This window comes from Cynocephalus volans, chromosome 6, assembly GCF_027409185.1.
Source record: "Cynocephalus volans isolate mCynVol1 chromosome 6, mCynVol1.pri, whole genome shotgun sequence".
Lineage (NCBI taxonomy): Eukaryota > Metazoa > Chordata > Mammalia > Dermoptera > Cynocephalidae > Cynocephalus > Cynocephalus volans.
In genome coordinates, this window is record NC_084465.1 from 97,774,666 (window position 1) to 97,892,834 (window position 118,169).

The window sequence follows — 118,169 nt, forward strand, 5'->3', positions numbered from 1 at the left end:
TGTGACCCACCTGTTGTCTTAGAATTTGTTCCTTCTGCCCACCTCCATCCCTGCTGACCTTGTCCAGCTCCACTGAGATGTCCCCAGCCCCTCAACCATGGAAAGGGGCAGTGGACTCACCTGCTGGCCATTGGAACCAGCCACATCGACTCCAGTCACACTTAGGAGTCAACCCCAGACCCCACCCCAGCCCAGTGCTACCCACCCTCACCCCATCTCCATCTTCCTTTCTGTGGACAGGCTGAGCCTCCTCCCAGACAGGGCCTCCCCTACCCGCACCCCTGCCTGGCACCCAAGGTGTCAAAGGGACAATCCCTCCACTGGACAAGGCACTCCCTGCTGCAATTGAGGTGGGACTGGCAATTCCACCTGCAGTCAGCTCAGGTGCCTGCTGGTCAGTGAAGGGGTCCTGCAGGGAGGAAAACTTCCTAGGGGTGCACCCTCCCTGGTGTGGGGAACCGGACCTCCTCTCCAGATCTCCTCCTCAGGCTCACAGGTGAGCAGGGTTTGCTTCAGGTGGGTGCATTTTCCCTGAAGCAGAGGCTGTGGGGGGTCAGGGCCATGAGTCTGGGCCAGAGCTTCTCCCAACTTCTTTGCTCCAGCATTAGGGATCGGGCAAAATGCAGATCTGCTTTGGAGTTCAGGGAGCCAGCTGAGTCAGCCGTGCTGGACTGGTCTCTTGGCCGTCCAGATGCTCGGGTTGGAGGACCCTGAAGGGGGCCAAAAGGGTTGATGCTGTCCCAAGTCCCCCCAGCGCTGGCATCTTATGGTGCCGCAGCTCCCTAGGCACTGTCAGCCTCACCAGCGGTCTGCTCCACATGGGGGTGAGGGGGGTGGTCAAGAGAGAAATGCCCACCCCTAGTGTCCTTGTCCTCTGTGGGCCAATGAAGAGTCCCCAGCAAGACTGTGCCTCAGTTACCCATGATGGCAACCTCCTTGTTTTTGCAAATTCATTGGTGTTTCTTCCTTCTTTGCCTTAGTTTCCCCACTCCCTCTTCTGTGCTTTGTGGGATCACCTCCCAAATAAACTACCTGCACCAAGTCCTGGTCCCAAGTCAGCATTTGAGGGGATCATGGTAAGACCAGGAACATCTGGCATTTGTGCAATGGTAGGGAGGGGATTATTGATTGGGAGCATTTCCTCCACAGCAAACCCACCCCCTGACTTCTCAGTCACCAGGCACCCTGGAGCTCCTCGTGTCCTTCCATAATTTATCTTTCTGATCCAACTAACCAGAGAGAGTGCTGCTGTTTGCAACCAAAACCTGGACAAAGAGTTATGAGTTTGGGTGGGGTCTTGGCCTGAACTGGACATGGGTGAACAGGGGGGAGTTGTCCAGGAAGGAACTTGGTTCCCCAGAAAGCTATGCAAGGCATCCACCTGAACATGTGCACATGTTTATTAGCAAATGGGACAGAAGGGGAAAGGAGCCTGATGCAGGCAGTCCTGACCCTGACCCTGGAGTGCCCAAGCCTGGGGGAGTGTGCAGGCACTGTGGCACCCACTGTACTCCCACAGGCTATGGTAGACTCAGGCCGACTGCAGGAGTCGGGGAGCCCACAGCAGAGTGAGCAGCAGCAGCAGCCACTGGCAGGGGTCTGGCTTTGGTGAACTGCAGGGGATTAGCATCCGGATCCACTGGAAGTATACACTGACGTTGGTGTAGACTCCGGGCCGATTGGGCCGACCACAGCCTTCTCCCCAGCTCACAACTCCAACTTGATACCATAGCCCATTCTTGTTGCAGACCAAGGGTCCACCTGAGTCACCCTGGGGAGCAGAATGGGTGAGCCTGATCTGGGGTGGGATGCGTAAGGCCAGCAGACAGGCTGGAAGAGCAGGATGGCTGTGGAGCTGGGTAGACTGGTGCAAATCCTACTCCTCCCCCTAGCAGCAACTGAGCCTCAGTTTCTGCATCTTCAAAGTGGGGCAACAGCCTCTCAGGGTTGGTGTGATGACCAAAAGAGGTTAAAATTTATGGAAAATGAGAAGTACTTTCACAGGCCGGACAAATAAGGACTGCAAGTGTATGCTCATGAACAAATTCCAAGGGGGGGTTAGTGGAGGGACATGGGGGTTGCTCTCAGGCCTGGGGCTGGGAAGGGTGGGACTCCCTGGTAGGGTAGGGACACTCACTCTGCAGGAGTCTACACTGCCATCCTCAGCACCAGCACAAACCATTGTTTCTTTTATTACACTACGAGCAGAGGACTGTTTGAACAGGTAATTGCACCTGGTGTTGTTTAAGATTGTGAGCTTCACTTCCTGGAGTTTGTAGGGAGGCAGCCGGTGTGCTGGGAATAGAACAGAGAAATACCACAATCTTAGCCTCTCCTCTCCCATATGGGGCAGGGGGAGGCAGGAGGCCACATGTACACTGGTGGGGAGGGGCTGTTATGATTTGAGTGTCTGTCGCCTCCAAAGCTTTATAAAGACAGGAAGAGAGCATGTGAACACGCTCAGCCCTCCCACTGTGTGATACCCTGCACCACCTTGGGACTCTGCAAAGAGCCACCCCCCCCGCCAGTAAAAAGGCCTTCACCAGATGGGCCCCTCAAACATGGAATTCCCAACCTCCAAAACTGCAAGAAATAAGTGACGTCACCAGATGTCTTAATAGACAATTAAATCACAACTATTAAAACACAAAAACTGCCATCCTGAGATCACTGGAACTCAGGAGAATAGGAGGGGAGACCTGCAGAGTTCCTGAAGGTGTAAAAGGATGCAGTGAGAGGGACGAGGGACTACTCTGACAATTCCAAGCCCCAGTGGCTCCCTGCACTGGCATGGTACAGTGCAAGGAACCAGTACCAGCCCATGGAGCAGCCACCAGATTATGGAAAAGCCACAGCAGTGCACTTTCCATGAAGCTACTTGGAGTCTGCAGGGGTGAAGGGTGGTTCAGAGTGCACGGTCCTGTCTCCCAGGCCAGCAAAGCCACTAGCAAGCTTCTCCAGAACCCACATGAAGGGAGGGTTTGCAGCCTTCACCAGACAGGCCCCTCAACCATGCCATTCCCAACTTCCAAAACTGCAAGTCATTCCCACCCACAACTGATCAACAGGTCAGATTTTTTATGATTAATACAGTACAACTGCAAGAGCCAGGCCAAAAGTTCCCAAATTTGGTGTAAGACATGAATCTACAACTTCCAGAAGCTAAACGAACTCCAACTAAAATAACCACAAAGAGAATCGTGCTGAGACACATTTTAATCCAACAATCAAAAGAAAAAGAATCATAAACAGCAAAACAGAACCCAGTCCACAAAGATAAGGAAACTTCACCAATATTAACTGCTGATTGTATTCAGAAATAATGGAGTCCAAAAGACAGTGGAATGACAGATTTAAAGTATGGAATGAAATAAACACTTAAATGAGAATTCTATATCAGGCAAAACTCTCCATCAAAAAAGACAGGAGACATTAAAACTTTCCCAGATAAACAAATGCTGAGAGGATTCATAACTAGGAGATCTATCCTTAAAAAATGGAAAAGTGAGTCCTTCAGACTGAAAGAAAAGGACACTAGATGGTAACTGAAAGTGAAACAAACCAAAATCACTGGTGAAGGTAACTACACAGGTAAGTATACAAGCCAGTATAACTTTATTTTTTGTTTATATCTCCTCTTTTTTCCTAAATGATTTAAAAGAGAAATGCATAAAGCAGGTAATAATAAATCTATGTTAATGGTAATTTGTAGTGCATAAAGATGTAAATTGTGACAATAACAACATAGAGTGGAGAAATGGAGTTGAATAGGACTAGAGATTTTGCACACTATTGAATCTAAACTGGCATTTAATCAAAATAGATTCTTATAAGCTTATGATATTAATTTCAACCCCTAGGAAAACCAATAAGAAAATAACTAAAAAATATAAAGAATAGGAAATGAGAATCAATACGGTACACTAAAATATTAGTTAACCACAAAATGAGAAAGTAAGAAACAAAAAAGATATGGCATGGATACACATATAAAAAAAAATGTAAGACAAGATATAAAAAAAAATAACAAAATAGAAGTAATACTTTCCTGATCACTAATTACTTGTAGGTAGATTAAGTGCTCCAAATAAACAGCTGATATTGGCAAAATGAGGTAAAAATACACAGGGTCCAACTCTCTACTGTCAATAATTTAAATAGTGTAGTTTAAATTGTTAATTTAATATTACATGAATTAGACCACACACAGAAAAAAAAAAAAAAAAAAAAAAAAGAATGCTAAAAGCTGATACATGCTAAAAAGAGGGCACACCTGAAAGACACGAACAGCCACATGCTGTGTGATTCCACATGTGGAATGTCCAGGACAGCCAAATACATAGAGACATAAAGCAGATTAGCAGTTTCCACAGCTATAGGTCTAGAGAATGGGAGGATTGAGCATAAAGACTAAGGAGGAAGGCTTTCTTTTCGAGATGATGAAAATGTTCTATAATTAGGTAGTGGCAATGGTAGCTCAATTTTCTAAATATACTAAACATCATTGAATTGTACGCTTCTGGCCCACGTAGTCTCAGGAAGGGAGAGAACTGAGTGGTTCGTGCACTTGCAGGTGGGAGCAGCAGTAGAAAAGCACGTGAGCAGAGGAAGCTGCGGGCGCGGGCAGGAGGGGCCCCAGCTGCACCCCACAACCAAGCAGGGGGCTGCTGTGGCTGGTGTGGCTGCAACAGGGGGTGGTGACGAGTGCCTGACTCACCCCCACCACCCTTCTCACCACCCCACTGTCCCCAGCCTCACTGTAATTCTCGCTGATGTCTCCCCAGCCGGTCACCCAGCAGTCAGGCCAGTGCTCGAACATGAAGGTAGAAGACAGGACACAAATGGGCTGGATGTACTTGTTGTAGGAGACAGGGGAGGCCAGCCTCACCAGGGCGATGTCGTTGAATAAAATCCCCCTGTAGCTGGGGTGCACAAGGATATCCCACACCCTGTAACGGTTGACGTAGGCCCGCAGGTTCCAGGGAGACAGCGTGGAAGTCAGCTCTCCAAACTGGACCGTCCACTCGGAAGGGTCACGGTGACTGGCAGGGGTGGAGGGAGCAGTCATGGGCCGTGGAAGCAGGGCCGGCCACCTGTCCACAGCTGGGGGCCCACTCATGAGGTGAGACTGGGGTTTGTTAGCAAGTCCTTCTGATGGCCAAAGGGCCCCCTGTGAAATGGGGGAGCCCATAAAGGCCACAGCCAGAGTCCCAGAACGTGGGCACTGTCGGAGCTGGAGGAGAAGGGTCCCCCCATGCCCGGCCACCACACCCCATGTGGTCTTGGCACCTCACGGAGCTGTCCTAGGATACGAAAATCCAGCAAATTAGAGGGCCCTATGCAGCCCAAAAAGGAATGATCAGATGCGCGCGCACCGATGCAGGACCCAGCCAAATGGAGTCAAAATAGCTTTCCTGCGGGGTGCTCAGCACTTACCCCCACGTCAGGCCAACCTCCCACACCGGTGGTAGGAAGGTGGAATGAGGGGGGTACAAATGGTGGTGCCCTTTCGGTTACAAATAAGAAAAGTATAACAAAACGTGCATGGGAACGTTCTGGAAAAACATCCTGAAAAAACGTTCTCAAAGAACCTGAACAGGGTTCCGTCCAGGGCAACCCTGGAGAACTCGTGTACGTTTGCCCAGCGTCAGCCAAGCCTGGGGCTCAGAATCCACGTGCAACCTGCACTCAGGTGCCTGCACAGACCCGGCACCCGCGCCCCCGCCCCCGCCTCACCTTCGGAAGCAGTGCGCAGCCGTGAGCACCCAGCGCCGGCTGAGCAGGCTCCCTCCGCATCGGTGCGCTTTCCGCAGGCGCAGGCTGGCCTGCCACGGCCAGCGCCCGCGCACCGACGGCTCCCCGCCCACGATCAGCGGCGCGATGGACCGGAGGCCACAGGGCCCTGGATGGACACACCGACCCGCGGCTGAGCGGCGGGAGACAGGCCCACCCCGCCCGGCCCCACCCCCCGGGGAACCGCGCATCCATCCGAGTCTGGCTGCGTCAGGAGGTGATGCTGGGGACCCTCCCCACGTCGTAGTTCCTCCCCCGAGGACCCGTCTTACTCGACAGCAGCGTCGTGTTCATGGGACCTGCGCACAGGAGAGGACAGATGAGGCGCCCTCTGCGCCCCGGCTGGGTGCGCGGCGCAGGGAAGCGCGCGTCCTGGGCGCCTTACCTGACATTGGGTCGGCTTCCTGCGGCGCTGGGAGGAGGCGAGAAGGTGAGCTCCCCTCGGCTCCACGCTCCCCGCCCGCCCGCATCCAGCCCTGTCCGTCCAGCAGCGCCCCCGAGCTCACCCGGCTGCCCGGGTCCCGCCGGCGACAGCAGCGGCGACAGCAGCAGCGCCAGCAGCAGCGGCCCGCCCCGCGCGCCCATGGCCTCCTCTCCCGCAGCCTGGCGCCCCCTCTGCTTCCTCCTGCTCCACCGCCCGCCTGGGCGCCCCCTGCGGGAGAGGCAGCGGTGGGAGCGCTGGCCTCGCGCCGTCTCCCAGCTCCACCACCTGGGCCAGGGGCTGTCTGGGATGCTCAGGCCCCGCAGTGTCCTGGCGTTCAGCTCTTACGTGGGGGTGGGTCCCCCAACCACACTTCTTGCTATGGCCCAGGCACCTGTGGACCTGACCTTCCCCTTCTTGTCTGCTGCCCAGGGGTCACGGCTGCCCGCTTCATTGCCCCCTTTCCTCCTTCTGCTGTCTCCTCCAGGACCAAGGACTGGCCACAGCCAGAGGCCCCATTAAAGCACATTGACAAATCCTCCCTGTAGGACAGTTTGGTGCCTAGCAGTGGGTCGGCTGCTACCAAAAGTGATGGTCCTTTACAGGATCCACAGAATGAAAGCTGGCCTCACCCTAGAGAGCTCTTAGCCTCCATACACGCTTCCATACACTGGACACCACACAAGTACATGGAGACTACAGGCAACTCTCCTTTCTTGTCAGGCATGTTGCAGGGCTACCAACATAACCCAGCTGGCTCTTTTTTTTTTTTTTTTTTTTTTTTTTGAAAATGACCGGTAAGGGGATCTTAACCCTTGACTTGGTGTTTTCAGCACCATGCTCTCCCAAGTGAGCTAACCGGCCATCCCTATATAGGGATCCGAACCCATGGCCTTGGTGTTATCAGCACCACACTCTCCCAAGTGAGCCACAGGCTGGCCCTCCAAGCTGGCTCTTCAATCCTAGATCTGAATGGACACCTGAGTCCCAGTCCACATGACAACCCTCAGGTCACTGATTCACTGGAAGGGCTCACAGAACTCAGATGGTTGTGGCTTATACAGTGAAAGTACAGATTAAAATCAACAAGGGGGAAAGGGGCATAGGGCAGAGTCCAAGAGACCAGGCGAGAGCCTCCAGTGGTCCTCTCCCAGCAAAATCTTGTGGGCAGCACTTAATTTTCCCAGCATTGAAGCGTCACAGCACACATGAAGTGCTGCCAACCAGGGAAGCTCACCTGAGCCTTGGTATTCAGGATTTTTGTTGCGGTTTGGTCATGTTGGCCTGGAGCGTCTACATGGCTGACATTAGGTACCTGGTTCCAGTGCCAACAGAGGTCAAGCTGATAGTGCATGGCCCATGGCCCCGCCATCACTCATGTTATTAGCATAAAATCTCTGGGGTGGACAAGGCCCCAGGTAGGCGGAGATATTTCTTTGAGGCAGGACATTTGAAGGTTATAGGTTTCCTCCCATGAGCTAGACAAGGGTCAGTCTTTCTATGGGATGTGCAGCTTTGAACACCCCAAGCCAGCCTGGTGCACCTGTTGCTGTAAAGGCTATGCCTGACCATTACAGCGAAATGAACAATATTTGTCTAAGCATCTACATGTAGCATTTCCAGGAGCTCAGCTGACCTTGGAGAGAGGGAGCTGAGCTGTCAGGTGTTGGAGGAGAGGATTAAAGCAACAAGCCAACAATGAAAGCTACGCCATTGATCACTTACTGTGCTGGAACTAGGGAGACTCTAAAACCAGAGGAAGTGCGGACTCTTCCCTTTTTATTTTCCCCAGGGAGGAGCACACCCACGAGTTCAGGGCCAGGTGGATTTGTGCAGACGTGGGGTGGTCTCAGTGTTGAGGGAGACTCCAACAAAAGTCTCTGGCATTGTTCTGGACTCTGAGGTTGGGGGATAAGTGAAGAAAGGGCTAGTAGTGGAAAAATCCTGGGGACAGACTCAGTGAAGAAGGTGACTTGAAGGGTTCCACCTCCTCCCTCCATGAGGAGGCCTCAGCCAAGGCACCTGAAGAGGACTTCAGCCCAAGGCCTCACATAAAGAAATGCAGGACATCGAGGCTACCAATGTGATTAAGAGCACGGCCAGCCAGGGGGGCCTGAGACCTTGACCACAGCTCCCTTCAGAGACCACAGTGCTTTGGTTGTGCTCAAGTCTGGTACTGGGAGGACAGCTCCTTCCGTGTCACACGGAACCAATCACACATTGGTTCTTCACCAGGAGTCAAACTCCTCACATATAGGATTTGTATAACACGTTCAGCAAGCGTATCAATATAAATATGTCTGACATTTGGAGGAGCCGGTGTATGGGACAGGGATAGATTGAAACCAACTAATTAGTACTATAAAGCACTTACATACAATTTTATATTTAGTACCAATTTGATAATTCATTTTCCCCATTGATCTACACTGTTTATACCTTATGATAAGCTTGGGCAGAACTATTAGTGCTGAGATTATCTGATGACTAACTGGATCCAGTTCTTCCTCAGCCCACGCATTTTCCACCAGTATTACACCCTGAGGAGGCTTTAACTCAACCTCTCAGTACATTCAATCATCAATATCAGTATTATCACATGACTTATTTACATGAGGTAGTTGAATTTTGCCAACTACACCTGTGTTACACCATATTGCAATATGGTCATGTTGCAATTACATTTCACTACAGAACAAATCACTGAGAATTAGAGATGTTTGCTACACCTTAACAGATGCGATGTCTTGAAGAAATGGAACTCAGTGGTCCAAATACTACACCAGGCTCTTTACACTATTTTGAGCTGTTGCATATACTACTAGGTGTGCAAAGACCAGTTCAAGGTAAGTGGTTTTTTCTGTCAAGACCCGTTTGTAGCCTCCTGGGGCTACCGGCATCTGAACAAAGTACTCTACTGGGCAGCTATGTGTGGGGCCTTCCCACTGGATATTTGTCACAGAGCCATCCACAGTCTCTGTGTCTCTGTCGGGAGATAGGATGGCTCTTGTCAGCATTTTGTGCCTCCGACACTGCAAGAGGGATGTGTGGAGGATCATTGCATTTCTGCAAGGCTGCGGCCCTGCCCATTGACCTATCTCATGGGTGCACCCTGACCGAGTAGGGTCTCTTGCCTGCTTTAACACAGATGCACATGGGCTACTCCATGCATCCTAGCTGCTCAGGCTCAAGGGACACACACATGGGAACCTCATGGACCTTCACACCTATGGAATTTCTCGGGGGGCTCTTGGAATTTACATCTACACACGACTGCTCTCGCACCCAGAATAGACAGAAGAGACTCCTGTAGTACAGTCAGCAGGGATAGGAACTATTCTGAATACTACGCATGTCCTCCTTACTGCAGGAGGTGGGCCCTGCTATATAAGACCCCATGTTGAGTGTTATCTTGTGTTGATAGTGTAGCCACCCAGGAATGAAAGGTTCATCAACCCCAGTTCTTTCATCATCCTTTCTTTTCTTAAACCTTGCTTTTACTTGTTTCAGACACAGGCTTGTTCCACTAAGATTGGCCCTCAAACTTTGAAAGGGCCACTGTACTCACCCCCTTGTCCTTGGAACCGGAACCAGCCACACTGACTCCAGTCACGCCTGGGAGTCCACTCCCCCTCTCCCAGCCCTGTGCTACCCACTCTCAGCTGGTCTCCATCTTACTCTGTGTGGATGGGCTGACCCTCCTCACCAGGCAGGGCCTCCCCTGCACTCCAACCCTGCATAGCACCCCAGGGGTCAAAGGGACAACACCTCCACTAAACCATGGCACTCTCTGGTGCAGTCACGGTGAGAAAGGCAATCCTCCCAAAGCTGGTCAGCTATTGGATGGTGAGCAGGGAGGAAAGCTTCCTAGGTTCTGTACCCTCCCTGGTTTGGGAACCAGAACCCTCTCCAACCTTCCTCCTCAGCCTCACAGGTGAGCAGGGTTTGCTTCAGGTGGGTGCATTTTCTCTGAGGCAGGGGCTGCAGGGAGTCAGGGGTCAGAAGTCTATTCCAGAGCTTCTCCCACCCTCTTGTGCTCCAGCATTAGGGATGTGGCAAAATGCAGATCTGGGAGTTCAGGGAGCCGGCTGAGTCAGCCGTGCTGGACTGGTCCCTTGGCCACACAGGTGCTGGGGTCAGGGGACGCTGATGGGGGGCCCAGTAGAGTTGATGCCATCCCAAGTCCCCCCACCCCTGGCCACCTTAAGAGTGCTGCAGCTCCCTTGGGACCAACAGCCTCACCAGGGATCTGCTCCACATGGGGGTGGGCGGTCGAGAGAGAAATGCCCACCCTTAGTGCCCTTGTCCTCCATGGGCCAATGAGAAGGCCCCAGCAGGATTGTGCCTCAGTTGCGCACATGGTAACTTCCTCATTCCTGCAAACTCATCTGCATTTCTTCCTTCCCAGCCTTGGTTTCCCCACTTTTTCACCTGTGCTTCCAAGGATCACCTCCCAAATAAACAACCTGCTGCCAACCCCTGGTCCCAAGTGAGCATTTGAGGGGATCATGGTAAGACCAAGAATGTCTGGCATTTATGTGATGGGGAACACTGGGATAGGGAAGTTGTCAGAAGCACTTCCTCATGGCATCTCCACCCCCAGTCTTCCCAGCCCCAGGCATCCTAGAGCTACTACTCTCCTTCCATAAATTATCTTTCTGATTGAACTAACCTGAGATGGCTCTGTTCTTTTCCTCAAAAACTTGTAGAAAGATTTAGAAGTTTGGGTGGGGTCTTGGCCTCAACTGGACATAGGTGGACAGGAGGGAGTTGTCCAGGAAGCAACTTGGTTCCCCAGAAAGCAATGCAAGGCATCAACCTGAACATGCACATGTGTTTATTAGCAAATAATGGGACAAAGGGTACAGGAACCTGAGGCAGGCAGTCCTGATCCCGACCCTGGAGTGCTCAAGCCTGGGGGAGTGTGCTGGCACTGTGGTACCCACTGTACCCCACAGGCTACAGTAGACTCAGGCCGGCTGCAGGAGTTGGGGAGCCCACAGCAGAATAAGCAGCAGCAGCCACTGACAGGAGCCTGGCTTGGGTGAACTGCAGGAAATTAGCATCCGGATCCAGTTGAAGTGCTGACTGACGTTGGTGTAAACTCCGGGCCGATTGGGCCGACCACAGCCCACTCCCCAGCTCACAACTCCAACCTGATACCACAGACCATCCTTGTCACAGACCAAGGGTCCACCTGAGTCACCCTGGGGAGCAGAATAGGAGAGCCCAGTCTGGGACAGGGCAGTCAGGGCCAGTGGAGAGGCTGGGAGGAGAAGGAGGGGCTGCAGAGCTGGGCAGACTGGGTTCAAATCCTACTCCTCCCCCTGGCAGCAACTGATCCTTAGTTTCTGCATCTGAAAAGTGGGGCAATAGCCTCCCAGGGTTGATGTGAGATCAAATGAGGTATGATTAATAAAAAATAAGAAGCATGTTTTATAGGCTGGGCAGATAAGACTGCAAATGTGTTCTCATGGATAAAATTCAAGGGTGGGTTGGTGGGGAGACATGGGGGTTGCTTTCAGGCCCAGGGTTAGAAAAGGTGGGACTCCCTGGTAGGGTAGGGACACTCACTTTGCAGGCATCTACGCTGCCATCCTCAGCACCAGCACAAACCATAGAATCTGGGATTATACCACGACTAAAAGGCTGTTTGAACAGGTAGTTGCACCTGGTGTTGTTTAGGATGGTGAGCTGCACTTCCTGGAGGTTGTAGGAAGGTGGCAGAAGTGCTGAGGGTAGGATAGAAAAAGACAGCAACCTTAGTCTGTGTCCTGCCATCAGGTGCAGGGGGGAAAAGAGGGCACATGGTACAGTGGTGGTGAAGGTGTCCCTGGCACAACCACAGTACCTGAGAAATTGCTCTGGATGACTCCACGGCTGTAGCCTAGCATCCAACATATCCTCAGTGATCTACAGTGTCACCAAAGGACTCAAGGGATGGACAGGCTGTTACAGACCCCCCTGAGACTCTGTTACCCTATTTGTATAAAGAAGATGGTAGCCCCTGACTGAGCCAGTGGAGAGGTTCCTTAGCCCAAGCATGAACAGGGAGAGGGGCTAATGCTGGTGAGATTTTTTATAATTAATACAGTTAATCAAGCTGTAATACAGCTGCAAGAGCCAGGCCAAAACTTCCCAAATTTGATGTAAGACATGAATCCACAGATTGCAGAAGCTAAACAAACTCCAAGTAGAATGAACATGAAGAACACTGAGGCACATTTTACTTAAACTATCAAAAGAAAAGAGAAAGTCTTATAAACAGCCAGAGAGAAGCCATTCCCCAAGGACAAGGGAACTTCAACAAGATTAACAGCCAATTTCTTTTCAGAAATCGTGGAGGCCATAAGACAGTGGGATGACACATTTAAAGTGCTGTAAGAAATAATCAAACAAGACTTCTGTATTGGGCAAAACTCTCCATCAAAAAAGACAGGAGACATTAAGACATTCCCAGACAAATGCTGAGAGATTTCATCACCAGCAGACCTACCCTATAGGAAATGCAAAAGGAGTTAATCAGGCTGAACTGAAAGGACACTGGCCAGTACGTCAAAGTGATATGAAGAAACAGAAAGCACTGGTGAAGATAACTACACAGGTAAATATAAAAGCCAGTATTATTATATTTTTAGTTTATAACTCCTCTTCCTTCCCAATTTAAAAAACAAATGAATAAAACAATAATTATAAATCTATGTTAATGGTTACACAGTGCATAAATATGTAAATTGTGACCGTAACAACACAGAGTGGAGGAATGGAACAGAAATTTTATATAGTATTGAGGTAAACTGCTATGAATTCAAAATAGTTTGCTGTAAGTTTAAGATATTAATTGTAATCCCCAGAGCAACCACTAAGAAAATAACTAAAATGTATATAAAGATAGAAATGAGAAGGAAATGGATATAATACATTAAAAAATCAGTTAAACACAAAATGAGAAAATAAGAAATGAAAAATATATAAGACATAGATATATGAAGGTACTTCAAAATCTGCATGGAAAGAATTGTATTATCTTCTAATTCTATTTCCCCATGAACTTTTTGAAGATCTCTTATAGATAGAAAAAATATAAGACAAGATACACACAATGAATAATACAGTGGTAGAAGTAAGTCTTTCCTGATCACTAATTACTTTCAATGCAAATGGATTGAAAGGTCCAATTCAAAGCAGATATTGGCAAAATGGCTTAAAAATATATGATCCAACTCTATAATATCTACAGGAGATTCACTTTAGATCCAAAGACACACACAGGCTGTAAATGAAAGACTGAAAAAAGAGATTCCATGCAAATAGCAACCAAAAGAGAGCTGAGGTGCTATATTAATATCAGAAAGAAATAAACTTTAAATCAAAACTTGTTACAAGAGTCACGGAAGGACATAATATATTGCTTTAAAAAGTCAAATCATCAAAAATATAGCAAGTATAAATAAACATCTACATATCTAATAGCTGAGCCCCAAAATATATGAAGCAAAATTGACAGAATTGGTGATAGAAATAGACAATTCTACAATAATAGTTGGAGACATCATACTCCATTTTTAATAATGGATAAAACATGGAGAAAAAAGGTCAATAAGAAAATAGAGGAGGATCCAATCAAGATGGCGGAATAGACAGTCTGCGGTGTCACTTTCTCCCACAAATCAACCAAATTTACAACTATAAAAATGTAACATCGGCCAAGCTGGGGCAGCTGGAGCACAGGGGAAGAGGAGGAGAGACCTACGGAGTTCATAAAGGTGGGAGAAACTACAATGAGAGAAAGAAAAAGCTGCTCTGAGCATTTCAGGCTGCGGCTGCTTTAAGGCTCGAGCTGCTGAGCACATGGAGCAGGAGCCAGCAGAAGCCACAGCTGTGCCCTTCAGAGGGGGTTACTTGGAGGTGGCAGGGGAGAAGAGGGCCTTGGCGGCCCCCAGGACAGCAAGACCACTAATAGGGTTCCCATGGACCCACGCAGGAGTAAGGAGCCAGAACAACTGAAAAAAAGGAGCCATTCAGAGGCTGGTGAGTCATTGCAAGGGACCAGCACAGGGCCCATCCCATGGGAAGTGTTTATAGCACGGGCAGTGGGAGAGATGGGCCCACTGGGACACAGCAAGGACAGCTGATCTGCCCCTCAATCAGCACAGGACCACTCAGAGGAGACTGGTTGGAAATGCAGAATTGCATGGGGTGCAGTTTGATGAAAAAACTCAGGCCCAGATCAGAGATTCTACAGAACACAGATCCACCAGGTCTCTGGAGAGCCCGAAGTACCTATAAGATCAGCCATTAAACCCTGGGCAACACAAAAAGCCTTCCCTAGGGAAACAGCAGCAAAGTAGCAACTTAAACAACCACACAGCTCAAGTACTGGTTCCCACATGAAGTTCCCCAGTCTTAAAAGCAAAGGACAAAAAATTAGTTCTGGCCCAGGCACACCACCAGCACCTTGGGGCCTGCCTGGGAACTGGAGGCTTGGGTCTGGGGACTGGACCCCACTCCCACTTCCAGGCAAGCAGCACCAGTGCCTCGGGGCCAGCCTGAGGACCTGAAGCATGCAGAAGGGGACTGGACCCCCCCTCCCACAACCAGGCACACCATGCCAGCACCTTCAGGCCCACCCAGGGACCCAAGGCAGGGAGAAGGGGACCAGACCTCTCTCTCACAACCAGCCACATGGAGCCAGCACCTTGGGGCTCACCCAGGGACCTGGGGTATGGAGTTGGGGACCAGACAACGGTCCCACAACCAGGCAAAACATGCCAGCACCTCGGAGCCCACCCAGGGACCTGGGGCAAGGAGAAGAGGAATGGTCCTCTCTCCCACAACCAGGCACACTGTGCCAGGGCTTCAGGGCCCACCCAGGGACCTGAGGCATGGAGAAGGGGACTGGGCCCCCTCCCACAACCAGGCACACCATGCCAGCACCTTGGGCACCTTGGGGCCCACCCACAGACCCAGGGTATGGAGTTGGGGACTGGACCACCCTCCCACAACCAGGCACAACATGCCAGCACCTCGGAGCCCACCCAGGGGCCCGGGGTATGGATAAGGGGACCAGACCTCTCTCCCACAACCAGGCATACCAAGCAAGTGCCTCAGGGCCTGCCCATGGTCCTGGGGCATGCAGAAGGGTACCGGACCACCCTCCCACAACCAGGCACACCATGCCAGCACCTCAGAGCCCACCCAGGGACTCATGGCATAGGGACGGGGACCAGACCTCTCTCCCACAACCAGGCACGCCATGCCAGTGCCTCAGGCCCTGTCCAGGGACCTGAGGCATGGAAAAGGGGTCTGGCCCTCTCTCCCACAACCAGGCACACCAAGCCAGCACATTGGGTCCCACCCAGTGACCTGAGGCTTGGAGCCAGGAACCGGACCCTCCTCCCACAACAAGGCACACCATGCCAGGACATCGGGGCCCACCCAGGGACCCAAGGCAAGGAGAAGGGGACTGGACCTCTCTCCCACAACCAGGGACACCGTCCCAGCACCTCAGGGCCCACCCGGCCCAGAGGCCCGCAAAAGGGGACTGGCCCTCTCTCCCACAACCAGTGACCTGAGGTATGGCCCTCTCTCCCACACCAAGCCAGTGCCTCAGGTCCCACCCAGTGACCTGAGGTATGGAGCCAGGGACTGGACCTTCCTCCCACACCAGACACAAAACCCCAGCACCTCGGGGCCCACCTGGGTACCCAAAGCATGGAGAAGGGGACCGGACCACCCTCCCACAACTAGGCACATGGCACCAGTGCCTTAGGGCCTGCCAAGAGATCCAGGGCATGGAAAAGGGGTTCAGACCGCCCTCCCTCAACCGGGCACACTGCGCCAGCACCTGGGGGCCTGCCCAGGGACCCGGGACATGGAGAAAGGGACTGGACCCCTCTCCCACAACTAGGCAAATGGTGCCAGAGCCTTGGGGCCTTCCTAGGGACCAGAGGCATGGAGAAGGGGACCAAACACACCCCACAACCAGCATACCACCAGTGCCAAGGAGCATACCAAAAACAGCACCTCTACATGGGTGGCCTACCACAGCCACCACAATAACCATGCCTGCTGCAAAAGTGGCTAGATGCCACAGCCACCACGCAGATGGTCCGCCAACCACTGGAGTGCATTGACACAAGGCGAGTCACCAGCAGAGACAAAGAAAAGAAAAGGATGTCTCTTTCCACAAAACCCATTTCAGAGTGACAGAAGAATCATCTGCTTTATGATAATATTGGGGGACCTGATCACACCTCTCAGCATTGGACAGATCATCGAGGCAACAAATTAACAGAGTAACCATTATTCTTTCAGAAGGAGAGAAGAAATCCAGGGCAATTAAAGGGGGGAGGGGGAGGGAATGGAGGAAGGGGAGAGATTGGACAAGGGACATAAAGAATAATTATGATCTTGATTTAATCAACATATATCAATGTTCAACCCCAAAAATATGTATAATCAATTTTGATTCAATAAATAAAATAAATTAAGTAAAATAAAATAAAATAAAATTAGGGAAATAGATTGATGCATGCAATTTTAAATAAATGTTTTCCAAAAAAAAAGAAAATAGAGGATGTGAACAACACTATAAATCAACTATTCCTAACAGACATATACAAAACAGTTAACCCAAACAAAAGTGGAATATACGTTATTCTAATGTACATATGAAACATTCTCCAAAATGAACCATGTGTCAGGCCTCAAAATAAGCTGCAGTAAATTCAAAAATATTGAAGTCATATAAAACATTTTTCTGGCCACAATGGACGGAGACTATAAATCAATAACAGAAGGAAAACTGAAAAATTCATAAATAAGTGGAAATTAAACAACACTCTGAAAAGACCAATAGGTCAAAGAGAAATCACAAAGAAAATTAGAAAAGACTTTGAGAGCAATGAAAATGTATACGCAACAAACCAAAACACGTGGGATGAGGTGAAAGTGGTTCTCAGAAGGAAATTTATAGCTGTAAATGTCTACATCAGTAAAAAAGTAAAATTTAAATCAATGACCTAGAGAGATTGGACAAGGGTCATAAAGAATAATTACGAATTGTAACAATATATATGCTAGTAATATTGATTTGATCACTATATCTCAATGTTGAACCCCAAAAATATGTTTAATCAATTCTGATTCAGTAAAAAAATAAATTAAAAATAAATAAATAAAAAGATCATAAAACAAAAAATAAATAAAATAAATAAATAAATGACCTAACTTTACATCTTAAAAATCTAGAAAAAGAAGAGCAAAATAAACCCAAAACTATCAGGAAAAAAAAAAAAAAAATCCTGAATGGAAAAAAACAAACTAGAGAGGAGAAAAACAATAGAAGAAATCAATGAAACCAAAAGTTGGTTCTTTGAAAGATCAACAAAGTTGACAATAAATATGCAGACATTACTACTGACCTTATAGAAATAAAAAAGACTGTAAGAAAATACTATGAACAACCACATGCCAACAAATTATATAAGTTAGACGAAATAAAAAAAAATTCCTAGAGATGCACAAACTACCAAACTGACTTGAAAACAAGTAGAAAATCTGGGGCTGTCCAGTTAGCTCAGTTGGTTACAACACAGTCTTATAACACCAAGGTCAAAGGTTCAGATCCCTGTACACACCAGCCACCAAAAAAAAAAAAAGAAAGAAAAGAAAGTAGAGAATATGAACATACCTATAATAAATAAAGAGACTGAATCTGTAATCAAAGATCATTCAAAATGAAAAACTAAAGATCAGATGTCTTCGCTGGTTAATTAGACCAACATTCAAACAAAAATTAATGACTATCCTTCTTGAACTCTTCCTAAAAATAGAATATAATGGAAAACCCTGATTCCATGAGGCGAGCATTACTCTGATACCAAGCCAGACAGGGACATCACAAAAAAAAGACAACTACAAACCAATATCCCTCATGAATATACAGCAAAAATCCTCAATAAAATACTAGCAAACCGAGCCAAGCAGCATATTAAAAAGATTGTACGCCTTGACCAAGTAACATTTATCCCACAAGGGCAATGTGGTTCAACATTTGAAAATCATTCTAAATAGTATACTAAATCAATAGAATGAAAGAAAAAACACAGAATCATATCAATTGATGCCAAAAGCATTTGACAAAATTCACCACCCTTTCATGATAAAAATGCTAAAAAAAAAAAAAAAAAAAAAAAGCCTAGGAAAAAAAGAAACTACCTCAACATAATAGAGCCTATATATGAAAATGAAAAAGCTAACATCATACTCAATGGTGAAAAACTGAAAACTTTTCCCTTAAGATCAGAAACAAGGCAAGGATGCCCATGTCACTGCTTCTATTCAATTTAGTACTGGAAGTCCTAGCCAAAGCAGTAAGGCAAGAAAAAGTAAATAAATAAAAGGCATCCAAATTGTAAAGAAGGAAGTAAAATTACCTCTATTCACAGATGACATGATCTGATATGCAGAAATCTCTAAGGAGTCCACAAAAAACTGTTAGAAATAATAAACAAATTCAGCAGTTGTAAAATACAAAATCAACACTCAAATATCAGTTGTGTTTCTATATACTACAATGAATAATCCAAAAAGGAAATTAAATTAAGAAAGCACTCCATTTAGTACAGCATCAAAAAGAATGAAATAAGATATGTTGTGTACTTTTAAACATCTAGAAAGACTAGATGTTTCAAATAAAGACTTAGGTTTTCCACTATACACACAATAGCATTGAATAAACTGTACACACATAACAAAGGCTACAATTTGAAAGTGTCTTCTAAATAGGAAAGCCTGGCCTAGAACCCTTCCCCTTCCTGCCTCTCTCAATCCAGTGGACAGATAAAATCATCTGTAATGCTTAGAGGGGATTTTAACAATTTCACTTCTATAAGTGGTTTTAACAACAGTCTTTCCTATGAATTTTAACACACAGTGTACTCAATGTATTAGCATACTAACTGTACTTGTGTCATACACTGGCAACCTCTTTAACATCTAGAAAAACTAGATGTTGTAAATGAGGACTCATAGGTCCTTTATATGTACTGTATACACAGCAAAGTAAAACAGAATACACAGACAAAGGGACAATGGCAAATTTTGCCTCACTATTAGCTCACTGGCACAGAGCTCTTGTACTTCTTCTCCACCCGACTCCCCCAGACCCAGAGTACAAACACAATGTGTACTACTTAAGAGGTAGTCCAGCTATTTCCCAAAAAACATTTCATATGAATTTTAACAAAAAGACATTTACGAAAATTTATACCTCTACTTTTAACACAAGCAGACACTTCAGAACATCTAGAAAGACTAGATGTTTCAAAAAGTACTGTAAGTACTACTGTCAACTACATGTACCATAGTGAGGAATAAAATACACACACAAAACAATAATTATAATATGAAAATGTCTTCAAAATATGACATGTCTGCTATGACAAGACATAGCAGCTCTATTCAAAATATTCAAAAGATAGAAAAAACTCAATTGTGCATCATGAATGAATGGATAAAGAAACTGTAATGTATCTGTACAATGGAATATTATCCAACCATAAAAAGAATGAAGTTCTGATACATGCTACAACATGAATGAACCTAGAAGACCCTACATAATGGGAAAAAAGCCAGATGCAGAAGGCCACATATCGTATGATTGCATTTATATGAAATATCCAGAATAAGTAAAGCCAGAGACAGACAGCTGGGTATTGATTCTCAGGGCCTATAGGGAGGGGTTAATGAGGACTGACTGCTTAACGGGTAGTGGCGTCTCTTTTGGGGGTGATGGATATGATTTGGAACTCCATAGAGCGATGGTTGTACAACACTGTGATGCACTAAATGACACTGAATTGTACAGATTACTTATTTGATTATCTTAAAAGAATTAGACCTCAAAAAAGTAAATAGAGAGGAATGTAGTATTGGTACATGCTACAAGGTGTACCAACCTTGAAGATAGTATGTTACATGAAAGAATGCAGAGACAAAGAGCCACATACTGTATAATTCCATCTGTATACAATATCCGGAGTGGGAAAACGGATGGCGACAGAAAGCAGATTAGCGGTTGCCAGGGCTATGGGCCCAGAGAACTGGGGAGATTAAGAGCAAAGACTAAGAAGAAAGGATTTCTTTTTGAAAAGATAAAAATGTTCTGCAATTAAATAGTGGCGATAGTTGCACAATATTTTAAGTATACTAAACATCATTGAATGGTATACTTTAAAACTATATGCTTTAAGATTTCAAAGTTTGTGAATTAAGTCTCAATTAAAAAAATTGATACCTGAGCCCTTTCTCACACAGCTTTCCTCCAACCCTCCAACCTGCGGGAGAGGGATTGCAGGCCTGGGCCGAGCGAGCCTCCCTCTCAGCCTCTCCTTCTGGCCCATGTAGTTTCAGGAAGGGAGAGAAATGAGTGGTTTGTGCACTTGCAGGTGGGAGCAGCAGTAGAAAAGCACGTGAGGAGAGAAAGTTGCGGGCACCGGCAGGAGGGGCCCCAGCTGCACCCCACAACCAAGCAGGGGGCTGCTGTGGCTGGTGTGGCTGCAACAGGGGGTGGTGACGAGTGCCTGACTCACCCCCACCACCCTTCTCACCACCCCACTGTCTCCAGCCTTACTGTAATTCTCGCTGATGTCTCCCCAGCCGGTCACCCAGCAGTCAGGCCGGTGCTCGAACATGAAGGTAGAAGACAGGACACAAACGGGCTGGATGTACTTGTTGTAGGAGACAGGGGAGGCCAGCCTCACCAGGGCGATGTCACTGAACCCCTTACTGAAGTGGGGGTGCACAAGGATATTGCGCACCCTGTAACGGTTGACGTAGGCCCGCAGGTTCCAGAAAACCAGATTGGAAGCCAGCTCACCAAACTGGACCATCCACTCGGAGGGGTCACGGTGACTGGCAGAGAGAAGAGAGCAGTCAGGGGCCGTGGAAGCAGGGCTGGCCACCTGTCCACAGCTGGGGGCCCACTCATGAGGTGAGACTGGGATAGTTAGCAAGTCCTTCTGATGGCCATAGGGCCCCCTGTGAAATAGGGGAGCCCAGAAAGGCCACAGCCAGAGTTCCAGAACCTGGGCACTAAGGGACTGGAGCAGGAGGTTGTCACAGCACACCAGGGGTCTCATCGCTTCACAGAGATGTCCTAGAGAGACATAAATTGAGCCAAGAATTTTAGTGGGCCCAATGTGCAGCCGAAAAAGGAAAGAGCAAATTGCACAAGTGCAGATATGGGACCCTCAGCAGGATGGCGTCAAAACAGCTCCCTGGGGGGTGCTAAGCACTAACACCCCCCCCCCAGCCCATTCTCCCCACACCGGTGGTAGGAAGGTGGAATGAGGGGGGGTAGGGATGGTAGTGTCATTTGAGTTGTAAATAGGAAAGAATATACACAAACATGCGTGGGAAGCTTCTGGAAGAACATCACGGAAAAACATTCCGGAAGTACCTGAACAAGATCCCCTCCAGGACATCAACGACAACTCGTGTACGTTTGCCCAGCGTCAGCCAAGCCTGGGGCTCAGAATCCACGTGCAACCTGCACTCAGGTGCCTGCACAGACCCGGCACCCGCGTCCCCCGGCACCCGCGCCCCCCGGCACCCGCGCCCCCGCCCCCGCCTCACCTTCGGAAGCAGTGCGCAGCCGTGAGCACCCAGCGCCGGCTGAGCAGGCTCCCTCCGCATCGGTGCGCTTTCCGCAGGCGCAGGCTGGCCTGCCACGGCCAGCGCCCGCGCACCGACGGCTCCCCGCCCACGATCAGCGGCGCGATGGACCGGAGGCCACAGGGCCCTGGATGGGCACACCGACCCGCGGCTGAGCGGCGGGAGACAGGCCCACCCCGCCCGGCCCCACCCCCCGGGGAACCGCGCATCCATCCGAGTCTGGCTGCGTCAGGAGGTGATGCTGGGGACCCTCCCCACGTCGTAGTTCCTCCCCCGAGGACCCGTCTTACTCGACAGCAGCGTCGTGTTCATGGGACCTGCGCACAGGAGAGGACAGATGAGGCGCCCTCTGCGCCCCGGCTGGGTGCGCGGCGCAGGGAAGCGCGCGTCCTGGGCGCCTTACCTGACATTGGGTCGGCTTCCTGCGGCGCTGGGAGGAGGCGAGAAGGTGAGCTCCCCTCGGCTCCACGCTCCCCGCCCGCCCGCATCCAGCCCTGTCCGTCCAGCAGCGCCCCCGAGCTCACCCGGCTGCCCGGGTCCCGCCGGCGACAGCAGCGGCGACAGCAGCAGCGCCAGCAGCAGCGGCCCGCCCCGCGCGCCCATGGCCTCCTCTCCCGCAGCCTGGCGCCCCCTCTGCTTCCTCCTGCTCCACCGCCCGCCTGGGCGCCCCCTGCGGGAGAGGCAGCGGTGGGAGCGCTGGCCTCGCGCCGTCTCCCAGCTCCACCACCTGGGCCAGGGGCTGTCTGGGATGCTCAGGCCCCGCAGTGTCCTGGCGTTCAGCTCTTACGTGGGGGTGGGTCCCCCAACCACACTTCTTGCTATGGCCCAGGCACCTGTGGACCTGACCTTCCCCTTCTTGTCTGCTGCCCAGGGGTCACGGCTGCCCGCTTCATTGCCCCCTTTCCTCCTTCTGCTGTCTCCTCCAGGACCAAGGACTGGCCACAGCCAGAGGCCCCATTAAAGCACATTGACAAATCCTCCCTGTAGGACAGTTTGGTGCCTAGCAGTGGGTCGGCTGCTACCAAAAGTGATGGTCCTTTACAGGATCCACAGAATGAAAGCTGGCCTCACCCTAGAGAGCTCTTAGCCTCCATACACGCTTCCATACACTGGACACCACACAAGTACATGGAGACTACAGGCAACTCTCCTTTCTTGTCAGGCATGTTGCAGGGCTACCAACATAACCCAGCTGGCTTTTTTTTTTTTTTTTTTGAAAATGACCGGTAAGGGGATCTTAACCCTTGACTTGGTGTTTTCAGCACCATGCTCTCCCAAGTGAGCTAACCGGCCATCCCTATATAGGGATCCGAACCCATGGCCTTGGTGTTATCAGCACCACACTCTCCCAAGTGAGCCACAGGCTGGCCCTCCAAGCTGGCTCTTCAATCCTAGATCTGAATGGACACCTGAGTCCCAGTCCACATGACAACCCTCAGGTCACTGATTCACTGGAAGGGCTCACAGAACTCAGATGGTTGCGGTTTATACAGTGAAAGTACACAGATTAAAATCAACAAGGGGGAAAGGGGCATAGGGCAGAGTCCAAGAGACCAGGCGAGAGCCTCCAGTGGTCCTCTCCCAGCAAAATCTTGTGGGCAGCACTTAATTTTCCCAGCATTGAAGCGTCACAGCACACATGAAGTGCTGCCAACCAGGGAAGCTCACCTAAGCCTTGGTATCCAGGGTTTTTGTTGGGGTTTAGTCATGTCCGCCTGGAGCATCTGCATGGCTGACATTAGGTACTTGGTTCCATTGCCTCCACAGGTCAAACCAATAGTGCATGGATCATGGCCCAGCCATCACTCGTGTTGTTAGCATAAAATCTCTGGGGTGGCTCAGAAAAATCACATATTGTTTCTTCATCTGGAGCCAGACTCCTCACATATGCCATTTGTATAACAGGTTCAGCAAGTGTATCAACATAAATATGCCTGACATTTGGAGGAGCCAATGTGTGGGGCGGGGACAGATTTAAACAAACTACTAATTTATACTATAAATTCATTGCATACTTTTTTTTTTCTTTTTTTTTTTTCTTTTTTGGTGGCTAGAAGGTACAGGGTTTGAACCCTGGACCTTGGTATTTTCAGCACCACACTCTAACCCACTGAGCAAACTGGCCAGCCCTATTTTGTACTGATTCAATGATTCTTTATCCCCTGTAGGAATGCTGATCACAACTCACCCTTCCTAGGGCCTTTCGGGCTGTGGCTTCAATAGCTACAATTTTTCCTCTGCACAAGTCACATAGCAACTGTGGGAGGTACAGGAACAGAATGCTATGCTTGTAAGATAAGGGGAGCAGGCCAGCCTGTGGCTCACTCGGGAGAGTGTGGTGCTGATAACACCAAGTACATGGGTTCGGATCCCTATATAGGGATGGCCAGTTGGCTCACTGGCAGAGCATGGTGCTGATAACACCAAGCCAAGGGTTAAGATCCCCTTACTGGTCATCTTCTATTAAAAAAAAGGGGGGGGGTGGAGTGACATTGGCAACCCCAAAGATAAGCAACAGGAGGCTGTAGAGCGCCTGGGAATCTTGCCCTTCGCAGCCTTTCTCTCTTTGGCACAGCTCCACCTTTGTCTCTAAGTCCCTTGTAATCCTCAACTTTCTGCACCCTGCCCCCAGCCCCTGAGGTGCAGAGAAAGCAGCTGCACAGCACTCAGATGGATGGTTACTCTGCCCTGTCTTTGAGAGCAACCACCTCAATCATCATTATCATCATCGTCTCCTTGTAAACCACATGGAGTTGCCTGCTTCGTTCTTCGGCATCAGGATGCCTTCTCAGTTTGACGGGCATTATACTGTTAGCTCACACTTGGACACTCCCATTGATATGTAGCTATTCATATACCTTGTTCAGAACTATTAGTGCTGAGATTATCTGATGATTAGCTGGATCCAGTTCTTGCTCAGGCCAGGCATTTTCCACCAGATTACATCCTGAGGAGTATTTAACTCAACCTCTCAGTACATTTGATCATCATTGCAGCATTATCATATGATTTATTTACATGAGGTAGTTGAATTTTGCCAGTACTGCCAGTGTTGCATCATATTGCAATATGGTCATGGTGCAATTCAGTTTCATTGCACAACAAATGACTGAGAATTACAGAGATATTTACTACACTTTTTCAACAGATCTGATGAAATGGGATTCGGTGGTCCAAATACTGCACCAGTCCTTTTATACTATTTTGCACAGTTGCATATATCACTAGGTGTGCAAAGACCAGTCCAAGGGAAGTGTTTTGGTTATTTGGTTTTTTTCTGTCAAGACCCATTTGTAGCCTCCTGGGGCTACCAGCATCTGTTCTGTCCAAAATACTGGGCAGCTATGTGTGGGGCCATCCCACTGAGGATCTGTCCTAGAGCCATCTGCAGTCTTTGTGTCTCTGTTGGGAGACAGGACAGCTCTTGTTAGCATTTTGTGCCTCTGAGGCTGCAGGAGGGATGTGTGAAGGATCATGGCATCTCTGCACGACATGCCGCCCCTGACCCAGCAGGGTCTCTTGCCTGCTTTAACGCAGATGCACACAGGCTACTCCATGCATCCTAGCTGCTCAGGCTGAAGGGGCACACACATAGGGACCTCATGGACCTTCACACCTTTGGAGGTTCTCGGGGGGCTCTTGGAATTTACATCTACACACGACTGCCCTCGTACCCAGAATAGACAGAAGAGACTCCTGTAGGGGACAGGAACTATTCTGAATACCATGCATGTGCTCCTCATCAGAATGAGGTGTCCTGCTCTATAAGACCCCACGTTCTGTGTTATCCTGTGGTGACTGGGTAGCCACCCAGGAATCAAAGGTTCATCAATCCCAGTTCTTTTATTCTTTCTTTTTCTTAAACCTTGCTTTTGCCTTGTTTCAGTGACTCCGGGTTGTTCCACTCAGGGTTGACTCCCACTTCTGATGCCAACATGTTGGGGGTTCCCAAGACCACCCTTAGGTAAAGTGATTCACTAGAAAGACTTGGGGGACTCATAAAAGCCATTATACTCACAGTTATGGTTTATTACAGCAAAAGGATACCGATTAAAATCAGCAAAGGTAAATCAGCGTTTGGTCACATAGGCATGGAGTGCCCACGTGGGTGACCTTAGCTACTCAGTCTCCAGCCCCTCCACAGGTCCAATTGATACGGTGTGGCCCAAGACCCCCATCATAAATCACATGGTTAGTATAGACTGGAGTGGCACAATTCTTCAGGTATACAGAGATGCTGTTTTCAGGGAGGATATCCAAGAGTTCAGAGGTTATATTGATGTCAGAAGTAGGGTCCAGGGGGCCTGATATTTGGCCTCGACCCGCCCAGTCCTCTTACCAGGTTCTTGGCTCTGCCACAGGAAAGAATTCAAGGGCAGAGTCATAGCAGACAGTGAGAACAAGTTTAATAAAATAGATAAGGAATACAGGTTCCACGGAGAGAGTGTAGCATGCTCCAGAGATTGAACAGGGCCCACACCACGTTTAACACAAAAGTTCAGTGCAGACATCAAGTCTAACACAAAAGCAAGAAAAACATACTTAAGTTTCAGTACAAAGTGCAGGCTGGTTCCAGAGAATGAGCAGCCACCTGCTGAAAGTAAGTTAGATACTAAGTGAAGTGTACACACCTCAGCCAGAGAAGTGCAGGTTGCCTTCAGGAAAGTGAGCAAGAACCCCCATCTTCCCCTGGGATTCAGCTTTTATAGTTTCTCCATCTAATGAATATTCAGTTATGTGGGTGCTTCCTGGTTATGTAACATTTAGTCTTGCACATGCTTAGTCGGTTTCTTCCTGGAGCATGTTCATTGGTCGGACCCTATCACATGTACCAGACATATTCAAGAATATTCTGTGCTCTATTGAGTATGCCCAGCCACTGTATTTGCATAAGCCAGCCCCCTGTGGTCTCATCTTCCCCATGTTGGTGCTAAAAATAAGTCTAACTGGCAACAGTAACTTTCCTCCAGGGGAGAGCCCAGAGGAGGGGGACTGAGACCTCAGGGCGTGGCTGGAAACCCAAAGGCCCATCCTGAAAACCAAACCCAGGCAAACTGAGCATCTTCTATGTCACAGCCCAGGAGCTACTCAAGGGACAGTCCTTTCCTTGGACTGTGCAGGATTTAAACATCCTAAGCCTCTTGAAATAACCTTTTATTGCACAACGACAAGGACAAAGAAATGTTCCAGGAAAATTCACACATGCACCAGAAGGGTATATTTAAATAAACTCCACTGACCCCAAAGAAAACTGAGATAATACATGGAACAGCAGACAGCTTGGAAAATTCTAACTAGTATTCCTCAGAAGGATCCAAGAGGTGTTTACAAGGATGAACTAAGAATTACATATAAAAAAAGAGCAATCAGAGAACAAGAGGGAGTGTTTGGTTGTATTTTTGTTTTGTTTTGTTTTGGTGGCTGGCCAGTACAGAGATCCAAACCCTTGGTGTTACAACACCATGCTCTAACCAACTGAGCTGACCAGGCAGTCCAAGAAAGAGTGTTTACAAATGTAAAATATTATTGCTGAAATTAACCATTTTTGCAGATGGGCTGAATAATAAAACGGACATAGCTAATGAATGAATTGGCAAACTTGAAGGTAAAGTAGAGAAGAATGCTTAGAACTTAGAGCAAAGACTGCAGAAGGGCAGATAACGTGTGAAACTAACAGCCACAGATGTAATTTGATTTCATATTGTAAGTTTTTTGCTTAGTTGAAGAGTTAGCCTGGAACCACTATGGCAGTGAAGCATGTAAGTGTCAATAAACAAGTGTGGGGGCTCACAATAGGCAAAAGTGTATGAGAAGTGGCTTAAAGAATGCCATGCTTGTCTTAAAGAAAAATGGAGCCGGCAAAACATAAAATAATCATAATAATAATCAGTAGTGATTTAGGATAACAAGATGTTTGTTCCTTGAACAATGGTCTATGATAACATCTCTAACGCCAGTCATCTCTGACACCAGAGACCACAGACCTGCTGCAACACACATACTCCCCAGACTTGATGAAGCCAATAAAGACATTACTCAAGATGCCAGAAGTAGTTTTGCTGACTTAATTCCAATAAGTCCAAGTGTAAGTTGGTTAAGAGATTTAAAAGATCCCCAGATGACTCCCCTACTCTGATGTTTGCTCTCTAAATGCCTGTGATTTTAAGCCATCGGGGAGTTCGAATTTTGAGCACTAGCTTCCCGTTCTCCTCGACTGGCACCTTTCAATTCAAGCCTAATTTTTACTAGTGCATATCCTGGTGTACTACCTCATTGGCACTTAATCTGTGCTGGGCAAGTAGACCCTTCCAGGTTCATAACACATGAGAGAAAGACATAAAGCCAAAGAGGACCATGCAAGATTGGCTCCCAAACTGATCATTGTTTAAGCTGGGTGACTGGTGTAGGGTGATCTTTGTATTCACCTACATCTGTGTATATTTACAATTTTCCAGAGTAAAATGTGTTTTAAATAAAAGAAAGGATTGAGAAAGATAAAGGACAAGCCCGGCTGTGGACTTCCCATCCCTGGAGCATTAGCAAGGCAGGGTGTCGACTCATATCTGTCCACAGCAGTGCGAACTGTCCTAGATTGTACAAGTCTGAAGACGAGGAAGCATTTCCTGCACTTTGAATATTCCTGACACATCCGCTGAAACAAAGAGCATAATGAGCACACTTGGAAACAGAGCACTGTGGAGCCTAGTTGCATTTCCAAGTCAAATACTTTGCCAGATTGTGAAGATTTTACCACTTTAGTACCACACTCAGCAGGTGAACAGACACCTGTGAGCAAAAAAAAGGGAATGTGTGTGAGTTCTAAGTAACGGCTCATTGATGATGCTGATGACAGTGCTGGTGATGATGACAACTGTTGTGGTGTCCTCAAACAATATTTACTGTGAAACACAGTGATTCTGATAATCTCAGAATTCTCTAGCACAATTTCTTAGACAAAACTAAAAAACATCTTGAGCAGGCAATATGTGCCATTATCCCCATAAGCTACCAGTGAATCATATGAAACTTCATTTTCTTTTGCAATCACAAAAGTCCATCATATTGTTCATGGAAATACTTTACTATCTTACAAGTATTACAGCAAGCATATTCCAGTGTGTACATTCCAGTAAGTGCAAGCATAGATTGGTTAAGAGATTTATTTTTTTGTGATTTCTTTCTAAATGTTTTTATTTGGACTTTTTAAATGTGCTAATGAAGAAATTGCAAACGGGATGAAAGCTGATGTGGAAATATTAGATAAGATAGAACCCAAGGCTAGCACTTTTAAGTAAGAAATGTAGGGATATCTTACATGGAGGAAAGTTACACTCCATTGGAAAGATGTAGGAGGCGTGAGACTTTCCGCCCCCAACAAGAGAGCTCTTGGAAATACCTAAGCAAAAAAAAAAAAAAAAATGTTCCAGATACACAAGAAACTAATTAATCCATATTTTTTCTTTTGGAAATCAAGAGATTAAGTAGAGGATCAAAATAAGTAAGGGAAAGGACAGTACCACCGGAGTAATCACTGGGCATGATTTCGGCTGAAATCAAGCATTTGGGGCTGCTCAGAAAGCCAACATGTCCCCCCAGGGGTGACGAGCCCCACAGAAGGGGAGTTGCCTGGAGGCTGGATTGATGGTGGCATCGGAAAGGATGGGTCCTTTTGGAGCAGCAGGGAAAACTCAGGAGTCAGGAAGGGTTACCACGTCCCTCCTCCCCCAGTGCCCAAGGGTGGCCAGCTTTCCTCCTCCCCTCAATCTCTGTGAGGGCCCTTATCCCCAGAGCCAGGGTCACGCTGCCCCTGCCCCTGGTGGGACAGAGAGAATGGACGGGAGGTGCCTGCTATTTGTGTGGTCAGAGGAAGACAGCAGGCAGGTTTTGTCTTTCCTGTTGAGATTCCTCCAGGCACCCTCCCCCTTAAATAATGAGTCTCCCTCTCAGTGTCCGGGCATCCTGCCCCCATCTCAGGCCCTGCAGAGCCCCAGGTTCAACGCGAATGGCCCAGGGGGCAGAGTGGGGTGTGCGTGGCCTCCGCAGGCCGCAGACCGTCACACGAGCCCATGTCTGCTGACAAGCTGCGAGCCTTGCAATGAAGGTGGGAAAAGGAGGTGATGGAGGCGAGGAGCAGCTGGCCTGGGAAGGGGTAACTTCTTAGACTGAGCCCCAAGCACCAGAGGGGGGGGCAGGGGGGAATTAAGATGGAGGGAACAACATCTGCAGAGACGGGGGGTCGGGTATGGACAAGGCCCACATGGCTAGTGCCGGTGGAGCAGAGTGAGGACGGGGACAGGTGGCAGGAGGGATGGGGGAGGCTCTGCAGGGGGTGCACGGGACTGGGACAGGACCCTAAAGTACTCTGGATGCCATCGGGGGTGTTAAGTGCTGGCGGGACTTGTTCCCAAGTGGATTTTAATCCCTTCTGGGAAATGAAAGCAAATAGTCAGGCCAGGGGTGTGTGCCCCCACCCACCCACCACCCCCAGCGAGATGTGGGAGGGGGCGGGGGGGGACTTGCAGGGCGGGAAAACTTCCTAGAGGCTGCACCCTCCTTGGTTTGGGGAACCAGACCACCTCTCCAGCCCTCCTCCTCAGGCTCACAGGTGAGCAGGGTTTGCTTCGGATGGGTGCATTTTCCCTGAAGCAGGGACTGTGGGGGGTCAAGGGCAGGAGTCTGGGCCAGAGCTTCTCTCACTTTCTTGTGCTCCAACATTAGGGATCGGGCAAAATGCAGATGTGTTTTGGAGTTCAGGAAGCTGGCTGATTCAGCCATGCTGGACTGGTCTCTTGGCCATGCAGATGCTGGGGTTGGGGTACCCTGATGGGGGGCCCAAAAGGACTGATGCTCCCCCCGGCCCCAGCCACCTCATGGTGCTGCTGCAGCTCCTTAGGGACTGACAGCCTCACCAGGGGTCTGCTCCAGCTCTGAATCATCCCACACCCCAGGACCATCCTCAACACATGGGGGAGGGGGTTGTCGGAAAGAAATGCCCATCCCTAGTGTCCTTGTCCTCCATGGGCCAATGTGGTGGCCCCAGGAGAATCGGGGCCCAACTGCCCACAATGGCAACCTCCTCGTTCCTGCAAACTCATGGCATTTCTTCCTTCCCCGCTTTGGTTTCCCCACTTCTCCCCACCTGTGCTTCCAAGGATCACCTCCCAAACAAACTACCTGCACCCAAATCTTGGTCCAGGTTGGCCTTTGGGGAGACCACAGTAAGACCGGGAGCATCTGGCACTTGTGGGATGGGGGTGTGTCATCAATTGGGAGCGTTTTCTCCACATCAACCCCCCCAACCCCAGACTTCCCATCTCCCAGACACCCTGGAGCTACTACTGTCCTTCCATAAATTATCCTTCTGATCCAACTAACCAGCGAGGGTTCTGCTGTTTGCAACCAAAACTTGGATAAGGTGGACAAAGATTTAGGAGTTAAGGACAAGTCTTGGGCTGGACTGGACATGGTGAATGGGAGTGAGTTGTCAGGAAGCCACCTGGGTTCGGGGAATGCTCTGCAAGACATCAGCTTGAACGTGTTTATTAACACACAGGAGAGGACCAGAATGTGACTCATTAGATGGCCCCGACCCTCACGGGCTGGGGTGGGCTCAAGCTGGCTGCAGGAATGGGAGAGTCCACAGCAGAGCGAGGACCAACAGAGGCAGGAAGGGGTCTGGCCTGGGCATGCCACTGCGGGCCATCAGCATCCGGATCCATTTGAAGTGCTGACTGACATTGGTGTAGACTCCGGGCCGGTTGGGCCGACCACAGCCCACTCCCCAGCTCACGACTCCAACTTGATACCACAGGCCCTTCATGTCGCAGACCAAGGGTCCACCTGAGTCACCCTGGGAAGCAGCATGGATGAGCCTGGCCCAGGGCAGGGCAAGCAGTGCCCACAGAGAGGCTGGGAGAGTGGGAGGGGCTGTGGAGTTGGGGGGCAGACTGGGTGCAAATCCCACTCCTCCCCCGGCAACAACTGAGCCTGAGTTTCTGCATCGGCGAAGTGGGGCAGTAGCCTCCCAGGATTGGTGTGAGATCAAATGAGGGACAGGGAGACAGGGTGCTGTCAGCCCAGGACTGGGAATGCTGGGATATCTAGGCCCAGGAGACCCTGGTGGGGCAGGGAGTGACACTCACGAAGCAGGCATCCTTGCCACCTTGGGGATGGCCAGCACAAACCATGTCTCCCCAGATGTCCAAGCGGAAATCAGACTTTTGGAACAGGTGGTTACACATGGTGTTGTTTATGATGCTGACCTCCGCTTCCTGAAGGGTGTAGGGAGATGGCAGAGCTGTCGGGGAGACGGGGGGCAAAAAAGAGGGACACTTGAACCTCTTCTCTAGCAAGGATGACATAGGCTGTGGGGGTGAGGGTGTCCCTGGCACACCCATGGTGCCTGGCACATTGCTCTGGATGACTCCCGAGCTCTAGCCCAGCATCCAGCACATCCTGTGTGCTCAACAATATCACAGAAGGACCCAGTGGATGGACAGGATCTTAGAGCTCCCCCCAGACTCAGTTCCCTGTCTGTAGAATAGAGATGATAGCCCCTGCCTGAGCCAATGGAGAGATTCCTTAGCTAAAACATGTGCAGGGGAGGAGCTAAGGCAACTGAGATGATTTTATGATTAGCACAACCCAACTGCAGCATCTGGGTGTCAGACCAGGTGGGGCAGTCCGTTGGGCTCTCTGTCCTCTATAGCATCTGGGCACTTTCAGGGCCTGAGGTAAGGACTTTATGATGTCCTCGTAGGGCTGCTTCAGCACCCTGGGATGCAGTAGCCATCATGACCTACTTCCAGATAGATAAGGAAAAAGTTGGGGGAGGATTCCCTACCCCTGTCCCTGTCAAAGCACCAGGGAAGTGTCAGAGCCTGATGTGAACCCACGTCTGCTCAATTCCTAAGTCTGGGTCCCAGTCAGCACCTTATCCTGCAGAGGACAATGACAGCTACAATAATAACAATAAGAGCTAACAAGTACATAGCACTTCCTGTAGGCTAGACACTCTTCTAAGTCCTTATGGATTAACTCTTTTAAACCTCAGAGCTACCCTATGTTCCGTGCCTTATACCAGCCAGCTGCCAAAAAAAAAAAAAAAAAAAAAAAGAACTACCTTATGAAGTTAGAACTGCTATTACCCAGTTTTACAGATAAGGAAGCTGAGGCTCAGTTAGATGAAGTGCTTTGCCCAAGGTCTCTCAGCTTGCACGTGGCACAGTGAAAGTTCACGCCAGGCAGGGGGGCTCCAGCAGTGCCTCCTACCTGCCCACCATGCACTGTGAGAGTACGGATGGAGCCTGGGTGTGAGGTGGCCACCTATCAGTCCTGGGCCCAGGAAGGAGGGCGGGTGGCTGAGCCAGCATGGCTGAGCCCCTTGGCTCATACCCACACATCTATTGAAGCAGGGACCCTTCCTAGGGGAAGGGAAAGGACCCCTATTCTACAGGAAGACAGATATAGTGTTAAGTTCTCTATCCCCCTTTCCAATTCCCGGTGTGTAACTTTGGGAACATCCCTTACCCTCTCTGAGCCAATGAGCCCTGGCTTCTCCATGTACTAGTTCTGGGACCTTGGGCAATTTACATAACTCTCAGTTTCCTCATCTGCAAAACGGGTATAAAAGCATTTCCAACTTCATTCGTATGTAAGTTCCAGGAGGAACAGAGATCTTGCCTCGCTCACTCCTGGGTCCCTAAGCCTAGGACAGTGCCAAGCACACAGCCTGTGTGCAAGGAGCTGTACCTGTTATTATTGCGATTGTTATAGCATAATGCAGGCATGGGCCAGGCCAGGGAGCAGTGCAAAGGGGCATTCCAGGCACAGGGAACATGCCCAGTCTGGGGAGCTGGTGGCCCCAGGGCACCTCTGGGAATGCTGTTTCAGGGGATTCATGTTGAGGGGGAAGCAGATGCTAGATCATGCTGGCCCGAGGGCCCCCCAGAAGGGATTCAGTGGGGAGACAGGTTAGAGGAGGATGTTGAGACATTTTGAGGAGAGAGAAAAATAAGCTCACACTCCAGGAGAGTCAGTCAGAACTAGGGTAGATGCAGAAGGCAGGGAGGAGCCACAGTGGGGAGCTTAATGGCTGGGGAAGGGGTGAGCACCCTGTAAACTGAAAAGATGTATGAATAGATCAACACCTGCGGCCTTTAGCAGGGAATCCTCCAAAACCCTCACCCTGCAGGCGAGGGAATGCAGGCCTGGGCCGAGCGGGCCTCCCTCTCAGCCTCTCTTTCTGGGCCACGTAGTCTCAGGAAGGGAGAGAACTGAGTGGTTCATGCACTTGCAGGTGGGAGCAGCAGTAGAAAAGCAGGTGAGGAGAGAAAGCTGCGGACGCCAGCAGGAGGGGCCCCAGCTGCACCCCACAACCAAGCAGGGGGCTGGTGCGGCTGCCACAGGTGGACTAGGATAGTGCCCCTCCCCCAGACCTGACTGTCCCCAGCCTCACCAGTATCCTCTTCGATGTCCCCCCAGCCAGTCACCCAGCAGTCAGATCGGTTTTCGAACTCCACTGTAGAGGCTGGGACACAGATGGGCTGGATGTAATTAGTGTAGGTGACAGAGGAGGACAGCCTTAGCATGGCAATGTCATTGGGTGGAGCCCCCTGGAACTTGGGGCTCAGATAGATATCCTCCACCTGGTAACGATTGTAGTAGGCATGCAGGTTCCAGAAAGGTGGCATAGAAGTCAGCTCGCCAAACTGCACTGTCCACTCGTAGGGATCCTCAGAACTGGTGGGGGAGGAGAGAGCAGTCAGAGGCCATGGAACAGGGCTGGCCACCTGCCCACAGCTGGGGGGTCACTCCACGAGGTGAGACTGGGGGCTGTGAGCAATTCCTTCTGATGGCCAAAGGGCCGGGGAGCCCAAAGAGGCCACAACCAGAGTCCCAGAACCTGGGCACTGTGGAGGCTGGAGCAGGAGCACCCCCCATCCCCACCCCCCACGGTCTTGGCACCTCACAGAGCTGTCCTAGGATAGGTAAATCGAACCAAGTCCTCAAGTGGGGCCCCTATGCAGCCCAATAAGGAATGAGCAGATGCACAGACGCCAATGTGGGACCCTCAGCAAGATGGCGTCCAAAGAGCTTTTCTGGGGAATGCTCAGCTCTTACCCCCACCGCAGCCCAACCTCCCACCCCTGTGGGAGGAAGGTGGAATGAGGGGGGTACGGACGGTGGTCCTGCTTGGGTTGGGGGGGGAAGCAATATACCAAACGTGCATGGGAATGTTCTGGAAGAACATTCTAGAAGAACCTGAAAAGGGTTCCCTCGAGGGCGTCAACTGGAACTCTCGTGAGTGCAGCCAGCCGCAGCCTAGTCTAGGCCTCAGAACAATACCAGCCGCCCCTCGTGCAACGTGGGCGCCGCGCAAACCCAGGCCGAAGCCGCCCCGCTCCCCTCCCCCCCCCCCCCCCCCCCCCGCGCCAATGGACTCACTTTTCGAAGCAGTGCGCGGCCGTGAGCACCCAGCGGCGGCTGAGCAGGCTCGCTCCGCAGACGTGGTTGCCCCACAGACGCAGGCTCCCCTGCCACGGCCAGCGCCCGAGCTCCGCGTCACCTCCACCCACCACGCGCGACGGGATGGTCCGGTGGCCGCAGGGCCCTGGGATGGTCAGAGGGACCCGCGGCTGAGCAGCGGGAGACAGGCCCACCCCGCCCGGCCTCGCCCCCCGCGGTGCATAAAAGCTGGGGGGCCTCCCCGGGAACCCGCGCGCCCACCCAGGGGCCCCGCGCACGGCCGGGGGTACTGCGGCCTGCGGAGAGGATGCGGGGGACCCTCCCCACGTGCTTGGAGACGGCCGCCCCTTCCCCCAGGGCCCATCAGTTACTTCCGAACACGAACGAGTTCTGGATCCCGGGATCGGGAAGAGGACAGATGCGGCGCCCTCTGCGCCCCAGCCGGGTGCGCGGCGCAGGGAAGCGCGCGTCCTGGGCGCCTTACCTGACATTGGGTCGGCTTCCTGCGGCGCTGGGAGGAGGCGAGAAGGTGAGCTCCCCTCGGCTCCACGCTCCCCGCCCGCCCGCATCCAGCCCTGTCCGTCCAGCAACGCCCCCGAGCTCACCCGGCTGCTCGGGTCCCGCCAGCGACAGCAGCGGCGCCAGCAGCAGCGCCAGCAGCAGCGACCCGCCCTGCGCGCCCATGGCCTCCTCTCCCGCAGCCTGGCGCCCCCTCTGCTTCCTCCTGCTCCACCGCCCTCCTGGGCGCCCCCTGCGGGAGAGGCAGCGGTGGGAGCCCTGGCCTCTCGCCTTCTCCCAGCTCCACCACCTGGGCCAGGGGCTGTCTGGGATGCTCAGGCCCGGCAGTGTCCTGGCGTTCAGCTCCTACGTGGGGGTGGGTCCCCCAACCACACTTCTTGCTATGGCCCAGGCACTTGTGGACCTGACCTTCCCTTTCTTGTCTGCTGCATCCTTCATTGCCCCCTTTTGTCCACCCATTGCCTCCTCCAGGACCACGGACTGGCCCAGAACCAGGAGCGCCCTATTAAAGCACATTAGCAAGTCCTCTTGTGTACTATTGGGGTCTGGCAGTGTGTGGAGCCAGGAAGATGGTCCCTCACAGGACTTCCTTGGGCGAAATGATGGTCTTGGGCCTTGTCCCTCCCTGAGCCCGGCTAGTCCCTACCTGCTGCCCTCTGCAGGCAGGCTCCTCCCCTGCCCTTGTCACCCTCTCCAGATAAAATCTTGATGAAAGTTGAAACTGCCTTTAACAAAATTTATCATCAGGGGTCCTGGGGGACATGGGCAGAAAGGGAGGCAGAGACACCACTAGGTGGTTCATCCTGGTGTCCTGGGACCTGTGACTCTGGAAGGGGTCCCTGGAGGGCTGGGCTTGGTGGTGCCGCTCTGTGCGTCCTGAGCACCAGCAGGGACATGGTGGGGTTGGGAAGTGATGAGCTCCTCAGCATTGCCACCTCCACAGGAGGAGAAGCCAGGCAGGAGAGATAGTCGGGACTCACAGGAGTGTCCCCCAGGTGTCCACTCTGTGACACTGCTGGGTCTTGGCCCTGGGCAGTGAGGCAGGAGCAGGCAGAGCCAGGGTCCTGCCTGGAGAAACTGGAAAGGGTTCCCAGATGATGTCCTTGATCCAGGGCATATTGAGGGGTGAGACTGATAAGACACCAGGTGCTAGGGGACTGCAGGACCTTCTCCAGATGTTGATGCCAGCCCAATGGCATGTCTCTTTGACTTCACACACTGGTCCCTACCCTGCCCCCCAAGTCACTCTGCAGAGAGAGGGCAGTGGGCATGGGATCAGGCCAAGGGACTTAGGAGCAGAATGGGTCCCAATGGAAGGCCAGGGCTGGATGGGGAATGGCCACTAGACACGGCAAATGGGTATTTTCCTAAAATTGCCTCCCCTTCCTCTTGTCCCTTGGCATCACAACAGTTGTGTCTGTGCTAGGCTCCTGTGTACTCCCTGCTGTCACGGCCAAGCATGGCTCATGGCCCAGGACCAGTGCCAACAACTGCCTCCTGGAGCCATGGGGAGAGCCCAGGGAGTCCCTTCTCAACTGTAGCCCAAGGGATGACTTAAGCCGAAGGTCCTGCCAAAAGCTGGGGGCTCCCCACGGCCCTTGAGAGGCCCTTGTAGCCTGGCTCTCTCCTGCCTCTGACCACCCATCTGCCCCGGGCCCCAGCTCTCCTTCCCTAGTGAGCTCTGAACTGGCTCCAGCCTCAGGGTCACCTCTCCCTGCGGACTCCTCTCCCAGCTGCACAGCTGGCATTTGGGTCTCCTTCTCAGCAAGACTTTCTCTACCCACCTCCCTCTGAAGCAAGCCCCTGAGGCCCCCACTGACCATCCGTCTCATTGCCCCTGTGTATTTTCTTCCTAGAACTCAGCAGTATCCCAAGTGATCTTGTTTGGTGACTTGCGCATGTGGTTACCGGCTGCCTACAAGTGCTGTGTGTGAAGAGTTAGTGGTGGGGGAAAGGAAGGAGGAAAGGGGGACAGGCCGGCTGGCAGAGTGTCGCCAGGGTTGAAGGGGTCTGGCTCGGGGGGCAGGTCAGTGGGGCAATCTGCCCAGGAGTAGTCCTGACCGTGGCCTTCACCAAATGGCTCCCCAGGACGCCCTGTGGGGAACCTCAGCTCTTGGGAAGCCAGAGGCAGGGTCTACAAAGCTCAGAAGTCCCTTGGAGGTCATTGGGGCTCCTCTTCGTAGATGGGGGGTAGCATTTTCTCCCCTCCCTCCTTCACCCACTCTGTCACACCTGGCTGGCACCCCACGTGTCTACTGTAGGGGAAGGAGCCTGGGGCAGGGGGAATGGCAGCAGCTGGTGTTCACTTCATGGTTGATGGTACATGAGGGGGGGGGTCTTTCAGGTGAGGGTAGAGGGGGCTTCTCCTCCCTGGCATTTCCGCAGGTAGCCCAGCACAGCATCCTGGCTGACACACGTCAGATGTGAGCGGTGTAGGAGGCCTCGGGGCAGGTGACCACTCAATGTCCCTGGCGGTCGGCCATAGCTATAGTCTGATGCCAAACAATTTGTCTTGGAGACCATTTATGGGCCCTTTTCCTCCTCCAGAGTTGGCTGTGTGTGCAGGGCGCATGCTGCGATGCCGGGGTTCCAGAGCCCTTGGCCGCCCTCAGCCACAGCCCATCCTGCCCGCACCACAGCTCCGTTTCCACCCCTCGGCCCAGCCAGGGGACCTGGGGGTGTCTCCCAGGCTGACCAGACAGCCCTGGAGGTAGACAATCCTGCCACTGCAGGAGAGGAGATGCTCAGGTACATGTGCCCAGAGCAGGTTCCAGGGAGATGCCTGGGGCTGGGTGAGCAAGGCAGCAGGAACGGGTGCCCTACAGAAAGCCCTGAAGAGCTGAGTGCAAGGGCCCGGCAAGGGCTGCAGAGAGGGAGGGTCCTCGGCCATGGCCTGGGGTGCAGAGACCTGTGACTCAAGAGCCATGGGAGCCCTGGAAGGTGTGACCACTCGGCCAGAGGGGCGTCCTGGGACGGAGGCCGAGGCTTCCACCCAAAGGAGTTCAGCCTGCCTTTCCCCCCACCTCCTGTTCCTCCTGCCCCTGAGCAGTGGCCCTCAGGGTCCCCACTCACACCTCCATCCCTGCTCGGGGTCCTAGCCCTGTGCACCCCGCTCCAGCTGCCTTCTTATATGTCTCCAGCCAGTTCCCAGACTTCCCTGGAGAGACTGGGATTGTGGAAGGAAAGAGATCGAGAGCAACCTCAGCCCGGCCCAAGCCTGTGCCATTCATGCCCAGGTGAGTGAGCCAGCATCTCACCTGCCCAGCCCAGGCAGACACAGGCATGAGCCCCAGCCCCACCTGGTGCCCTGGGATTCACCCTCATCCCTGCTAGTGGCCCCAGGATGCCCAGGGTGAACTGATCTGCTGCCCACTGAACCTTGGAACCTGGCTTCTGAGAGGGCTTGGGCAAAGCCTGGAGCTCCCAGCCTTCAGTTTCCCTGTCTGAAGAATGGGACATCGCATGTGCACCCAACAGGCTGCCGTGAGCACCTGGTGGCACTCTGTGGATAGAGTTTCTATACATGGGAGATACTTTCATGGATCATGTGGCTCATAGACAGGAGAGGAACTGCCCAGTGGGAGGAAGTGTCCTGCCAGCTCCAGTCTTTATTGCCTTGAGGACAGACACATCTGCAAAGGGACTGTCCCACCCCATGGGCTAGGAACCTTGATTCCAGGAGTCCCAGGAATCCTGAGACATGGCTACACCCTGTAGCTCAGCCCCGGGGATGGGAAGTGGGGTGAGAAAGGAAGTGAAGATGCCAGGCTCTGTCCCCTGCAGAGTCCAGGGGCTGGTGGGGAGGGCAAGAGGCAGCTTAGGGCCCATGGGGGACAAGTGAGAGGACAGGGCTGGGTCTAAAGAGAGAACCATGTGGTGATGGGGGGAGGGGCTGGAGAGGGTCCCTGGAGGACAGGGTATTGTGTGGATGGCAGCAGGCAGCTGCCCAGGGAGGGTGCAGGGAGGGGGGTCCTTTCGAGAAGCTGTTCCTGGCCAAGAGCAGAGAGAGGGCATGAGTTTGGAGGGCTGAGAGAATGGGATACTCGGTTAGGCAAGCCCCAGGGAGACGAGGGTACCCCCCAGCAGTCCCAGAAGCAGCAACAGACCAGAGTAGGTCCCAGCAAGTCTTGGAGAGTAGTTTCTTTCCTTTGAGGTCGAGCTCCAGATTGTGTCGATAATCCATGTTCTGTAGAAGCTGACATTAGTGTAAACACCTGGCTTCCTGGGGAGGCCACAGTAGGACCCCCAACTCACCAGCCCTGCCTGGATCCAGACGCCATCAATGTCACAGACCAGGGGGCCTCCGGAATCACCCTGGGAAGAAAGAAGGGGCCCAGAGTGTAGGAGCTTGAGGGACCAGGGCTGCTCAGAACCAGCTGTTCTCCTTACATGGGTGGGAAATTCAGGTTCACAGCCCCCCGCCCCCATCCTGGTCCCACCAACCACCCTTCAGCTCTTTACTGGCCAGGGCTAGCAGGCAGAGAATCAGTGGATTGGATATTTCTGGAAAGTGGCAGGGCGGCTGGTCTGGGAATTAGTGGGGATGTCCATGGCAGATGGTAAAGCAATGTGATAGGACAGTCTACTCTCTACATAAAATTTAAACTTCTGCTACAGCTAGAAAAAGCAATTGTGGGGCTCGCTGGTTAGCTCACTTGGTTAGAGCGTGGTGCTGATAACACCAAGGTCATGGGTTCGGATCCCTGTACCAGCCAGCAGCAAAAAAAAAAAAAAGTTAATTAAAAAAAAAGGAAAAAAAAATTCTGGCCAAAAAGGAAAGCTTTAAGGATAGAGATGTGATCATAGTTGCAGATACTGCGTGTCCTGATAATATTTTTATAATATTTGGAAGGGAGACAGAGACTGGGAACTTTTAAAAAAAATGATCCTTGTATTAAAAAAATTTTTTTTGTCCTCCTCCATCCTGGGAGGTTCACAGTGGTGATGGAGAGACCCTGACCCTCCTGGGGTGCTGGGGAGGGCAGCCTGGTCCCGGCTCTCTCACCTGGCAGGCGTCCTTCTGGCCGTCCTCGAAGCCAGCACACAGCATGTCCTCCAGGATGAGGGGCTCCTGGCTGGGGATGCCGGAGTCCTCGTGGTAGTAGGCGTCACAGGTCTCAGAGTCGATGATGGGCAGCTGCACTTCCTTCAGGGTGAAGGGTGGAGGCAGCACTGGGGAGACCAGGTATGCAGAGCAGAGCTCAGAGGGGAGCTGTCACTTCCTGTCTCCTGGCTGGGCTGTCCCTACATGCCAGCATTTGGATGGCCCCGTGGCATGAAGCCATTTCTGAGTGTCATTCTTCTGCTTCCGGTAGAGCAGGAGTCCAAGTTTGCCCTCATAAAACCCTGATGACTACGCCAAGGTCACGAGGTGAGCCCGCATCATCCCCGCCTCCCAGAGGCTGAATCCCAGCCCCAGGGGGAGGATATTAATGTGTCTCAATAAAACACCAGGAAGACCTGTCCTCTTCCTCCCCCAGTAGGGCACTGGCAGCTGTGTGGAGGCTCTGCTGGTCTCAGCCTCCCTCCGAGAATGTGGACAGTGGGGTGGGACGGACATGCCATGGGGAGTGGGGCAAGAACCAAGACCTGGTTTCAAGACCTAGCTCTGGCCACAGACGATTGTCACGTTACTTCCACCCGTGACCTTTGGCTTTCCATATTTCAGGTCAAAAGTGACTTAGTAGGTGCAGAGTGGGTTAAGTCGTGTGCTGCCCAGACTTCCTAGAACCTAGAATGTGACCTTGTTTGGAAAGGAGAGCTTTGCAGATGCTGTCAGTTAAGATGAGGTCTTAGTGAATGAGGGTGAGAGTGTCTTATGAGAAACAGAAGAGGAGAAGACTCAGGGACAAACACAGGGGAGAAGGCCGTGTGAAGACAGAGGCAGAGGTTAGAGTGACGCAGCCACAGGCCAAGGAATGCCAAGGACCACTGGGAGCAACCAGCCGCTGGAGGAGACAAGAAAAGTCCTCCCCTCAAGCCTCTGGAGGGAGTGAGGCCCGGACAACACTTTCACTTCAGACTTCTGGCCTCCAGAACTGTGAGAGGACACATTTCTGTTGTTTTAAGACCCCCAGCCTGTGGCAATTTGTTACGGCAGCCCCAGGAGACTAAAGCAAGGTGACATCACAAGCATGAGGGATGATGATGGCAGTGACAACATATACTGAGAACTCAGGCCAGTCCAGCCCTCTGGAGATGCCCTTAATGCATCATTCCACGTAACCCTTGCATTAACCGCATCCTTGAGATCTCCACTTGCCAGAGGAGGCTGCCAGAGGAGGTTGCCCAGCCACGACTGAGCCCAGGCAGGCTCCAAAGGGGGCCGCAGCCCCTGAGCACAGAGGACATATGCGCTGGCCTATCAGAACACATGCAAGCTCAGGTGGCACCAGCATCCCAGAGCCCTCTGCTGGGCCCAGCATTGTTCCCATGGTTACCGGATGCTGGCAGGATGGGGTGGGAGGCCTGGGGGAGGGTCTGGGGTGGGAGGATGCCTATGTGCTAGCAGGGCAGTATTTCAGTGGCTCGCCCCCTGCTGTGTCTGTCGCTGCGTGTGCGGTATGAGGGTGGTGGCTGGGGCAGCTGACCCTAGGGAGGGTGTCAAAACTGGCCCCTGCTGAGTCACCCCACAACACCAACCTCATCCTTACATGTATTTGTGTTGATGTACCCCCAGCCGGTGACCCAGCACAAGGTGCCAGGATCCAGGGGGTCTCCAGGCTTAGGGAGGCAGACTGGAAGGATAAGGTCACTGAAGGTGATGGAGGAAGCCAGCTGCACCAGGGCAATGTCCCCACCATTGTGCTCCTCCGTGTAGCTCGGGTACGTGATGAACTGGGCTACGGCTCGGAGCTCCCCAGGCTCACCGTCTTCAGGATAGGAGGAGATGGCGCCCAGTAGCACGAAGTAGTTAGACAGGGGCTGGTCCCTGGGGACAGGGAAGGTCAAGGGCATCGTGGAGGCTATGCCAAGGTCCATGGCAGGGACTAAGGATGATCTTTATTTGAGGGCCCTAACATTTTTGGGGGAGTGGCTGGCCAGTACAGGGATGGAACCCTGGACCTTGGTGTTATCAGCACCACGTCTAACCAACTGAGCTAACCGGCCAGCCCAGGACCCTGACATTACTACACTGGACTTTTTTGAGAGCTGAGCGCATGGCAGCACTGCCAGGCATCCCCATTAATCCTCAGCACAACCCTGCAAGGCACCCATCATGCCCTCCAATTTGCAGGTGTGGAACACTATGGTGGGGGGTGAAGTCCCCTGTCCAAAGGCCATCAGGCTGGTGAGCAGTGGATTTGAGACCTTGCATGCTCAAGGGATGCTCTGATGTGGGAGAAACCAAAAGCGTTCTGGGGAGTGAATCATTTCTTGGGAGATATACATGGGAGGGCTGGGGCTGGGTCTCTCTCCAGTCCTACCTCTCCCCAGTGCCCAGCCCAGGGATGGGGGCCATCCACGGTGGACACGTGAGGTGCTGGGGGAGATGTCCTCTGCCTTGTCTCCTGCCCAGGCAGGCAGAAGGCTGCCTTTCAACTGGAGAAATGAGGGTGCAGGGAAAGGGGTAAGAGCAGCTCCTGCTGGCCTGGCCTGAGCTCGTGCCCTGGGCATCTACTTACTTAGAGAAGCAGTGGGCTGCCGTCAGCACCCAGGCCTCGGTGATCAGAGCGCCCCCACACACGTGCTCATTGTTCTCCCTCAGGCTGACCTGCCACGGCCACTGGCCCTGCTGGGCGTCCTGCCCCGACACAATGCGGCTGGTCGCCTGCGGACGTCCACACACTGCACAGAGTTCATGGGCCCGGGTTATACGCGGCCCCCTCGGGACTCTCTGAACATCCCCAGACCTGCCTTCATTTATCCCAGACACTGGCAGCTGTGACAGTACTGAGGTCTGGGGTGTGGATCGGGGACCCCACCGCCTGCATTCCTCAGAGGACCTGCCCAATCACGAGGCCATAAGGAGCTGGAATTAGACACCCCCTCTTTATCTGCCCCCAAATTTCAGGCCCATTTATTCTCCTGTAGGATCAGTGTCCGCCACACCCGATATTTATCCTACCTGAATCCAAGTTTAACCCAGTGGTACTCCTCAGGGAAGGGCTAGATGGGAGAGCCAGGGGGCTCTCGGTCCCCCACAGGCCCCCAGGGAGAAGCGAGAGCAAGAGGCTGGTGAGGGCCAGTTCCATAGCGCACTCGCACCAGCACTTCCGGGATGGCTCTGGGGTCAAAGTCTTCACATGCTCCAGGAAAAGGAAAAGATTATCGAAGCTCCAGACCAGCTAACGCCTGCTCTCCTCGTCCTCCCGCCTTGGGCTGGGCCCAAGGAAGAGAGGCACCAGGCTGGCACCCACACTGCTCCTGGGCTTGGACCCCGGCCTCCTCCATGTCCTGCAAGGACCAGGATCCTTGGCCAGACCTTCAGGGCCCTCCTTCCCCTGCCCTGTCTCTGGAGTCACAGCAGCAACCACCCCCACCCTTTATTGGGCACTTACTGTGTGCCTGACACTATGCCCACCACACAACACACCCCTCACCTGACTCCCAGGAGCAATTACAATGCCCTTTGTACAGCAGAGAACTGAGGCTACAGCGTAGGATGACGTGCCCAATGCCCCACAGGTGGCTTCTGGTGCATGGGTGGCTTGTCATAGGACATGTCTTCATCCCTGGTTCTTGTGCAGTAAAGGGTTAACTCAACAGACCTAGGATGTTTAAATCCTGCACAGTTCAAGGAAAGGACTGGCCCTTGACCAGCTCCTGAAAAATAACCTCTGAACCCTTAGACTATCCCGCCTGAAATGAGCATCTTTGCATACCCGAAGAATTGTGCCACTCTGGGTTTATACCAACAGTGTGATTTATGGTGGGGACCTTGGGCCACACTGTATCAGTGTGACCTTGGGAGAGGCTGGAGATTGAGTAGCTGAAGTCATCCCTGTGGACACTCTAGCCTATGCAACCAAACCCCAATGAACTTCTGCTGATTTTACTCCAAATCCTTTTGCTGTTATAAGCCATAACTATGAGGATAATGAATTTTCTGAGTTCTTCAAGTCTTTCTAGTGAATCACTGAGCCTAAAGGTGGCCTTGGGGACATCCAACATGTTGGCATCAGAAGTTGGAGTCAGGAGCCGGCCCGTGGCTCACTCAGTGGTGATAATAACACCAAGGCCATGGGTTCGGATCCCATATAGGGATGGCCGGTTAGCTCGCTGGGTGAGCGTGGTGCTGACAACACCAAGTCAAGGGTTCAGATCCCCTTACCGGTCATCTTTTAAAAAAAAAAAAAAAAAGGAAGTGGGAGTCAACCCTGAGTGGAACAACCCTGAGTCACTGAAACAAGGCAAAAGCAAGGTTTAAGAAAAAGAAAGAATAAAAGAACTGGGATTGATGAACCTTTGATTCCTGGGTGGCTACCCAGTCACCACAGGATAACACAGAACGTGGGGTCTTATAGAGCAGGGCACCTCCCTCCGATGGGGAGCTCGTGCATGGTATTCAGAATAGTTCCTGTCCCCTACAGGAGTCTCTTCTGTCTACTCTGGGTACGAGGGCAGTCGTGTGCAGGTGTAAATTCCAATAGCCCCCCGAGAACCTCCATAGGTGTGAAGGTCCATGAGGTCCCTATGTGTGTGCCCCTTCAGCCTGAGCAGCTAGGATGCGTGGAGTAGCCTGTGTGCATCTGCATTAAAGCAGGCAAGAGACCCTGCTGGGTCAAGGTGCACCCATGACATGGACGGCAGTCGAGCAGAGATGCCATGATCCTTCACACATCCCTCCTGCAGCCTCGGAGGCACAAAATGCTGACAAGAGCTGTCCTGTCTCCCAACAGAGACACAGAGACTGCGGATGGCTCTGGGACAGATCGCCAGTGGGATGGCCCCACACATAGCTGCCCAGTAGAGTACTTTGTACAGATGCTTGTAGCCCCAGGAGGCTACAAATGAGTCTTGACAGAAATAAACACTTCCCTTGGACTGTTCTTTGCACACCTAGTGGTATATTTGCACTTGTATATATCACTATACCACCAATTAAATATTCGGTGATCCAATACTAATGCAGTATTTGTTTTGTTTCGTTTTTTTTAAAAAAGATGACTGGTAAGGGGATCTTACACCCTTGACTTGGTGTTGTCAGCACCATGCTCTCCCAAGTGAGCTAACTGGCCATCCCTATATAGGGATCCGAACCCATGGCCTTGGTGTTATCAGCACCACACTCTCCCAAGTGAGCCACGGGCCAGCCCCTTCTAATGCAGTATTTGGATCACCGAATTCCATTTCAGTTTTCTTGAGAAGGTGTAGTAAATATCTCTGTAATTCTCAGTCATTTGTTGTGCAAAATAAACTGTATTGCACCATGACCATATTGCAATGTGGTGTGACACTGGCAGTGCTGGCTAAATTCAACTACCTGGTGTAAATAAGCCATATGGCAATACTGATATTGCTGATCAAATGTACTGAGAGGTTGAGTTAAAGCCTCCTCAGGATGTAATACTAGCAGAAAATGCCTGGCCTGAGGAAGGACTGGATCCAGTCAACCATCAGCTAATTTCAGCATTAAGTAGTTCTGCACAAGCTGTATAAATAGCTGTATATCTATGGGGGTATCCAAGTGTGAGCTAACAGTATAATGCCTGTCAAACTGAGAAGGCATCCTGATGCCAAAGAACGAAACAGGCAACTCCATGTGGTTTACAAGGAGATGATGATGATGATGATGATGATGATTGAGGTGGTTGCTCTCAGAGATCGGGCAGAATAACCATCCATCTGAGTGCTGTGCAGCTGCTTTCTCTGCACCTCAGAGGCTGGAGAGTTGAGGATTACAAGGGACTTAGAGACAAAAGTGGAGCTGTGCCAAAGAGAGAAAGGCTGTGAAGTGCAAGATTCCAGGCACTCTGCAGCCTCCTACTGCTTATCTTTGGGGTTGCCAGTGTTACTCCCTTTATCTTCCAAGCATAGCATTCTGTTCCTGTACCTCCCACAGTTGCTAAGCGACTTGTGCAGGGGGAAAATTGTAGCTATTGAAGCCACAGCCCTAAAGGCCATAGGATGGAGTGAGTTCTGGCCAGCATTCCCACAGGGGGAACCAATAATGAAATTAGTACAAAGTAGGGCTGGCCAGTTAGCTTAGCTGGTGAGAGTGTGGTGCTGAAGACACCACGGTCCAGGGTTCAATTGCTGTACCTTCCAGCCACAGAGATAGAGACAGAGACAGAGAGAGAGAGCAAGTGAGCAAGTTACTACAAAATATAAAATTGTATGCATCCCTGTACCTGCCAGCCACCAAAAAACAAAGAAAGAAAAAAGCATGCAATGGCTTTATAGTACAAATTAGTTGCTTCATTAAGTCTCTGCCTGCCCCACACACTAGCTCCTCCAAATGTTAGACATATTTATATTGATACACTTGCTGAACCTGTTATATAAATACTATATACGAAGAGTCTGACTCCTGGTAAAGGTCCAATGTGTGCTTTTTCAGGCCTGAGCATAGGTAACTACAAGGCTTTACCTGGGGTGTTCAAAGCCTCATGGGAAGAAGCTGTCCCCACACCAGATGTGGGCACAGCCAATGCACTGTGGTCTCTGAAGGGAGCTGTGGTCAAGGTCTCAGGCCCCCCTGGCTGGTCATGCTCTTATTCCCATTGGTAGCCTTGATGTCCTGTATCTCTTTATCTGAGGCCTTGAGCCAAGGTCCTCTTGAGGTCCCTCTGCTGAGGCCTCCTCATGGAGGGAGGAGAAGGAACCCTTCAAGTCACCTTCTTCACTCTGTCCCCAGGATTTTTGTGGATGCCCTATGTGACTGGAGTCGATGTGGCTGGTTCCAAGAGCCAGCAGGCGAGTCCACTGCCCCTTTCCAAGGCTGAGGGGCTGGGGACATCCCAGTGGAGCTGGATGGGGGCAGCATGGATGGTGGTGGGCAGAGGGAACAAATTCTGAGACAACAGGCAGGTCACAGCCTGGAGTGAGGCTCTGTGGGGGTTGGGAAGAGCCCAGGTCACATTGCCACTGCTGGGGACATATCTGGAAGAGTGGGGACTGAAGAGGCTTTTGGGGACACATCTGGAAGGGTGGGGACCGAAGAGAGGAGCCGATCAGAAGGAGGGTGGAGCCAGAGCACACCAGGGTGGGTATGAGGGGAGGGGGGTGGGCTGCCTCATGGAGACCCTGGCGCCCAGGAGGAGGCGGAGGCCTGGGGGTGGGGATGGGGAGGGTGTATTAGTCCGTTTTTGTTGCTTATAACAAAATACATGGAACTGGGTGATTTATAAAGAAAACAAAATTTATTGCTTACAGTTTCTGAGGCTGGGAAGTCCAATATCCATCTGGTGGTGGTGACAGTGACCCAGGGGTCTCACATTGCCAAACGGTGGAAGCAGAGAGAGCAAGACAGACTCTCCTCTTCTTTTAAAGCCCTCAGAACCACGCCCCTGACCACCATTTTAAATCAATTCACTACTGCACGGTCCTACAACCCAATCACCTCTTCAAGGCTCCACCTTTCAATTACCATAATAGGATTTCCCACCCGCTTAACAGTCACAGTGGGGGCCAAGTTTCTAATACATAAAACTTGGAGATAATTCAATTGAGTTTGGGGGGACATAATTCAATCCACTACAGAGCAAGAAGGGGAAGCAGGGTCAGACCCAGGGCAGGGAATCCCAGGGGTAGAGGGAGGATCAGAGCCCAGAGAAGTGAGTTCTTGCCATGCAGAGCTCTCTGCAGGATGCCGCAGGGCTACCCCCAGGCAGTGGGAGACAGACGCTACTGTCCTGATGTCTAGTTAACTGATGCCAAGTGTGACGGCTGTGAGGACCCCAGAGAGAATGGGCTCTGGCAGTGGTGTTGAAGCTGCATCATCTGATGGATGGTAGGAGACCCCTGAACAGAGAAGGTAGGAAGGGGTCACAGGCAGAGGGAACAGCATGTGCAAGGGCCCTGAGGCAGGGAAGAAGCTGGGCCTTTCCACAGTGACATCAGGTGAAATGGTGAGCCGGCATCGGTGAGGTGCCAGGCTCTGCTGTGAGAGCCATGCCCGTGTTCACTGTTTGTTCCCCAGCGTTGCGGCTCCTGGAGTCCTGACTCCACCTCCTGCCTGCTGGCAGGTGGCCTGGCCCAGCTGCCCAATGCCCTGAGCCTCGTCTCCGTCTCTGAGCTGGGACGATAAGAGATTCTCCTCCAGCAGCGGTGGGCAAGGCTCACTTAGCTGAGGGCCCAGAGAGACAGCAGGGGCTGCCTAAGCAGACAGTGCCAGCATCCCGCCCCTTTCCTGCTGGGGAAACCAAGGCACAGAGCGCTTAAGTTGTGATCCTCAACCCCCAGTTGCACCCCGGCACAGCTCCTGGGCTCCCAAGCAGCCAAGGTGAGGCTTGCGTGGGGGACGTGGGCCTTCTAGAGCTGAGCCCACCGGTCCCTCACCACTGACGGTGATGCTCAGCCTAGAGCCCCACATCACCATGGAGCAGGAGGTGCAACAGCCTCTACTGCAGGAGACACAGCCAGCCACTGGCTGCCCCAGGACAGCACCTGAGTGCAGCCTCAGTCACTGCCACATGACCCACCGTCACCTGTGTTGCAAGGCCTTCGGAGTCGGGGACCCACCTGCTCCACCCCCATCCTCATCCCTGGCATCTCCTTACTGCCCCCTGGTGCCCTCTCCCTGCAGCATGACTGGGGGTCCTGCTGTGGGATCTCGGACACCTGCTGCCTGCCACCCATCCTGGGTGGGGGCCACTGCTTTGAGCCCCAGCATCATCCTCTGCGAGTCCTGGATCTTGATAGTGACCCATGCCTGGAAAACACCCCAGGACCACCACCCCCACTCTCCCGCTACAACCCTGCTCCTCCCTGGGGCTCTCATGGCCCAGCTGCAAGTTGGGCAGGACCACGAGGGCCTGAGCCGTTGTGATGATGGAGCAGCTGAAGGAGCAGTTAGCACCCAGGAGGTGCTGCCCTTCTCCCTTCTTGTTGCTGTTCCGTAGCTCACCTGCCTACACTTCTGTCTGATTAAAGGACGGAACTTGGCGATCACTGTCTCTGTGACCCCTGGATGTCCCTTACCCACCAGCCCTTATCTTGGCAATTGAGTTGATTAGATACAAGAAGTCGTTCCTAGAAAAATGCTGGAGTTCACCGGTCAGAGCAGGTGGCAGAGGGTTTCCCAGGACCTGTCTCTCCTTCCCCAGAGTCAGAGGTTTCAAAGAGGAACTGAGGCATGGCACCAGTATCCTGGAGCCCTCTGCAGGATAAAGGCTTGCCCGGTACCCTTCTCTGTTCCAGCTGCAGGGGTCACCCTCTCACCTGCCCCCGCCTTTCTCCTCCCAGCTTGCATGCAGAACCTTAGAGCCAAGCACAGAGGTGCTGGGGAGGAGGCTCCTGTGCAGCCAAGGGTGGGTGGGGACCCTCGTGAGGCAGGCCCATGGCCCTCCTACAGAGACCAACTTGAATGTGAGTCCCATCTCGGGGCTGCCTGGGCTCTCAAGGATCCAGGTTTGGGGGCTCCATCAGCACCAGCGGTGGGAGCACTCCCCCACTGCCATGTTGTTCTGCTTTTCTCCAGCAGCCGCAGCCCAGCCTCCCCTCCCAGGCCTGGGCCCAGGCGATGGAGACTGGCCCCCAGACCAGACACCCATCCTGTACCCACAAGCTCTGAGCCTTAATGGGGGTCCTGACCATGACCAGACCTTGGCTGGAGGGCTCCTCATGGGGAAGCTGGAGGCACCTGGTGCTGCAGCTTCAAGTCGTCAGCCCACCCACCTCCCCACCTCGGGCTTCTTACCTGCCCCTCCAGCAGTCGCTTGGGTCCCACTGCAGTTGCCTCTTCCCAACACGGTCCTGTGTGGCCACAGGAGCATGGATTTCCCAGCACCCTAACTTCCAGCATAAAAAGGTGCCCCCCATCAGCAGCTCTGACTGAGGTTGGTCTTGTAGCTGCACCCACTGGACAGTGTGTCCTCCTGCCACCTTCCCAGGACCTGCTGCAGAATGTGACCCTGGGCAGGGTGCCAGGCTGAGCCATCTATGAGAAACAGTAAGCCTGTGCCCTGTCCTTTGCCTGCCTGCAGCCTCTTCACCATCTGGAAAAGCCCAGGGGTGGAGGGAGAGTCCAGGCAGGGGAGCATGGGGAGGGTTGCGGGATGAGGGGCTCCTGGCCTCTCTGCTGACAACCTTGTAGGCTGTTGGGCCCCGGGCTTGGGCTGAGTGTGCCAGCCCTGCCCTGTGAGGCCATTCCCCCAAGTCACAGAGAGGAAACCAGGTCAGGGAGGTGACGGGACTGCCCAGTCACCCAGCTCACAAGGGACCTGTGTCCACCTCTCACTGCAGGATGACCTGTCCAGGCCCAAACTCGGCCAGCCTCAGGCCCCTGAGTGGTGGGGTTTTCCTCATCTCCCCTTCTCCTATGGGATCTCCTGCATCCTCACAAGTTCTGCTCCCACGATTCTCTCTCCCCAGGAGCCACAGCCTGGGTTGGCCCCATCTTCACCTTCCCAGAACATCCGTAGTCTGATTCCAAGCAGATTCGTCACCACCCTGGTGTCCCATATGTCATCTGAGTATGCTGCCTGCTAAGCACTTGGCCCTGGGTTCTGCCTCCAACCAGGACTGCTCTGCCTTGGTGGCCCTCTGAGGTTGCCTGTCATGGGTCCTCCTCCAGTGTCATGCAGAGTAGCCTCTGGTGGCCCTGGACCTGTGTGACAGACTCATCCACAGGAACACCTTGCCGCCCACCTTGGCCCATGTCACCCATAAGGCCATGCTCAGCAACCTAGAAGGACTCCCACATGGTACCACAGTGTGTCCCCTCCCAGCTCTCTCCCACATCTTTTTCTTTCTCTCTTTCTTTCTTTCCTTCTTTCTTTTCTTTTCTTTCTTTCTTTCTTTCCTTTCTCTCTCTCTCTCTCTCCCTCCCTCCCTCCTTCCTTCTTTCCTTCTTTTCCTTTCTCTCTCTCTCTTTTCTTTTCTTTCTTTCTTTCTTTCTTTCTTTTTCCCCCCCTCCCAGACTGACTCAGGTGACCTCTGGTATGTTAGATCAGCATGGTGGGGTACGGGCAAGTACTGTCTGCTGCAGTGTCAGCGCACACACTAACCAGATCCTGAACTGACTCATGCTCCTCCTACCTCCTCCTGCTGTCAGGTGCGCCTGGGGGCTGGGAAAGGACATGGTCCTGGACTGGTACCACAGACAGAGGACTGGGCACTGCCACACTGAGGCACACCTGGGCCAGAGGTGTGGGAGGGGGTGCATCTTACTCCACATTTGTCAGACTGTGCTCTTTGGCCACTGGGGGTAGTCAATCAAGTTATTTTGTTTTCATCATTGGCATTTCTGTGGGGATGGAGACTTTGCAAACGAATCCCCTACAGAACTAGTGTGAGTGAAGGCAAGGAGATGCATTAGAGAAATAAAGGGTGAGGATGACTGGAATGAGGAACTCCAACACCACAAGCCCTTCTTTCTCAACTCAGAAAGTTCCGGGATTTCAGGCCAGTGTGACCAGAGAGAATTTCTCTCCCTCCTCCAGTGTGAAAACCCAGGGAGGAATTCTGATTGGCCAGGTTCGGGTCATGTGTTGCCTCCTGACCAATCACTGTGACCTAGGGGACATGATGGTATGATGGCCCCAGTCTGGGTTATTTTTCCACTCCTGAGGCTGGGGGGAGGTCTGGCACCAGAAAAAGGTGGGGCTGATCCAGCTATGGCTCTGAAAAGGATGTTTATGAGCCAGGTAACCTCATAATGACATTTTGCCAGGGGGCCATTTTCACAGTGGGATTCAAGAGTGAAGTTCAAGGGAGAACAACCAGACATAACATCAATGAGAAAATGGGGGACTTAGGCAACACTACACACCAACTGGACCTGGCAGGCATATATAGAACACTCCACCCAACAGCAACAGAATACACATTCTTCTCAAATGCACATGGCACATTCTTCATAACAGATCACATATTAGGCCACAAAACAAGACTTAACAAATTTAAGATTGATATCATATCAACTATCTTTTCTGACCACAGTGAATAAAACTAGAAATCACTAACTAGGAAAATGGGAAAATTCACAAATATGTGGAAATTAAACAAGACACTCTTGAGCAACCAATGGGTCAAAGAAGAAACCACAAGGGAAATTACAAAATAGCTTGAGACAGAGGAAAATGAAAACATAACATACCAAAACTTATGGGATGCAGCAAAAACAATACTAAGATGGAAGTTTATAGGGGTAAATACCTATATTTAAAAGGAAGCAATATCTCAATCAACAACCTAACTTCACACTAGAAAAAACTAGTGTTTTCAAGAAACTAGAAAAAAAACAAACTCAACCTAAAATTAGCAGGAGGGAAATAACAAAGCAGAAATAAACAAAATGACAAACAGAAAAACAGTACAAAAAATCAACAAAGCAAAAAGTTGTTTTTTTAAAAGATTAACAAAATTGACAGGCCCTTAGCTAGATTAACTAAGAAAAAGAGAGAGAAGAAACAAATAAATGAAAAGACATTGTTCATGAATTGGAACACATATTGTTAAAATGTCCATACCACCTGCAGTGGATTGAATTATGTCCCCCCAAAACTTCCCAAGTTTTATGTGTTAGAAACTTAGCCTGCACTGTGACTATTAAAAAGGTGGGAAATCCTATTATGGTAATTGAAAGGTGGAGCCTTGAAGAGGTGATTGGATTGTAGCACCATGCAGTAGTGAATGGATTAAAAATGGTGGTCATGGGCATGGTTCTGAGGGCTTTAAAAGAATAGGAGAGTGTGTCTTTTTGTCTCTGCTCTCTCTGCTTCCACCATCTTGCAATGTGAGACCCCTGGGTCACTGTTGCCACCACCAGATGGACTTTGGACTTAACCAGCCTCAGAAACTGTAAGCAATAAATTTTGTTTTCTTATAAATTACCCAGTTCCACATATTTTGTTATAAGCAACACAAAACAGACTAATACACCACCCAAAGCAATCTCCAGATTCAGTGCAATATCTATCAAAATCCCAATGGCATTTTTGAAGATAGAAAAAAAATTCTAAAGTTCATACAGATCAAAGAACCCCAAGTAGCCAAAACCATCATGAGAAAAAAGAACATAGCTGGAGGTCTCAAACTTCCAAATCTCAAAACATATTACAAAGCTACAATAATCCAAATAGTATGGTATTGGCACAAAGCCAGAAATATAGAACAATGGAACAGAATAGAGAGCCCAGATATAAACCCTCACGTATATATAGTCAAATGATCTTCAACAAGGGCACCAAGACTACACAGTGAGGAACGTACAGTCTCTTCAAAATGGTGCTGGGAAAGCTGGATATTGATATGCAGAAGAATGAAGATGGACTCTTATCTTACACCATCTACAAAAATTAACTTAAAATGGAGTAAAAGCCCAAATGTAAGACTTGAAACTATAAAACTCTTAGAAAAAAAATCCTAGGAAGGGCCAGCCCGTGGCTCACTTGGGAGAGTGTGGTGCTGATAACACCAAGCCCACAGGTTCGGATCCCTGTATAAGGATGGCCAGTTAGCTCACTTAGGAGAGCATGGTGCTGACAACACCAAGTCAAGGGTTAAGATCCCCTTACTGGTCATCTTTAAAAAAAAAAATGGGGAAAGGACATTTCTCCAAAGAAAATATAGAAATGGACAACAAGTACATGAAAAGATGCTTAGCATTACTAGTCATCATGGAAAAGCAAATCCAAACCACAATGAGATATCACCTCACACCCAGTAGGATAGTCACTATCAAAAACAACAGAAAATTAGAAGTGTGGGTGAGGATATGGAGAAATCAGAGCCGTTGTACACTGTTGGGATTGTAAAATGGTGCAGCTGCTATTGAAAATAGTATGGAGGCTCCTCAAAAAGTTAAAAATAGAATTACCATATGATCCAGCCATCTATTTATGAGTATATATCCCAAGGAATTGAAAATAGGATCCCGAAGAGATACTGGCACACTCATGTTCATTGCAGCGTTATTTACAATAGCCAAGATACGGAAACAACCTAAAGAAAACGTGGTATATGGTGGGATGGTATTCAGCCTTGAAAAAGAAGGAAATCCTTTGATATGCTACCACATGCATGAGCCTTGAGGACATTGTGCTAAGTGAAATAAGCCAATTACAGAAAGATAAATACACACCATTCCACGTATATGAATTATCTAAAGTAATCAAACTCATAGAAACAGAAATAGAGTGATGGTTGCCAGGGGTTGGGGGAAAAGGGAGACAAGTAGTTGTTTTTCAATGAATAGACAGTTTCAGTCATACAAGATAAGAATGTTCTAGAGATCTATTGGAAAACAATGTGCATATAGTTAATGATACTGTAATGTCCACTTAAAAATTATTAAGAGAGTACATTTGTGTTTTTAACACAATAAATTTTTTTTAAAAAGTGAGGCTGAAGCGGAGGTGAGCCTGGCAGGGGCTCTGTGCCTCAGTTTCTCAGTATGGGGACTAAGACAGGGATTGTGTTTGGGAGCTCTTTTCTGCTTCCCCCAAGGCTTGAATGGGTTTTTTTTTTGTTGTTGTTGTTTTTGTTTTTTTTTAATGACTGGTAAGGGGATCTTAACCCTTGACTTGGTGTTGTCAGCACCATGCTCACCCAGTGAGCTAACCAGCCATCCCTATATGGGATCTAAACCTGTGGCCTTGGTGTTATCAGCACTGCACTCTCCCAAGTGAGGCATGGATCAGCCCATTGAATGTTCATTATTCAACCAGTAATGGACCCTCCCCCCAATAAGACCAATTTCTCAGTAAGAATCCATTTCCCTAATTGATGCCCTTAGGTATCCTCATGTCTTCTCTCTTCACACCAAATTGCAACATGCAGAGACCCAGCTCCTCTGCTGAATCGGGGTCCAGCCTCCCAGCCAGCTCCCCTCGCAAGATGTGGCCCAGGTCTCCAGGGATGGCTGTGTGTTCTGAGGGCCCCTGTCACCCTCATTTCTGTTACTCCCACCAGCTCTCCAGCTGCCTCCAACTCTGCACCAAGGGGAACACTGCCCACCTGGCCCTGCCTCCTCCAGCAAGCCCTCTAAGGGCAGCCAAACCTGGGGAACGAAAGATTCAAGAGGCTCGGAGAGGAAGGGAGTGCTTGTCTTTTATTCTTGTCTCACTTTGATAGTGTTTACTGTGTACCACCAGGCACCTTTCTGCCCGTAGAAAGCCATGTGAACTGAATTTCTGTGTCCCTTCAATATTCATATATGTGACTGTATTTGCCTTTATGGAAGTAATCAAGGCCAAATGAGGTCCTAACTGTGGGGCCCTGAGTCGATAGGATTAGTGTCCTTTTAATAAGAGACAGAAGGGCTGGCCGGATAGCTCAGTTGCTTAGAGTGTGGTGTTATGACACCATGGTCCAGGGTTTGGATCCTCATACCAGCTAGCCACCAAAAAAACAAAAAGAAGAGACAAGAGCTCAATCTCTCTCCTGTCCTTGAGCACACAAAGGAGAGGCCATATGAGCACACAGCGAGATGGAGTCCACCTAACGAGCCAAGAAAAGCGGCCTCAGAATGGACCTACCTTGCTGGCACCTTGATCTTGGACTTCCCAGCCTCCAGGACCATGAGATATAAATTTTTGTTGTTTAAGCCACCCAGTCTGTGGTACATATGTTCCTCAATTTACAGTGGGATTATGTCCCGTTAAACTCTTAAGTTGAAAATACCAAGTCGAAAATGCATTTAATGCACCTAACCTACCAAACAACATAGCTCTCAATCTAGACTATCTTAAATGAGCTCAGAACAGTTACATTAGTCTACAGTAGGGTAAAATCATCTAACACAAAGCCTATTTCATAATAAAGTCTTGAGTATCTCATGATTTATTGAATACTGTATACTGAACCAAAATTATGACGGTTTTGCACCATCTTGTGTAAAGCCAAAAAATTGTAAGTCGAACCAGCATTAAGTCGGGGATGGTCTATACTTTGTAATGGCAGCCCAAGCTGACTAATACAGGGACACAGACCCAGACCCTGCTTTGTGGAGAGGTGACAGATGCCAAACCTCCAACACATGTCAAATCACAACTGTGACATGGCCGTAATGGAGGCATGGCCCAGCAGGGAGATCCCCTAGGGAGAAGGTGACAGAGCAGAGGGCTGAGGTACAGGAGCTGTTAACTGGACAGAGAAGGCTCGGGAGCCTTCCGGGCAGCAAGTGGGTGCTGTGTGTGAACCTGAGAGGGCACTAAGGGGCCCTGGCACCATGCGGGCCCCAGCCTTCCACTGGCCCCAAGACAAGGGCAGTCCCCGTTCACTGTCCCCAGTATCTCCTTGCCTCCTAGACCAGCAGCCTTCCTCTGTCCTGGCCACCTCAAACTGAAGAGTGGACAGTATCCCAAGGTCAAGCCTGCTCCTGCCTCTGGCCAAGCAAGGTGTGCTGCCAGCTTTGAACCAGTTGTTCCCCACTTTGAGCTCACCCAGACCCAGGATCAGGAGGGAGCCAGGCCTGGGGTCAGGGCTCTCTGTGTGGGGCCACTTGGCCTAGCCCGAGCTGGGATTTCCAGACAGAACAATGGAGCTTAGAGGCCCCAGCGACCAGGCACTGCAAGCAGCCAGAATCAGATCCAGGGATGAGCTGCCAGGATCCTGCGGAGCTTCCCCCACTAACCGCAGGCCCCCCTCCCTGACCTGCCCCTGCCCACCCCCAGATCTCGGCACCTTGCCCCAAGCCAGTCTTCCTCTGAGAAACCCAAGTGTCCCTTTCCTGCCATCTCTAAAGCACTGCTCAAAACATCTTTGTTTGAGGCTGGCTAGTCAGGTGAAGCCACAGCCCCACCTTGGCCCAGTTAATTATCCCCTGGGCCTCCGCCCCCTCCTGGCCATTTAAGCCCCCAGGCCCTCCCTCAGCTCCGGTCCGCAGAGAGGGCACAAGGCTGAGGTGAGAGCAGGGCAAGGGCTGCTGTTGGGCCACAGAGATGGAGAATGGAGTGGGAGCGGGCTCCAGGGCTCCTCCTGAGACCTGGGACCCCCAATCTCTCAGTGGGGGTGGGCTGCATACTTGGTCAGATATGGACATCTGGGGCCTGGCCAGAAGAAAGGGGATAGCGCCTGGGCCACAGGGGTAGGTCCAGGACCAACCAGGAGCTGAGGCCAGACAGAATGGCCTTGGGGGCTGGTGTCCCTGGGCTAGGATGCTCCTTTCTTCTCCCTGCTGGCTCCAGACTATTGTCCAAACCCTGGGCAGTTCCACCCTTACCCAGCCCAGCCCTGAAGACAGAATGAGGGGGGCTTCCTGCCTTGGGGTCCTGCTCCTGCTGGTGCTCGGTGAGTGGGGGACAGGGGCTGGAGATATTGGTCACAGGGACCTTGGCTCCCAGGTCTCCCATCTCACCCCTCTCTGAGCCTGTTCCCCTAGAGCATTTTCCAGTTCTAATCTTGAATCCAAGGGTTCAGGTCCTCTCTGCCACCGACCTTGGGGTCTCCAACCCCGATGTTCTCATCTGTGAAATGGGCATAAGTCTGTGAAATGGCCAGAGTGCTCTAGGGAGGGTTAAATCGAGTAACTCGTTGCACAAAAGCCTGGCACGAGGTCAGTGCGACAAATACTTCCCACCCTCCTTCCTAATCTCTGATCTTGCCCCCACCATCCGTTATCTGACACCAAATCCATAATAATCCAGTAACACCCCCCCCCCCCCCCCCCCCGCCACCTTCCTCCTCCAGGAGCTACTGGGACACAGAAGTCTGCAGGTAAGGAAGCATCAGAGTCCGCACGAGCCGGCCCCCTCGGACCTTGGCCTTGAGTCTCCCACCCGCCGGCCCCTGCCTCCCAGGCTCCCTGTCCCCAGCCAGCCTTCGCCCACCCTTTGTTCTCTCGCAGCCTGCGGACAGCCCCGCGTGTCCAGTCGGATCGTGGGGGGCCGGGACGCCCGGGACGGAGAGTGGCCGTGGCAGGCGAGCGTCCAGCACCGCGGGGCGCACGTGTGCGGAGGGTCACTCATCGCTCCGCAGTGGGTGCTAACAGCGGCGCACTGCTTCCCCAGGTCAGCGCGCACCGAGGGCCCCGCGGGGGCGTGTGAAAGCAGGCCCGCGCAGGAGAGGGGCGCCTCCCGCAGAAGCGCGGGGGCTGGGCGGGACCCGCGGGGTAAGCGGCCCCGCCCGTGTCGCGCAGGCGAGCGCTGGCGTCCGAGTTCCGCGTGCGCCTGGGGGCGCTGCGCTTGAGTCCTGACTCGCCCCGCGCGCTCTCTGCGCCCGTGCGCCGCGTGCTGCGGCCCCGGGACTACTCCGAGGACAGCGCCCGCGGCGACCTGGCGCTGCTGCAGCTGCGCCGCCCGGTGCCCCTGGGTGCCCGCGTCCAGCCCGTCTGCCTGCCCGCGCCCGGCGCCTGGCCGCCGCCTGGCACCCCATGCTGGGTCACCGGCTGGGGCAGCCTCCGCCCGGGAGGTGAGGCACGGGGGCGGGGCCCGGGGCAGGAGCGGGTGGGGCTAGCCGTCTCCTCCTCCATCTGACTGCGAATACTAGCTCCCCACTGTCCCAGTCCAGGACTCAGCGCCACTTCTAGGGACCCAAACCTCTTCCCAGTCAGACTAGGGAGTCCCGGCCTGGCAGGCAGGACTCTCAGGCTCAGCTTTGCCCCCTAACCCTTGCTTCATGCCTTTCTCCCAGTGCCACTCCCAGAGTGGCGACCCCTGCAGGGAGTGAGGGTGCTGCTGATGGACTCGCGCGCCTGTGACCGCCTCTACCACGTGGGCGCTGGCGTGCCCCAGGCCGAGCGCATAGTGCTGCCGGGGAACCTGTGTGCCGGCTTCCTCCAGGGCGGCAAGGACGCCTGCCAGGTGTGTGCCCCACCCACCACCCCCAACTTCTGGAGTCCAGCCCCTGTGCCCAGCACCCCGCCTCCCTAGAATCCAAGACCCAGGTGACACCACCTCCAGGCTCAGTATCCAGGCCCCCAACCCAGAGGTACCCCCCAGGGGGCTGGATCCAGGAAACATCTCTCAAGTCCTCAGAGAGCTGAGACCTAAGCTCGCCTTTGTCCTGCAGGGTGACTCTGGGGGACCCCTGACCTGCGTGCAATCCGGGCGGTGGATCCTGGTGGGTGTGGTGAGCTGGGGCAAAGGCTGTGCCCTGCCCAACCGTCTGGGTGTCTACACCAACGTGGCCACTTACAGCCGCTGGATTCAGGTTTGCCTCAGCCTCTGATGCTGGTCAGTGATGCTGACCTGGAGCCAGGTGCTGGGGACCCACACATTCCCCCCTCTTCCTCTCCCCTTCTGACTGGAGGCTGAGAGGCCTAACAGAGCTGAGGGGCCATTCATCCACCATCTGTCCATCCTCCCATCTGTCCATCTCTCTGCCTCTTCTCCTCCTTGGAGCTCACCAAATCTGAGACCGCCAACCCTCACCCACAGATCTTTCATGTGTCCAGGGGGATCGCACTCCCTCTTTCCCCTCCTGGCTTTACCCTCCTCAGCTCTGGCCAGGGCTGGGTGTGGGGCACCCCAGAGATGGGCAAGCCAGCTGGTGCCCTGCCTAGCCTGTGTGTCTCCCTTTTCCTGGAGGAAGTCAGATTGGACGGATGAGAGGGGTTTGATACCAGAGAGATTCTCCATTGCTGGTTTTGAAGAGGGGTGGGGAGCGAACCGTGAGCAGCCCCTAGGAGCTGAAAACAGCTTCTGGCTGATGGCCAGTAGGAAAACAGAAACCTCAGACCTACAACCACAAGGAAGTGGATTCCGCCAACACCTTGGAGGAGCTTGGAAGCTAATTTTTCCCCACCCTCCAGATAAGAGCCCTGCCCAGCCAATTCCTGATTTCAGCCTGGTGAGAGCCTAAGCAGAGCACCTAGTGAGCCACCTAGACTTCTGACCTGCAGAGTTGTGATCAAATAAATTTGTGCCGTTTTAAGCTGAATATTTGTGGTATTCGTTACACAGCAATAAAGACTAATATAGATTTTGCCCCACTGTGATGGAGACATCCCAGGGGCAAGGGTGGGCTGGCCACCACAGCTGGCCTTCCGACACTCCAAGAGGCCTGGGAGTCTGGGTACCTGGTGTCATGCCCTAGGCCCAGGAGGGGTTGGGAACCTCCTCGGCCCATTCCTGGAGTGGCAGCAAGCAACATGCTGGGCAAGTGGCAGTTCTTCTCAGCCCAGTGCTGCTGCGCCCCATCTGCTAGTAAGGCCAGCTGGGGGCAGGGACGACTGGCCCTGCCAGCCTCCAACCCCTTCCCTGCAGGCCTGACCTGCCAGGTGACAGGCTGGGAGACTGTGGGGCCAGGAAGGGAACTCCTGGTGTTGGTAGGGAGGAGGGTGGGCCTGGGAACTCCAGAGGACACAGAGCACTGGGCTCCCCTTGCCAGGCAGGCATTTCCCAGCTGCCCATCTGCCACACTTGTGCTGCAACCAGAAGGCCCAGCCTCTCATGTGAGTCCTGACTTCGGTCTGTTTCTCCACCTGTAATCTGAACTGACGCCTACCTTGTCAAGGTTCCTGGGACAGCCAAGATGATGGGATGGCTAAGATGATCGTTGCTCTGTCCATGAGCATGTGCACAGTGTCAGGCACGTATCTGCTCTCAGCTGATCTCAGAACACCCTGGAGGCAGATGCTTATCTCATCTCACGGATGGTAACATAGGCCCAGAGAGGTTAAATGACATGCCAAAAGGCCCACAGGTGGTGGGTTGTAGAGCCTGATTTGAACCTGGGCAACTGACTCAAATTCCACTCTTAACAGTTAGTCACTTCCCTCCCAGAGATGAAAGCAGTTGTAGATCACTCCACAAACAAAAGGCATGTTACTAATTAGGGGGTCATTGATAATTGCTATTTATTAATTGGAGCTATAAAAAAAATAAAATAAAAAGTAGACAGGAGGAAAAGACCTGCCAAGCAGAGTCCCTATGAGATTAAAGCTTAGTCCATGAGGCTGGGAAAGGGTCCCCGTGGTGAGGGTTGGGAGGCTGAGGTATACCTCTAGCAAAGGGCGCAAAGGGCCCAGGAGGAGGTCGTCTTGGGCAGGGAAGCGAGAGGAGCCAGCCAGCTGGCTCACCCTCCATCTTGAGACTCCCATTCCTTCTGTCACGGCCCTTAAGGAAGGAGGAAGGGACCCCATGAGACCACAGATCCAAGGGCAGGTAAGGGACCCAGGCTAGGCCAGTGAGTGGCCCTGCTCTCCCCAAATCGCACTGCAAGAGGTATCATTTCACTGAATGACACACCAAAGCCTGCAGTCACCTCCTGCAGAAAACCCACCATGGAATGTGCAGAGACCCCTCTCTGGGGGAAGACTCACGCTGAATCCAGGTGATTACTGACAGGAGAGGTAGGCGCCATTTCCCTGCCTGGGTCAGGGTGCTGTGTGGAATGCTCTTTGGGCACCAGCTCATTAACACTCCGAAATGCCCATGCTTATACCCACTTCATGGATGGGAAAACTGAGGTGGAGGCTCAGTGCCTCCCAAGGTGTAAGATGGGGCTTGAACCCAGGTGATCTCTCTGGGAGACAGGAACAATCCTCAGAGGGATGGTGACTCCAGGGGACCCCTGGTTCCTGGTGGACATCCTGAGATGGGGCATCAGCTGAGGAAGCCCCAAACCAGGTGTCTACACGCTGGTCTCCACTGACAGAGCCAAGATTCAGAACATGTGCCCAGACTGCAGCTGGGCCAGAACATCACACTATGGAGAGAAAGCCCTTCCTGCTCCCACACCCGGCCACTCCATCTTCACCTGCCTCATCGGAGAGGCCTGCTGAGCTGCTCTTAGAAAGGCCTTGACACACCCTCTGTCTACACATCCCCTCCCCCAAGCAGCACCGGATCTAAAGTCGCCAACTCTTTGTACATAAAGATGCTGAGATTAAGAGGGAAACCTTCAGCCTGGCCAAGAACTCTTCCTGTCAGTTACCTGTCCACTGCCTCCTGACTCAGATGATGCAACAGAGAGAGGTCCAGCAGAGGCTGGGATGGCTGTGGACCCTGGCAGCCAGTATGAAGCCAGGGGTAGGGGCTGCACTGAGGCCCTGTGGAGTATACTGTAAAGCAAATATATTTTCACAGGGCCTAGTTTCTTGTACTTTCAGGTTTATATGTACTTCTTAAAAGTACATATAAAATGTTGACCTTGAAAAACCAGGAAATTTTCCCCAGGCTATAGTCTCTGTAGTAAGATAAAGAATTGTAACACAGCAAGGTTGCTGGTTCAAAGACAGACAAGTTACTGATTGATACGTAAAGATTCTGGAAGAATGCTGTGGGAGAAGGAATGTTTGCTAAGATCAAGCTTTTGTTGGTGGATCACTTAAATTGCCTTATGGAATGTCACTTTGCTTGTTTTACTGAATGTTACCAGCATATATTGTTAAACTATAACCCCACCTATGTTCTCTTCCTGTAACTTCCTGGCCTGGAGAATAAATGCAGGAAGAGAACCCCAATTTGTGGTTAATTTCCCAAATGAAAGGAATGCCTCTCTCAAGGGTTCTGGGAGATTAACCGCTTCAGGGCTTCTCACTGCTCAGAAGAGATGGGCTTTGAGTAATCCTTTGCGGCTCCATCACCGAGGGGAAAAGGGGTGACAAATCTGTGGGAAGCAAAGCAACAAGGCCCAATAAGAGAAGTCACATGAGGGGACTGGACCTTCAGAGGGCTCCCAGGAGTAAGAGGCTACACGTCAACAGTCTGGGGTATTGAATAAGCAAGCTGACAAAGTCCTTGCTTTTCTGGGGAAGCCAGCAGGGCTCGCACCTCTTTTGCCTACTTCCTCCCCCCTTCTCCCTCCCTTTGAGGTCTGACCTTTGATTGAACCCAGGACCCTGGAAGCTTTGTAAATGAGAAATTTATGTTCTTATTTTGTTGATAGTAGTTAGCTATGAATCTTCAAACGCGTGGCAGCTGAAAATGTTTTGTTCTATAAATAGCTTGGTAGCAGATATAACTGATTTAATCAATACAATTTGTTATTTTCACTGGCTTATAAAAAGGAACCTAAAATAAACTAAGAGGCCTTGCAGGTCAGCAGCCTGCAAAAGTCCTTCTGATCCTATAAAATAGATCGTGTCTTTCTCACCATCTCCCATCGGGGTACTACTGGTCGACAACACAAAAGTAAAAATAACTACCCTTACAGCTCAGGAAACATCTCCCGAGTGAGAGTGCTAAAACTTGGTGAGGCGCTACACACCTCCCAAACCGTTATTCTTCCATCTTAAACGGGAGGAAACTGGGCCTTGATGAGGTTACCGGCCCAAAGCCGCAGTCAGCACCGGAACAAGCATCTGAGCCCAGGCAGCAGCATCTTCACATTCTGCCCACTCTCAATAACCCTCAAATCGCAGCCCCAACAACTGCATAGCCTTTTGGCGTCCAGGGCCACCCACCGGCTCGGGTCACGCCCAGCAAGAACCCAGCTGAGGCTGTCCCTCTCCCTCGCTCTAGTGTAACTGCAGTTTGGGGCCACGCAGGACCGTGCCCAACGCCCAAGCTGGAGCGCCTTGGCTGCTGACGGAAGGAGCGGCCAGCCAGGAAAGTGGAATCTACAGGCCCTCCCGGAGTGCGTGTCCCCAGGCAGGTTCCTGGGGGGGCCGCCACCAACTTCGGCCGGGCCGCCTCTCCCGTCCCAGAAAGTTGGCCCGGCCCACGCCCGAAGCCCGACGGCCGCGTCCCGGGGCCCTCACAGACCACACAGCCTTTACGACTCCGCTCCAACAACCCTGACACCCTAACCTGGGCGGCGAATGGGGGGCGTTCCCCAGTACTGTGGCCAGAAAGCCCAAAATTAAAAACCTCCCCCACGGCGCCGACGCGCACCATCCCCTCACCCTCCCCGGGACACAAGGCACTCCAGGCTTCGCCCCGGCCGCACCCGAGATGGCGCTTCCTGGTCCCTCTCGCGCTCGGCCCCTGCCCCACTCCCACCACCTCGACCACCTCGCGATGGGTACGGCCCGCGCCCCGACGCCGAAATAGCGACCGCCCCCCAGCTCGCAGCCACCCGCCTTCGGACCCCTCAAGATGGTGACGGCCGGGCGGGCCGGGGCGGGGCCGCGGGCGCGGGGCATGCCGGGTCGCGCGCGCGGGCTGCCGGGAGCGGGGCGGAGCGCGGCCGCGCCGGCGCGTCGAGGGCAGAGGCAGCAGCCGCGATGGTGAGCGGGCGAGGGGGGAGGGGCGGCGGGCCGGGCCGGGGGCGGCGGGGGGCGGCGGGCCGCGCGGGGGGATCGGGGCTCCGCGCTGACGCCGGCCCGCCGCCCCCAGGACGTGTTCCTCATGATCCGGCGCCACAAGACCACCATCTTCACGGACGCCAAGGAGTCGAGCACCGTGTTCGAGCTGAAGCGCATAGTTGAGGGCATTCTCAAGCGGCCGCCCGACGAGCAGCGGCTGTACAAGGTGAGGGCCCCCGCGGGCGGGCGGCGGGGCCCGGCGTGGGGCGCGACGGCGGCGCGTCCTCGACGTACACAGCGGCCGGCGGCCCGGTCCGAGCCGCGGGCTGGGGCATCCGTTGGGCGGGTGAAGCACGAGCGGCGCTCGGGACGCGGGAGGCCGCGTCCGGGGTGGGTTTTTAAGTCGCGTGCCAGGCCCTGGGCGCAGAGGAGCACCGTGGTAGCTAACCTCTGCAACGGTCCCGCCCACGACCCGCTGGCTCTGGACAGCCCAGTTCTGCAGTTAGGGAAACTGATACTCGGCGGGGTCATCACTTAACCAGCCGAAGGTCATTGGCAGAGCCCTGATTTGAACCGCGATGCCCTTAATCCCCATCTTACTCTACAGGCCCATCAGAATCACGCTGCCTTCCAGACACTACTGCGGGTGAGGGGTGGGGGACTCAATTAATGCAAGAAATGGAGGGTGTCAAGATAAATCAGGTTCCACCAGTTCTTCTGCAAGCGGCTGTTTATTACCTCAACCTCCTGATGTTCTAGAAGTCCCCCCTTTCCCCTTACAAACCAGTTGCAATTGTTCAGTAACGATGGCTTGGGGTTTGGGGTTCTTCATTGGGGAGCCACATGCATCAACCCCTGATTTCATGTCTGGCAGCAGCATGAGGTCGTCACCTAAGTGCATCGATCTGATTCTACTTTTTGCTCTAGGCTCAGAGCCTCAGCTTCCTTGGTTTCTAAAGGCCTTTTCTCCCTAATACCTACTGAGGCTTCCCTGATAACGATGGCCCTTCCTGCTGCCTTTGCATGCCCCTGTGCCACATACTGTATTTAGTGCTTTCTGTGCCTCCTTAGCTCATTGAAACCTTCTGGCTGCCCTATGAGTTGGGAATTCCAGTGATTGCCATTTAACGGATTAGGGAACTTGTCCAAGGTGGCAGAGCTGGGATTCAAACCAAGGACTGCTTTTCTCCACACGAGGTCAGTGGCTCTGAAATTAGATTTGCCTGGAGAGTTTGGAAAAATCAGATTCCAGAGCCCCACCCAGGGAGCTTATGATTTAGAAATTCTTCGATGTAGCCCTGGAATCTCTGTGTTTGATATTCTCTAGGGTGGTCCTGGGCCATACTTGGGACTGTTTGTCTTCCCTCCTCTGAATTCCAGTGTAGCTGCTGGCCAGAGAGGTCTTTGGGACTTGTCCCTCCTGGTGCCTTTCCCATTACCCTGTCTCTCTCCTTAGGATGACCAGCTCCTGGATGACAGCAAGACACTGGGCGAATGTGGCTTCACCAGCCAAACAGCACGGCCACAGGCTCCAGCCACGGTGGGGCTGGCCTTCCGAGCAGGTGAGAGTGGCCTGGGCTATGTGGCAGCCAGGTGGGGTGGGAATAGCTAAAGAAAAGGATCTTCAGAGAACCTGCGGTAGCTCCTCCAAGCCTGCAAGGCAGTGTCTTTCCAGTCCACAAAGGGCAGGCAATATCCTCTGATAGTGTATTTGTTTCTCCATAAAAAAAAGCAAGCAAATGAGGTGCTTGTAGAAATTGAAGCCTGTTTCATAAAGGATTCAAAGATCCCAAGTCACAATTAGCTTACATTTACAGAGGACTTACTGAGCACCTGACCCTGCACTCCATGTGTTACTTACTTTGTCCCATCTAACCCTCTCAGTAGCCATTTTGCAGACAAGGACACTGAGGCTTGCTGGCAGTCACATGGAGAGCCACAGTTGAGTTGCAGGCTGCTGGGCCCTTGCTGGAGCTGGACATTGTGCCATGCTCTGTCTGTGCAGAACATCACTTTATCCCCTAGCATTTCTGTGTAGTCGAGATTTGGATTGTGCCAGTTCTAAGGATGAGAAACATGAACCTGGGGAAGTAGGTCACTTGCTGGGACTGCCAAATCCAGGATTCAGATCCAGAGCCTGTGCTGTCAGCCACACCACACCCCTGCCCAAGTTGTAGAAACCTGAGGGGTGGGAAGTGGTTTGCTTCCCTCCAATGTATCTCCCTCCACCCAAGAAAAAGGAAGGGGAGATTTTAAATTTTATTCGTTGTCCGCGGAACTTAAACAGGGGTCGTAAAGCTGCGCTTTCATAGCTGTGGACCCAGGGTGTGTGGATGGCTGGGGAAACTTGGATACTTACAAGGAATTATTTTTCTGCCTTCTTGTAAGAGAACGTAGCAAGGGCAGAGGAGGAAGGGTACCGTCCTAGCTAAACTTTTTAATTCTATAAGGATAACTGGACTAGGCCTCGGCCTCAGCAACTGTGTCCTGGGGCCAGCCACTTCACATTCCTGCCACTCCCACCCTTGCATTCCCTTCTCCGTAAAGAGTGTGATAGGACCAGCCTCATAGTAAGGCAGGCACTGCAGGTTCAGTCTGCTGCAAGTGCTAAGCAGACGGGAATTTAAGGGCCTTCTGCCTGCAGTGACGCTGAGAAGCAGGTGCAGGGCTGGTGCAGACATTGTACAGGTCAGGCTTTACACAGTGGTGCCCTTCTGAGGTGGGCAGGTGAGGGCTGAAAGCACATCTGGTCTGCTTCCTAAGCTGAGGCTGGGCTGCATTCTCTTACAAGTAGTATCCCTTTCTCTAATTCGAACAAAGGCACCCTAGAAGTTTGCTGTGACTTGGAAGATGTTGGTAGACCCACTTTGCTGCTGATGAAAAAGTCAAGGCTAAGGGAGGTGACTTGTTTTTCCCTACAGCCCCCATATGGCATCGAACATGGTGGTAACCCTAGACCCTCGGTTGCATTATCCCTCAGGCAGGTAACGGCGGTCTTGATGGGCAGCTCTTTGCTGCCCAACAGATTGCTTTACTTGCAAAGATGCACTTCTGGGTGCAGGTGCACCAATCAGCACATAGGGTCCTGTACCTTGGCTAGGTACTCCACCCTCCACCATTCAGTGCCCATGCAGGATGAGACACAGACCTCTCTCCCTCCCCAAAACCAGGTGCTCAGTTAGGGAGATAAGATAACAGCGTCCAGAATAATCTCCAAAGAATGAGAGAGGTGGTGAAGATAGGAGTTGTCACTACAGACTTATGGCTTGGACAATGAAGTAGATTAAGCTGGGTCAGGTTTCTTAATCTCAACATTGTTAGCGTCGGGGGGGCCAGGTGACTCTGGGTGGCTGACTCTGGGTGGCGCTGTCCTGTGCCCAGCAGGTTGTTAGCAGCGTTCTTGGCCTCTGGCCATTAGATACCGGCTGCAGCCCGTCCCCCAACAGCCCCCCCAGTCGTGACAATCAAAACTGTCTCCAGACTTGCCAACTTTCTCTAGGGGGCCTCATCAGTTGAAAATCCCGAGCCAAGAGAAGTCTTATGTGGGATAAAGCACATGAAAAAAGTTGTGGGGTTCATGTGCTCTGTGCTGAGGTGACAGTGGCAACAGGATGGGAAAGGCCTCTCTGCCTTCCTGGAGCCATTGTTCTAGTGGGAAAGCAGCTGGTCAAAAGAAAAGAGGGAAATTCTGGCCAGTGGTACATGCTGCCATAGCAGGATGTTGAGACACAACTTTGTAGGTGGGGAAGGTTTCTCTAAGGTGGAGATGTTTGAATTGAACCCTGAATGCCCAGCAGCAGCCAGCCATTCTGAGTGGCAGATGTTGGGGCAGCAAATATAAAGGCCTGAGGCAGGAAAGAGCTGGTGTGAGAACAAAGGAGCAAGTCTTGAGAACACAGTAGAGGATTGGAGAGACATGATGGTGAAGACTTGAGATTTTATTCAGAGTGTGATGGGAAGCCATTGAAAGGTTTTAAGCAGGGGAGTAGAGTCTAGTTTGATTTAGTCGCTGGCTGCTTGGAGATGTGTAAAGGAAATGATGAGACAGGCAGATCGTGGGTGAAGGGTGGCAGTGGCTGTGAAGACAGGGTAGATGGATGCCAGCGACCATGGTCAGGTTGGGCCTGTAGGTGTGGGAGACATTCCAGTGGGGCCAGTTAGGCCCTTGTATGTAGGGAGATCAGGACTATGGATGAGACTCATTGCAGGGGCAGGTGTTTGCACAGAGGTTCCCCAAAGCTATAGGTTATCCCAGGTAAAGTCAAGCCCCAGCTGGGGCAAGAGTTGTGGACCCCCCTTCAGTTCTGTCCCTCCCCCACAGATGATGCCTTTGAGGCCCTGCGCATCGAGCCCTTCTCCAGCCCACCCGAGCTGCCTGACGTGATGAAGCCACAAGACTCAGGAAGCAGCGCCAATGAACAGGCTGTGCAGTGAAGGCCTCCTACCCACCCCTGAGACCCATTCCCCCCAATAAAAGGGATTTGGACATCTGCCTGGCTGCTGCTTCTTTCTCAGTGCCCTCATGCATACCAGGACTCCTACTGTCCTGTCTTCCAGACCCTAGGGGTTGGGACTGCCCTGAGCCACTCTCACCAGCTCGTCCCAGCAGGCAGGCAGAAGAGTTCAGGCTTTGTTCCTTCAAGGTGTCCCCTTCCCCCACCAGCATGCCTACTCAAAAGGACTCCTATTCCTGCCCCAAGTCGTCTGGGCTAAGGGGCAAAAGCATAAGCTGGAGCCAGTGTCCTGGTTTGAGAGCAGAGTCGCTGAGAGTACCGCACCCTAAAGCTGCCCCCACAGCTCTCAGGAGATCCTGGCCAAGGTGGAAGGCAGCTCCTCTCCAGTGTGCTCTTGCCACCCCTAATAAACAATCTACAGACCAGTTCCTGCATTTCTCATTTTTATTTGACAGAAAAAGTTGCTCTTGCTGTACAGATTTTAAAAAACCAAAATGCCTTTAAGAAACGGTGAGGAAAGATTAGGAGGAGGGGGCCACCACCTCATGGGGGGCAGTAGGGACCAACTTATTTTCAACTCCTGCCCCTTCCTTCCAAGAAGACCTCACAGAGAATGTCCCCAGCCCCAAACCATCACCCCTCAAGGACTTGGGGAATACCAAGGGGGCCATGCCTCCCAGGCCCTTTCTGACTCCAGGCCAGGGTGTCTTGAACTGTATTCTCCCCTCCCCCAACTCCAACTGCTTCTGTCTGTCCCACCCCAACCCCCCTCCCAAAACACATGAACCAGGAAAAACTCACAGATTTAACATTTCACAGGAACAAAGGAAAAAACAAAACAAGGGAAAGAAGGGAGCCCTCCCAAGATGCTGCCAGGGTTCAAGGGGGGTCAGGCAAGGACCCCTCCCAAGGCTCTGTCAAGGAAAAGGGGGACACTCCTTGTGGCTCCAGAGCTCGGGGTGTGGCAGAACCCCCAAAGATTCATGGAGACCTGCAACAGAGAAGATCGGATCAACACAGAGGACCCACACCTCAAGCTCATCTCCCTGAGCCACTCCAAGCATGGTGCCAACCCCCTCGCCCAGAACCAGCTGTCAGGAGAAAAGGGGGCCACACACCTGGAGGAGCGGTGTCGCATGGGCCGGGGACTAGGTGTCTCCCTCCTGCGCTTGTGGCCTGGGGAGCAGCTGTCCCCACGCTGGCCTCTCCGGGAAGCCCGCTCACTACTGCTCCTGCAACACAGGACATATGTCAAAACAGGGTGGCACCAACCTCAGACACTGCTAGGCCTTGGAACTTTTTGCAGAAGATATGGTTGCTAGACCAGGGTGGCTGCTGACACTTGCTGTTGGCCCTACCTCTGCTGGTCCTGTGGTGAGGATTGGGGCGATGGCCGGCGACGTTCCACAGGCGAGTAGCTGAGGGACCTAGAATCCCGAAGGGAGTCTATTGGCTTCCGAGGGCTGCGGGACCTGGGGAGCAGAGCAGGACCCCATAGCACCATACCCTTCAAACCCACCAGCTGGCACTCAGGACCACCCACCCAGGTCCTGACCACCAAACCTCACACCACACAGGGCCAGCCTCAGACCCACCTTTGTCCGCTCACTCACCCATCCGCCCGCACAACATCCACTGAGTGCCCCAGTGGGCAGGGCACAGGGTGCAGCGGGGGATGCAAAAGATAAAGACAGTCCCTGCCCTTGGAGAAGGAGCTCAGTCTGGTGGTGAAGGAAGCCAGCAAGGGAGGCACGCCGGGCCGTGTGTGGGAAGCAGCCCGGCAGGGATGGATGTGTGTGGGTCAGAGACCCAGGGGAGGGGACGTGGGGCAGGGTAGGGAAGGGGCAGGGCAGTCTTCTCGAAGGTGCTGTTTGAGCTGAGTCTTGCAGAACGAGGAGTTCACCAGGCGGACAAGAGAATTCCAGGCAGAAGGAACAGCATGTCCAAAGGCATGGGGCTCTCCTTAGCCTGCAAGGCGCTGAATGTGGCTGGAGCACAGGGCATGTGTGGGGGCGGGCAGGAGAGGAGAACACAGGGCAGGCAAGGCTAGTTGGTGAAGAGCCTCACACGCCATTCCCGCAGAGGTGGCGCTTTATCCTGCAGGCCACAGGGCGTCCCGGAAGGATTTGTGAAGTGGAGGGAAGTAACCAGATGTGCGTTTTAGAAAGATCCCTCTGGCTACGTGTGGAAGAGAATGGCGTGGAGGCGGGGAGACAGGGAGGAGGCTGTGGACAGAGTCGGGAGAAGATGACGGTGGCCAGACCAGAGCCCTGGCAGTAGCAATGGGGAGACTTAAAGCTAGAATCCCTGGGGTCAGGCTGCATTTTGGGAGAAGGGGAGAGGAAGAAACCTAGCACTCCCCAATTCTGGCTTGAGCACCTACTCTGGGTGGTACAGCCCTTTACCAGAACAGGAGACAACGGAGTAGATGGAGAGAGAACACCCGACTCCTCCTATACAACCAGACACCATGTCTACATGAGACATCCCAGCAGTAATCTCACAGCCCAGGGACCCTTCTGTGGATGTCAGCCCTGACCCCTTCCATCTCAAGCAAGGCACCACTCACCTCCGCTCGCCAGGGGGTGGCTTCTTGGGGCTTGCAGGTTTGGGCAAGGCCTGAGGGCCAGGCTTAGCAGGGGAGGGGGAGGAGGAAGAGGAGGAGGAAGAGGAGGAAGAGGAAGAAGAGGAAGAGGAAGAGGAGGAGGAGGAAGAGGAAGAGGAAGAGGAGGAAGAAGAGGAGGAGGAGGAGCTGGAACTGGAACTGCTAGAGCGCCTCTTCCGTTTGGCTGGGGTTGGCTCCTGAGGACGTCCCTCTCGAACAGCCTCCTTTGGGGCTGGGATGGGGCTGGGGACCCTGTGGGAGAAGAGGAGTGTCACAAAGAGACAAGCTGCCCCAGCCCCAACCCTACCTTCCTTGGCCTGGAGGAACGGCAGTGGGGGAGGGGTGCCTGAGAAAGGCCCTGGGAGCTCAGTGAGCACATTCTCTGGAGAGCAGTGGCCCGAGCTGACCCAACCTCTGCTAACACAAGCAATAGGCTGGGGCCCACAGCACAAGGGATCAAGGTTAAACCTCAAGAATGTCCCTGATGAGGAATAAGGCCTCTGGGCTCAGGTGTGGAAGCTGAAGCTGGGTAGTCTCCTTCCTCGGAGAGCCGCAGCTTGGGTAGGCCCCTGTGAGTGCAGGTTGGCTGGGGCAGGGGCCGTCCTGCCTGGAGGCAGGGAGAGGGATGGGATGACCTCTGAAGATCCTTCCAGCCCAGGGAGTTCCTCTTGAGGTCTAACTGCCATCCCTCCTGCTGTAAAATTAAGTCCATTTCCTCTAGTTCTGTCCTCTGTAGAGACGGAAAACTTATCATTATCCTCTAGAGAATTAACCTTTGGAGACTTTTATCCGTCCCATTCCTCCCCCCTTCACCCCCACCCCGGCATTCTCTTCTACCCCCATCTTGAGGGTCAAGGTCCCCATACCTCCTCAAAGAACCAAGAACCTCTGTGACATTGTTTCTGTCCCTCCCCACTCCCCAACCAATCCCCAATACCTTCTCCCTAGAAAAGTTCTGAAAAGAAGCTTCCCTCACCTCTTCAGTGCTCCCTCAGGCTGAGCAGGAAGGCTGGAGCCCTCCGAATCACTAGAACTGGAGCCAGAGGAGGAGGAGGATGACGACGATGATGATGATGAAGAAGAGGAGCTGGAGGAGGACGAGGACGACGAGGAACTCCGCCGCTCCTTGGCTGGCTGCAGGGCGGCCAATGCAGAAGGCTGCTGGGCCCCAGTAGAAGCAGGTGGCTCCCCACCCTCAAGGTGGGACATCCCAGAGGCAGGGCCAGAGAGCATGCCATTGTGGTCACCAGCAGAGGACATGGTCTTTGCCACAGTCCCAGAGGAAAGGGACTGAGACCCTGCTACATGTGTGCTCTGGGCAACCAAAGAACGGGACTGATCTGAAAAAGCAGATGGTACAGGGGACCTAGGTCGATCCTGTGCTGGAGAGAGAAGAGACTGTGAGGAAGCCTGGACCATTCTTGTGGCAGGGGAGGGAGCCCGCTCAGATGTCATTCTAGACTGGCTCGGGGCAGATGGTGGTGTTCTGGACCTGTCTCGGTCTAGCAGTGGCGGTGAGGTTCTGCTGCTGACACGCTCGTAGGCAGAGAGGGGCACCCTGGGGCTGGTGAGGTTTGCACCAGACAACGCTGGTGCCATCCTAGCACTGGTGAGACTTGCAGGGGCCAAGGCTGCAGGGGTTCTAGAGCTGGCAATATTCACAGGAGCCGTGGCATGTGCAGACCTAGGACCCACCAGGTTTGCAGGGGCCGCAGCCTGGGGTGTTCTTGAGCTGGAAGGATAATTTGCAGCAGCCGGGGGTGTGCCAGAGCCTGTGAGACTCAAAGCTGCCAAGGCAGCTGGGGTTCTGGCTCCTGCTAGGTTCACAGCTGGGGCTGTGGGGGTGCGAGGGTCAGCAAGGTTCACAGCCGAAGGTGCCACTGCTGTTCTAGGGCTGGCCAAGTTTATGGCTGCTGCTGCTGCTGGCGTTCGCGAGTCAGCCAGGTTCACTGCTGTTGGGATGGCAGGTGTTCTGGCACTGGCCAGGTTCATGGCTGCTGCAGAGGCTGCAGGAATCCTACTCGCAAGGTTAGCAGCTGGGGCCGTTCTGAGACTCATAAGAGGAACTGGAGCTGGAACTTGGGACATTCTAGCTGCAAGACCAGCAGCAGACATGGACGGAGGAGGCCGAGCAGTACCAAGACTGATGGCTGTCAGGGCAAGTGCAATTCTAGATTGAGCATGATTTTCTGGCACGGATGTTCTCGGATGATCAGGTATTCGAGGACCTGGGCCATCCATCATGCAGCCACCAGCTTGCTGCAGGACAGACATGGGTGTTCTGGAGCTGCCAAGGGGTTCAAGCATTCCAGGTGATCTACAGCGGTCCAGAGGAGTTGGTGACATGCTAGGACGACTGAAGCAGCTCATTCTGGAGCTATTGAGTGCTACTGGAGGTGTTCGGGAACCAGAATGATTCCTTGTTGCTGGAGGAGTAGCAGAGCGCGAACGATCAGTACTACTTCCAGATGCAGAACGCCTGCGAATGGCAGGAGGAGATCTTGTTAAGGATCGTTTGCCCCGAACTGTTCGTGGAGTACGGGATCTAGAACGGCGGCGGATGGCAAGCGGTGAGCGACTTCGAGAACGTTTGCGTGGCAACAGTGGTGTTCGGGACCTTGAACGGCGCCGGATAGCTGGAGGTGTCCGGGACCTAGAGCGGCGACGTGTCACTGGGGAGGTTCGAGAGCGGGACCTCCTTCGGGTTACTGGAGACGTGCGAGAGCGAGATCTCCTTCTAGTGACTGGGGATGTTCTGGATCTTGACCTTCTGCGAGTAATAGGTGAAGTTCTGCTTCGAGATCGCCTCCTGGTCACTGGCGGAGTCCTAGATCTGGACCTTCTGCGAGTCACTGGTGGAGTTCTAGAACGGGAGCGACGGCGTGTTGTTGGTGTTCTGGACCTTGAACGACGGCGAGTTACTGGTGGTGTTCTGGACCTGGATCGCCTTCGATTCACTGGGGATGCTCTTGACCGAGATCTTCGTCGAGTCACTGATGTCCTGGACCTTGACCGTCTCCGACTGACTGGTGAGGTTCGAGACCTGGATCTACGTCGGCTGATCAAGGGTGTTCTAGACCTGGATCGCCGGTGAGTGGCTGGAGAGGCTCGAGATCTAGATCGTTTCCATTGGGCTGGTGATGTGCGTGAGCGAGAACGCTTCCGACTGGTGGGGGGTGTTCGAGAGCGGCCTCTTCGGCGTCGAGAGGAGGTTCGGGAACTCTCCTGCCTGGCAGGTGATCTTGAATGGTAACCAGAGCCTCCCCTTCTCCGACGAGTAACCCGAGACCTTGACCGGCTCCGCTGTCTTCTCCGAGAAGTTGATTGAGAAGATCCAGACCTATCTCGACGTCGGGTTGTTCTGGTTTTCTCTCTCCTTGAGCGGGAACGGGACCTCTGGAGTCCACGAGGCTTTGGTGAAGGAGAACGGCCTCTCCTTGAAGTTGTCTTAGTGTGTGGAGACGAAGCTGAGCGCCGACGGCGTGAAGATCTCGATTTTTCAGCTGGCTCTGTAGAAGACACTGAGGGACTTCTTCGGCGTCTTGGGGGAGTTCTAGAACGGGTTTCTGGTGAGGATGAGGCAGAGTGGCTTCTACGGGACAGTCTGGCCTTCCTAGTTAGCTCAGGAGATGATCGAGAGCTGCGACGTCGGGGTGGAGTCCGAGACTTGGTCTTCGGCTCTGGTGATGACCTGGAGCCTCTTCCAGTAGTTCTGGATTTTGGTAGGTGTTCTGGAGAGGACTCAGAACTGCTGCTTCCTTCAGGAGAAGGGCCTCTGCCTTTGCTTGATGAACCTGATCTGCTTCGTCTGAGAAGGGCCCGAGGGGCAGGAATTTGGGGCTCAGGAGAGGAATCAGAACCACTCTGAGCCCTGGGTGCCACTCTCGGTTTATCATTCACTTCAGGGGAGGAGGCAGACCTACTACGCCGAGGAGAAAGTCGGGATTTGCTATCAACCTCTGGAGATGATCCAGAGCGACTCCTTTGCCTAAGTGGGGTTCTTGTCTTAGCTTTAGAATCTGGAGAAGAGTCTGACTCACTTCTTTCCTGAGGGGATGCACTGGGTTTCCCATCAAGTTCCTGAGAAGATCCAGATCGACTTCTCTGCCCAAGGGAAGTACTAGCTGCAGTCTTCTGTTCAACTGATGACTCTGACCCACTTCTTTCTCTCTGGGGGGTAAGACACTTGTTGTTGAGTTCTGGGGATGATGGAGAACGACTCCTTGGCCTAGGAGTCTCAGGCAAAGCTTTCGGTTCTGGGGAAGAATCACATTCGCTTCTCTCCCTGGACGGTGTTCTAGGTATATCTTTCATTCCAGGAGAAGACCCAGACAGGCTGTGCCTCGAGGGAGTCCCAGACCCATCTCTAAGTCCTGGAGAAGACCCAGACCTGCTTCTCCTTGACGGAGTTCTGGGTAAACCGTCTTTCAGTTCAGGAGAAGATGCAGAACTACTTCTTTCTCTGGAGGGTGTTCTGGGTACAGCATCAAGGACAGGTGAAGAAACACTCTGATTGGAAGACATTCCCACCTTTTCTATTGCGTCTGGGGATAATTCAGAACTGCTGCGTGTGGAGGATCTTGTTGACTGTTCTTTTGTGTCTAGAGAAGGATCTGTTTCCAGCTGATTAAGGAAGGGTCCATTTAAATCTTTAACCTCAGGAGAAAATCCAGTATTCATTTCCATAACAACAGGGCCTGAATTTCTAAATTCTGAAGGTGATCCAAAGCTATTCTCCCTGGGAGGGGAGTTAGACAGTTCTTTATGTTCTGGAGAAAAATGTGGCCCACCCCAAGATGAGGCCACTGCAGGAACTTCTGCTTCCAGAAAAGCCTGTGGCTGGCTTTGGTCAAGAGTCAAAGGCACAGCCGGCCTTTCCTCTACTTCAGGAGATGATTCGAAGTTACTTCCAGCCATTTCTTTAAACTCTGGAGATAAACCCTGTTTTGAGGGTTCTTCAGATTTCTCTACCACCTCCATTAATTCATCTTGGCTCGACTTAGCTAACGCACTATTTTGGTCTTTTGTATCTGAAGGTGACCCAGTGCCACTTCCTTCCCGTGATGGGGTTATAGGTGTGTCTTTGAGTACTGGTGAGGACTCAGGCCTATCCTGCATTGGAGGACTAAATTTGTCTCTTGGTCTAGCAGATGATGCAAGAACACCCTCCTGAGGGGGTAAGGCTGTTTTCTCTTTTGATTCAGGACAGGGATCTGATCTACTTTGCCCCAGAAGACATTTAGAGTCCACTGCAGGATATGGGGAAGAGTAAGACTGGGACCTGCTCTGTGGAGACATTCCTGATTTCAGCCTAGGACTTGCTGACAATTCACTTCTATCTTGTCTTGTTGGAGATCTGGGTGCTGGCTCAGTTACTGGAGATGAAGACCTGGATTGGCCACCTTTAGGAAGTGTCTGAGATTTGTTCTGCAATGATGAAGATTCTGAGTGACTCTGCCTCATTTCTGGACTTGAAGTATCAGATCTTGGGTCTGGTGAAGTTAGAGACTGTCCTTTCTGTTGCAGAGATGACGAGCCAAAATAGCTCTCTCCTGGTGGTGTGCTAGATTTTACTCCCAGACACACAGAGAAAGATCCAGAGCAACTTTGTGCTGGTGAGTCTTTAGACTTCTCTTGGGGACGTGGTGACTTTGATCCAGAAAGACTTTGCCCTGGTGGAGTCTGAGGTTTTACTTTAGGGTATGGCGAAGTGGACCCTGAGTGACTCTGTCTTGGTGGTGTTCCAGATTTCACTTTGGTATCTGGTGAGGAGGACCTAGAATGGCTGTGTCTTGGCAATGATCTGGATTCCATCCTGGAGTAGGGAGACACTGATCCACTTTGCCTTGGAGGCGATCTAGATGTAACTCTACTAGGACTTGGAGAAGAGGAGCCAGAATGGCTTCTTCGTCTTGGTGATGTTATCGGCTTCACTTTGGGTTGTGGAGATGATGTCCTAGATGGGCTCCATCTTGGAGGTGTGCTAGACTTCACTCTAGGAGGAGAAGACCCAGAGCAGCTATGTCTAGAAGGAGTCCTAGATTTTACCTCAGGGTCAGGTGATGATTCAGATCGACTGCATCTTTGTGGTGTTGCAGACTGTTCATTAGCCTGGAGACTTATTACAGACCCTTGTCTTGGTGGTGTTCCAGATTTCACTTTAGAATGAGGAGATAAACTGGAATGACCCTGTCTTGATGGCGTTTTAGATTTCTGTTTAAGTGGTGGAGAAGAACCAGAGCGACTTCGCCTTAGTGGCGTTCCAGGTTTAGCTTTAGGTTGGGATGATCCAGAGCGACTGCGCCTAGATGGTGTCTGTGACTTTTGTTTAGTGAATGGAGAGGACCCTGAAAGGCTTCGCCTCAAAGACAAGCGAGATTTTGCTTTGGATCGTGGTGAAGATAGTGACCTGCTCCGCCTCGAAGAAACGCAAGATTTTTTCATTTCTGGACTTGAATTGGATCTGCTCCTCCTCTGAGATGTTCTGAATTTGTTTTTCCTCTCTGATGATGAGCCAGACCTACCCCTTCTTTGGGGTGTTCTAGAATGAGATCTTCCACGTCTAACTAGACTTCTACTGCGGGATCTTCCTCGTCTTGCTGGTGTCCTAGACCGAGATCTTCCTCGTCTTGCTGGTGTTCTAGAGCGTGAGCGACCACTGCGCCTGGCTGGTGTTCTAGAGCGTGAGCGACCACTGCGCCTGGCTGGGGTTCTGGAGCGTGAGCGACCACTGCGCCTGGCTGGGGTTCTGGAGCGTGACCGGCCACTTCTCCTGGCTGGCGATCTACTCCGAGACCTCCGCCGTACTGGTGATCGGGTCCTAGATCTGCGCCTAGCAGGTGTTCTAGACCGAGACCTGCCCCTCCGGGCTGGTGTTCTAGACCGAGACCTTCGCCTGGTGGGTGTTCTAGACCGAGATCTGCGCCTGGCGGGTGTTTTAGAGTGGGACCTGCCCCGCCTGGCTGGTGTTCTAGAACGAGATCTGCCCCTAGTGGCTGGGGATCTAGAGTGCGACCTGCCTCGCCTTGCTGACCTAGACCTGCCTCTTCTCTGGGTATTTCTGCTTCTGGACCAGCCTGGTCGCTGAGGAGACCTAGAGCGGCCACGTCGCTGGGGGCTTCTAGATCTTCCCCATCTCTGTGCAGACCGGGACCTACGCCACTGAGGGGATCGGGACCGAGAATGACCTCTCTTAGTAGGTGATCGAGACCGAGATCGCCCCCTCTTAGTAGTGGCAGGACTACGGGACCTCCCCACTCTACGGGAAGGAGAACGAGTATGTGACTTATCCCGCTTTGCTCGGCCATGTGAGCGATTCTTGGATGTGGGAGAAGAAGAAATCTCTCGGCGGGCCCCAGGGGCTTGTGCAGGTTTAGGACTTTCAGGGGAAGAGCTGGCATGACGAGAAACTTTGGTAGGTTGAGGGGATGGTGGGCAGCTCTCAGAGGAAGAAGACTGCGGAGGTTTCTCAGGAGACTTAGGTGGTGAACAGCCCCGGATTGGGGAGGCCTCAGATGGGGGCTTCACTGGCTCCTGGCTTAAGGGTGTTGTTGCGAGGGGTTGTGGGGAGCCACCATGTTGCTCAGCAAGGAGCAGAGTGGGAGCAGGTGGTTCTGGGCCTGTGCTGCTCCTTTCCAGAGAGGGGCTAGGTTGAGTTGCAGATTTCTAGGAGTCGAAGAGAGAGCAGGGATAGGGATGTGTAAGCGCCAAAACTTCACATCACCCAATACCCTTTTCAACTAAACTAAAAAAAAAAAAAAGCAAAAAACTGGCCAGTACAGGGGTTGAACCCCAGACCTTGGTGTTATCAGCATCATACTCTAACCCACTAGCTAACCGGCCAGGCTTTCCAATGAAATTTTCTTCTACACACCCCATTATACCAGTTGGTCCTTTTCCTCACCACAGTTAGTCACATTCATTCAATAACAAAGGATTATATAACATAAACCACAATGGGGAAACCTGAAGATATGAACAGTCTGTGACCTCAAGAGTCTTAGGATCTGAATAAAAGACGAAAGCAACAACTAATGTACTACATTTAACAAATACCATTAATAAATGCTGTGATAATAGAAAAGTATTTTAAGTGGAAAGAAAGCAATTTGCTACTGTGGATAGCAACTGACTTCACCTTTCATGGATAACTATTAAATTAATTAAATGAAATAGCATGAACAAAGGTAAAGGTTTGAGAACACGACTTGTGTGAAGAATAAGAAAGTATAACACCATGGTCCAGGGTTTGATCCCGGTACCGGCCAGCAGACTAAAAAAAAAAAAGTAGACCAGGATCTGCTGGAGTACAGGAAAAGAGAGAGACCAAATCATAAAACCCTTAAATACAATTTAAAAGCAGCAGCAAGTCGATAAAGTTTCTGAGGTGATCCAACTTATAATTTGGAAAGGTATATGGAAAATAGATGGAAGAATTTATACTGTAATAGTTGAAGCAAGAAGAAATGATTAGAGCTTAAATTAGAACAGAGAACATAAAACAACAGAACTACTGAAAAAACAAAATTCCACTGTTTTTAGACTGCTGGAAGCAACCCAGTGAGTTGAAAATTTTTAATGAGCCATGACAAGCATTTAACGAAAAAAAAAAACTAGAAGCATAAGTAGTAAAGCTAAATGGAGTTTCAAGAAACTTATTTCAGTCCTATCTACGTACATGCGTAAACAAGACAGTAATATAAAACATGAATATACAATAACTTTTGATTCTAAAGGAATCACAATTCAGTGAGTCACAATTCTAAAGGATTTGTAGATGCAAAAGAGAATTTGGTCACTTGGGAGAGGAAGGCAGAAAAAAAGAACTGAATTCGTTTCTCTTAATAAGCTATTACCCTCTCCCCTTCACTTCACACACCTGTCCTAAACCCATTCTCTCATAAGCCAATGAACATCCACTAACTCAGGAACATACCTCCTTCTTGTCTTTATCTTTGCCTTCATAAGGGCTACTAGGCTGCTTTGTAGAGGGCTCCGGGCTGCCAGGCTGTTGAGTGTTGGTGGTACCTGGTTCACCGGAAGGTGCATCTCCCTCCCCTCGACGCCCTGAAGCAGGGGAAGGACTTCGCCCAGTCAAGGCAGTTGTACGGGTTTTAGCTGCGGCGCTTCTAGACCTAAGAGTTAATTGAGGATGGGCGAGAGGAGGGAAATCAGCTCAAGGGAGAACAGAAAACCCCCTCCCCAGTTCCCATCGACCTTTCCAAACTGTACAACCCTCTTCAAAAAACTTTCTTAAGCGCATGACTCAAATCACTCATTGAAGTGCAAGTTCAGTCCACTTTGGTCCTTCTCTTCCCAATAATCCCAAAGAATGTTCTCCCTCTACCCCTTTATTCACCTCCCCCAAACATCCCCAAACCCTCCAACCCAGCCCATTCCCTACCCACTTCATTCACAACTCACCTCTGAGCCCACCTCCTTCAGGAAGCCTTCCCCGATTAAGGAAGCCAGGGTAAGGATTCCTTCCTCCCCCAGACACCACGAACAAACCACCACCCCCCCTATTCTGGCAGTCCATATACATCAGAACAAAACAAAAAATAACAAACAAAAAGAAAACAAAAAAAAAAGAAAGAAAAAAAAAGAGGAGGGGAAATGTATATGTCTGTCCATCCTGTTGCTTTAGCCTGTCAGCTCCTAGAGGGCAGGGACCGTGTCTTCCGAATGGTCTGTGCAGCGCCTAGCACACCGTGGGCGCTCAATAAATATTAAATTGATTAGCTCACCACTCCCTATCCCTCCCTTCCTCTTGGACCACCCCTTACCGACTGCGGGAAGTATCTGAAGAGGAAGCAGAATCAGCAGAAGTTGAACGGTGGGCCCGACGGCTCTTGGGGGCTGGTGTTGTACTTCGAGACCTGAACAAGACCACGATCACAACTCAGAGTGCTATTATACTGATACTGGATTCTCCTCACCCACTCACCAACCCTTTACTGGTCAAGAACATGACTGATTTTGCCCTCTCCTCCTAAGGTGGCATTCACCTACTTACTAAGCAAATTCACTCACCGTTTCCGCTTCTTGTCCTTAGATTTACGTTTGCTCTTTGGAGTGGGAGACCTGAGAAATAAGACAAGGTTGTTAAAAATAAATTTTTAAAAAAGAAAAAAATAAAACCAAAAGTGAAATGGAGAAATTGGGGAACATTACTGACAGCAGATAGATCGGGGAATTGAGCTTTACTACAAGAAAAGAAATCTCCCAAAGGTTAAGTAAAAAGCAAGCAAAGCCATCACGCAATGGCTCAACAATCCCATGTGCCACTATGTCTATGAGCTCAAGAGCTCTTACCTATGCTTCCGTTTCTTGGACTCAGATTCTGACCTGTTAGGAAAGAGAGGAAAAAAAACAACAAAAAACCATAAACCAACACCTATATATGTCTGGACTCAGCAAGACTTCTCCAATTACTCCAGGTACTCCCATCTCATACCTGTGCTTCTTCTTCTTGGAGCTCTTCTTCCTCTCCCGTCGAGGAGAACTGCTCTCTGACCTGCTAAAGACGGATCCAAAAAACCAAGGTCATTCTACTTGGCTTCTTCCCCGGCCCTCCTACTTACAATCCATCCCCCCCCCCCCCCGGCCAAAGTTTCTAAAGCACCCAAACAACCCCAACGGCATCAATACCCCAGGACTAAGCCCAGGACTTCTTTATTCTCTAAGAAGTACACGTAAAAACAAAATCAAAAAACCTCAAAATGGAAAAAAAAAGAAATTCCAGAAATCCAAAACGTGCTGGCCGGTTCTTAACTGGCAGAGCTGCAGACTCAACCCCTCCCCACTGAGCAGCACATGTATTTCTTCTCCCAGTTGAGACCCCAATGGTAACTCCCTCCTCCCTGACTTCCTTGACAAGTGTTTCCTCCTTCCTGGAAACAAGAATTCTTGACTTCCAGAGATAAAGTACACGACTGGACTGGTCCTCTGGCTACTACAGTAACATTCCAATTAACTTACCGTCCTCTATCTTTCTTCTTTTTCTTCTTCTTTTGCTTTGGGGTTGGTGAGCGAGAACTGCTGGACTCCCGGACAAGGCTGGGGAAAGATGTAAAGTAGGGATGGGTGCTAGGACAAATCTTCTTAGACATTCCAACTTTGGAAGAACAAAATCAGAAGACTTCAGAGAAAAATAGTCCACAAAAAATTAGAAAAGGTTGACTATTCCCGCTGGAGCTGGGATACATTCTTCTCTCCTGTCTGCAGACATATGCATTCGAGACTCTTCAGCCTTAGGGTTCCAGGACTTACATTAGCGGCACCCTTGGCTCTCAGTTCTTTGCCCTTAGACTGAGAACCACATTGGTCTCCCTGGTTCTAAGGCTTCTGGAATTGGACTGAGCACACTACCGACACCCAGTCTGCAAAAGACCTATTGTGGGAGTCCTCAACCTTTACAATCCTGTGAGCTGATTCCCCTAATAAAATACCCTCTCATATATACATACATACACATACCCTGTTGGTTCTTTCTCTCTGGAGAGCCCTAAGATATCACACCACATAGCTGTTTTTTTCTTAGAATGCCACATGGAAATAAAAACATTTCTGTGTCTAGGCAAAAAAAAAATTAAAGCAGTGTGCTTAGAATGAAAAAGAGAAGCTGACACTGGTTTCTTGGTCTTGTGTACCTGTAAGGTTTAGGGGGCTCAGGAGCCGATTGTTTAGCTTCTCGAGCACGACGCTGAGGATCAAAAGAGCTGCCATCTACATAGGAATCACTGATGCCAAAGGCAGCACGGAGTCGCTCATTCTTTTTCTCATTCAATTCTGCCAACTGGTGAGTCTCAGTTACCCTAGGGGAAAAAAAGACAAAAGTCTGAAAGAAGTAGGGAATAAAGGGCAGAGCTGTACTCGGAACAAAATTATAAGCAAAAGCTAAAAAGACATGGGGAAAAGAAAACCAAGACAGGGAGTAAGTCCCAGGTAAGGAGAGAGGACAGCAGCAGCAACAGCACAGAGTCCAGAGGAATCAAGGGAGTGCGCAACACTCACGCTGGCCTCTGCCCTGGGGTCTCCTCCTTGCCCCCAGGGTTCACATCCTTCTCCAGCAACATGAGTCGAAAGGTCGCCACTTTTTCCTGAATTTGCTGTTCCTCGTACCTAAAGAACAAATTCCTTCAGAGTTAGAGCTTAAGAAGATGCTTTCCCCAGCCCCAGATTTACATTTCCCTCATTCTCAACAGGGTCCCTACCCTGTCCATGCACACGTAAAACTTTTCACTCACTGTCACCCAAAAGTTCTCTCTCTCAAGTCCTTCTGATCTTTTTCCATCATATTTCTTCCCTCTACATACTACTCCCTCTAGGACAGTGGATTTTAAACACGCTACACTTCAGGGACCAAGAGAGGAAAGTTAAGCAGGCAGAGTTCCAAGTGCTCTTCCTCAACTTCAACAAGGACTAGTCTTTTTATTTCCTAGGTTTCCAAAGTAAGCTATATTGTATAAAATGGGTGCTGTTGCTCAAGTTTGAAAACCACTGCTCTAAAAGGTTTTCTGCCTTAATGTGTTCCTCTTCCAAGATTTCACTCTCCTGTCCAGCTCATGATTCTCTCTTATTCAAGTATTCTTCCAATTCCTATTTTCCTGCCTTTGCTACTTTCCAAGGCCTTTCAATCCTTAAGTCCATTTACCTTCCTCTCTTCTACCAATGACAACACCTGCCAACTTACCTAGCTCTTCTCCCGCCTGGTCTCTGTTCTCCCATCTCTCCCTTAAAGCACATTTTTTGTTCCTTAATGGTCCCCCTTTCCCCATATGCCTCCATCTAAATAATTCAGACTCATCTAAATAATTCAGTTATACCCCAGACACACCTTTTCCTCATCTCCCACTCTGCACTGTCCCTTAACTCTTTTCAACTCTTTTAGCTCATTCACCTCCTCCCCTACCACAACTCCTCTCCAGGCCTCTTTCAACCAGCTCTAAGCTTCCTATGTCCCACCTAGTACCCCCAGCTCTGCACTCATGCAGTGCTTGGCTCTCCCCCAGCCCTCCCCTCACCCCTGCTCTTCCATCATCTCCTCCAGCTCGAGGCATCGCAGCTCCACCCGCCGCTTGCGCTCGTGGTCCAGGATGTCAGGATTAGGCCGCTTCACCAGGGCAGCCTCCAGGCGCCGCAGTTCCTCCTCTCCCTTGTAGTCAGGCCGCTCACCCCGGCGGCCCCGCACCAGGGACAGGTTGCGCTGGACGTAGCCGTTGGTGCCGCTGCCCCGGGGCGTCGGCAGCCCGATCCCGTTGTACATGGCCCTGTGCCCGGGGGTGGGGGGGGCACCACCGCTCCTGGGGGGGAGCGGGGAGACACAGGTCAGGCCCCTGACCCCAAACTAACCACTTACCACCACCCAAGTCCCTGTTCCTCTTCATCCCTATTTCACCATTTTTTCTTCACGCTAAATCTCCTTTAGCTGCATAAAGCTTCATCATCTTCCTGGCCTTCTAATAAAACCCCTTCTGTCTTTCCTGTACTGCTTCCTTTCCACCAAATCACAGCCCAGTTCTTTATAGCCTTCCCACCACTCCCCATGCTCTTGCACAGAATTCAAAATCATTCCTCCTTGCACCTAGATTTTCTTTTTCCATACTAAGCAAACAAGAACCCTATTTCTCTCAAATCTCTCCACACTGTCCCTTTAGTCTCCTTTGGCCCCAATACACACAAGTGGTGTCTTCACCAACTAATCTAATTCCTAATCTCTGGTAACTGACTGAAGTCTCCAAATAGAACACAATGAACAGCAGCCATAAATCTTTGGCACCCAAGGACCTGCAGTCCATGTCCAAAGACTTCCCAGAACTAGCTTAAAGATTTCAGACTACTCTGTACAAATATATAAATGACAAAAACAGCCCACAGATATCTAAACAAGTATACCGGTTGGTTAAGATAAATCCAAAGTGTCCTGAGCAGTCTCACCCCCAGGCTAAAGGCCAGCATGCACATCAGAAGCACACATGAAACTTGTATACATAATCTTCTTATACTTCACCTCCCAGGTAAGAAGCCATTTCCTTGATTCCAAATATTTATAGTTCCTATCAACTATCCTAGTATTTTATTCCTTCATTTCCTTCCCAACAGGATTTACCACGATTTGCAGCTCCTCCAAATCTCCTATTAAATATCACCTGTTTTCAACTAAGTGCTCTATTTAAACACATCTGACCAGCCTCCTCTGTTCCAACTGTTGTCATACCGTCTCTACATACCTTGCCCTAAACTTAACTAGAAAACCCTCACTCTCTATACCTCACTTCCATTAATGTCCAACTGCATCAGCTTTCCCTACCAACCCCCTGTACGCACTTCTAGTTTTTTTCTCCCAGCCCTGCTTTCTCCCTCTCATCTGTTAACCCCATGCCTCCTGCCAGAGTCTATCCTCTCAACTTGTCCCAACCCCACATGACTCTGAAGAACCCTCAAGCTCTGGTTTTACTGGTTAGATTTCTTGGCTACACGTTCTATATTCCTTTCTCCTGCCATATATGCTCATATTTCTTTCTCTGACTCAAACTCTCAAAGACAGTTTCAGAGCATGAATGCGTGAAGGAAAATTACCCCAGGGAAAAACCCCAAGAAACAGGCAGAGTGGACAGGTTAGTTAAAGCAGATGGAATTAGACGAGAAGGCTGTATTTCAAAAATTCCAGAATAAAGAAGCACCATATAAATACCTATGGAAATGTACTAAAGTGCACCCAAAAAGGAAAAAAAAAGGTATGAGGGGATGTTGAATGGAAGGGAGCTAGCCCAGCTCCAGAAAAGCTTACCACCACTGCCCCCCCATCCCAGTAGCAGACCCACAGAATAACTGAAAGCAAAAGACAACTGTACTAGGGTAAAGGAGTGACAGATAAGGCTAAATCTAGGAAAGTGGAAATGCAGGAAGAAATGAAAAACTTGTTTTATCCTAAGAAATCAGTAACTCTACCTTCCAACGTTTACTTTCATTTTCTATTACCAATCCTCCCCACTCCAAACCTCTGCCTCTCCATACCCCACCTAATTTCTCTTCTCCTGCTGAACGCTTCTGACCTGCAATTAATTCTTCAGCCGAACCATTCACCCACACTTCCATACCACCTCACACAAAAATCCTCCCACTCCTTAAGGAGGGAAAACCAGCAACTGGTAAGTAAAGGGTATTAAGTCACAACGTTTTAGAGAACTTTCAGGAAATGAACCAAGCTTAAAAAAAAAAAAGACACGACAGCATTCAAAGCAGTGCTCAAGACTTTATCAGCACCGCACTCTCCCGAGTGAGCCACGGGCCGGCCCGAGCGCTCAAGACTTTAAAAAGAGAAACTAACATCAATATAAACCACCAAAACCAGACCACTTCATAAAATAAGGATTCTTAAACAGGGGTCCACAGACTGTGGGTATGCAAAAGCTACCCAAGACAAAAGCAGAAAGAGTAAGCTGCAAAAGAAGACAAAAAAGAATTTTTTGTCCGAGAATAATCAGAATGCCAAGCCAATAAGGAGACAGAAGTGTTATCTTGAAATTCAGTGTGAGGGCTTGCGGTCCCTGGCTCACTCGGGAAAATGCGGTGCTGATAACACCAAGGCCACGGGTTCGGATCCTATATAGGGATGGCCGGTTGGCTCACTGACTGAGCGTGGTGCTGACAACGCCAAGCTAAGGGTTAAGACCCCCTCACTGGTCCTCTTTTTTTTTTTTTTTTTTTTTTTAAAGAAATTCAGTATGACGGCACTCAAGAAAGAAAATGGCACCAGAAGGGAGGAGGGGGCGTCCAGGAAAGTGGACATTGGTAAGACCAGCACGCTCAGCACTGGGCACTGTAGTAGCTGAGTGGACACTATGGAACCAAAAGGCTAAAATACTAGCTCAGAAAAAAGCTTACGCCCGCTCAATTTAGAGGAAAAGCAGCAAAACAGACTCTTCTTGAATTATTTATTTAGAGAAGAGTTAAGCAGAAACTGAGGCTCAGAAGAGTTGTAGTGCCAAATACTGCCTGAAACAGGAAGCCAGAACCCTTAAACAGGGTCCAGCGTTTTCTTCCCAAAGAAGAGCTCCAAAAGACTCCCTACCTTTAAGTCAACTTTTAAGGAAACGTTGAAAAAGTGAAACAAAAAAGGGAGCAGATAGTTTACCTTCCACAAGTAAACTGAATTTTTTTTTTTTTTTTTAAAGGTTTGGGGTCCTTCCCCGTCTACAACCTCGCGGCTGACAGTAACGAGTCCAAACTGTTTAATTCCGGGCCATCTCCCTCACCGCGCTGGCCGCACTGGCTAGGCCGCGAAGGACTATTTTCGGCCTTGGGGGAGGGGGGAGGGGGCTGCACGGCGCCCCGCAGTCTGGGAGGCACCGGGCCCAAGACGGACGGGGAGGCCCAACGCCCGAGACGAGCGGAAAAAAGGGATCCGGGCTGAAGTAAAATATCCAAAAGCAGACCCCAGCTGCCGCCCCCTCCTCGCCGCTGAAAGGCCGAAAGGAGCAACTGCGGAAAGGCCGCTTCGGCCGCATGCGTGGGGGAGAAGAGACGTGGAGCCGCGCGAGAACCCCCCTCGCCGAAGCGCGCGCGAACCCGAGTGCAGGCGGCGGCGCGCGCCGTTGCCATAGGGGGCGGGGGGAATCGAAGCCCGCGCGCGACAGGAACCGCGGGAAGGGGGAGGGGAAGCAGCCAAGCGAGGAGTCCCCGCGGCTAAGGGCAGTAAGCGCGCGTGCGCGCGGCGGCCTGGGCCGTTCTCCGCGCGCTTTGGCCTCGCGCCGGGGCCGCCGCCCCTCCCCCACCCAGCTCGCGCGCTCCCTCCCCCTCTCACCCGCCGCCGCCTCCGCCCGCCGCCGCCGAGGGGGAGAGGTCCTGCCGCTACCGCTGCTCGAGCTCCCGCGTTCCTCGGGGTCTGAAGCCGCCGCCTCGCCTCGCCTCGACTGCCCGCCTCAGCCGACGCCGACGCCTCCTCGCTTCCTCAGGGGCCGCAGCGGGCTCCGACTGCGCCACTCGCACCCCGCCTGGGCCGCGCTATACGTCAGCACGACTGAGTGCGTCAGCACGCAACCGCTCACCTCGCAAGGCCCGCCGGGAACCGTAGTACGCCCCGCGGTCTTGTGCGCAGGCGCCAAAGTCACAGCTTAAGAAGTATAGTTTCTTAAGCTGCAAGGGAGGCTCCCCTCACTTGCCGAAGAACTACGAGTCCCGTCGGCCAGTGCGAAGAAAGGCGGGGGAGCGAACCAAACCCACAATGTATTCTGCAGGCCTTCCGCTGGGGGGAGGGGCACAAGGCTCAACGTCGCATCGAGAGACGCCCGAGCGCATCTCGGCCTCCCGCCTTCGACACAGAGCATTCTGGGAGTTGTCGTTCAAGCGTGGCGCGGAACCCGGATGTAGCTTCGGCCCTGAGGCACGGCAGCCATTTTGTCTCCCCGTGTTGGGAAGCGATGGCTCGAACCCGGTGACCCCGCTGCTTCCATGTGACCGTGGCCGTGCAGCACTAGGCCTAACGTAGGCGGGAGCGGCCGCCTCAGACCCCTGCCAGAGGGCCGCCCTGGAGCCGCTGAGTCCACCCTCAAGCCCAGGGCCTGAAGCAAAGGCCAGGCCAGCGCTCGTGGTGTTCGCAGCTCAGCTGGAGACCGGGCTGGTCGGGACGGCTCGGCCCGGGGCATAGTTTTCTTATATCTTTGGGTGAGGCGACCAGGCAGGGATGAGATTTTCTTCTACAGAACCCACAAAGTGTTACATGAAGGTGCATACACAGGAGGGCAAGAGAAAAATGTTTTAAGCCCCCTAAAATGTTTCACTTCTTGGTACCATGTTTCCTGTTAGTTTTTTCTCGTTCTGGGAAAAAACGTTTCTGGGCTTGAGCATCAGCCAGTCGTCCTCAGAGCAGCGTTGTAAGAAGGTGAGCTTCTCACACCCGAGTTTAAATCTGGTCTGGCTGCTGGCTGTGGACCTTGGCCTTAAGCGTCCTGGTCATCTCCCGTGGCCTTGCTTCCTTACCCCGGACACAGCACCACTGAACAGACTGCTGTGTAAACAGCAGGAGGAATTATATTTGATATTAAGTTTTCTTTTTACAATGCTCATGGAAGGATATACCAATCTCAGATGGCATCTTGAGGAGGAGCTCTGCCTTGGGGTTCCAGCGCCAGGGGCTGGTGATAAGGCTGTCCTTGAACTCCTGCACCTCTACAGTAACGTGGTAGATAGAGCCTTTTTGTCTTTCTGGGCCTGAGCTGCTATTTCTGAGGGTGAAGGGTGGTGGTTTCTTTAAAGACCCCACCACATCCAGTGAGGCGCTGTCCTGTAACCAAATTCCCTGTGTTAATTGAGCATTTTATGCTAAATTCTGTATGTGAATCAAAACATTCAATGCTTATGACAATCCCTTGGGGTGGGTGTTATTTTAGTTCTACAGCGCAATTTTCAAAATCAGGAAAGTAGCAGTGAAACAATACTGTAATCGACAGATTTTATTGAAATATTATCAACTGTTCCAGTAACATACTTTATAGCAAAGGAAATTAAAGATCACATATGCATTGCATTTGGTTGTCATGTCTTTTCAGGCTCCTTTAATGTGGAACAGTTCCTGACTCTTTCTTTGTAATTCATGACATTGACATTTTGAAGAGTACAAGCCATTTATTTTGCAGAATGTCCCTCAATTTGGGTTTGTCTCATATCTCCTCATGATTAGATTCAGGTGATGCACTTTGACCAGGGAAGTGAAGCTGCATTCTCAGTGCATCATGTGAAGAGGCCACGTGCTGCCCAATAGTGCCGTTGCTGCCAATGCTGACATTGATCATTTGGTTAAGAAAGGGTCTGTGGGGCCGGCCTGTGGCTCACTTGGGAGAGTGTGGTGCTGATAACACCAAGGCCATGGGTTCAGATCCCACATAGGGATGGCCGGTTAGCTCACTGGGTGAGCATGGTGCCGACAACACCAAGTCAAGGGTTAAGATCCCCTTACCGGTCATCTTTAAAAAATTTTTTAAAAAGGGTCTGTGATATTATGATATATATATATATATGTTGACTTTTATCCACAGTTCCTGGATCCCCAAGGCAGGACTCTAACTTTCCCCTGCCTCTCTGTCTTAGAGCTGGCCATAAATTCTCCGACCTACTTTGTGTGATTGTAGGTCATAAGACCCCCATTCCAGGAGGCCCTGCTCCATACCCAGGACGAGGGAATGCTGCACATAGAGACAAAGACGAATCTAAACAAATAGGCCTTGCTGGCTTTCCCCACTCAGTCTGTTAGAATAAGATCATAGACTTTTTTTTTATTTTTGGCAGTGGCCAGTGTGAGGATCTGAATCTTTGACCTTGGTGTTATTACATCATACCCTTTTTGTCCAGTTTCAATTTTACACAGTTGTCTATGCTTGAGTCATGCCTACATATGAAGCCTTCATTAAAAGCCCAAGAGCACAGGGTTTGGGGAGCTTCCAAAGAGCTGATTAAATGGAAATTCTTGGAGGGTGGCTCACCTGGGGAGGGCGTAGAAGCTCCACACCCATTCTTCTGTACCTTGGCCTGTGTATCTCTTCATTGGTATCTTTAGTAATATTCTTTATAATAAACCAGTAAATGTAAGTAAGTGTTTCCCTGAGTTCTTTGAGCTACTCTAGCAAATTAATCAAACCCAAGGAGGGGGTCATGGGCACTCTGATTTATAGCTGGTCGGTCAGAAACAGGTAAAACAACCTGGGACTTACGATTGGCATTCGAAGTGGGGAACAGTCTTGGGGACTAAGCCCTCAACCTGTGGGATCTGATGCTATGTTCAGGTAGATAGTGTCAGAGTTGAATTGGAAGATACCCAGCTGGTGTCCACTGCAGGACGGGTCTCTTGCTTAGGGTGTGGGAAGAAACCCCCACACTTCTGGGGTCAGAAGGGTATTGTGCGTGTGTAGTGGGAGAAGCTGAACTAAGTTTGTGTTTTTTCCACACAGGGTCAACCAGACTTCTATGCTGTAAAATTTCTAATTTACCCTTTATAGTTTTGGGTTTTTCTAAAGTATGTAGTGGAAAATATATTTAAAAGCCAAGATCTGGACACTAGGTGTACTTATAGTTACTGTGGTGTCATTATTTCTAGGCTGTCCTGGAGTATAGAGCTGGGAAATGGCAGAGATATATATATCTGTGAAGTCACACTGATATCTCCAATTCCAATCTAATGCTGCAGAGTTTGTTCTGTCCTTTCCCCTCTCCATATTTTGTAACTCTCTTCTCCAATTGTGAGAAAGTTGGCTTTCATTTCCTTAATATATTTACTTATTTGCTCAATACTAGAATTACAAAAAGTAGCTTCAGAATTGTTCATCTTGGGAGGGGATGCACCACAGTATTTGTTTGGAGTTCTTTTTGTCTTTACCTGAGGGCATATAATCTTTTTTTTTTTTTAAAGAGTTAAGGGGATCTTAACTCTTGACTTAGTGTTGTCAGCACCACACTCTCTCACATGAGCCACAGGCCAGCCCTGAGAGCATATATTCTAAATACTGTATTCAAGTTTTATTTCAGTTAGCTGGGTTTTTTTTGTTTTGTTTTGTTTTTTTGACCAGTAAGGGGATCACAACCCTCAGCTCGGTGTCGTCCGCATCACGCTCAGCCAGTGAACGTGCCGGCCATCTCTATATAGGATCCGAACCCACAGCTTCGGTGCTACCGGTGCCGCACTCTCCCGAGTGAGCCATGGGGTCAGCCACAGTTAGCTGGTTTTATTTTTATTAACCTTTGAGTGTGTTTATGTTATTCATGTGAAATATACTTTCATTCATTTATTTCTGTTTGTATTAAATCGTAGAATTCCTCCCATCATTATAAGTTTTACTTATTTCATTTTTTCAAATATATGAAACAATAACATGGTTCCAAAAGTCAGGTCTGTACAAAAAAGTATATTCAGAGAAGGGTCTTCTTCCCTACCCTGGTCTCTGCAATTCCTGTCCACTTCCTTTTGGTAACCACCCTCTGTCATCTCTGGTTTTTCTTTCCTAGGTTTCTTTTTGTTCAAATGAGGAAGTAATGAATATTTTCTTAATTCCCTCTCTTACACAAAAGTAGCATACTGTAGACACACTCTTCACACTTTACTTTTTGCACTTAGTAATGTATCCTGGAAATCAGTCACATCAGTTCATAGAGATGTGTGGATGCAGTACTATGTATTCAGCCACTCTTCTATGTAGGAGCATTTAAATTGTTTATGATATTTTATAATTACAAACAAAGCTGCAGTAGGTAACCAAGTGTACATGTAATCTTGTGTTGTTGAGGGTGTATCTTCAGGATAAATTCCTAAAAGTGGGATTGCTGGGGCATAGGTAAGAACAAATGCAATTTTGTTAATAATGCCAAATTCCTCTCAGAAAGTTGTAACAATTTGCATTCCCACTAGCAAAATATGAGAGTGCTTTCTTGCCCACAGCCTCACCCACAGAGCCAGGTGCTGTACTGTGAATTTTTGCTAATGCAACAGACGAGGAAGGGTATTTCAGTGTAGTTTTTTGGTGGTAAAAATGTACACAACACAAAATTCACCATTTTAAATTGTATAATTCAGTGGCATTAAGTACATTTGCAATGCTGTGCAACCGTCACCAGTATCCATGTCCAGAAATTTTTTATTATCCCAAACAGAAACGCTGTACCCATTAAACAATAACTCCACATCTCCCTTCCTTGCCAAACCCCTGGTAACCTCTAATCTACTTTCTGTCTCTGTGAATTTGCCTACTGTAGGTACCTCCCATGAGTGAAATCATACAATATTTGTCTGGCTTCTTTCACTTAGCATAATGTTTTCAAGGTTGATACATATTGTAGCATGAGTCAAAAGTTCATTCTTCTTTATAATATTCTGTTGTGTGGATATATACAACATAAGTTTCTGTGTGGACATATGTTTTCATTTCTCTTGGGCATATACCTAGAAGTAGAATTTCTGGGTCATAGAATAATTCTATATTTAACATTTTGAGGGATTGTCAAACTGTTTTCCACAGGGGCTGTACCATTTTATATTCCCACCAGCAATGCGTGAGGGTTCCAATTCTCCACATCCTCACCAACATTTATTATTTTATGTATTTTTGGTAATAGCCATTTGTGTAAGGTATCTCACTGTGGTTTTGATTTACAGTTCCCTAATGACTGATGATGTTGAGCATATTTTTATGTGCCTTTTGAACATTTGTGTATCTTCTTTAGAGAAATGTCTGTTCAAGTCCTTTGTTCATTTTTTAATTGCATTGTTTGGGTTTTTGTTGTTGAGTTGTAAGGGTTCTTTATATATTATGGATATTAATTCCTTATCAGATATATGGTTGGTAAATATTTTCTCCCAGTCTGTGGGTTGTCTTTTTACTTTTTTGATAGCATACTTTGATGCACAGAAGTTTCTAATTTTAATGAAGTACAATTGATCTATCTTGGTGTAGTTTAAATTTGCATTTGTCTTATCGTGACTGAGGTAAAACATAGATATATTTTTCCCTTACATAAATTGAGAATCTGGTTAAATTAAACAGGATATATAAAGTCATACGTTCTGAATAGTATATGTTAAGTGTCAATTTCCCCATCTGCAAAGTGGAACAGATGGAATCTGCTTTCAGAGGCCCTGTGCAGGGTGACATTCTTTGATCTTAAATGCAAAAGCCTCTGGGAATCAGAAGAAAGATCGCTTTCTGATGGGATCCTAAAGAAAGTCTCCATGGAGAAGGCCAGATCCGCATGAAGCAGGCCTGGTTGGGATTTCAGGAGGCAAAGAGATGGGAGGCCCTTCCTAATGTCAAAGACATCTGTATTACTCTGTTTCTGTTGCTTATAACAAGATACCTGGAACTGGGTAATTTACAAGAAAATGAAATTTATTGCCTACAGTTTCAGTGGCTGGGAAGTCCAAAGTCCAGGGAACACATCTGGTGAGGGTTTTCTTTGGTGGTGACTTTGCAGCAATACAGAGGTCTCACATGGCAGAAAATGATGGAGCAGGGAGAGAGCTCCTCCTTCACTCTCTTTCTAATTATACATTCTGGCTTTACATCATGCCTTTTCTGCCATAACTCAAAGTAGGCTGTTGCAAGTAGCCATGAAGCTTCCTGAATGCTTTGCTGCTTAGAAATTTCTTCTGCCAAATAGTCTGAGTCAGCACCTTTAAGTTTCTCATTCCATGAAACTTGGGCAAAAACAAAATGCCTCCAAGTTCCTTGCCAGTTCATAGCAAGGGAAATCTTTGCCCCAGTTTCCAAAAATCTTATTTCCATCTGAGACCTCCTTAGAATGGTCCTCACATTCCATATTTCCATAAGCATTCTGGTCACCACCATTTAACCAATCTCTAAAAGTTTCCCTGGATTTTTTGCCTCTAAACTTTCACCAACATCTAGGCTTTTTCTAGCCTGCTCCTTCAAATTCTTCCAACCTTTGCCCATTACCCAGCTCCAAAGCCACTTTCACATGTTCAAGTGTCTGTTATAAACAACATCCCACTTCTCTGGTACCAATTGTCTGTATTAGTCCATTTCTGTTGCTTGTAATAAAAATACCTGGAACTGGGTAATTTGTAAGAAAACAAAATTTTATTGTTTACAGTTTCAAAGGGTGGGAAGTCCAAAGTTCAGGGAACACCTCTGGTGAGGGCTGTGTCCTGGTGGTGAAGCTAGCAATCAGGGTATCACATTTTGAAATGGCAGAGCAGAGACAGAGAGCTTCCTGGTACACTCTCCTTTTAAAGCCTTCAGAACCACATCCCTGACCACCATTATTAAGCCATTCACTAGGCATGGTCCTACAACCTAATCACCTCTTCAAGGCCCCACCTTTCAATTACCATAATAGGATTTCCCACCCTCAACAGTTACAGTGGGGATTAAGTTTTGGGGGGACGTTCAACCCAAGGCACATCCTCTCAGAACTTATGGCCACATGAGATCTGAGCAGAGGGCTTAGCATCGGCACAGGGAATAGAGAGGGGAGCAGTCTGCTGGGATCAGGTTGGGTGGGAAACTGTGTGGCTGAAGCCTGATCTCCATGATCAGGCTCAGTGAAGTCCAGTCCTTCTGGACTAACAGGGAAGAGCAGAGGATCAGGTGGGTGGCTGAGTCCCTGTCACTCTTCACAGCTTAAAGTGAATCGGAAGGTCTCTCAGAAGCTATAACATCCCTTCAGTACCAGGATTACAGTACAGGTGCTTGACACCAGCTGCGTTACGATCCACCGGAGTGGAAAATCTCCCCACACCTGATTCACTAATACAAAGGGGCAGGGTAACCTCAGCTGTGTTGTCCCACTCCAGTCACTTCTCCTTTCAGCGTCTGGAGACACGGGTATGAGCATACCTTTGGCACAACTTTATTTTTATTTATTTATTTATTTTTTAAAGATGACCGGTAAGGGGATCTTAACACTTAGCTTGGTGTTGTCAGCACCACGCTCAGCCAGTGAGTGAACTGGCCATCCCTATATAGGATCTGAACCCATGGCCTTGGTGTTATCAGCACTGCACTCTCCCGAGTGAGCCACGGGCCGGACCTAGGCACAACTTTATAATGCAAAGCAAATGGGGAAAAAACCTAAATGCCCATCTGTAGGAAATGAGTTAAATTAATTATGAAATTAATTGTGAAACGGGCCTACCTGGATGATGAAATAATTAATTAACTAAGGAATTACTGAGCAAAGAGGAACTCTTAATTTCCCTGGATCTCAAGGCACACATGTCAGGCAGCTGCGTTCTCATCGAGGTAGAGAGATAGGTGGATGCAGATATCCAGGGATGGGTGGGTGGTAGATGGATCCAGGCAGGGCCCACGTGTCCTGATGGCCTCCCTGCGCCAGCTCTCCTCTCCTCCACATAATCCGGTTTTTATGACCCGGGTTTGGTTCATGGACCGGGATATGACCTGCTTCCCCACAGCATGGACAGCGCTGGGCACAGCGCCTGCCCACGAGCCTTAGCATATCTTAGCTCTTAGGTTTAGGAGTTAGAGAGCAGCAGGCCCAGCTCCCTGTGGGCAGCTTTGCCTTATTCTGCTTGTCTCCAGTCAGAGCTAATTGTCCCAGAGCACAAATCACCACCTACGGGCATGTCCACAAGGCACAGGGCCCACACTCATCCCCCCAGGTGCCCTGTGCAAGTGACCACTGGCCACAGCTCCAAGGGCTCTGGGCAGGGCTGGGTGTGGCAATATGCAAGGCCAAGAGAAAAAGGGCAAAGGACAGTTTGGTACTGCATGGTGTGCGGCTCGCCCAGCACCCAGGAATGCATGCAGTTTCACATGGCCCTGAAGATGGGAACTTTCTATAACTGGAGGCCTATAGGAGTGGAAGGCTGGTGTCGCAGGGAGAGGGGAGCACGTGGGGTGGGGGAGGAAAGTGGGCTGAGATGCATCCAGGGGGTGAAGAGGCAGTCCCTTCCCTATGGGGCTCAGGGCCTGGCTGTCTTGGTGATCCCTGTGAATTGAAGGTGCCTCCACCCCTGCTACTATGCAGGGTCTAACAGGTGAGGTCTCCTGTGCCGGGCACCTACCTGAAACCTGGCCTCCCAGGTCAGCTGCAGTGGTACACCTCCTCCACGTCCTCCTGCAGGACACACAACCCCAATTCCCTTTCCCGGCCCCAGCTTCTCTCCAGATCCATGCGGCTGATTTTGTCCTCCCAGGAATGCCCAGTGCAGAGGCCCCTCCAGGCGTGCTCTGCCTGTGCTGAGGAGGATTCTCTGTTCCTTAGTGATCCAGCCTGCTGCCCCCTGGGAAGGCCAGCCCCACCACCACTGTTTGGTTACAGGCCAGTCTCTGTGTTTTATTAATTGGAAAATGCTCACATAGAACATGAATTCAAATGGTTCAAAACTGAAAAGAGTAAAGAGTGTGTAGGGAGAACTCTGGCTTCATCGCTTCTGACCCCTGATGCTTCACACCCAATAGGTCACCACTGTGGTTAGTTTCTCCCACGCTTCATGCATCTTCTGATTGTCTGTGTGCCCTGCACCGGAGGCGGTACACCTGACCTGGAGCATGCTCAGGCCGGAACATTGTGGTCACAGCGTAAATGCATTTATGTGACAGGGTCACATTGTCCCACACTGCCAGCATACAGACCATGCTCCACCAGCAGTGCTGGATGACAGGATGGGACCCCTTTGCCACCAGACTGTATTCTCTCACCAATGAGAAATGTTCTCTGTGGGTTTTAAGTTTGCGTTTCCCTATTTAAGTAAGGTTGAGCATCCTTTGTGTGTGAAGGGTGGTGTTTATTTCCTTTTCTGTGAACTGCCTGTTCAGATCCCATGTGAGTTTCCGATTACTGCTGTAACAACTTACAAACTGAGTGGCTTAAAACAACACAAACCGAGGGCCGGCCCGTGGCTCACTCAGGAGAGTGCGGTGCTGATAATACCAAGGCCACGGGTTCGGATCCTATATAGGGATGGCCGGTTGGCTCACTAGCTGAGCGTGGTGTTGACAACACCAAGCCAAGGGTTGAGATCCCCTTACCGGTCATCTTTAAAAAAAAAATTAAAATTGAAAAATTAAAAAATTTAAAAAATAAAAAAATAAAAAAACACAAACCGAGATCTGCTGGAACTGGGATACACTCTTCTCTCCTGTCTCTCCTGGACATCAGACTTGAGACTTCAGCTTTTGGGTTCCAGAACTTACACCAAGAACACCATCAGCTTCCCTGGTTTTGAGGCCTTTGGACTTGGACTGAGCCACACTACTGGCATCTGGTTTATAGACAGCCTATCGTGGGACTTTTCTTCATAGCCATAAGCATCCACCTCCAACTCAGAAGGAAGGGAAAAGAAGCCCTATGGTAGCTCAGCTGCTGCCAGAGCTATCCCATCAAGAGACTGGATATCAGTGAAAGTGTGAAACCCCTGGGTCACTGTCGCCACCACCAGATGTGTTCCTTGGACTTGGACTTCCGAGCCTCTGAAACTCCCAGCCCCGTGCGCACAGAGTGGAGAGACATCTGGCAAGGGAGGCGGAGGCTCCACAGAAAACACACACCCTATGGGGCCGCCACTGCATGATCCAGCAGGTAGGCTTCACCACAGGCACCCGGCTCCATTCCCAGCCTGGCCTATTGCACACAGAGCAGGGAGACATCCTGCAGGGGAAGGGGAACCTCTGCAGAGACCACATGCTCTGCGGTGCCTCGGCGCATCCCAGCAGCCCGGGCCAGAGTGCACGGAACAGGGAGAAGTCCAGCACGGGAGGTGGAAGCTCAGCAGAGACCAAACACCCTTCAGAACCACCCCATGATCCAACAGCCTAGTAGAGTCCAAGCTGACCAGAGAGGTGGCCCCCCAGAGAGGCCCAAGACCCGAGACAACCACACACAGAAGGCACTAGTGGCCAACTGAGCAGTCACTGAGGTAGGCATAGCAAATTGGCAACAACAGCAACATCTTAGTCAGTCAATAGTGTCAAACCTGTGGACTGTGAAACCCCCTGCCACAATGAATAAACATCAAAAAAAAAAAGATACCAGAAATACGAAAAATCAAGAAAGTACACCACCAAAGGATAATAACTCTCAAGCTCTAGATCCTATAGAACAAGAAGCCCTTGAAATGACTGACAAGGAATTTCGAATGATAATTCTTTTTTTTTTTTTCAAAAGATGACCGGTAAGGGGATCTTAACCCTTGATTTGGTGTTGTCAGCACCACGCTCACCCAATGAGCAAACCGGCCATCCCTATATGGGATCCGAACCCACGGCCTTGGTGTTGTCAGCACCACACTGTCCCGAGTGAGCCACAGGCCGGACCTCGCGTGATAATTCTAAGGAAACTGAATGAGATACAAGAAAACTCAGCTAGACATCATGATGAAATGAGGAAAAGTATACAGGACCTGAAAGAGGAAATGTACAAGGAAATCAATGCCCTGAAAAAAATGTAGCAGAACTTCCCCAACTGAAGAAGTTATTCAGTGAAATAAAAAACACAATGGAGAGTTTAACCAGCAGGCTTGCAGAAGTTGAAGAGAGAACCTCTGAACTTGAAGTGGGCTGTTGGAAATAACACAAGCAGACAAAAAGAAAGAAAAAAGAATCAAAGGCATTGAAGAAAATCTGAGAGAGATATCAGACAACCTTAATTAAGCGCTCAAATATCCGAGTCATGGGTATTCCAGAAGGGGAGGAAAAAGGAGATTGCATTGAAAACATATTCAACAAAATAGTGGCAGAAAACTTCCCAGGTATAGGAAAAATCACAGATCTTCAGATCCAGGAAGCTCAACGATCTCCAAACGTATTCAACCCAAAAAGGTCTTCTCCAAGACATGTTATAGTCAAATTGGCAAAACTCAAAGACAAAGAGAGAAACTTAAAAGCTGCAAGAGAGAAGCATCAAATCACCTATAATGGAGCCCCAATCAGGCTAACATCAGACTTTTCATCACAAACCCTAAAAGCCAGAAAGGAATGGGATAATATATTCAAGATACTAAAAGACAAAGATTGTCAGCCAAGAATACTCTACCCTGCAAGGGTATCCTTCCGAAATGAAGGGCAAATAGTATGTTTCTCAGGCAAACAAAAACGGCAGAAGTTCACCACCACACAACCACCCTTACAAGAAATTCTCTAGGGAGTACTGGGTTTGGTTCCTGAAAAATAACTACCACTGCCATAAAAACCCAAGAAAAATCTAAACCCACTAGTATAATAAAAATGGCATTCATGAAGAGAAAACAAACAAAGAAAAAGGCTATCTACAACCTAAGGAACCAACAAACACAGAAAACAAACAGTAAATCAGAAAGCAAGGAACAAAAGACAATTAAGACAATCAAACAATAATCAATAAAATGCTAGGAATAAATCAACACTTTTCAATAACAACTCTTAATGTGAAAGGCTTAAATTCCCCAATCAAAAGACACAGACTGGCTGACTGGATTAAAAGGGAAGACCCAACTATATGCTGCCTACAAGAGACCCACCTCATGCATAAAGACTCACATAGACTAAGAGTGAAAGGATGGAAAAAGATTTACCATGCAAACAGAAAAGAAAAATGAGCTGGAGTACCTATTCTTATATCTGACAAAATAGACTTTAAACTAAAAACCATAAAAAGAGACAATGAGGGACACTACTTAATGATAAAAGGACTGATCCACCAAGAAGACATAACAATCATAAATATGTACACACCCAATGTTGGAGCAGCCAGATTTATAAAACAAACTCTATTAGACCTAAAGAAGGAAATAGACACTAATACCATAATAGCAGGGGACCTGAACACCCCACTGTCAATATTGGACAGATCATCTAGGCAAAGAATCAGTAGAGAAACACAAGATCTAAACAATACTCTAGACTAATTGGACTTGGCAGATATCTACAGAATATTCCATCCAACAATCTCAGAATATTCATTCTTCTCATCAGCACATGGATCATTCTCCAGGATAGATCACATATTAGGTCACAAATCAAGTCTCAGCAAATTCAAAAAAATTGGAATTATCCCATGTATTTTCTCAGACCACAATGGATTAAAACTAGAAATCAATAACAAACGAAATTCTGGAAACTATACAAACACGTGGAAATTAAACAGCATTCTACTTAATGACATATGGGTCCAAGAAGAAATCAAGCAGGAAATCAAAAAATTTATTGAAACTAATGAAAATAATGATACATCGTATCCTACAAAACCTATGGAATACTGCAAAAGCAGTACTAAGGGGGAAATTTATTGCATTAAATGCTCACCTCAGAAGAATGGAAAGATGGCAAGTGAACAAACTAACACTTCACCTTAAAGAACTAGACAAACAAGAGCAATCGAAACCTAAAGTTAGCAGACGGATAGAAATCATTAAGATCAGAGCAGAACAGAATGAAATTGAAACCCAAAAAACAATACAAAAGATCAATGAATCAAAAAGTTGGTTTTTTGAAAAGATAAATAAAATTGACAAACCATTAGCATGGCTAACAAAAAAAAGAGAGAAGATTCAAATAACAAAAATCAGAAATGAAAAAGGTGATATTACAACTGATTCATCTGAAATACAAGGAATCATTTGAGACTACTATAAACAACTATACGCCAACAAATTTGAAAATCTGGAGGAAATGGATAAATTTCTGGACACACACATGCTCTCAAAACTGAGCCATGAAGACGTAAAAAACCTGAACAGACCAATAACAATAAAGGAGATTGAAGCGGTTATCAGAAGGCTCCCAACAAAGAAGAGCCCAGGACCAGATGGACTCACAGCAGAATTTTACCAAACATTCAAAGAGGAATTGACACTGATTCTTTACAAACTATTCCAAAAGATTGAAACAGACGCAAATCTCCCAAACTCATTCTATGACGCAAACATCATCCTGATACCAAAACCAGGTAAAGTTATAACCAAAAAAGAAAACTACAGGCCGATATCCTTGATGAATATAGATGCAAAAATCCTCACTAAAATACTAGCAAACAGAATACAGCAACACATATGTAAAATTATTCACCACGATCAAGTGGGATTCATCCCAGGGATGCAAGGTTGGTTCAACACACGCAAATCAATAAATGTGATACACCATATTAATAAAACCAAACACAAGGACCATATGATCATCTCTATAGATGCTGAAAAAGCATTTGATAAAATTCAACACTCATTCATGACAAAGACCCTCTATAAGTTAGGTATAGAGGGAAAGTATCTCAACGTAATTAAAGCCATATATATAAACCCACTGCCAACATCATCCTGAATGGGGAAAAGCTGAAAGCTTTTCCTTTAAGAACAGGAACTAGACAAGGATGCCCACTCTCACCACTCCTATTCAACACAGTGTTGGAAGTACTAGCCAGAGCAATCAGAGAAGAGAAGGAAATAAAAGGCATCCAGATTGGAAAAGATGAAGTCAAACTGTCCCTGTTTGCAGATAACATGACCCTATATATCAAACGGCCTACAGCCTCTACAAAAAACTCTTGGAGTTGATAAATGATTTCAGCACAGTAGCAGGATACAAAATCAACACACAAAAATCAGTAGCATTTCTATTCTCCAATAGTGAACATGAAGAAAGAGAAATCAAGAAAGCCTGCCCATCTACAATAGCCACCCAAAAAATAAAATACTTAGGAATTGAGTTAACCAAGGATGTGAAAAATCTCTATAAAGAGAACTACAAACCACTGCTGAGAGAAATTAGAGAGGATACAAGAAGATGGAAAGATATCCCATGCTCTTAGATTGGAAGAATCAACATAGTGAAAATGTCTATACTACCCAAAGTGATATACAAATTCAATGCAATCCCCATCAAAATTCCAAAGACATTTTTCTCAGAAATGGAAAGAACCATCCAGACATTTATATGGAATAACAAAAGACCACGCATAGCCAAAGCAATGCTGAGCAAAAAAAATAAAGCTGGAGGCATAACACTACCTGACTTTAAACTATACTACAAAGCTATAATAACCAAAACAGTATGGTACTGGCATAAAAACAGACACACTGATCAATGGAATAGAATAGAGAATCCAGAAATCAACCCACACACCTACAGCCATCTGATCTTTGACAAAGGCACCAAGCCTATACACTGGGGATGAGACTGCCTCTTTAGCATATGGTGCTGGGAGAACTGGATATCCATATGCAGGAGAATGAAACTAGACCCATACCTTTCACCATACACTAAAGTCAACTCAAAATGGATTAAAGAATTAAATATACACCCTGAAACAATAAAAGTTCTTAAAGAAAACATAGGAGAAACACTTCAGGAAATAGGACCGGTCACAGACTTCATGAATACGACCCCAAAAGCACAGGCAACCAAAGGAAAAATAAAAAAATGAGATTATATCAAGCTAAAGAGCTTCTGCACAGCAAAAGAAACAATTAACAGAGTTAAAAGACAACGAACAGAGCCGGAGAAAATATTTGCAAAATATACATCCGACAAAGGATTAATATCCAGAATATACAAGGAACTCAAACAACTTTAGAAGAAAAAAACAAGCAACCCAATTAAAAATGGGCAAAAGAACTAAGTAGGCATTTCTCTACGGACGATATACAAATGGCCAACAGACATATGAAAAAATGCTCAACATCACTCAGCATGTGGGAAATGCAAATCAAAACTACACTGAGATACCATCTCACCCCAGTTAGGATGGCTAAAATCCAAAAGACTCTGAACGATAAATGCTGGCAAGGTTGCGGAGAAAAAGGAACTCTCATACATTGTTGGTGGGACTGCAAAATGGTGCAGCCTCTATGGAAAACGGTATGGAGGTTCCTCAAACAATTGCAGATAGATCTACCATATGACCCAGCTATCCCACTGCTGGGAATATACCCAGAGGAATGGAAATCATCAAGTCGAAGGTATACCTGTTCCCCAATGTTCATCGCAGCACTCTTTACAATAGCCAAGAGTTGGAACCAACCCAAATGTCCATCATCGGATGAGTGGATACAGAAAATGTGGTATATCTATACAATGGAATACTACTCAGCTGTAAAAACGAATGAAATACTGCCATTTGCAACAACATGGATGGACCTTGAGAGAATTATATTAAGTGAAACAAGTCAGGCACATGTTCTCACTTATTGGTGGGAGCTAAAAATAAATAAATAATTCACACACACAATCACACACAAAAAAACCGGGGGCTGGGGGGAAGAAGACATAACAACTACAGTTCCTTGAAGTTGATACGACAAGCAAACAGAAAGGACATTGTTGCTGGGGAGGGACGAGAGGGAGGAGGCAGGGAGGTTTCAGTAATGGGCCACAATAATCAATCACATTGTATATCGACAAAATAAAATTTAAAAAATAATAAAATAAAAAATAAAACAACACAAACCTATTATCTTACAGTTTTGAAAGTCAGAAGTCCAACAGAGTCTCACTGGGCTGAAATCAAGGTGCTGGCAGGACCGGGTTGCTTCCTGGGGGCATCTGGGGGCCTTGTGCACATACCCCTGGGTTAATGGCTCTTTCCGTCTTCAAAGCCAGAGGTGGGGAGGTGTCTCTCATATTGTAGAGGGTTGGAAATCTTCATTCTCATTCGATTTTTAGAACAGGGTTTTTAGGTAATGCATGTATGAGGCAAAGTCTCCGGCCAGGGGGCAAAAACCCACACATAGCGTGGCAACAGCCCATATAATCAATTCTAATCATTGCTTAGGTATGGGACTGTATATTTGAATGATTTTAGAGCTAACAGGTGGTTGTCATACCGATCCTGTTAAGAGATTTTAAAGAATTGCTAAAAGGAAAAATGTGAAAAAATGTTTGCTAAGGGCAAGCTGTTGGTGGATACTTTAGAGACAATTATACTTAGATTTAATCATAAGAATGTAACTTTTGCTTAAATCATTTGGGGAGAGGTTATATTTTAGATAATGGTTGCAGTTTGACCAACTTATCTTTTCACAAATTGTACTGTGGAATGTCATGTTGTTAACTATACTGATATTACTAGTTTCCATTGTCTAAGCTATACTTAGCCATAGGTAACTTTTGTCACACTGCCCATGTCTTTGTGTCCTTTTGAAATGATTGGATCAACTGATTTTTCTTGTGAAACTTCCTTGTCTTTACAATAAAAAACAGAAGCTAACTTTGAATCAGGGCTGTACCCAGTTTTCTCCTTCTAACAGAGGAGTTGCTGAGGTGCAGTCCCTTCGGGCTTCTCATGGCATTCATGGTGCTTTGAGTAATCCTTTTTTTCGTCTCCATTACACAGTGAGAAGTGTAACATCATATAATATCACCCTGACTCTGACCCTCCTGCCCTACCCTGTGCGCATTTAGGATCCATGTAATTACACTGGGCCCACCTGGGTGAACCAGGATCATCTCCCCATCTGAAAATCAGCTCACTTAGCAACCTCAGTTCTGCCTCCTATCTTAATTCCCCCCTGCCAAGTAGACTTGGGAATAGGAGTGGATATCATTGTGGGGGCCACGATTCTGCCTGCCACAGATCCTTTCACTATTTTCTTTGGGGGTCTTTGGTCTTCCTCTTATCCTTTTCCAGACGGTCTCCTCATGTCAGGGAAATTGGGTCTATTTGTAACGTGACTTGCAAATGTTTCTGTCCTGTTGACAGCATGTCTTTGCACCGATGTGTCTGTTATTTTCTTGCAGAATGTTTTGATTTTTAACTAGTGAGATTGATCAGTCTGTCACTTTGTGACTTCTGACTTTGAGGCATGCTTAGGAAGGCCTTCCCCACCTCAGGCCTAGAAAGGAATTCATTCAGATTGTCCTCTACTATGTACAGCGTCTTTGTTACATTTCAGTCTTTGGTCCATTGGGCAGTACCCTGGTAAGGTACGAGGAATAGGGCCAGGTTTTTCCAAACATTGCCTGATGTCTCATTGCCTGGCTGAGCTTCTGGCTGCCCATGGGGTCACTTTAATGACCGAAGAGCCACAGTAAGGCAAATTGGGGAATAAATCCCCTAACAGGGTTTATTTCCACCTCAAGATTGCAGGGTCATATGGCAGAGAGCAGATTTCAGACCCTCACGGCAGTAGCCTGGTGGGCATCCTCCAAGGGGTAGATTCGGCCATGGGGGAGCAGCCAGATACACCTTCCCTGTTGGGGCACCCAGGTGGCACCCTGTTCTTCATGGGCCCTGCAGGTGTGGCGATGACAGAACCACGAAGGCCCAGGGGAGGAGCTCAGCTGTCCTATTAGGCATCACTAAAGCCTTATCTGGAGAAGCAGAGCCTCCCCCAAGATCAAATTAACTGGAAGACTTTTTAGGAAGTTTAAAATTTTTTCCTAAGTAAGCTACACAATTACAGTTAAATCTTTTCTTCTCTCCAACAACGCCATCTCACCCCACCCAAGTATTGGACCAAACACAGCTCCTGAATGAGGATTAATCTCCAGCAAAGATAATAACAAACTCTTCTTTTATTTTTTTATTTTTTATTTATTTATTTTTTTAAAGATGACCGGTAAGGGGATCTTAGTGTTGTCAGCACCACACTCAGCCAGTGAGCCAACCAGCCATCCCTATATAGGATCCGAGCCTGTGGCCTTGGTGTTATCAGCACCGCACTCTCCCAAGTGAGCCATAGGCTGGCCCAACAATTACAAACTCTTGCTTCTCTCATGGGAAAGAACTCTCAGGACTCCTCAGCCTCCATCACACTGCGGCGGGCAGGGGGTCCCAGACCTGGTGGGAGCAGTGCCTAGTGAGTCAAAGGGACCCTGTCCCCTGAAGCCCCCTCTGCAGCATGCCTGGCTCTCATGTGAGCACTGCCACTGGCCTGTCCTGCTCTGAGTGCCCAGCGTCTACCTCTTGGCTTCCTTCTGCCAGCCCAGAGGTAGAGGGTGCCATCTCCAGGCCCTGTGGGAGGCAGGGCTCAGAGGGGCTACATCACTGCCCCGAGGCCACTGGCTGGTCACTGTAGAGGGTGGAGTGGGCAGTGTCTGGCCTGGAGCCTGTTCTCAGTGGGGTGGGGCCATCCTGAGGGTTCCTTCCAGCCCATCTGAGACCTCTGCTCACTGGCTGGATCTGTCCAAGCTCTGGGGCCATATAGGCACCCCCCAGCAATGGCGTCTTTGTGAGAATTAGATAACAGTGCCCCTCCCTGGCTGTGTCCCAGCCATTTGCCAAGGCCCAGGACTTTGTAGTCTGGTCTGGACGTGGTCTCTCTGGGCCCAAGCCGGGCTCCCTCCCACAGTGGACAGCCCTCCCTGCGTCTGCCTCCTTGATCCGTGGGTTCCTCACCCTCACCTCTGGCCTCAGGCTAGGCCAGGAAGAGGAAGCTGTGGCATCCCACAACATCCCCAGGTGGCTGGAGTGTCTCTGTGGACATAACAGCCCCAGCACCTATAGCCTGGCTTGTGGTATGAGGGGTAGCCACTGCGATCTCTGCTGCTGGGGTCACCTTTTACTTTGCAAAAATGTCACCAGGAGGCTTCCTCCACAGTGGAACTTACCTGGTAGAAGGGCGCCCTCAGGGTAGTGTGTGGAAGGAGCTGGCCTCTATGAAGACAGTGGGCACTGCCCAGGACAGGGGCTTACAGGCTCCCTGCCCTGTGCCTCCGTCTGTGGCCTTCCCGGTCTCAGGAGTGGTTCCCCAATCTAGCCAACACTTATCTCTGCTACTCTGGCCCCAGCCTGATCCCCAGGCCCCGTTGAGCCTCTGGCCTGGACTCTTGGTGGGGTCCCTGAGGTTTCCCTTTTCTGCTGCCCTTGGGTGAAAGAGAGCAGTGGGACCTACTTCCCTGGGTCCCTGGGAAGCCCGACTCTGGCTCTGTCCTGGTGGTCCCCTATAGGGCCTATCCTTAAGATGTCCCCTGGCCACTGCCCTCCCAGGTCCAAGTCTCACCTCCCCCAGGAAGCCTTCCAGGATCGGTGGCGCCCAGGCTCTGAGCTTACCCAGAGGAAGGCTCTTCTGGCAAAAATGACAGGTTCAGGGATTATGATGAGTATGGATGGGGCAGGGGCTAGAGACTATGAGGCAGAGATGGAATACAGGGCCTTGAGTTGTAGCTGTGGTTACACAACAGGATCCGGGTTTGAAGAGGATCCAGGTCCTCTTCAAATGGCTCCAGGATGGGGAACGTTATGGCAATCTTTGACCCCAATCCCTTTCACCTCCCCTGTTGCTGCCTCTGCAGTCTGTAGCCACATGGAAAGCCCACCCAGGGGCTAGTTCTCTCCCCTACCCTGAGATACAGTCCTTAGTTTTCTCAGAAACTAGGAGCATTTTATCTGCTTTTATTTCCAGAGCAGGTGAAAAATAGATGAAATGAAATTAACTAAGTGTTATAAAGGTAAGCTGAGGCATAATGACTTTAAAAAAAAAAAAAAAAAAAAAAGATGACCGGTAAGGGGATCTCAACCCTTGACTTGGTGTTGTCAGCACCACGCTCTCCCAAGTGAGCTAACCAGCCATCCCTATATAGGATCCGAACCCGTGGCCTTGGTGTTATCAGCACCACACTCTCCCGAGTGAGCCATGGGCCGGCCCTCATAATAAGATTTTTTTTTTTTTTAAAGATGACCGGTAAGGGGATCTCAACCCTTGACTTGGTGTTGTCAGCACCACGCTCAGCCAGTGAGCACACCGGCCATCCCTTAATGGGATCCAAACCCGTGGCCTTGGTGTTATCAGCACCACACTCTCCCGAGTGAGCCATGGGCCGGCCCTCATAATAAGATTTTTTTTTTTTTTTAAAGATGACCGGTAAGGGGATCTCAACCCTTGACTTGGTGTTGTCAGCACCACGCTCAGCCAGTGAACACACCGGCCATCCCTTAATGGGATCCAAACCCGTGGCCTTGGAGTTATCAGCACCGCACTCTCCTGAGTGAGCCATGGGCCGGCCCCTCATAATAACATTTTTAAAGAGTTATTTGAGCAAGCAGAGATTCAGGAATCCAGCAGCTCCAAAGTGGCAGTGGTTCAGGAGCTCCCCAGAGGGAGACCAGAAGAAAACAAAGATGATATCTGAGAGGTTACAGTTCTGCAGCCGCCTTATTTGGTGGGCCTGGTTGGAAAGACCCTAGTTACAGAATCATAAGTTTGCTTCTGATTGGTTGGTTGGGCTTAAGTTCAGTTTTTCTTTAATATAAGCATTCACGAGAGATAGCTCAATTAAGTTTCAAACCCAGTAAGGGTGGGGTCACTTAGGAGGCCTAACTGATTCTGTCCACTCAGGAATTATTCAAGCCTGACCTCTGCTTTAATGTCCTTTAACACATAACAACTCAGAACGGAAGTGCAGGGCTCACCCATGTCACATGTTTTCAGAGAAACCATTGCTTTTCTAATAAGCCAGCCCCGGAAAGGGATGGGAGGAGAGAGGAAGCAGACTGTATAAAGCACCTCCCAGACCTAACCCGAGTTGAAGTCTAAGCAGAGCCCAGCTCCCAACCAGGTGAGGGTCGGGGGACCAGCAGGGGGACCAGGGAAGAAGGGCTGTTCCACCAAGATGTGAGGGGTCCCACAGATAGGTTGCAATCAGATGTGGGGCAGCAGGGTGAGTGTGGAAGAATGCGGGGGTCTCGGAATGGAGGCTGAGGCTGGAAAGGTCTTTTCAGCCCAGGGGAGGCCTAGGTGGGGTAGGGGCCATTGTTGCAGGTAAGAATTAGACCTTCCTTCTAGAAAGGACAACGGAGGTGAAAGGCAAGGGCCAGGGTCAGCCACGGGATTTTGTGGCCATGTAACATGAGATTTTGCAGGGGCTGGGGCTGAGGGGGGGACTGGAGAAGTGAGGCAGTGAGTGGTTAGGGGCTGGGCTGCCCCTTTCTCTGTGCCCAGCTCTCCCTGGGTGGCCCAGTCCCTCGCCACACTGTCCCCTGCCCAAGGACAGGGCCCCCTTGTGCTTGTTCCACAGAAGGTTCTCAGGCCCCAGGGGTCCTGCCTCAGCTCTGTGGGAGCAGTTAGGTAGGGGTCAGGAGTCTGGGCAGCAGAGGAAGCAGGCTGAGGGACAAGGATGGGGGGTGCTGGAGGACATCCTCTGATGGACAGGGAGCAGAGGAGAGGGGTGAGGGACTGAGCCTGGGGTGGCTGAGGAGGATGTGCAGGAGGAGGAGGCAGTGAGGAGGGGGCTAGTGGCCACAAGAGCCTCTCCCAGGGGACAGGCTGTTTTCTGAGGTGGGTCAGGGGACAGGAAGCCAAAGAACTGAGGAGGCCCTAGGGACTAACCCCAGGGGACATGGTCATTGTCCCACTGCTGCAAGGATCCCAACCAGGTCCAAAACTTGAAAGAGGTGTGACAGGAGGGGACCCTCGAGGACCGCAGCCACCAGCAACATGAGGCCAAGCATGTCTCCCTCCTCTCAGCTCCAAACTTGTGTGGCTGCCTCCCCTGTCAGAACCTTCTGCGCTGGACAGAGACAAAGGATAGGGGGAGGGGTGGGTACATTGCAGTCTGCCTTGGAGGCTGGGAAGGTGGCCCTGGCAGAATTGGGGAGCCCAGGAAGCATGGTCCCTAGCATGTGTCCTGAGGGGTGTTCAAGCACTTTCTCCCAGGCCTGCAGAGCCAACCCTGGCCCAGCAGGACCCTCCCCGCCTTCCCGGGAGTCCATGTACTCGCTTTTCTGGTCCCCGGCAACCCTGCCAGGTGTGATCCTCATGAGGTTGGAACCTGCCATGGTTTGGGGGATCCCAGGGGCTCCTGGGGGGAAAGGATGTGTGTGGGATGGATAATGACTTGAGCTTTCATCCCAGCAGGTGTGAGTTTGGTCATCCCAAAACGATGACAGCAGGAAATCTCATTGCTGTCTCTGTGGTGAGTGTTCAAGATCCCACCTCCCATCAGCCAGGCCTGGCGACGTCCGGCCAGGGACGGGCTCTGGACCTGGTCACTCTCCTATTGACTGGGGGGACTGAGGATGACTGAAGACCCCAGTGGGATGTGGGAGGGTGGGGACTCAGCTGCTTCCCCTGGGCTGAGGCCTAAGGATGCCTCAGACAGGGGAGTCCCCAACCACAGGCCTGGAGTCCTCAGAGGAACTGAAGGACCCTCAACCTACAGCCTCCTGCCAGGGGTTGCAGGTTGCCTGGTTTCGTGTCAGAGGGACTCCATCTCCCAGAGCCTGGAGCCCCTCTGCGGGGTGCCCGGCTTTCACTGTGAGGGTCCCCACTAGCCACTCCTGCTCTGAGTGCCCCACATGTCCTCCTGCCAGCCCAGGGGTGGAGTGTGTCATCCCCAGGCCTTGCAGGAGGCAGGGCTCAGAGGGGCTACCACACTGCCCTGAGGCCACCAGCTGGCCACTGCAGAGGGCTGAGGGGTCTGGGAGCTGGCTGGGAGCCTGCTCTTCCCACTGAGCTCAGTGCAGGGGGAGGGGGCATTTCCCCGGTCTTTGTGTTTTCCTCTGGTCCTTGCCCCAGTGTCTAGTAGAACCTTGAGCCCCACAGTCCCCTCTTGTCCCCATTCTGCTGTGCGGTGGGCATGAGGTCACGGAGGTCACCTGCCCCATTCTTCCCCCATCCAGACTCCACAGTCTCTGCAGCTGCTCTGTTCAGGGCCCATTACCTGGCTTGTTGTGGGCGTGCTGGGTCTGGTGGTTATTGGCATGGTCACCTACTACGTGGTGAAAGAGGTCAGAAAGAGGCATCCTGTCCCCAGAATGGCACATGGGGAGGGCTTGGGCTGGGGAGTTCTGGGGGAGGGCGGTGGGCAGGAGTGAGGAGGAGGTCTGGGAGTGGTTGGGGGAGACTCGGGTCAAGTCTGGGAGAAAGTGCTGTGGCCTCTGCGTTGTCCCGAGGCCCAGCCCCTCCTCCCTAGCCTCCGGCTCTGCTGACCTCACCACTTGTTTTCCAGTTGAACAAGATGACCTATAAAATCTATAAAACGGAGTGACAGGAATCCCCGCCAGGCACCCAGTGGAGAGAAGGCTCCCACCCTCACTGGAATGTTTCAGGGCAGCATGCTACACGTGTTTTAAAATTTGAATGTGAGCAAAATAAATTTCTGGACAAAAAAATACAAATTAATTAAACACAATGATTTGAGCACCTACAGTGTTCCTGACTCTTCTCTAGAACCAGGCTCTGAATTCAAGCATTCTGGTCCTTTGAAGCCCAGCTCCACCCCACCAGGCCTCACCTGGACCTTCCCCCGAGCTGCCTGGCCTGGGCCCTCTCCCACACCAGGTGGACTCTCTCCTGGGGCCTCCAATCCCTCAGGCCTCACAGCCCTGGGCCCCATCAGCCTGGAAAACGAGCCACAGACCAGAACACTAGGTGGGGTCCCAGGGTTTCTCCTGCCCTTGGTCTAAAAGGGGGCAGTGGGACCTCCCCGTGGGCCCCTAGGGAGCCGGGGAAGCCCTGACTCTCCCTACAGAGGCCTGCAGGACAGTTCTCTGGGTGGCCTTGGACCGACCCTGTTCCCATTTGTTTTATCTAACTGTCTATTTATCTATCTATAGATATATAGTTTGTGGTTTTTGGTGGCTGGCCTGTCTGGGAATCTGAAGGAATAACTAGAACGTGCTGGAAACACAGCATCCTGAATAGGGAGGGGCTGCGGGGACAGCCAGGCTCTTTCCTGTCTCCTCTGGAAGCACAATGTCCTTCAATGCTTTCCTGGAGTCTTGTGACCCCTGAGGTCTATAATCGGCAACAGGCTGCCCTTTGGGTTCCCTCAGCTGCGGTGCAAGTGGGGCACAGACAGATTTCCTGAGCCTTGGGGGACCCGCTTGGTGTGGATCAGGGGCTTCTGCTGTCCCTTGCTGCCCACCTGTAAATAGTGAAACCACTTCACGTAACTTGGTGTGAACGAGGCTGTTCTCTGTTGCTGAGCTCAGGTGTCAGTGACTGGATCCCCTGTTCCTGGTGGAGGTGGCTGGACTCCTGTTCCTGGTGGTCGGCACACTGAGGACCTCTTCTGTCCTCCACGCAATGGAGTCCCCCCTCGAGACTGGGTGTGAGTGATCCTGCTTCCCAGGGCCTGTCTCCAAGAGGCCTCAGGCCTCCCCAGTATCCCCAGGAAACCTCCCAGGACTGTGCTTGGGACGCTGCCGAGAACAGTGGCTCCAGGGTTCTGCTGAGGATGGCATGGGTCAAGTTCTTGGTGGGCAGGGAAGGAGTGATCCTGACCAAAACTTGTGGCATCCCCTGAGCTCCTTGTGGGTGGGCTGGAGGGCGATTCCAGGGAACCTCAACTGTTGTGAGGCTGCCGCACGGAAAAGGAACCAGAACACCCAATTGAGAATTTAAAAGGGGGGTTTTATTGGCCGGCCAGCAACTGTTCCTCCACAAGAAGTCTTGGAAGGAAGCAGCCTTGAGTTTAAGTTTAAGGGGTCTTTAAAAGGCACATAGTCACACAGGCAAAAAATCATATAGTCACATACTTACAGTTATCATATAGTTACACACATACACGCTGGGGAGGCCTAGCGCAAGCTGGTAACAGAAGCTGAAAGAAGCCAGTTAATCACTTAGGGACAGCAAAAATTTTCACAGGGTGGTTTTCTTAGGTTGTCTAGATACATCCAGATATAGCTCTTGGTGTTGTAAGTCAGGGACAGCATAGGCGGGAAACAGCAAAGGCAGGTAGAACCTAAAATTTTTCTAAGTACAGGACAATTTTTAACCTTCAATTTTCACCACAGGTGTTGGGGGGCTTTCAAACAAGAACACTTTTCAAACAGTAAAAATGGCATAAGCTAAATCAATCTACCTCATCACACAATCCCTCCCCCAGCCCTCTGGGTGTCACCCCTGCTGGAGGAGATGAGAAAGGAAACACAAAGTCACCCCCCCTTAAACAGGAAGTCAGGGACCCTCAGAGTCCCTCAAAAGGCAAAAGCCTTGGGCTTCCCCAACATGGCCTCATTCTCTGAGAACTGTCACTGTATGTAAGGAAACATTGGTTTTTTGGAGGCAAGTGTTTTGAAAGCTGGCAAGTACAGGGATCCGAACTCTTGAACTTGGTGTTCTCAGCACCACACTCTAACCAAGTGAGCCACGGGCCGGCCATCCTGTATCGTCTTTTTTGATTCTACATTATCCTTTTTTGCAGTGTTTACATTGTGACCTATCCCCAAAATAACCACATTTCAGGAGGACCCAGTGCATTCGTACCCAGGTGTGCAAGTCGCCCCCTGGTGGCTGGATTTTGTCCTGCAGGGTTTCTAAGAAGGGCTGGGGGGTAACCACAGTCCAGTATTACCCCCCCAACCCCCCCCCACACCTTCCAGCACTACCTGCTGACTTCACACTTTAATGACACCACCCTGCCCTGAGCTCTGCGGCTGGCCCTCCACCTTCATGCGTGGAGTTGGCCTGGTGGGGTCTGAGGCCAGGCTGATCCCGCCTGGTGTGTGACTTGATTCCTCTGCTCCGGGGGAAGGTTAACCAGATGACACGTGACTTCCATCCAGACTTGGGAACTCAGCATCTCAAAGATGCTGGTGCAGTGTGTGTGTCCCAGAGCTGAGCCCCAAGTGACAGGGACAGGGTGGGGTTGGAGAGGGATTGTGAGCTGAGGAACAGACCCAGAGGTTCACGTTGCAGTTTGCCTGGGCAGGGGACAGGATCCTGGGATAAGCTGGTCTCAGCTTACTTTTCTGTTGCTTTGAGTCAGAAGAGGTTGCCCTGAGGACCAGGAGACACAATAGGCCCTTGGCTTCTGGAATCTTCTGCTCTGCCAGTGTTCCTTGCTCTCTGACCCCATCCTGTCCATCCCTTTTGGACCTCCCTCCTCCCTCCCATTTCATATATGTGGGCAGACCACAGGGCTCCAACCCTGGCCCTTGCTCGCTCTTCCTCCCTGGGGACCCATCAGCTCTATCACGGCCACAGCTCCACCTTCCAGCCCAGGCCATGTTTATACTCAAGCCCACCTGCCCCACTGCCCAGAAGTCTCCACTTTGGAGTCCCACATTCAGGCCTCAGGTGTGAGTTCACTTCCCTACACACTCCCACTCCCAAAGTAGTGGTCCCCTTACCCGTGAAAGGTCAACATTGTCCCTTTATCCCCACCCAAGCCCAGCTTCACCCTGACTCCCTCTAACCCTTTCACCCCCCCTGACACAGTAGTTTGCCCTCCCCATGCCCATCCCCCAGCACGGACAGTCCCCCCTCACCTTCACTGGTGACCTCTTTTCCAGCCTTCATCACCCCCTCTGTTCACCACCCTTTGTCTGTGGATCTGCAAAGGCCACAGCAATTCTTAAGACGCTGCCTGGGCTTCAGGATAAAATCTAACCCCCTCCATTGCTGGACACTCTAATCCAACGAGGCCTGCCTGGCCCGTGACCTCCAGCGCCAGGTGTGCCCAGCCCTTCATGGTTCTGTTCTCTCTGCCCGGCTGCCCCCATCCTGCTGTGCGCCACCTGGCTGACTTGTACTAATCCTTTAGATCCCAGCTTTGTCTCTCCTCTCCAGGAAGCACCTCAGGCTGAAGAGCTGCCCTTCCTCCCAGGCGTGGAAATGCTCAGAGACCACCCAAGTGAGAACAAGCAAGGCTATTGATTTGGAGCTTGCTATGGCAGGAGAGTCAGCCACTGTCTCTTGTGTTGAGCAGAGACTCAAGGTGGGCAGAAGCCTTCTCCTTGTGGAAGCCCAGGCCTGGGGAGGCTGGAGGCAGCTCCCTAGGAGGGGGCATCCTATGTGATTGGTTTGAGGAGCACCTTTGGCTTTCCCTGGTTGGTTCCGAGTTGGAAATGGGGGGAGATCTGCAGTCACTGACTGTTCTGGGCCAAACGCTGCAGAGGTTGTGGTCTGGCTTCCGGGGCTGGTTGTTCCATGGCTTTTGGGTGGGAATTCTCTTGTGGTCTGACCACTGTCTGTTTGTATATTTGCTCTCTCCCAGGCAAGGCTCCCCAATTGCTGCCACTCCTTCCCTCCCCATCCCCATCATAACAGCAGACACTAAACTCAGCGTCTTGATGTCTGGACCCTTTCCTGGTCCTCTGCTGTCTGCCCAGTGCCCAGGACAGGCTCAGGCACGTGGCAGGGGCTCACAGGAACCGGTGGGGGTAAATGAGGGACCAGATTGCCTTCAAGGAGAGAGGGCTGCCAAGTCACCTCCAGGCTCTGGCTCCAGCATCCTGGGCTGCATGGTTTTTAGACCGCTTGGCTCTCTGGCAGCAATCACCCATAAGACTGCAAAAGAGAAGTGCACTGAAAGAATGGGGCAAAATACGAAAACTGCCTCAGATCAGGCCATGGGCTAGCTGAGGAAAGTGACGTGGGGGAACTCTGCAACCCAAAGGGGATGCAGGTCCCTGCAGGGAGGGAGATGGCGGGAGGTGAGGAAATGGCAGTGGAGGCTGGGCTGAGGGTGGGAGTGGGGAGCCGGGCCCAGGAAGGACAGGGCTGGGTGTATGTGTGTCAGTTGTTTTTTGACAATGCTACTGTCAGCTCTAAACCCGTTGGAGGCCTCACCCGCCACGGCAGCTTATGTGGCTTTTGCAGCCTGGAAAGAAAAGCACTTTCCAGAATTTTGCATGTGTAGATCTTAGCAGTTTAACGAACAGATGAAATCGTCATTTTGCCAGAAAAAGTAGATCCTGTAAACATTTCAAACAGAAGAGAAATTAACACAGTGTAAAGTAAAAGCACAGGGCTAGCCGATTATTCAGTGGGTAGAGCATGGTGCTGATAACACTAAGGTCCAGGGTTTGATCCCTGTACCAGTCAGCTGCCAAAAAGAGAGAGAGAGAGAGAAAATTAAAGTAAAAGCACAATCTTTGGGTCTCATCACCCCTAATTACAGTCCTTACTGCCAGTAAATTGTACCACAATCTTCCAGGTGTGCTTGATAAAGAGATAATTCAAAATGAGTGTATGAGTTTCCTGTGGCTGTCGTACCAAATTATCACAAATTTGGTGGCTCTGAACAACAGAAATTTATTCTTTCTCATTTCTAGAGTTCAGAAATTCAAAATCAAGGTGTCAGAAGGGTCGTGGTCCTTTACAGGCTCTAGAGGGGAATCCTTCCTTGTCTCTTCCAGCTTCTGGAGTCTGCCGGCAAGCCTTAGCTAGTAGCTGCCTCACTCCATCCTGCCTCTGTTGTCACATGGCTTTCTCCTCTGTGTCTGTATGTGTGTCTGTGTTCCTATCTCCTTTCCTTTCTCTTACAAAGATACCAGTCATTGCAATTAGGGCCCACTCTGGATCAATGATAATCTCATCTTGAGATCCTTTCCTAATTATGTCTACAGAGACGCTATTTCCAAATAAAGTCCCATTCATAGCTACTGGGGAATAGGACTTGAACATAGGAGGACACAATCATATATTTTCTTACACACGAGGCAGATCATACTATAGACATGTGTGTTTCAGTGATAAAAAATGAAAAACAGGACAGATATCTCTAACCACAAACTAGAATTTTTTGACTTTTAATTTTGAACTAATTATAGATTTACAGAAAAGTGGCCCCAAAACTATAGAGTTTTCTCTGATATCCTTCACCCAGCTTTCCCTAAAGTTACCATCTTCCATAACCATAGTACACATATCAAGCCCAGGAAATTAACATGGATACAATACAATTAACTAAACTCTGAAATTCCTGACCTTACTCGTTTCAGCAT

The 118,169-nt window shown here is 50.7% G+C and overlaps 7 protein-coding genes and 1 long non-coding RNA gene across 13 annotated transcripts; 3 read left to right on the forward strand and 5 right to left on the reverse strand.

The window, feature by feature from the left end:
* Window positions 1–1,531: 1,531 nt before the first annotated feature.
* LOC134380982 (serine protease 41-like) lies at window positions 1,532–6,378 on the reverse strand. The gene is made up of 6 exons (XM_063101082.1): window positions 6,258–6,378; window positions 6,179–6,205; window positions 5,737–5,902; window positions 4,759–5,042; window positions 2,138–2,295; window positions 1,532–1,771 (listed from the first exon to the last, which is right to left on the reverse strand). The coding sequence occupies exons 1-6, from the start codon at window positions 6,376–6,378 to the stop codon at window positions 1,532–1,534; spliced, it is 996 nt and encodes a 331-aa protein (XP_062957152.1).
* Window positions 6,379–11,184: 4,806 nt separating this feature from the next.
* LOC134380983 (serine protease 41-like) lies at window positions 11,185–22,498 on the reverse strand. Its single transcript, XM_063101083.1, has 6 exons — window positions 22,420–22,498; window positions 22,299–22,325; window positions 21,857–22,022; window positions 20,853–21,133; window positions 11,789–11,946; window positions 11,185–11,421 (listed from the first exon to the last, which is right to left on the reverse strand). The coding sequence occupies exons 1-6, from the start codon at window positions 22,496–22,498 to the stop codon at window positions 11,185–11,187; spliced, it is 948 nt and encodes a 315-aa protein (XP_062957153.1).
* A 9,630-nt stretch (window positions 22,499–32,128) lies between these two features.
* Window positions 32,129–36,046, reverse strand: LOC134380770 (testisin-like). The gene is made up of 5 exons (XM_063100900.1): window positions 35,968–36,046; window positions 35,847–35,873; window positions 35,342–35,507; window positions 34,353–34,636; window positions 32,129–32,166 (listed from the first exon to the last, which is right to left on the reverse strand). The coding sequence occupies exons 1-5, from the start codon at window positions 36,044–36,046 to the stop codon at window positions 32,129–32,131; spliced, it is 594 nt and encodes a 197-aa protein (XP_062956970.1).
* A 3,882-nt stretch (window positions 36,047–39,928) lies between these two features.
* LOC134380984 (serine protease 33-like) lies at window positions 39,929–44,076 on the reverse strand. Its single transcript, XM_063101084.1, has 5 exons — window positions 43,950–44,076; window positions 43,507–43,669; window positions 42,535–42,812; window positions 40,887–41,053; window positions 39,929–40,195 (listed from the first exon to the last, which is right to left on the reverse strand). Exons 1-5 carry the CDS (start codon window positions 44,074–44,076, stop codon window positions 39,929–39,931), a joined length of 1,002 nt encoding a protein of 333 aa, XP_062957154.1.
* A 14,097-nt stretch (window positions 44,077–58,173) lies between these two features.
* PRSS33 (serine protease 33) lies at window positions 58,174–60,778 on the forward strand. The gene is made up of 6 exons (XM_063101216.1): window positions 58,174–58,219; window positions 58,619–58,645; window positions 58,776–58,938; window positions 59,067–59,338; window positions 59,561–59,730; window positions 59,939–60,778. Exons 1-6 carry the CDS (start codon window positions 58,174–58,176, stop codon window positions 60,095–60,097), a joined length of 837 nt encoding a protein of 278 aa, XP_062957286.1. The 3' UTR covers window positions 60,098–60,778.
* A 4,180-nt stretch (window positions 60,779–64,958) lies between these two features.
* On the forward strand, window positions 64,959–69,551 carry ELOB (elongin B). The gene is made up of 4 exons (XM_063100777.1): window positions 64,959–65,042; window positions 65,152–65,286; window positions 66,517–66,622; window positions 69,382–69,551. The coding sequence occupies exons 1-4, from the start codon at window positions 65,040–65,042 to the stop codon at window positions 69,492–69,494; spliced, it is 357 nt and encodes a 118-aa protein (XP_062956847.1). The 5' UTR covers window positions 64,959–65,039; the 3' UTR covers window positions 69,495–69,551.
* Window positions 69,552–69,940: 389 nt separating this feature from the next.
* On the reverse strand, window positions 69,941–89,130 carry SRRM2 (serine/arginine repetitive matrix 2). Of its 5 annotated transcripts, none has more exons than XM_063100852.1 (15): window positions 88,927–89,130; window positions 85,145–85,423; window positions 84,135–84,242; window positions 83,771–83,935; window positions 83,100–83,177; window positions 82,576–82,635; window positions 82,434–82,466; window positions 82,152–82,202; window positions 81,905–81,997; window positions 81,055–81,253; window positions 73,096–79,784; window positions 72,084–72,371; window positions 70,873–70,986; window positions 70,633–70,746; window positions 69,941–70,505 (listed from the first exon to the last, which is right to left on the reverse strand). In XM_063100852.1, the coding sequence occupies exons 2-15, from the start codon at window positions 85,384–85,386 to the stop codon at window positions 70,496–70,498; spliced, it is 8,244 nt and encodes a 2,747-aa protein (XP_062956922.1). In that variant the 5' UTR covers window positions 85,387–85,423; window positions 88,927–89,130; the 3' UTR covers window positions 69,941–70,495. The 5 variants fall into 5 exon arrangements, 4 of the variants coding, with proteins under 4 accessions (XP_062956922.1, XP_062956921.1, XP_062956923.1 ...); XM_063100851.1 differs by having other exon boundaries at window positions 82,576–82,638; XR_010023907.1 differs by lacking the exons at window positions 69,941–70,505; window positions 70,633–70,746 and adding an exon at window positions 71,128–71,739 and having other exon boundaries at window positions 70,897–70,986; window positions 82,576–82,638.
* A 20,848-nt stretch (window positions 89,131–109,978) lies between these two features.
* LOC134381241 (uncharacterized) lies at window positions 109,979–112,635 on the forward strand. 2 transcript variants are annotated; one of them, XR_010023923.1, is made up of 4 exons: window positions 109,979–110,050; window positions 111,349–111,406; window positions 112,113–112,220; window positions 112,442–112,635. It is a non-coding gene; the product is annotated as an uncharacterized LOC134381241 (long non-coding RNA). The 2 variants fall into 2 exon arrangements; XR_010023924.1 differs by having other exon boundaries at window positions 109,998–110,050; window positions 111,346–111,406.
* The last annotated feature ends 5,534 nt before the right edge of the window (window positions 112,636–118,169 follow it).

Excerpts from the sequence above, each read along its gene's own strand:
- LOC134380770 (XM_063100900.1), bottom strand. The coding sequence starts at position 36,046 with ATGGGCGCGCAGGGCGGGTCGCTGCTGCTGGCGCTGCTGCTGGCGCCG. Across the intron at positions 35,874-35,967 it reads GGCGGGACCCGAGCAGCCGG|CGCCGCAGGAAGCCGACCCA; the intron begins GTGAGCTCGGGG and ends GCCTCCTCCCAG. Across the intron at positions 32,167-34,352 it reads GGACATCGAAGAGGATACTG|GAAGCGGAGGTCAGCATCAT; the intron begins GTGAGGCTGGGG and ends TACACCCTTCAG.
- PRSS33 (XM_063101216.1), top strand. The coding sequence starts at position 58,174 with ATGAGGGGGGCTTCCTGCCTTGGGGTCCTGCTCCTGCTGGTGCTCG. Across the intron at positions 58,646-58,775 it reads TGGGACACAGAAGTCTGCAG|CCTGCGGACAGCCCCGCGTG; the intron begins GTAAGGAAGCAT and ends GTTCTCTCGCAG. Across the intron at positions 59,339-59,560 it reads GGGCAGCCTCCGCCCGGGAG|TGCCACTCCCAGAGTGGCGA; the intron begins GTGAGGCACGGG and ends CCTTTCTCCCAG.
- ELOB (XM_063100777.1), top strand. Across the intron at positions 65,287-66,516 it reads ACGAGCAGCGGCTGTACAAG|GATGACCAGCTCCTGGATGA; the intron begins GTGAGGGCCCCC and ends CTCTCTCCTTAG. Across the intron at positions 66,623-69,381 it reads GGGGCTGGCCTTCCGAGCAG|ATGATGCCTTTGAGGCCCTG; the intron begins GTGAGAGTGGCC and ends CCTCCCCCACAG.
- SRRM2 (XM_063100851.1), bottom strand. The coding sequence starts at position 85,386 with ATGTACAACGGGATCGGGCTGCCGACGCCCCGGGGCAGCGGCACCAAC. Across the intron at positions 83,936-84,134 it reads ACCCCAGGGCAGAGGCCAGC|GGTAACTGAGACTCACCAGT; the intron begins GTGAGTGTTGCG and ends TTTTTCCCCTAG. Across the intron at positions 81,254-81,904 it reads TCAGATACTTCCCGCAGTCG|GTCTAGAAGCGCCGCAGCTA; the intron begins GTAAGGGGTGGT and ends ATTAACTCTTAG.
- LOC134380983 (XM_063101083.1), bottom strand. The coding sequence starts at position 22,498 with ATGGGCGCGCGGGGCGGGCCGCTGCTGCTGGCGCTGCTGCTGTCGCCG. Across the intron at positions 22,023-22,298 it reads GGAAGCCGACCCAATGTCAG|GGCCCTGTGGCCTCCGGTCC; the intron begins GTAAGGCGCCCA and ends GTGCCCATCCAG. Across the intron at positions 21,134-21,856 it reads GCTGCGCACTGCTTCCGAAG|TCACCGTGACCCCTCCGAGT; the intron begins GTGAGGCGGGGG and ends TCTCTCTGCCAG.
- LOC134380984 (XM_063101084.1), bottom strand. The coding sequence starts at position 44,076 with ATGGAACTGGCCCTCACCAGCCTCTTGCTCTCGCTTCTCCCTGGGGGC. Across the intron at positions 43,670-43,949 it reads TGGGTTAAACTTGGATTCAG|TGTGTGGACGTCCGCAGGCG; the intron begins GTAGGATAAATA and ends AACTCTGTGCAG. Across the intron at positions 40,196-40,886 it reads GCCAGAAGGACGCCTGCCAG|GGTGATTCCGGAGGCCCCCT; the intron begins GTGAGAGAGCCG and ends CTTTCTTCCCAG.
- LOC134380982 (XM_063101082.1), bottom strand. The coding sequence starts at position 6,378 with ATGGGCGCGCGGGGCGGGCCGCTGCTGCTGGCGCTGCTGCTGTCGCCG. Across the intron at positions 5,903-6,178 it reads GGAAGCCGACCCAATGTCAG|GGCCCTGTGGCCTCCGGTCC; the intron begins GTAAGGCGCCCA and ends GTGTCCATCCAG. Across the intron at positions 2,296-4,758 it reads AGACATCAGCGAGAATTACA|CACACCGGCTGCCTCCCTAC; the intron begins GTGAGGCTGGGG and ends TTCTATTCCCAG.